This window comes from Carcharodon carcharias, chromosome 15 (genome assembly GCF_017639515.1).
Source record: "Carcharodon carcharias isolate sCarCar2 chromosome 15, sCarCar2.pri, whole genome shotgun sequence".
In the NCBI taxonomy this organism is placed as follows: domain Eukaryota; kingdom Metazoa; phylum Chordata; class Chondrichthyes; order Lamniformes; family Lamnidae; genus Carcharodon; species Carcharodon carcharias.
In genome coordinates, this window is record NC_054481.1 from 54,309,634 (window position 1) to 54,444,816 (window position 135,183).

Here is a 135,183-nt window from a genome sequence, read left to right on the forward strand (position 1 = left end):
TTGCTCTGTATATTTTTTTTAAAAGAGATCCTCTATCAGACTATTTTCACCAATCTGCTCAATTTAAAATAAACTCTTACCAAATGTGTCTTGTCTCCCACACGAAACTCTTGTCAATGAGGTTTCTATTAGCCCTAAAATACCCTCTACAGTTTTAAGACATTGGCTCCCTCTAGTGCTGGCAAATCAATGGTTCACTTCGAAGGAATCCCATTAACCAGCACAGAGTTAGAAAAAGATATTGAATGAAAGAAAGTGCCCAAGTTGCATAACAAACACCAGCCAGTCTATGCACGACACCCTTTTGTTTAAACAGTGCTTTGAAGTAAAGTACTCCCAAACAAACAAGATTATGAGGCTAAAAAGCAGAATATTGCAAATGCTGGAAATCTAAATTAAAAACAGAAAATTCTGGAAATACTCAGGACGTCAAGTTGCATCTGTGGAGAGAGAAGCAGCGTTAACGTTTGGGTCAACGACCTTTCACCAGAACTGGGAAAAGCTAGAAATTGAGCAAGAGGTGGGTGGATCAAGAATAAAGGAAGGTCTGTGATAGGGTGGAAGACGGGAGAGATTGAATGACAAAAGAATTAGTCCTCCAGGGCCAAAGGGAATGGAGATGGGGCAAGGAAAGAAACCGAAAAACAGAAGATGCACTTAGTGCAGGCTTTTGCCTGAAAGCAAAAATAAGAGAGAAAAACAAAGCAGGCAAAGATTGAAAGAAGTACACATAAACTGCTGCTTCACCTGGAAGGAGTGTTTAGGGTCTTGGACGGAGAGGAGAGAGGAGATAAAAGGGAAGATGTTACATCTCTTTCGTTTGCAAGGAAAGGTGCTGTGGGAAGGGTGTTGAGGGATATTGAGGAGTGGACCAGGGTATCACGGAGGGAATGGCCCCTTCAGAATGCTGAAAGGGGAGGGGAGGGTGAGATGTGTTTGGTGATGCAATCATGGTGGAATGGTAGAAAATGACTCATTGAATACAGAGACTGCTGGGGTGGAATGTGAGAACAAGGGGAACCCTTTTGTGGTTCTAAGAAGAAGGGGAAGGGATGAGGGCAGAAGTGCAGGAAAGTTGACGGACACGGTCATGGGCCCTGTCAACCATGGTGGTGGGGTGGGGGTGGGGGGATCCTTAGTTGAGGAAAACAGAAGAAACCTCGGAAACACTGATGTAGAAGGTTGCATTAATGGAACAGATGCGATGGAGACAGAGAAACTGGGAGAATGGAATGAAGTCCTTACAGGGTGTAGATCAGAGGAAGTGAAGTCAAGTAGCTATGGGAGTCAGTGGGCTTATCATGAAAATTATTTGATAGCCCATTGCCAGAAATGGAGACAGAGAAGCCAAGGAAGGGAAGGGAAGAACTGGAGATGGACCATGTGAAACTGAGAGAAGGGTGGAAATTGGAAGCAAAGTCGATGAAATTTTCCAATTCTGGGCAAGAGCATTTTAAAACCATCAAATTCATTGTCTTTGGCATCTGGCGCAAAGCATTCAATGAGAGAACAAACTCAGCCAGGTCTCTGTTCAAGGAAGAAGCGGAGAGCCCTCAAACCATCCTGGTGGGGAATGGAGGTGTAAAGGGATTGGGTATCCATGGTGAAGAAGAAATGTTTAGGGGCAGGAGATTGAAAACTGTTAAAGTGAGAGAGTGGATCAGAAGAGTCATGGGTATAGGTGAAGAGAGACAGAGCAAGGGGAGAAAAATAGAGCCAAGATAGGAAGAAATCCGTTCAGTGAGGCTAGAACAAGCTGAGACAATACGTCTACCAGGACAGTCCTGTTCATGGATCTAGGGAAGGAGGTAGAAGCAGGCTGTATGGAGTTGGGGAACTATGAGCTGGGAAGTTGTGGAGGGATGATCACTGGAGAAGATGAAGTCAATAACTGTTCTGGAAACAATAGTTTGATGTTCGGTGGTGGGGTCATAGTCCAAGGGGTGGCAGGAGGAAGTGTCGGAGAGTCATTATGAGGTTCTTTGGTGGAGCTTGTCCTTATTTGCTCTATCCCTACAATCTCCTCTAGCCCTGCACCTATCCAAGAGCACTGTGCTCCTCTTAAGCACCCACAATTTTCATTATTCTACCATTGGTGGCTGGACCTTTAGCTGCTGAGGTCCTAAGCACTGAAGTCTTTCTGTAAACCTCTCTTCCTCTCTCTTTCCTTCTTAAAGGCACTTCTTAAAGCCTATCTTTTTTATCCAAGCTTTTAGCCACGTATAATAACATCTGTTTATGTGGCTTAGTATGAAATATTGTCTGCTAATCACGCCTATGAAGCACATTGGGATGTGTTATTACATTAAAAAGGTTATTCAAATGCAAGTTGTTGTTGTTGTTGTTTCCACTGGCAGGAGAGTTGGTATCCAAAGGACATTTTTAAGATAATTAGCAAAAGAATCTCAGGATGGTTGGAGGAGGAGATGAGGAGAATTTTTTTTAAGTGCAGAGTTGTTATGCACAGCCTGAAAGGGTGGTGCAAGCAGCTTCAGTAGTAACTTTCAAAAGGGAATGGGATAAATAATTTTTAAAAATGCACTGCCTTAGAGAAAGAGCAAGGGGGATTGGGATTACCGTAGATCGCAATATATAAATCAAACTTTCAAGCTTTCAAAAACAGTGGTCAACTTATATGTCGAGTATGAAACATGAACCGTGGGTGTGGGTGGTCGCCATTTTGAAATGTGAAGAAAACAACACCAGTAATTCATAAAAAGTTATTGTGGCTCAGTTTAATTAATGAATTAATTGAACAAAGATAACCTTAACCACAATCAAAGCATTTTAAAACCATCAAATTCATTGTCTTTGGCATCTGACGCAAAGAGTTCATCGAATTCATTCTGAGTCACTTTGGCTCTGGCAACATCGTCAGGATCCCACTGGATCAGGTTTGGTGCTTTCACTGTCAGAATCATCCCTCCACAACAAATCATTTTCCTCTCCATCCACTGAATTGGATAGTCTGCATTTTATAAACGATCTGATGCCACTTTGTGCACTAATAGCACCCCACAATTTGATAATGAAACCACACAAAACACCAGGTGGGGCCTTGGGCATGTTTCCACTCTTTGTGAAGGTTTGGCCTACTCCTGCTCTTAAGTCCTACGTTCCTATGTTTTTTCCCTCTGTCACCCATCCACCTATTCCAGTACAAACATGATCCTTGAATGGCTTGTTGAGCCACACATCCTAAGGTTGAACAATGGGCGTAAGACTCTCTTGTATAACTGTAATGTGGGTGTTATTTCTTTGCAGGCACCTCTTGAGCTCAGCTGTTGTATGGGATTTGAACATGCCCCACACTATTAAGCTGCATTTTTTATATAAGCCACTGGGACACCTATTCCATATATTAGTGATCCATAACTTCACTCTACCCTCATCCATCCACCCGGTACCATGCACATGCACAAAAACTCCTGCAGGGAACTTGATGTTCAGCATGGTTTTACTTTTGAAAATTATTTTTGTTCCTTTGGCCATGAAGGTTAGTACGACCATGTATCTTGTCTTCTCATGTCCTGTGATTTTCGCTAGAACTGTTTTCAAACATTTCTACTCCACAGCTTAGCTGCTGGGAATATCAAAATTCATCAGCGTTTCATCCATGTTGCTGATGTGACTTAATGAGTAATTGTGTTTCTGCCATTGCCTGATGTTGAACTGCTGGAAACTGGTCATTTTGGCATTGAAGTCTCTTGGTAATCTCAGAGCAATCTTGGTTTTCTGTCACAACATTGGACTGTTTTCTTCCACAAAGCAGCTACATCAACTAACTGTTCATTCATTTGAAATATTTGCTGGACTCACTTGGCCCACCTAAGTGGATATAAATGAATTGCATTTCTGGTGATGATGAAGCCATTTTGAGAACTGTCAAGGACCAATTCCGATACATGTTCCTTAAGATCAGGCCAGCGGCTGGTCTCAGTTCCGATGGTACATGTGGTCTCGGGTTTCTTCTTCTTCAGGGAGGATTCCTTCTTCTTCCACCCTGGCACCAATTTTTAGTTAACACTGAATTCTCTTGCTGCAGCACAGTTATTCAACGAGTTAACAAACACTATGACTTTTAACTTGAAAGCAGCTTCATACTTCATTCATTTTGCTGGAGGACCCATTTCAGTTCGCCTTTTACATTTTACGGTCTGCTCTGTGTGGAAGTGTCTTAAACTCCCGTGTATTTTCTTTGCAACACAGCCCATATCGCCTGCTTAATCTCATGTGCTTATTTCCAGCATAAAGTAAGTAAAACATGCGTTTCTGGGGTGAAAAATTGTTGCCAACAGCTAATGCAAATACAGCATTTCATATCTGAAAAGGAGGGGGTCGGTTTATACGCCAAGTATAAGTAAAAGCGTAATTTTTGGCACTGAAAAATGGATTGTCTTATACACCGGGTCGACTTATATGTCACGATCTGGCACAGACACAATGGGCAGAATGGCTTCCTTCTGTGCTGTAGTATTCTATAAGAAAGGTGCCACTTTTCTTTGAAAGAGAAAAATGTCGTTTAAAAGCAAATTAGTGAACGCATGTGGGCTTCAAATAATTAGTAAACAATCGAGTTTTCTTAACAGAAGAAAAACTGAAGCATGATTTTAATCTGTGCCTGTGGCTCAAATATTACTTCATTGTCCCCTTTGTTATTAATTTGCATAGAGAGAGTCAGGGATGTGTAATGCTGCCCGGCAGATGGGGGAGGGCAATTAGTGACCATGGGAGGGTTAACATTGCAAATTTAATTTCAGTGTTAATTAGCTGCTGCAGATAGTTAGCTTAAAGGGACAGGGGGAGCCTGCTTTCACTGCCTCCAGCTGGGCTAAATCTTCAATTTTTATGAGTCACTGCAATGCCCCTTTAAGTGGTTGATAATCTAGCAAGGTTACTATGCTTCCCTCGCTCTAGGTAGGATGGTAAATGGGGTAGGGGTGTAATAAAGGGAAGGGGGTTTCCATATCAATTCTCAGTTGGAGTATAATGTGGACAAATGTGAAATTGTTCATTTTGGCAGGAAGAATAAAAAAAGCTTATTATCTAAACGATGAGAGATTGCAGAGCTCTGAGATTCAGAGGGATCTAGGTGTCCTAATGCATGAATCACATAAGATTAGTATGCAGGTACAGCAAGTAATTAGGAAAGCTAATAGAATGTTATCATTTATTGTGAAGGGGATTGATTATAAAGGTAGGGAGGTTATTCTTCAATTGCATGGGACTTTGGTGAGACCACATCTGGAGTACTGTACAGTACTGGTCTCCTTATTTAAGGGAAGATGTAAATGCATTAGAAGCAGTTCAGAGGTTTACTAGACCAATACCAGGAATGGGCATGTTGTCTTATGATGGAAAGATGGACAGGCTAGGTTTGTATCCACTGGAATTTAGAAGAATAAGAGGTGACTTAATTGAAACCTGTAAAATCCTGAGAGATCTTGACAGAATGGATGTGGAGAGTGTGTTTCCTCTTGTGGGAGAATCTAGAACGAGGGGTCACTGCTTAAAAATAAGGGGCCGCTCATTTAGGACAGAGATGAGGAGAATTTGTTTTCTCTGAGGGTCGTGACTCTTTGGAACGCTCTTCATCAAAAGGCAGTGGAAGCAGAGTCTTTAATATTTTTAAAGCAGAGCTAGATAGATTCTTGCTTAACAAGGGGTTGAAAGGTTATCGGGGATAGGCAGGAACGTGGGGTTGAGGTTACAATCAGATCAGCCATGATCTAATTGAATGGCGGAGCAGGCTCAAGGGGCTGAGTGGCCTACTCCTGCTCCTAATTTGTATGTTCGTACATAGCGTCCAATGCTCAATAAGAGTGATAAAAAGGGGGCTTGCTGCTATGGCTCTGCCAATGTGATATGGGTTAAATCAGGAAGGTTACAAGTTCTGTGCTGTGTCCCATGATCCCAATCAAAAGAGCAGCTTGTGCCAGCGACAACAGCCTCAGTGTTCCACCATCAACCTTAGTGTCCTGCCATTGGCCTCAGTACCCCCAGGATAAGTGAGAGAGAGGGTCGCTGGGAAATAAATCAGACAATCTTCGCCCCCCCCCAATACCACCATCACATTTTTCCCCACACCCCTCACCACCACTATACCCACCATTGTCCCACTGGTAACTAGTACTTAGGCAAGGAAAGGAATAGGCTTGGCTGTGATGCAGTCTATGGTGGATTAGCCCAACAGGACTTATGACATAATGGCTGGTGGACTGAAGGCAGCCAATGCCCATGGAAGATTTACCGAGGAAGAGTGACTGTCTTTAGGAAGAGAGGGAGGGAGAATGGGGGTGAAAGCATAGTTGGTAAATCAAGGAGGCAGTCCTATTTACTGGTTGGGAACTCTCCACCCCATCCCCCAAAGACCACTGAGGATCAACTGAAGTGTTCAAGACCGAGCTCACAGTTTTTGTTTTATGTAAGGGTATCAAGGGATATGGAGCAAAAGGGGGTCAGTGGAGTTGAGTTACAGACTAGCCATTATATAACTGAGCATCAGAGCAGGCTTGAGGGGCTGAATGGCCTACTCCTGTTCCTACGATTGGTAAAAGTTAAAAATCAATTACTTTTTCAATATTTAATTATTTCAGCAATGTTTTTAGCAGGTCCCTGCTACAATCTGTATCTCTTACACTGGCAAATAGAAGTATTTTAACACACAGGGACTGGGATTTTTTTCCCTTATTATTGACAATTAATTTCTAACCTATTTAAAACCTTTGAGAACTGAGAAATTAATTAGTGCTTTAATTTAAAATGGAACAACAAACTGTCCAGATCTCTAACCAAAATCTTTTTATAAATAGTGACGTTAGACCACAATTGTTTTGAAGCAGGCACAGTGGGTTTATGCTGAGAGACAGCCAGAGCAGGCAATTAAAATGCTTAAAGGCGACAAAAGAAGTAAGTGGAATGGTTACAATATGAGTATGCTGCTGATTACACAGCTCCCAATGAGCCCACTGTAATCACCTCACCTTTAACAGAACCATTCTCGCCATTCTCCAATCAGAGGTCAAGCACTCCACTGTTAGTATAAATATGTATGTGCAAATGCATTGCATTAATGAGCATTCAGACTAACATTGCCTTTTTTCTCTTTCCCCCTCCCCATCCCTCTCTGATTCCTTCCCCCTTTCTGGTTTCTTCATCCCCGCAAGCCTCAAATTACTGGACTATAGTTCCACAGGCATCTCATGCCGAGTGGCCATTTGTCATGGGCACTCCTGAGCAAAAAACTACTGCAGTTCAGCCGACCATGGGGGGCATTGCAAAGATGATGCTGCCCTTGTCTAGAAAATGGGAGGCATATCTTTCAGTAGAAGGAATAGGGTGGGGCCACTGAAGAACGATTTGTGCAGAGGTGAATTCTTCCCCTCCCTAATCCAGGAAAGTTTAGACGAAGTAAAACAGCCTCCATTATCAGCACTGGAGCTTTGCACATGCATGGGAATGTTTCCCTATCCCCAATCCTGGTAAAAAGAGACCATGCTAGTTCTTCTCAATTGTATCTTTGAAGCACCAAAAACTCCTTTTAAGTCTGGTCCTGCTGAATAAACAGGAACTCCTGAACAGTTACCACCACAGATGTTGGGAGGACTTCTAACCCTTATCTTTCTAAATAAACAGGAACTAGGTACCATTAGTCCTATAACTGATGTGACAAGTGATTATCCCTTATCCAGCTGAACAAACATTAACATCCTTACAGTTAACCAGCAGCATGCACCAAGAACAGGACTGATGAGGGGGCAGTAGACAGTACCAGATCATTTTGTGACATGGCTGTTGAGTTTTCTGTCAATCATTTTCCATCTTTGGACACTCAATGGCAGCACTGAGTACTCACAGGTTTGCTGCAATGCTGATTAGATACGAATGTTACACCTGTAACTCTGTTCCATTAATGGGCCTGACCATCACAGGAGAGCTCCCCCTCCTCAGTCGTGGCTCAGTGGTTAACATTCCTTGCCTAAGCCAGAAGATTCAAGTCCTACTCAGAGACTTGAACACAAAATTTCAGCAGAGAACAGTGCAGTACTGAGAGATTGCTGAAGATGACATCTTTTGGATGAAAGGTTACACCAAGGCCCTGTGTGAACAATAAAGAAGTGAATGTGTTTACCTCAGGTAATGACAGGCCCAAAGGCCTTCTCTCCCCTCCCACCAACACCCATCAAGTTCAAGTGGTCAACCAACACTCACTGCCTAGACTTGAAAACAAAGAATACTTACTGCGTAAGGCTTTGGAGGGCAGCTTCTCATGGGCCCTTGCAAAAGGGAATTAGGGTGAGCAACAAATGCAGGCCTTGACAGTGATGCACACGTCCCATGGAAGAATTAAAATAAAACTGTTGCCAGTAAAGAAAAAGGGAGGAAATTAATTTTGTAAGGACAATAGGTTTATTCAAAGGCATTTTTAAAGTATCCCACATTATAAATTCACCAAGTCAGACTGCCCCAGTCGACACACTGAAAATCCTCTTAACTGGGGGCAAGTTTAAGATGATGATGCATCTGTTCCAACCAACTTAAACCTTCTCTTCTCTCCAGGAGTAACCACCTCAATATGCTAATCTTTAATCACTTTCATCCATGCAGATAAATTAAATACTGGAGAATCTTCCAAAAAAATTGGCAAAAGCTTTAGAATAGAGAAAAATTGAGGGCATGAAGCTTGTATCTCATCCTTGACTATCCTTCAGTTTGAGTTTTTCCGATCAGAATCTTCTGCACACTCCAGAGTGGTGTCTACGTTAAACAAGAGGGTGAGTGAAGCATCATGTAAAGTGACATTCACCACCCAACACTGTCCTAGCCATGTAGCTGAGCAGGTGATGTGCATCTCAACTCTCTGCCTCAAAAGTGTTCATTCAATTTTTATCTGGCAAGTCCAATTCAATGGGGAGGGAGATGTAGTCACTGTCTCCATCTGGTGGTGGTGCTTGGATTCAGCAGAGTCTAAGCTTTCTCAGAAAGGAAAGCAGATGTGAGCTATTGAAATGTTGCTATCGTTCCCTTCAGTTCCCTCAGTCCCTGTGGACTTCAGTCAATCCCAAAAGATCCTTCAGCTCATTGACTAAAGAAGTCAATCCCTCCTTTGGATGCCCACAGGGCCCTCTCACCCCCTTTCCAATTGTACAAGCCCAGCTGTCACTAATATAACAGGTTGTTAATATTAGTTTTTCCTTTAGCCTCTCAACAGGGGTCCTCCTACCTTTCACAGTTGCCATACCATCAGTGTCACGGCAACCACCAATTCCGATCTACAGGCCATAAGGAGGTGGGGAACAAAGTGTACGACACTCAACTAAGAAAAGTTCTCTCAGTTTAATGAGCATCAGAAATTAATTCATTCGTTACTGAGCCAGCCTGGAAGATATCACAATGCTAAACCTTGTGATTGGAAAGAGTTTGACAAAAACTTGGGATTTCAACACAAGTGGAGAGGTGCTGAATGGAGAGGGGAGGGAGAGGAGGAGAGGGGAAGGGGAGGGGGAAGGGGGAAAAGGAGAGGGGGGAAAATGGGAGTGGGAGGGAGGGGGAAAAGGGGGTGGGGAGGTAGGGGGGAAAAGGGGAGGGGGAAGGAGGGGGAAAAGGGGAAGGGGAGGGAGGGGGGGAAAAGGGGAGGGGGGAAAAGGGGAGGGGGAAAAGGGGAGGGGGAAGGAGGGAGGGGGAAAAGGGGAGGGGGGAGGGAGGGGTGAAAAGGGGAGGGGGAGGGAGGAGGAAAAGGGGGGAAGGAGGAAGGGTGAAAAGGGGAGGGGGAGGGAGGGGTAAAAGGGAAAGTCGAGGGGGAGGGAGGGGGAAAAGGGGAGGTGGAGGGAGGGGGAAAAGGGGAGGGGAGGGAGGGGGAAATGTGCGGGGAAAAGGGGCAGGGGAGGGAGGGGGGAAAGGGGAGGGGGAGGGAGGGGGAAAGGGGAGGGGGAGGGAGGGGGAAAGGGGAGGGGGAGGGAGGGGGAAAGGGGAGGGGGAGGGAGGGGCGGGGAAAAGGGGAGGGGAAGGGGGAGGGGAGGGATAGAAAGGGAGGGGGAGAAAGGGAGAGGGAGGGGGAGAAAGGGAGAGGGAGGGGGAGAGAGGGAGGGGGAGGGGGAGAGGGGGAGGGGGAGAAAGGGAGGGGAGGGGAAGGAGGAGGGGGAAGGGGGAAAGGAGGGGGAGGGGGAAGGGGGAAAGGAGGGGGAGGGGGAAGGGGGGAAAGGAGGGGGAGGGGGAAGGGGGGAAAGGAGGGGGATGGGGAAGGGGGAAAGGAGGGGGAGGGGGAGGGGGAAGGGGGAAAGGGGAAAGGATGGGGAAAAGGAGGGGGAAGGGAAAGGGGAGAAGGAGGGGGAAAAGGAGGGAGGAGGGGGAAGGGGAAAAGGAGGGGGAGGGGGGAGGGGGAAAGGAGGGGGAGGGGGAAGGGGGAAAGGAGGGGGAGGGGGAAGGGGGAAAGGAGGGGGAGGGGGAAGGGAGAAGGAGGGGGAAGGGAGAAGGGGGGAGGGGAAAGGGGGAAAGGAGGGGTAAGGGGGAAAGGAGGGGGAAGGGGGAAAGGGGGGAGGAGGGGGAAGGGGAAAAGGAGGGGGAGGGGGAAGGGGGAAAAGGAGGGGGAGGGGGAAGAGGGAAAAGGAGGGGGAGGGGGAAGAGGGAAAAGGAGGGGGAAGGGGAAAAGGAGGGGGAAGGGGAAGGGAGGGGGAGGGGAGGGGGAAGGGGGAAGGGAGGAGTAAGGGGGGAGGGATGGGGAGGGAAGGGGGGAGGGAAGGGGGAAGGGAGGGGGAAGGGAGGGGGAAAGGGAGGGGGAAGGTGGAAAGGGAGGGGGAAGGGCATGGGGGGAAGGTGGGTGAGTAAGTGGGGGGGAATGAGGGGCTTGATGGGGGAAAGGAGGGGGGAGGGGGAGGGGGAAAGGAGAGGGGGGAGTGGGGAAAAGAGAGAGGGAGGGGGAAAGGGGAGGGGGAAAGGAGAGAAGGGAGGGGGGAAAGGGGAGGGGGGAAAGGAGAGAGGGGAGGGGGAAAGGGCTGGATGAAGGTTAGGGCGAGGGGGAAAGGAGAGGGGGGGAAGGGGAGGTGGGGAAAGGGGAGGGGGGAAGGGGGGGAATGGGAGGGGGAAAGGGGAGGAAAGGGGAAGGGGGAAAGGGAAATGGGGGAAGAGAGGGTGGAAAGGAGAGGGTGGGGGGAGGACGGGGAAGGGGAAGGGGGAGAGGGTGAGGGAGGGTGGGGGAAGGGGAGAGGGAGGGGGGAGGGAAGGGGGAGGGTTGGGGGAGGGTGGGGGCAGGGGTAAAGGGAGGTGGGGGAAGGGGGAGAGGGAGGGGGAGTGTTGGGAAGGAAAGGGGGGAAGGGGTAGGGGAGTGGAAGGGTTGGGGAGGGGAATGAGGGGATGGAAGGGAAGGAGTGGGTAAGAGGGAGGAGGGGGTAAGAGGGAGGACGGGGTAAGAGGATGGTTGGAGTAAGCGGCTGGAGGGGAAAGGGGGTGGAAGGGATGGGGGGGAAATGTGCAAGGGGCTGGAGGGGAAGGGAGAGAAGGGGGAGGGGAGGAGATGTGGTGGGGGGAGAGGGAAAGGAGTTGGAGAGGAGGAGGAGGCTTGATGGGGGGAGAGGAAGAGGGAGGGGGAGGCGAGAGGAGGAGGGGAGCGGGGAGGGGAGTGAGGAGGGAAGGAGAGGAGGGCAAGAGGAGGAGGAGGGGACGGGGACATGGGGGATGGGGATGTGGGGGAGAGGAGGAGGGTGTAAGTGCGGGAAGAGGAAGGGGGAAGTGGCAAGTGGGGGAAGGGGAGGAGGGCAAGGGGGGACGTGGGGGAGGAGGGGTGGGAGGACGTAGGTGGGGTAGGGGACGATCTGGGTGTCAGGGATGTGCTGCAGGATGGGGATGTGGGGGAGGAAGATGTTGGGGGAGGGGGGACATGGGGGGAGGAGGGGACGTGAAGAGAGGGAGGAGGGGAAGGGTGGAGGAGAGAGGGAATGTGGTGGAGGGTGAGGTGTAGAAGAGGAGGAGGAGAAGGGGTGGTGGGAAGGGGAGGGGGAGGAGGGGAAGGGGTAATGGAGAGGAGGGGAAGGGAGGAGGGGGAAGGGAAAGGGGGTGGAGGGGAAGAGGTGAAAGGGCTGGAGGCAGAGGGGGCAGAGGGGAAGGGGGTGGGAGGAGGGGAAGTGGAAGGGTGTAGAGAGGTAGAGGAGGTGGGGAGAGGGGGAAGAGAGGAGATGGAGGGAGGAGAGGGTGTGGAGGAGTGGAGATCTGAGGGGTAAATGGGGAGGTGTAGTGGAAATTGGGGAGCAATTGAGGGGAAGCGATTGAGCGAGAGGGGTGGGAGGAGAGGTAAAGGGAGGTGAGATTGAAATGGGTAGTGGGGAGGGGAAGAATGGGGGAGGATGGGTAAAGTTAAGGCGGTGTAGAGTGAAACTGGGGAGGGGTAGAATGAGGGAGGGGGAAATGGGACCTTAGGGAGGGGGAATGTGTAGCGGAGGTCTGGTGGGCATGGCGTGGGGGTATGTAGGGTATGGGGGAGGTGTAGAGATGTTGGGGAGGGGTTGGGGGAAGTATAGTGGACCGCATAGGGGAGGGGAAGTGGATGGGGGAGTGGGGGTGGGGTGACAGGAGGAGGGAGGAAGTTGTGGGGGAGGGGGGAAGGAAGGAGTGGAAGGGGGTAGGGAAGGGTCAACCGAAAGCAATCATACCACTAGTGGGGTTGTCAACCCTCCAGGATTGCTGTCAAGTGTCCAGGAATTAAAAATTAATAATAATAAATAAAAATAGAAAATGCTGGTAAAACTCAGCAGGCCTGGCAGCATCTGTGAAGAGAGAAACAGATTTAATGTTTCAAGTGTTGTGCAGCTCTGAAGAAGAGTCATACGGACTCGAAATGTTAACTCTATTTCTCTCTCCACAGATGCTGCCAGATCTGTTGACTAAACATCAAAAAGTACTTCATTGGCTGTAAAGCGCTTTGAGATGACCTGAAGTCTTTGTGGCACTTAACTGACATCCTTGCAATACCAGCAGCACCCACTATGGAGTTCTGGCGCTGCTGGGACTTTTAGAGTTGCTGGCCAATCAGATTGGCTGGAAGCTCTTGAGGCCAGTACTTCTTCCACTGAGGGACTTCAGCTTGTTGAGGCTGACCCCAGTGTGTTATTGCTGTGGTGCAGCCCTTTTTAAAATCAATTGGCTTGGAACTGATTTTTCTTCCAGGATCAAGCAGTACCCCTCCATTCCCCTCCCTCCACCCGGCCCCACCAACGCCCCCCCCCCCCCCCCCCCCCCCCCCCCCCCCCCCCCCCCCTCCCCCCCCCCCCCCCCCCCCCCCACCACCATCCCCCCCACCTCCAACAACCACCTGCGGCCCCCGCTACCCTTAAAATCCAGCCCGCAAGTTCACATTTAGGGCAGGGAGGAACTTTAGAGCAAGTTTGGCCCTTACACAATAAATTCTTGCTGTTGACACCATAATTGAGAAACTTGACCCTTTAAATCAAAAGCCACTTCTTACTCTTGAGTGACTGGAATCTTGTTCACCATTTCTTATAAATACAGTTTAGTTTCTCCCAGGTTCATTTAGGATTTGGGTGTGTTCCTGGCTTGTAATGTCCTCCTGAAATAGTGGTTCAACAATCACACCCAAATCCCACAATGTGTCTGAAATACAACCCTAGAGAATTTGTTTTAACACCATATATAATAGACAGAAGACTAACTGAAGCATAACTCCCAAATAGATTCATTTTATGGAACTCCAAGTTGGCTCAGAAGCAAATAAACAAAAGTTGCTATTCACGTTGGTTCAGCGTGATGCAGTTGGAACGATTGGGAGGAAAAATGATACTGTATTTGTAAGCATGGGCCTGGATTCCTCAGAAATGTCACATATTTGTGAATATGAAGACCCAGCCTGGAATTTGGATTGGATTCAAGTGTAAATATAATTGCAACAGAGACAGCCCATGTGTTAGTGATAGCAAAAGTATTACAATTAAAAAGCTAAATCTATTAATTTTAAACAAATATCTGGACATATGAAAAAATGTTTATAAAGTACCAATTCTTTTTAAAATGAGTCATGTCATAGATTTGAAATTATCTTTATTTCCAATAGAGTACATTCATGAAAACACAAGCTTTTTTCCCAATAATGAAGTCTATTATACTTAATACACCATAATATCTCACTGCTTTGGTGTTCTTACCCATCACACGGTAGGTACTAAGCACTTACCATAACACAGACCATGCCTCAAGGGTAATCAGTGCCAATGAGACTTGATCTGGCCATATCATCTATTACATTTGTACTGTCCCAATAGAGAAACTCAGTGACAGCTACCAATGCTCTCTGGAGGTAGCTTGCTATTGTCCAAATGAAGTTTGTTACCAATACCTTCACCACCCCGCCCCCCCCCCCCCACCCCCCGACTCCATTCCTCGCTAGCCCCCACATATACCTAACTCTTTTAGTTCTGGGACACCACAGATGGGCAAGCAATTGTGGGGTAGCAAAGGTTCAAATCCTTCCATGGCCTCACTCCTCTGTAACTTCCTCCAACACTACAGCCCTCTGAGTTCTCTGTGTTCCTCCATCTTAAGCCTCTTGTGCATCCCCACTTCCTTTGTCCCATCATTGGTGTTTGTGTCTTCAGACATTCAGGCTCCAAGCTTTGGAATTCTCTCCCCAAACCTTTCTGCCTTTCTGTCCTCCTTCAAGACATTGCTTAAAACCTATCTTCTTGACAAAACTTGTGGCTGCCAGTCCTAATGTCTCCTTCTTTAGCACAGTGTCAACTTTTTGTCTAATTATGCTCCAGTGAAGCACTGTCAGAAGTGTGGTCTTTCAGATGAGATGTTAAATAGAGGCCCCCTCTGTCCTGGCAAGTGGATGTAAAAGATCACGTGTCACTATTTCAAAAATAGAACAAAGGAGTTCTCTCCAGTACAAAAACAGAATTACCTGGAAAAACTCAGCAGGTCTGGCAGCATCGGCGGAGAAGAAAAGAGTTGACGTTTCGAGTCCTCATGACCCTTCGACAGAACTTGAGTTCGAGTCCAGGAAAGAGCTGAAATATAAGCTGGTTTAAGGTGTGTGTGTGGGGGGCGGAGAGATAGAGAGACAGAGAGGTGGAGGGGGTTGGTGTGGTTGTAGCGACAAACAAGCAGTGATAGAAGCAGATCATCAAAAGATGTCAACAACAATAGTACAATAGAACACATAGGTGTTAAAGTTAAAGTTGGTGATATTATCTAAACGAATGTGCTAATTAAGAATGGATGGTAGGGCACTCAAGGTATAGCTCTAGTGGGTTTTTTTTTATTTTATATAATGGAAATAGGTGGGAAAAGGAAAATCTTTATAATTTATTGGGAAAAAAAAGAAGGGGGAAACAGAAAGGGGGTGGGGATGGGGGAGGGGACTCACGACCTAAAGTTGTTGAATTCAATATTCAGTCCGGAAGGCTGTAAAGTCCCTAGTCGGAAGATGAGGTGTTGTTCCTCCAGTTTGCGTTGGGCTTCACTGGAACAATGCAGCAAGCCAAGGACAGACATGTGGGCAAGAGAGCAGGGTGGAGTGTTAAAATGGCAAGCGACAGGGAGGTTTGGGTCATTCTTGCGGTCCGCAAGAATGACCCAAACCTCCCTGTCGCTTGCCATTTTAACACTCCACCCTGCTCTCTTGCCCACATGTCTGTCCTTGGCTTGCTGCATTGTTCCAGTGAAGCCCAACGCAAACTGGAGGAACAACACCTCATCTTCCGACTAGGGACTTTACAGCCTTCCGGACTGAATATTGAATTCAACAACTTTAGGTCGTGAGTCCCCTCCCCCATCCCCACCCCCTTTCTGTTTCCCCCTTCTTTTTTTTTCCCAATAAATTATAAAGATTTTCCTTTTCCCACCTATTTCCATTATATAAAATAAAAAAAAAACCCACTAGAGCTATACCTTGAGTGCCCTACCATCCATTCTTAATTAGCACATTCGTTTAGATAATATCACCAACTTTAACTTTAACACCTATGTGTTCTATTGTACTATTGTTGTTGACATCTTTTGATGATCTGCTTCTATCACTGCTTGTTTGTCGCTACAACCACACCAACCCCCTCCACCTCTCTGTCTCTCTATCTCTCCGCCCCCCACACACACACCTTAAACCAGCTTATATTTCAGCTCTTTCCTGGACTCGAACTCAAGTTCTGTCGAAGGGTCATGAGGACTCGAAACGTCAACTCTTTTCTTCTCCGCCGATGCTGCCAGACCTGCTGAGTTTTTCCAGGTAATTCTGTTTTTGTTTTGGATTTCCAGCATCCGCAGTTTTTTTGTTTTTGTTTTTATTTTTGTTTTTATCTCTGAGTTCTCTCCAGTGTCCAGGCCAATAGTTATCCCTCAACCAACATCACTAAAATAAAAGATGTGATCATTTATTTCATTGTTGTCCATGGGAGCTTGCTGTGCTTCCTACAATACAAAGATGACTAAACTTCAAAAGTTCTTCATTGGCTGTAGAGCCCTTTGGGATATCCAGAGGTTGTGAAAGGCACTATGTAAATCCAAATCTTTCTTTCTCAACAGAACCTGCCTTACAATGCTGCACAACATGATGAAATGATGCAGGGAATGATGTAACAAGAGGTTTACGATAAAAAAAAATCTGAAAAGAATCAATGAAATTCCACCATATTAAGGAGCACAATTAATCCTAAATAATTTATCAATTGGATCCAAAGTCCCATCCTTTTTTCTGTACAGGCACCTGAAGATATCTTCAGAGCAATTCATGTGATACCTGAAAAATTCGTACCAACACAAGTGCAAAACTACCAAAGGAGATCACGTCCCATTATTACAAGTAGTGCTTTTGACAATAACATTCCCACACAGTTCTGGCTGTAATGCAGAATTGTATGCTCAGTCACAGGAAGTCTTTGAAAGAAGAACAAAACCAAAAGGAATGAACCACCTTTAAAATAGGGACCTTCAAGCAGAGAACCCCAAAGCTCGGGGCCTAGGTGCTCCAAAGAGCCTCACACCAACCGTACCGCAACCTCCCCACCCCCTCACCACCACTCCCCTTTCCACTAAACAAAGTGCAGGGCAATGATTTTCTGAATGTGTATTTCATCAATGCCACCATGGGAACACACAAAGCAGAAATTAGACATATCCCAAAAGGAAGAAAGACAAGGGAGGGCAATACAGGTGTGGGGGTCAATGGGATCCGAAAATGAGAGGACAGCCACACTTTGCTGGCAATTATAGATTGCCATTGCCAGAGGTCATGGAGTACATCTCAGGTCTGTCCACTTGACAGGTGAGAATACATGCTACAGAAGATTTGGAGCAGAGCAAGTGGTAGAAAAGCACTGAAAGTATGGCTTTCACCAAGGAAACATAGACCCCACTTTAGTTATGTTTCTCAGCTCTTATCCAATCATTCTTACAAACTCAGTGGCCTTGGGTGTTCCTCGCCAACACTTTGGATTGAGACAGAATATTCAGGTGTCCGAACATTAACGTGGGTCTCCTTCAACTGCAACAGCTCCTGACTAGTGTACACATTCTTGATTTCCTTTGCCTCCACCATTGGCAGTCGTGCCTTCAGCAGCCTAGGCTCTAAGTTCTAGAATTCACTCCCTAAACCTCTCCACCTCTCCCTTCTCCTTAAAACCTACCACTTTGACCAATTTTTCGGTCACCTGCCCTGGCCTCCTTATGTGGCTTGGTGTCAATTTTTTGTCTGATGATGTTTCGATGCCGCAGATGCTATATAAATGCAAATTGTTTCAGACATCATCAAATGATCTAAGCGCATCTCTATAAACAGACGAAGCTTATGCCTAAACCTTCGGTATTCAGTGGAGATTCATCGGCGTCTGACCATTGCTCATGCCTCGAGAAGTTACAAAGTCTTATGAAGCAAATCAGCAAAGTAGTGGATTTTGTTTCCTTTGGTTCTTTCATGCCACAGAGTTCCATAGCAACAGGAAAATATCCTGTTGCACAAGGCCAGCACAAAGAGCTTCCTTTATTTAAAGAACAAGGTTAACGCCATACAAGCATTTGAGAGAGTTACTTTTGATTATAACTGGCTTGCGAAAGTAGCAGCTTCAGTCACTAGCAGCTTGGCACTGAGAAATGAGTCACGGGTACATGGTAGTTTCTGAAGAAGCCAACGCACTATTCCTTTCCCTTTGGTTTGGCACCAAGTCCCTTCAGGAACTTGAGTGGACTAAATTTGTTTTTCTTTTTCAAGTCCTGTTCTGTCTCCTTGTTGATGTCTGTCAAAGAGAAAAGAGGCAGAGAGAGAGAAGAGATGAAAAGAGGGAGAAAGGGGAAAGAGAAAAGGGGGATGGAAAAACCATAGGGGGAGGATTTCAAGAGGCAAGGAGGAGAAACAAAAAAGAGTACAAGGGAGGAGGAAAGGAAGGAGACGAAGAAGAGATGTGACAAGAGGGGGAAAAGGAGTAAAAAGAGTACTGAAACTTAGTATTTTCATATTAAAAAAAACACAAATTTCATTTGAAAGTTTTTATTCCTTACCTTTCCTGTTAATCATGGCTTCCATCATCTGATCTTCTTCCTTTTCCCTATAAAGAGAGAATGTGCACAGAGATACTGTTTAAAAAGGTTGCATTTTCCCCACTTTTACACATTCTCCTTGTCAAAGTTGGTAAATATGCTGTAGCTGCCAGTGACCTCCATACACACCCTCACTGATTGTTCAGAAATACTGCCAATTGGAGATTCTAACTTGGACTGTCCCCAATGCCATCTTGTAAGGTAGTACCTGGCTTCTACTCAGTGACATCCTTTCTATACCTCACAGCACACAGAGACAGATGCATGCAGACATACTGACAGGTGTACATGTGCACACAGACAGGCCCGCGCACACACAGTCAGACCCATGCACACACAGACAGGCCCATGCACACACAGACAGGCCCATGCACACACAAACAGGCACAGGTAGGTGTGTGCAGACAAAGGTGCACGTATACTTCCTGGACAGGGGCTGGACTGGCAATCTTATTTTAAGATATTTCTCCAATTTCCCAAGCCCAAAAGAGAGGATCAAAAGGCCTCTTCTTATCACCTGCCAAAGTTGCTTTACAACCAATGCTGTTGTGACCTTGTATTCTTATCCATAAGATAATGCAATATTCCTGGGAGTTACTTAAAGCCCTCTCAAGTTTCCCATTTCTTAATCAGAGGTGTGGAATTTTATCTGCAAGTTAAAGTCAGGAGAATTCCCAGCTCCGTGAACTCGCCTTTTAAAAATGGTTACCTAGGCATCAAATTTTCAGCTCAAGGGAGTCGGGCTATATTAGACGTGGGGACGGGTGATCCCAGAAGTAGTGAGGGGGATTCTGGTTGTGGATGTAGGCTGGGTGGAAGGCCTACCTCGGGAATCTTGCACCGTGTCCAAAACTTTTAAAAAAGAATAAAACATAAAACATCCCTCTAGCCCTCACCCCTCACCTCTCACACCCTCTCGACCCCCCACACACTCCCCATGCCCCATCTAAACCAACCCGTGCCACCTCATTCCCTGTACCCACCCTATAATCCCTCATGCCACCTATGCCCCTGTATGCACCACACCCCCATGGCCCTTTATAGCTCCTATGCCAACTTAGTGCCAACTCATGCCAACACATGCCCCTCTACTCAACTCCAAGGTCCTTCATAGCCCCTATGCCCCTCACATCCCCATAGTCCTTCATAAACCCAATGGCAACTTAGTGCCAACTCATGCCAACCCCTGCCCCCATCCACCCCCCCTTTGCCCTAACAGCTGCCATGCTAACTCATCCAGTATACAGTAGACCTCAGGACCCATGCAGAGATGAGATAAAATAGAACTTTATTTTATAGAATTTTAATTGTTTATGGCAGACTTCACTATATAGAAAGCAACAGCTCATTCATAAAAACCCAATTACTATATTTACATTCCTTCAGTTACATAAAGCCTTATAATAACAAACACTTCATTCAAGTGCTAAATCCCCTATAACAATAAGTATTGGAACTCATAGTCTTCAAAGAGTCTATAACCACTGTAGTTGTCAATCAAGCGATGACATGGCAGGCACCATATGTTATAATGGATGGTTGTGAAATAAGTCATGCAGCACTAATTCAGTCAGAGAAGCCCTCAGGCTTACATCAACAGAGAGAGTGAAATAAAACACTCCTGACATTTTTCTTTCAATGATTTAAAGAGCAGGATTTTTAAATGCCTTGACAACTTGACAGCTCCCTTTGACAGGTATTTTTGACAGTTCTTCCTGACACTTTTGACAGGTCCACTTGACAGGAATACTCTTGACAGTTGCTTTTGACAGTTGATTTTGACAGGTCTGTTGACAGTCCCAATAAGCTTGACAGTTAATAAGTGTTATGTCACAGTAGCTGGTAAAGGCTGTTATTTAAAATCCTGGAGGGAAACTTTAAATAACTGTCATAACCTATATGTTCAAGTGGTGTGTTTTGAGTTACAGCTCTAAATTCAGGAAGAAGACCACCAGTTCTTGAGAGGTTTTTATATCAAGCTACATGAGACATTTATTAATTTACACACATTAAACATATACACATGGCTACAAATTACTACTGTCATAACTTTCAATAAATTCCCAAACTAATCTCCGGTAAGGCAACAACAACCCATAGGCTTAACCAGAAACCCGGCAAAGCATTTTCACCTTATGAATTCAAAATGAGGTTCCTTTCACTTTGGTTCCTTCGCAGATACAGTGGTGTGCTTACAGGCTTTGATGTTACATCTGCCCTGCACACACAAAACTGCTGTCTGTTATACCCAGCACATCTCTTTGAATGTAAATTCTCATTGTATCACTAGCCCCTTTGAAGTCCACCTCTTCTAACAATAAAACCACTTTCATCGTACCAATTTTATTAGTAATATAAACATTGCTTAGTATCTATATAAAAACAAAAAAACTGCGGATGCTGGAAATCCAAAACAAAAACAAAAACAGAATTACCTGGAAAAACTCAGCAGGTCTGGCAGCATCGGCGGAGAAGAAAAGAGTTGACGTTTCGAGTCCTCATGACCCTTCGACAGAACTTGAGTTCGAGTCCAAGAAAGAGTTGAAATATAAGCTGGTTTAAGGTGTGTGTTTGGGGGGCGGAGAGAGAGAGAGAGAGAGAGGTGGAGTGGGGGTGTGGTTGTAGGGACAAACAAGCAGTGATAGAAGCAGATCATCAAAAGATGTCAACAACAAGATGTTGACATCTTTTGATGATCTGCTTCTATCACTGCTTGTTTGTCCCTACAACCACACCCCCACTCCACCTCTCTCTCTCTCTCTCTCTCTCCGCCCCCCACACACACACCTTAAACCAGCTTATATTTCAACTCTTTCTTGGACTCGAACTCAAGTTCTGTCGAAGGGTCATGAGGACTCGAAACGTCAACTCTTTTCTTCTCTGCCGATGCTGCCAGACCTGCTGAGTTTTTCCAAGTAATTTTGTTTTTGTTTTTGTTTATTGCTTAGTATCTGCTAGCTTGATGCAAGATTTCACTCCCCCTTGAATGGTCTATTCAACAGAATGCAAATGTACCTCTATCTCTCTGTTTACATCTCAAAACTAGTAAACATCAAAGCACCCAGGCTAGTTGGCTTTAATCCAATTAAAACACACCCAGAGACTAAACCTCTATTTAAAAAATAATAATTTTCCAATAACATTACATACATTAATAGCTTCATGACAATGAGTTTATGCACTTTATGCACACATTCGTGCTGAATTTTAACAATTCCAAAGGGCACCTAAACCCTCCCAAAAGGCACCTGACCTGCTTCTAAGGGACTAGTTCCAAAGAGGTACCTTACCTCTCCAAAGGGTTACCCCTGGCTACCCAAAGAATCCTCAAAGTTCAGACCTGCTTACAGGTCTACCTTGTACAATTCAGTTAGCAAAATCCAACTTGGATGAAGACAGCTGATGATTTAAGTAGCCAGCTGCCTCCATGAATGGAGGATACATGAAGGCAATCCACCCCACTCCCGCCCCTGCAAAAATGGTAAGTGCCATGTTTGGGGGTGGGACATGATTTCTGGACTCATCCACCATTCTTGCCACAAGGCTCTCCATCGTGGCGAAAATCCAGGCCACAATCTTAAATTTGTCCCCAAAATATTTGAGACCTATGTTGTCAGAGTTGAAGTTCAGAGCTGTTCTCCTTCTCCTTTTGCTGACTAAGCACCAAAAGCAATGGAAGCTAGAAGGCAGGGCTACCTGAGCTTCACTGAGATACTGAAGGGTCCTCTAAGAGTTAGAGGACCTGTATTTTAATGAAGCTGTCATATCTGTTGGATCTTTTCTCTTCTATAAAAAGTGCCATATTTGCACCCTCTCACTATCCTTCAGTTTTTTAGACTAATCTCAGGTCAGTCTTGGCATTCTTGAGAGTGTCTGCACTCCCATTCAATTTGATAGCTGACCCAGGATAATGATTAGAGAACTGGAAAATAAAACACTGCATTTGGTTGCTAGATTGAATCAATGCCATCACTGGATCCTTTCCATAGACTCATACAGCACAGAAATAAGTCTTGAAAGAATTATCCAATAGTTCCACTTCTGCATTTTGTCTCCACAGCCCTGTAAACATTTCCCCTGCAGCTATGTTCAAAATTCCCTTTTGAAAGTTATTAAATCTGCCTGCACTACACTTTCAGACAGTGCATTCCTGATCACAACAGCTCGCTGAGTAAAGAAAACAAATAAATCCTTATGTCACCCCTGATTCTTTTGCCAGTTACTTTAACTTTGTTTCCTCTAACAGGCCTCATTTTAGGCTTAAACTGACAAACAAATTTATTGAATATGAATAAGCAAATAAGTAACAATAATGTATCATATCTATAAGTGTCGTTTTTTTTTTAAAGATACCTCATAAAAAGAAAATAACACTTTGTTCACTATTTTTCCATCAAACTGATATTAATCTAGTTGTTTGACAGTGCAGAACTTGGATATTGCTGAAAAAAGAGAAGTAATTGGAGCTTTTCATCTTGCACTCATCAGGACAGCTCATAAGATAAACCAACAGTGAAGGGAACAACAATTTATATTGCATGAGAAGACAGTGCTGATTGGTTGGCAAGTTGACTCTGATTGATAGAGGCATTTCCATGGAGAATGCAGCAGAGAACAGTTAACTGCCAAGCTTTTATTCAAATTCAAACCAGGCAGGTTGACTCTGATTGGCCAAGACATTGCTGTGGGGAATGAACCAGGGAATGACTGTCCCCCAAGTTTTTGTTTAGTTGGAAATGCTCCTTCTGTCTGCAAAGGACAGGGCCCCGTGTGTGAATATATGTGGCTTCTAACAAAAGACATTCTGCCTATCACATAAATGAGTAATGCGGTATATGAATTTCAGTGCCAGTGTGAAGGGGGGTACACAGGCCCATATGTCCCGATGACTGACGGATCATATCAAACAGCACATTCCTTCAGCTGTTCATAATAGGCAAAGTGCTGACTGTACCCAACCAGACAGTGCTTGTGAAACTCAAAACATAGTGTCTAAATATTAGGTGTGATTTCATGATTGGACAACACTTGCTAAACAATCCTGATTGTGTTAAGAATTACACTGAAAATCAATTTAAGATTTTCAGTCAGGCTCGCAATGTGGGTCACAATAATCTCTTTATTTAATGAACTTTTTAATTCCAATCAACTGCAGCAGCCAATCAGCATGAGCTAGTCTCTCAGAAAGTTCCAGACTGATTTGACTGGCCAGATAATAAGCAGCCCCCAAACTAAATTACAGGGACTTGTGCACTAAAGAACTATCAACCACATTCAAAAGAAGCTCCCACACTGAACTAATCATTCAGTCTGTTTGCATTTGAATTGTGTAGCTTAGTTCTTCCCACAAGTCAACGGCCAAATATTAATCATGCACCTTTTGCATGAAATTAGTCTGGAAAATGGTTTCTAGGTACAGCAGATTTTAACTCCTCAGGTACCACCATTGAATAGCAAATTAAAATGACAGCAAACCTCTTCATTTAGTCACAGTCACATCCAAAAGAAGAAGTTCACCTTCTGGAAAATGTTGGGCACAGACTAAGCTCACATTCTTCATGGTGAGATGCACAGCAGCATTCTTGAGAGTGAATCTCAACCACAGTGCAGCTCAAGGTGGCAGCCATGCACCCTCAAACCCCCAACAATAATCAATATGGTTTTAAAGTGATCTTCCCTCTCTTACCTTCCATAGCCACCAGGAGGTACACTTGCACTAGTTAGAGGTGACTGGCTGGCTAATTTATTCACCTTGAAAGTAAATGACTTTTGATCCCATTGGGATGCCTCTAGTGAACTCAAACGGAAATTTGACTGTTCCAATGCTCTCCTGATTAGCTTCTCAACTTGCACCCTCCGTAAACTTGAGTTCATCCAAAGCTCCGATGCCCATATCCTAACACACACCAAGTCCTGTTCATCATTGCCCCTGTACTCGCTGACTTACTTTGGCCCCCAGTCCAGCAGCGCCTCTATCTTAAAATTCTCATCCAGGTGTTTAAATCTCTCCATGGCTGGTCCCTGCCTCTGTCTGTAATCTTTTGCTGCCCTCTGAGATCTCTGACTCCTCCAATTCTCATATCTTAGTTCTTCTTCGTGCATATCCCCTATTGTAATCGCTCCACCATAGGTGGTCATGCTTTCGGCGGTCTGGGCCTTAATCTCTGGAATTTCCTCCTTAAACTTCCCTGCCTCTTTCTTCCTTCCTTAAACCCTATTCCTTTGACTAAGATTTTGGTCATCCATATTGATATCTCCTTATGTGACTTGGTGTCTGAATTTCTGTGTGAATACGCTCCTGTGAAGCACCTTGGGACAATTGACTAAATTAAAGGCACTAGATAAATACAAGTTATTATTGTTGTTAGGGAAGCAGGCTCTTAATTTTCTTGGTGCTGCATCTTCCAGACAACCTGAAGTCTTAAATGTTGCTCCTCAGTGATTTTAGCAAGAAACTGGTGAGAGCAGGATCCAGAGACAGGGCAGATGGGTAACACAGACAATACAATGCAGCCGCCACATTTTATAAAGGGGGTGCTTGCTGAGTTTATTTCTCAAGGGAGTTGGTCTTTAAAATCAGCTGTGCATTTCCAGGCAGCAGTGAGTGGCAGCACGATAGATTGCCAGGGTGGCACTTGTCCATATGGCAGAGACAGAGTGACAGATGGCACACACTTAACTACTCCTCTGTTCATTGTATTGGACAGTGAAGTTCAGTGTAAAATGCTGCACCATGAACAGTTTAGTTAATGTTCGTACAGTTTGACAAAACCAAATCTTCTGTTAAAATTTAAGCCCACAGTTCATTCATTGGGAGCTAAAGCCTCTTGCCTCCAAGTTGGCATCCAACTCAGAGTCAAGAAATGAAAGGTTCCTCTTGTCAATTTTTCTGAGGACCTCCAATAAAGTCAACAGTGCATTGTTCTTCCTGGCCATGAGTTCAAATGTGCCCAAATTGACATTAAGTGGTCAAGTCTAATTGCAAAGAGGGACAAGGAAGAGTTTTATCCTGTAATCTTGTTAATTCTGTACAAATCTGGTGTCAGTATTAATACAATTAAGATGATTCGAGAACCATTAGTCCTTGGTGGAGAGAGGAGGGGCAGTGGAACAAATAATTCAAGGTAAGCTGGAATCACAGACATTATAGAGAGGGTGGAGACCATTCAGCCCTTCGCACCAATGTTTGAGCTTCAGCTAGACATATCAGCTGCAGCCTTTCACCTATTCCCTGTAGAAGCTTTCCTGATTATGAAGGGGTTTGATAAAGTTAAATCCAAATTACTCATACTGGTGAAGGATTGAAACACAAGTTTAAAAGGCAAAATCAGGAAGTTGGAAATTTTTCAACCAGAAAGGTAATAAGACTTATAGCATAGTTAATAGAGAAGGTTGTTGAGGTAAGTAGTCTAAGTAAGATCAAGGTACTACTGGATACAAATGGAGGCAGAATAGATTGAGAGATGTGATGGATAGAGGGAGTTGGGGGTCAATCCACAAAGGGACAGACTCACAGCACCTACTGACCTTATTCCCGATCCTATATTTCTGCTCTTCTTGATCCTGGCACTAAAGGAAAAGTCAGGCATTCCCTGGAATCATACTTTTGCTAAGCAGTGTCTCTACATAAACTTGAACATATATTCCTTAGCCTGGGTTATACATCTTTTAGTGGTTGTCTCATACCTCACTCTGTCCTCATCCAGTCTGTCAATGATGTTATTCCTGTCCTCAACTGTTTTTAGCAGCTCTTCCATCAGCTCCTGTTCACGAGCTCGATCTCCATCAGTTTTTTCTTCCTCTGCAATGGCCATACGTTGGTATACACAAACACAGAAAAGCTTTTCAACACCTGTCCTAATGTCTCCTTACATGGCTCAGTGTCAAATTTTCTTTGATAACACTTCAGTGAAGGACTATGGGACATTTTATTATGTTAAAAATGTTATATAAATACAAGTTGTTGTAGTTGATTATGTCCCTGGGAACAGTTTTTGTGTTTTCTAGGACTGTGATTAAGAACCTTCACCCACATTAAGACCACTGGTGGGTCTGAATCTATAGTATTATTTCTTACATAGTGCAATTAGTCACTTAAACAGGGTGGCAGACAAATGGGAGGCACATTTAAAGGGGTACTCCCTCGGGGACTGATTTCCTTCAAAAGCTTCTCCTGGGCCAACATATTACTTTTATCTGACAACGGCCAAATTCCTCTGATCTGGTCAGGCTGGACGAGTGGACCTTGCAGTTGGAGGGGCTGAGAGAGATCCCAGCCTTTGTGCTGTTAGGCAAGTTAATCAGGTTGGAGCAGTTCTTGTCATGGACAGTTTCCACTGCACATGGTCGGTGAACATTCAGCTCTGGGACAGAAGAGCAAGGCACTGGGAGCATTTTTCACCCAACAAGACACCACTTTATAGTTAGTAAAATAGAAAATGCTGGAAGCACTCAGCAGGTCAACACCATCTGCACAGGATGAAGCAGAGAACATAAAAAACAGGAACAAAGATAGGCCATTCAGCCCCTCGAGCCTGCTCCACCATTCAATAAAATCACGGCTAATTGTATACAAGAGCTCCTTTTTTAGCATTTCAAATCAGTGACCTTTCAACAGAACTGGAGAAAGTTAGAAATTTGACAGTATTTGAGCAAGTGCAAAGCCAGGAAAAAGGGTAAGGTGTTGGGGGGAGAGGGGGAGAGCAGTTAGGGTGATCAGATACACAATGAATGGTAGGACCCTGGGAAGCACCGAGGATCAGAGGGGACTTGGCGTGCATGTCCACCAGTCCCTTAGGGTAGCGGAACAGGTAGATAAGGTGGTTAAGAAGGCATATGGGATACTTGCCTTTATTAGCTGAGGCATAAAATATAAGAGCAGGGAGGTTATGCTGGAATTGCATAAAACTCTGGTTAGGCCACAGCTAGAGTATTGCGTGCAGTTCTGAAATCCGCATTATAGGAAGGATGTGATGCACTAGAGAAAGTGCAGAGATTTACCAGGATGTTGCCTGGGCTGGAGATTTTTAGTTATGAGGAGAGATTGGATACACTGGAGTTATTTTCCTTGGAACAGAGGAGACTGAGGGGGACATGGTTGAAGTGTATAAAATTATGAGGGGCATAGATAGGGTAGACAGGAAGGAACTTTTCCCCTTGGTGGAGGGATCAATAACCAGGGGGCATAGACTTAAGCTAAGGGGCAAGAGGTTTAGAGGAGATGTGAGGAAGAAATTTTTCACTCAGAGGGTGGTGGGAATCTGGAACTTACTGCCTGAAAGGGTAGTAGAGGCAGAAGCCCTCATAACATTTAAGAAGTATTTGGATGTGCACTTGCGATGCCATGGCATACGAGGCTATGGGCCTAGTGCTGCAAAACGGGATTGGAATAGTTAGGTACTTGTTTGACTGGTGCAGACTCGATGGGCTGAAGGGTCTTTTTCTGTGCTGTAGACTTCTATGACTCTAAGGCTCTATGAGATGTTTGATTTTGTACGGAACAGTCTGGTTTTTAGCTAGTTTGGCTGCTGTCTGGTACCGGATGGCTTCACATCTGGTATTTTGACCTTCTGTTCACTCACCCTAGGAAAGCACTGACCAGGGGCCTGTGCTCTCTCCTTTCCCCGTCTGCAGCTGCCTCACTGTGATGGGGATTCAAGAGGCAGGTTTGGTTTTGATACATTTTTATACTTTGCAACCACCCCATCCTCCACCCACTTTGCCACAGAAACATCTGTGCATGCTGACATCACATGGGTGCATGCTGACATCATCCTATGCACAATGACATCACCCAACATGTCTCCTGGAGGTGTCTGAATTTGGTGGCCCTTACGCTGACCAGCCTAGATAGAGGCGTCGTGCTTAGAGGAAAGAAAAGGGAAGCTCTATGATAGGGTGGAGAAAAGGAGGGATTAAATGGCAAGAGGGTTGATGGTGCAAGGCCAAAGAATATAGTAATGGGACAAGTAAAGAAACAAAAGATGTGTCTAGAGGAAGAATAAATGGCAAGAACAAAACCATTACTGGCACCTTTTACCTGAAAACATGGGAGCAGCAGTTACAACCTGAAATGGTTGAACTTAAATGTTCAGTTCGGAAGGCTCTAAAGTGCCCAATTGAAAGGTAGGGTGCTGATCCTTAAGCTAGCTTGGAGCTTCATTGGAACCATGTAGGAAGCCAAGGACAGAGTGGTCTTTATAGATATTCTGAAACTGCTATACTTTGGACAGAACATTCTTCTGTTTCTGCACTGACCTGATTTTTCCATTAACGTTCGTAACTCCTGGTCGATCTGACACTGTCGGTCTTCCAAAATCTGTTGCTGCGATCTGTCAACAACAAAAAAATGCAGAGTTGGCGCCAACTAATACCTGGTCTCAGAAGTGGAAGTAATGAGGAAAGATCAAAGGCATTTGGTATGTTCCCATTGGAAATGAGTATTGGGGAAGATTGGCAGGATCAGTAGTGAGACGGATCCAGTCAAACTGTTCACACTGATGAAGAAATTGTTCATAAACATAGAGGAGGAATTGTAATGCATTGAGAGGGAAGCTTGATAAGTGCAGGAGGGGGAAAGGAATAGAAGAATATGCTGATAGGGTTAGATGAAGTAGCATGGAAAAAGGTCTGTTTTCTGAACACTCTGTCTGACATTACAAATATTCATGAATGAAGAAGAAATCTAGTCTTTGCTAGGGCAATACAGGGTAACTTTATGGTACCACAGAGGCTAATTGAACTGGGCAATACTATATAAACAGGGCAGAAAGGCAACAAGGTAGTCTCCTTAAAAGAGAAGAGGTGTAGGTTTGAGGGACCCTCTTTGGGAAGGCTGAGAGTTAATTTGAGAATTATATAGAAATTAAAACATAGAAACAGGCCATTTGGCCCAAGCAGTCCATGTTTGTGTTTATCCTTCACATATCTAACATCCTAATCCCATGTGTTTACTCAGCTCCATGTCCCTTATTCTCCCTTTCCTTCAATCACCTATCAAACCTGTTCTTAAATGTTGACCTAATCTCTACCTTAATCACTAACATTGCATTTCATAGCCTCATAACCTTGTTGTAAAAGGGTTTCTCCTGCTCTCCAAATCTCTTCTCTCATCTTCTATGTATTTGCCCTTCTATTAACTGTTGCAAGGTCTGCTTTGTTCCATCCCATCACATTTTTAAATGGTCTTATTATTCACTCAGTTCTAAACACAGCCCTGATTTTTCAAATGTGAAGAAGGAAGGGAGGGAGGGACATGGGAAGGCAAGATGGAAAGGTTGAGAAGCCAGAGAGGGTTGGAAGGTAGGGAAGAAGGGTTGGGGCAGGGAGGGAGGTGGCAAGACAGAGAGGGTCAGGAAGGGAGGGGAGGGTTGGAAAGGGAGGGAAGGAGGGTTGGGCGAGAGAGGCAGGGGAGGGCTGGGAAGGGAGAGAAGGAGGGTTGGGAGAGGGAGGGGAGGGTTGGGAGGGGAGGACGGTGGGGTCAGGGAGAGGGGGAAGGCAGGGCACCAGTTACAATGTACAGTACTGAAATTACTTGCAGTCCTGTCTTCACCCTCCCCCTGCTCACTTCCTACTCACATGTAAACGAGCTCCGATTCCCGTCTCATCAGCAACTGTTTTTCATGGATCAGTTTGAACCACTCCACCATCAAGTCATCTTCCCTTTCATCTGTTTGTTTTTAATAAAAGGAAAGAAAAAAATTCCAGAGTTTCTAAAAACAGGTGAATTGATAACAGCAGCAGCCATCAAATACACAGTGGTCAAGTCACACAGAGTATTGTTTATTCTCCTATATCCTACATTGGGCTGACTAACTGCTCAGACACTGGAATCTACACATGACATGATATAAACCATCACAACAAATTGATCAGCAGGAAAATACCAGTGGGTCCAACAAGCCTAAACACCCTCAAGTGCCAGAAATGTAGGAACATAAGAAATAGGAGCGCCAATGTGACATTTGGCTCCTTGAGTCTGCTAGGCCATTCAGTACACACAACAAACCCCCTACCTCAGCTGCACTTTCCCACCTATCTCCATATCCCGAGATTCCCTCAGTGCCCAAAAATCTACCAATCTCTGTCTTGAAAATATTCAGTGACGAAGTATCCACAGATCTCATGGGTAATGAATTCCAACGATTCACAATTCCCCAAGTGAAGAAATTCTCCTCTTCTCAGTCCTTAATAGCCGATCTCTTATACTGTGACCCCTCTACTTCTAGACTCCCGAGCCAGGGGAGCCACCAAAACCGGCAGGGGGTGAGACTGGGAATTCAGGTGTTAGGAGGACCCACCGGAGAGGTCCTCAGAGTCAGGTGAGCAGTAGTGGATGGGAGGAGAGTAATTAAGATCAGGGAAGGGGAAAGACCAGAGTTAAAGGAGGCCTAAGGTTTCTTGTGAGACTCTAAGGAAACCCACCCACCTCCCAAAAAATTAAAAACATTCAATTCTGGCCCCCTATTGGCCCATGATTCCCTCTCAGCACATCTTTCCTAATGGAAGAGGAACTCATCATTGTTTCCCCTCACCCTCCAAACCCAGCGCCTAATTTCATATTTAAGAAGAACCACAGCTGCTTTTCTGTGGGTGTCCCACCAACCTGCTCAAAACAACAGTGTAATATCGTGAAGCAGCATGATCAGAGGGGGGTTAGTCGCTAATCTCATTTTGATTATATCCCCCACAAAGCCGAGGGAGTTAAAATCGGGGCTAAATAGTCTGATTTTCCTCGGTTGGTGTTTTTTGATATGGTGACCTTCATGTTTCCTAAAATTTAATTTTCAGATTTCCAAACATCAAAACTCAGACCTCATTGACAACTTTCTCCCTCCAGCTTTCTGTTCCCATGTACCATGTCTATGTTGTATAGGAATAGCATCTTATGCTGGTTCTGCCATTCAGTACGTTCATAGCTGATCTTCTAGCTCAACTTGACTTTCTCACATTATCTCCATATCCCTTAATTCCCTTAGTATTCAAAAATCTATTGATCTCTGTCTTGAACGTGCTCAATGTGTGAGAATCCACAGCTCTCTGAAGTAAAGAATTGCAAATATCTACACTTTGAGTGAAGAAATGTCTCCTCATCTCAGTCCAAAATGGCCAAATCCTTATTGTGAGACAGTGACCCTTGTTTCTAGATTGCAGCCAGAGGAAACATTCTCCCAGCATCTGCCCCATTAAGCTTTTAAAGAATCTTATATGTTTCAATAAGATCACCTCACCTTCTTCTAAATTGCAGGGAACATAGGCCTAGTCTACTCAATCTCTCCTCATAGGACAATCTCCTCATCCCAGGAATCAGTCTTGTGAATTTCCAAAGCAAGAATATTGTTCCTTAGGTCTGGAGACCAAAACTGCACACAGGACTCCAGGGGTGTTCTCAGCAAAGCCCTATACAATTATAATAAGGCTTCTTCGCTCTTATACATCAATCCATTTGCAATAAAGGCTAACATACTGTTTGCTTTCCTAATTGCCAGCTGTAGCTACATGCTAATTTTCTGTGTTTCATATACAAGGTCACCCAGGTGCCTGTGAACACCAACATTTTCCAATCTCTCACCATTTAAAAAAAAATTCTGCTTTTCTATTTTTCCAACCAAAATGAATAATTTCACACTTCGCCGTATTATATTCCATCTTCCATGCTCTTGCCCACTCACTGAACCCAACTACATCCCTTTGTAGCCTCTTTGATTCTCCTCACAGCTTACTTTCCAATCTAACTTTGGATCGTCACCAAAATGGGACAGACTACACTTGGACCACTCATCTAAGGCATTGACATATTTTGTAAATAGCTGAGGCCCAAGTGTCGATTCTTGTGTTACCCCACTAGCTGCAGTCTGCCAGACCAAAAATAACCCATTTAGTCCTACTCTGTTTTGTATCCATTAACGAATCCTCATTCCATGTTAATATATTATCCCCAATCCCATGAGCCCTAGTTTTGTGTAATAACCTCGTGTGACATCTTATCTCAAGCTTTTTGAAAATCCAAATACACCACACCCACTGGTTCCCCCTTATCTACACTGTTAGCTACATCCTCAAAAAAACAAACAGATTTGTCAAACACTGGGCAGAATTTAATCAGTGATGCACCATTTCTGACGAGGAAACCAGAAGTGTGCGCCAAATTCAGGTCAGGGAACAGCAAGAGGTGCTTATGCCAAGTGAGGGCAACAGGAGACCCCTCCCGCCTGACCAAGGCAGCCTGGACGGAGATCACAGAGGAGGTTAGCAACCATGGGGTCCACTGAAGATCCTGGGTCCAGTGCCGGAAAAGGGTCAATGATCTTCGATCCGCCCAATGGCATGAGACTATCTCTCATTTGAGCATCAGGCTATGTATTTGTGCAAGTGTGCAGCTAGGCTAGGTGGATGAATGAATGATGAGCCCCAGGACTGCATGATTCTTGAGGCCAAAGCGCGTGACGGTTTGGCTTGAATGAACGATTGGGTGCAACCTAACACATGGACAGGTCAGTATGTGATGGGGACGCATGCAGACAAGGGGGGCAGTTGGCACCTATCAATTCACTAAATCGCCACATTCTCCTGCAGGACAATCAGACCAATTATCAAAAGGAAAGGGCAAAGATGGGTAGAGGGGTGCCCAACCTCAATATCCTCACCCCTGCTGAGGAAAAAGTCCTCTTGAATGTTGGGGAACAGGGTGGCCAATCCTTTGTTGAAGGTGAGGCTAAATTGGCAAGGCAGCAGAGAGAGAATGCATCTAACCTCGTGCTGCTATAATGGACACTCAGGACCACACTCTGCTCATTGACTCTGGAACCTTAATGTGCTTCTTTTCATTCTCCTTTACAGGGTGTCCCAATCCAGACCCCAGGCCTCAGCCACTAGAGACCAAAGACTCCACCCCGGGCACAATGACACCAGTGACCCAGAGGATGCACTGTCACCTGTCTCTACTGCACCCTCCAGCAGCAAAGGTATACCCACCAAGGTCACAGAGGGGTCGCATTTAGAATCGGGCTCACATTCTTGTGAACACAGCACAGACTCATCCCAGAAGCTGAGGAAAACTGTGATAGTCGAGGACCCTGACACACAAAGGACAGCTGAGGAACAAGTCCCCATATCCCCCAACCCCTCAGCCCTATGCTGAAGAGGCACCTCCGGTCGTGGCTATAAGAAGTTTGCTGAAGATGCAGCAGAAGTTAGGGGATCATATGGCGGAGATATCAGGGGTTATGCGCAGCTCCGTGTGGACTATGGAGGAGTCCATGCACACCATGGGTTCTGCCATGTCACAGGCAAATGAACACATGGTTCCCTCCATGGAGAGATTGCCATGGAGGGCCAGATTGAGCAATCAATCCATATCTGCTTTGAACTGCACTTCCTCGCTCTAGCCCTGCTCCATAAGCAACGGTTAGGCGAGAGGGAGACAAGGCACCTGGTCCTCCATCCAGAAGTCCCTTCTCCTCAGGGAGAAAGGGAGATGCTATTGTGCACCCAGGTGGAGGAGAAGTGTGTGCCAGCTGCCCCAGTAGTTCCTGTCAAGACACCCCAAGGGTGCACAGCTTCTCATCTTCCCCTCTGCCATTGACCCTATTGCCTCCAGCAGGTGTGGCCAAGGAGGTTAACCCTGCACCCATGCAGGACACCCTCAGTAGGCCAGAGCCCTCAAGGCCCCAGAACTCCAGAGGACACCCAGCAAAGTCATCACAGGCAACGGGACATCACACTCAGTAGCCTGCCTTCACTTCAGCTGTTGATTCTGGGTTCACATTAAGACGTACTGGGAGGAAAAGAAAACCTGAGAATTAATGAAAGCACAAAGATATTTGTACAAAGTTTACTTTGTCACATGTAAATATAGTGGAATGCATTGTTTCCAATTTATTAAGGTGTACATCATTATCCTTTTTTTAGGTACATGATTGGTCAGAGAATTAACTATGCTGGCATGTCTCATGATTGGCACTCATTGATGGCTGTTGGAGAATGTGAGACATCTCCTTTATTGTGGAGGAGACTAGGGTGTTGTGTGATGGTGATCAATCTGTATTTAATGTTCATGTGTGCATCCATTTAGAAGATAGGTAGTCTGTGAGACACAGAGGAAGATTTGGGCTCTGGAGACACTCAAATATGTACAGGGGAAAGCAGGTTGTCTGAGATTATGTTGCACAGGGACAATAGAATTGCCATATGTGAAGTGAAAGACCTGTAACAATGCAGCAGGTTCTGAGATTTCAATGTAGGCTGCTTGACATATTTATTTTTTATTCATTCATGGGATGTGGGCATTGCTAATTACCCATCCCTAATTGCCCTTCAGAACGTGGTGATGAACTGCCTTCTTGAACCACTGCAGTCCATGTAATGTAGGTACACCCACAGTGCTGTTAGGGAGGGAGTTCCAGGATTTTGACTCAGCGACAGTGAAGGAACAGTGATATATTTCCAAGTCAGGATGGTGAACTTCCAGGTGGTAGTGTTCCCATTTGTCTGCTGCCCTTATCCTTCTAGATGGTAGCGGTCGTGGGTTTGGAAGCTGCTGTCTAAAGAGCCTTGGTGAGTTCCTGCAGTGCACCTTGTAGATGGTACAAACTGCTCCCACTGTGCATCAGTAGTGGAGAGAGTGAATGTTTGTGGATGGGGTGCCAATCAATTAGGTTGCTTTGTCCTGGGTGGTGTCAAACTTTTTGAGTGTTGTTGGAGCTATATTCATCCAGGCAAATGGAGAGTATTCCATTACACTCCTGACTTGTGCCTTGTAGATGGTGGACAGTCTTTGGGGAGCCAGGAGGAGAGTTACTTGTCACAAGATTCCTAGCCTCTGACCTGCTCTTGCAGTCATAGTATTTATATGACTAATCCAGTTCAGTTTCTGGTCAATGGTAACCCCCAGGATGTTGATAGTGGGGGATTCAGTGATGGTAATGCCATTGAATGTCAAAGGACAATGGTTAGATTCTCTCCTGTTGGAAATGGTCATTGCCTGGCACTTGTGTGGCACGAATGTTACTTGCTATTTGTCAGCCCAAGCCAGGATATTGTCCAGGTCTTGTTGCATTTGGACATGGACTGCTTCAGTATCTGAGGAGTCGCGAATGGTGCTGAACATAGTGCAATCATCAGCCAACATCCCCGTTCTGGCTTTATGATGGAAGGAAGGTCAGTGATGAAGCAGCTGAAGATGGTTGGGCCTAGGACACTACCCTGAGGAACTCCTGCAGTGATGTCCTGGAGCTGAGATGATTGACCTGCAACAACCACAGTCATCTTCCTTTGTGCTAGGCATGACTCCAACCAGAGGAGAGTTTTCCCCCTGATTCCCATTGAGTCCAATTTTGCTAGGACTCCTTGATGTCACATTCGGTCAAATGCCTTGATGTCAAAGGCAGTCACTCTCACCTCACCTCTGGAGTTCAGCTCTTTTGTCCGTGTTTGAACCAAGGCTGTAATGAGGCTAGGAGCTGAATGGTCCTGGTGGAACCCAAACTGGGCATCAGTGAGCAGGTGATTGCTAAGCAAATGCCGCTTGATAGCACTGTTGCTGACCCATTCCGTTACTTTACTGATGATGGAGAGTAGACTGATGGGGCGGTATTTGGCTGGGTTGGATTTCTCCTGCTTTTTGTGTACAGGACACACCTGGGCAATTTTTCATATTGTCAGTGTCGTAGCTGTACTGGAACAGCTTGGCATCAGTACTCCTGGTAACAATCTTCAAGTGCTAATGTGTGTGGCAGAAGTCCACTCCCCTTGCTATTCTAGGTGGTAGCAGGTTAGAAGTAGCTCCATGGGAGTGGAGACGGGGAGGCTGATAGGGATTGGTAGACATCCCCAGCAGGCAAACCTGCCCTGGCAATTGGACTATAGTCATGTAGATACCTCAACTTTGGATTAATCTCATGTATATGAGATTGTCTCTGGTATCCCTGGCACTTCTCTCCATGGTCCTCGCATCCATTAGAGGCTTATGCACACTCATGTCCTCTTCCCGAGGCTCAACCCATTCATCCTCATCTGAGGAGGTGTGTTGCTCCTCCCTAACATCCTGATGGAAGGATTTGCTATGTTGTATTGCCACATTGTGCAGTGCATTTCATACCACAACTATCCCTGAAACACTGTGTGGTGAGTACTGCAGAGCTTCTATAGACCTTTTAAGGCTGTGGAAGCACATTTTTAACATGCCAATGGTCTGTTTGATGATGGCTTTGGTGGAGGAGTGGGCTGCAATGTAGTGCTCTTCCTCTGTGCTGTGGGGATCCCTTACTGGTTCCATCAACCAGGTCCAGAGGGAATAGCTTTCGTCATCCAGGATCCAGTCGTCAAGCTGGGCAGGGTACTCAATAAAGCTCAATATGCGAGTTCCACAAGATAAATGAGTTATGAGAGGTCCGTGGGAAATGAGCATGATGGAAATGATTCTTCATCTGTAGTTCCAAACCAGTTTGACATTTAGAGGGTGGAACCCCTTGCGGTTCACATATACTGCTGGCTATTCTGAGGGAGCTCTAATGGTGACATGAGTGCAGTCAATTCCCCCTTGTACTCTCGGGGAAATGAGCAATGGCCGTGAAGCCCATTGCTCTGGCCACTTGGGGCCGTCATCATCTGTGGTCAGCCTGATGAACTCATTGGCATGATGGGAGAGGCCATTAGTCACCTCTTTGATGTTCCCGTGTGTGGCAGCCTGCGAAATGCCACATGTCACCAGTGGAGCTCTGGTAGCAGCTGTTGGTGAAAAGGTTGAGCGCCACAGTCACTTTGAGGGCCAGAGGCATGGGGTTTCCACCAATTCCATATGGCTGCAGGTCTTGCTGCAGGATCTGGCAAATTTCAGTGACTGCTTCCTGGGACATCCTCAGGTGCCTCTGGCATTGCCCCTCGGACATCTGGAGGTAGTTTCCCCATCTTCTGAAGACACGCTGATGCACCAGTGACCTTCTTCTCAGTGCCTTCCCTGGATGGCTGACTTCTTCTCCACCCTCCCTCTCTGGTTCTGCCTGCTGCTGGCCTTGTGGCCTCACTTACTGACTGCGAGAGCCTTCCTTTGTTACATCCTCTCCTGTTTCCGAGGTTGGTGTAAGAGGCCCATGAGTATTCCACCGAGTGAACTGTGTGAAAAAGGCAGTCAGTGATAGGAAGCTGTGTGTCCATAGGTTTCACCACTGAGTTGCCGAGCAGTGAGATTTTCTATTCTTCCAATCGTCCAGGCCCAAAACTCCACCCACCCCACACTAGCCTCCACCCACTTGGATCTGCACTCCTGCGAGCTACAGATGAGTTTTTGAAAATGGCCAGCAACAGTGTGACTATTAATGTTCCCTCTGCCACCAGCAACCTGAGTTTGACCCACAGGACCCAATTTAGACAGTGCTAACCCTGTTCTTTAGGTCTCTCATTCTGTTTATCCTCATTGACTGCCCCCTCAGACAATGACCTCTCCAACCACACCCAAGATGCCAGGCCCTTCCCCCCACACATTTCCAAGTCCCAACCCCACCTGCTGCTCTCCCTTGAAGCCCTCTTCCAGTCCTCCATGCCCCTGTCCAAACCCCCAACCCTCCCTCATCCCTGACCATCCCTTGCTGGTCCCAAGCCTCCACACAAGCTGCCATTCTCCAGCTCTCCTCCCTTGCTGCAGGGTTCAACAAGGACAAAGGCTCACCTCAGACACAACCTCACAAAGCCAACTGGTGCTTGCCACCCTTAAGCAAACATGAACCAGATGCCATGAGGTTTCCATGAGCTACTAACTTAAACTTGAAGGTAAGGCTTAATTTCAAAAAGTTTTAAGATAATGAGTATTCATGGCATGTAAATCTAGTACAAGTAGGAACCTGCAACAGGATGGTGTGAGGCCTAACCCGCCACAGCCACAACGCTGACTTAATTTTTCAGCCTGAACCTGCCATCGTAATTTCAAAATTTCAGCTCCCACATAAATAACTCAACCCACCCTCGATGTTTCCTGCTCCCTGAGTCATCATTAAATCCAGACACATTTCCCTTACATAGATCCACATTGACTCTACTGAATTATGTTATGATTTTCTAAGGGCTCTGTTACAATGTCCCTAATAATATATTCTAGCATTTTGCCTATTACTAATATCAGACTAACTAGAATATTTTCTCTGTCCCTCCTTTTTTGAATAATGTAGTTACTTTTGATACCTTCAAATCGATGGGAACTATCCTGAAATCTAGGCAATTCTGGAAGGTCAAAGCCAATACGTCTATTATCTCTCTAACTACTTCTCTTAAAACTTTAAGATGTGGGTTGTCAGGTCACTTTCACTTTAAGTCCCATTAATTTCTCTGGTGCCATCTCTTTGCTAATGATAATACCTCTAAGTTCCTTATTTCCACCAGACCCTTGGTTCTCCATTATTTCCAGAACGCTTCAGTGAAGACAGAGACAAAGAGCAGAATCATCTGAGTTTTGCACTAAGTGCAATAGCGGGTGTGAAAAAAGTGCTTTTACCCGCCGGCCACAATGGCAGACTTTTGCGCCATATCGCCCACTTCGCCAAGTGTCCCACTTCATTTGGTGGGGAGGCCTCTAATTCGCCTGCCCTGCTGTCACCTCAGGCCTTCAATAATCCAGGTGCCATGTTTAAAAGGCGCCCCTGCACAGAGCTAATTCTCTCTAAGGGATCAAAAGCTGCTGGAAAGTCATGGCTGCCAAAGGGAGGAAGCATGCTTCCCCAAATTTAGTCTCCCTCGGGCGCTGACTGGATACCTGCTGTGAAGTCCTTAACCCCTCTCTGGGCGAGGACCAGCAAGCAAGGTCACCGATTCAGCATGGGAGACGGTGGCAGCAGTGGTCAGCGCCAATACTTTGCAAAAGAGGACAGTCACCCAGTGCCAAAAGAGGATGAATGATCTCCATTCCGCCAGGGTAAGTCAATCTTCTCATCACTCTCAACTCACATACTCACAAATCCATCACACATCCACAGGGACCTCACTCACTGCCAGTTCAAGGGACATCACATTCACTCTCTCATACACACAGGACCTGTCCTGCAGATCGTGTCCTCATGCCATCCATGGCATTACTCACCGCCCATACATGTCAGGCATCCTTCTCATTGGCCTGGCAGCCATCCTGCTTATACTCTCTCCATCAGTCTTCATGCAGGACAACCTGGCACACAACAAAAAGGAGAGGTCACAGACCAGTGGAGGAATGCCTGACATCAAGGTCCTCACAGACTTTGAAAATAGAGTCATCCAGCTGGCCGCCGAGGATCTGGACCATTCCCGTGCTGACGGTGCTCAACCAAGTGAGGATCCAGCAATGCAACATCCATCAGACAGCCATGCTGTGAGTCAGTTCCCTCTTCTGTAGTCCCCTGTCATGCATTAATTATCTCTCATTGCTTTCGCAGGCACATCTGTGAAGCAGCCAAGGGGGTGCACCATTCAGGACCTCAACCCAAGCCCCGAAGACAACTTGGAAGAAGAATCTGATGACACCCTAATTGAAAGCCCATCACAGCGCTCACCAACACCCTCCATCAGTGCAGAGGCACAAACCTCAGTGGGACCTAGATATAAAGCAGCCTGGGGATCACAATCTGGTGAGCACACCTGATCCATAGCAGGCAGCAGCAGCAGGGACTTCCCAGGGTTCTGGCACTTGGAGGATTCCTGGAGGCCATAAATTTGCTGAGCCCGAGTCAGATGAGGAGCCTCTGGACTCGGTCATGTCACAGTTGCTGGAGTTACAAAGGCAAGCTCGGGAACATCAGGAAGGGATGTCTGCTGCACTCCCCAGATTGCAAGGCACAATGGAGGAGTCCGTCCACCTTCAGTCTGAGGTGATAGAGCCAGCATACCAACACATCAAGGTCAACACTGGTAGGATGGTGGCCGCCATGGAGACCTTTGTCCAGGCTATTGGTCCTGCACTGCTGCGTGGACTGAACTCCACCACTGACGCCATAGTTGGCTTCCAACAGTGTCAACATGAGCAGGGGTACGGGGCTACTAGATCTCACTCCAACTTCCCCTTCTCTTCAAGGAGTCAGTCAGGAGCTGTCGGACACCCATGGGGATGAGGACCAACAGCTCGACACCCCGGGGCTATCCACCCAGATGACTCTGGGAATGTCCAGCCAATCCAAATCCCCTCTTCCTGTGAGCCCTGCAGCTCCAGCTCAACAGGCCAAGGAAGGTGCAGCTGACCCACAGCAGGTCCCCGAAAGCAGGTCAGGCTGTGAAAGCCCATGAAACCTCCAGGTCTCAGCCCTCCAGAGGATGCATGCCAAGGTCATCACAGACAGGGCGTAGCAGTCAGGAGGCTGCCTCCAACTCCACTGTGGGTGACAGGAACCATAGCGGCAGGGTCAGGAAGGTGAAGAAGGTGTATTTTCACAGCCTGGGCAGGGTTGTTAATCACGTGTATAGAATGTTCACTATTGTAAATAAACTCCCAAGAATGTTTCCCTGCTTATGACTCCTTGTTATGATGAGCAGTGTTTGTGTCACTCAGATGTGAAACCTTGGTTTATCTATTGAGTGTCCTCACGGCATGTCATCATCATCCTCCTGGAATCTAGAAACTATTAGGACCTGCTAAGGATGTAGGAGTTGTGGATGCTCCCTGGAAATCATGCGCACACCCGTTTGTGGTGGTCGCATGCCAGCTGAACATTCAGCGAGTGGAAGCCTTTGCAGTTGACTGCTTAGTGCCATGGACATCTAAGCACCACCTGAGTGCAGTCGATGGTACCCTGCACCTGTGGAAAGCCAGTGTTCTTGCTTCCTGGTTTTCCTGATCCCAGTCAAAATACACAAAATTCTGTGCCTTCGTGAAGATGGCATCCTGGATACCCTTGCGCATGGAGGCTTACGATATTCTGCACAGGTTACTTGTGTAGCCCTGGAAGGAGCCACTGGCATAAACATGGAGCACCATGGTCACTTTAACAGCCGCTGGCAGCGAATGCCTTCATGTCCCCGTGACGTCAAATCCTGCAGCTAGTGGCATATGTGACCGACCGGTTTCTTAGAAATTTGCAGTCTTCAGCGACAATGATTCTCAGTGGCCTGCAGGAATGACAAGAGCTATCTATGGAATCTGGGTCTAGCAAAGCATCCACGAACGACGGCTCTCTGTGGATCTTCAGCTGCGTACACTGCAGGCCCTGCTGCCCCTTTATCTTGAGGGAGATGCTCCTCCCTTTGCCGAGCCAAGCGCCTCTGCCGCTCTCTTCTTCCTCTTCTCTGCTCCCTGTAAGCCATGAGGCTTACCACTAGATCGCCGCTAGGTGGCCAGTCATATATGCCACTTGCTGCGGGCTCCATGATCCTGATATTCCTCCCGGGCATGATCAAAGAGAGAGACACATGGGTTAGCATATGTGCCCTAAGGGCCTTTCTTGGTTAAGCCTGAAGGCCCCTTCATGCATGCAGGAAAGTGTTGGCCACCACTTGGATGGCCTGTGTGTAGTGCGCTTCATGGCTGACCAAGGCCCCACCCACTTCCACCCCACTCCACTTGACCAATTGGTGGCAGCTTCGGCCGCTGGACTGCATGCTGTGCTCCCAGCTCAGGGACAGGCATTCTCCTAATCTACACCACAAGGCTGCACTGTTAGCTTGAACCAAGAGGGATACTGCTCCAAACTTTAATAAAGACATTATAAGGGGCTGTGAGCACCTCCACCAGTGACTGCACCATGGCCGCCTTTGGCAAGGAGATTCAACAACTTGCCCAGTTGGCCAATTGTTCTGCTGTCCACTAAAACGTACATTAATTTGCAGTCTGTGCCTGAGGGGTGAAAAGTTCTGGAGCAATTGGTGGCACTTTCATTCTTTTGCATTGCTTGAGTAAGCAGAAATGCTTCAGAGGCCTGTCTCCAAGCATGTCAATGGAGCTACTGCTCTACGATCTCAGATGCAGAAGTATGCTCACTTTTGACAAGCTTTTCCAATTCCGTGGCCGCTTCCCTCACCCCCACTCCACCCCTGCCCAGGCGTGTGCCTGTGTACTTCCTTCAGTCTGTGCTGCCTTGCCCTCCCAACCTCTGCACCCCCGGCCTCACCCACACTGCAGGTCTTGCCCCAGCATCGCACTGAATGCCAGCCGAGAAAAAGCGACTTGCCTGTGCCCGCACCTCAAATGCACAGCGCCTCTTCCTTGATGTCCTACAGGCGACGCTCTTGAACACTGCACAAGGTTGTGTGCACTCACCTCCGAAGTCCCCTTGAAGTTCAGGTCACCATGTGCATGCCTTTTAAAGTCATAAAGCATGTCGTTCTGAAATGACGCTGACGTGGGCAGTAAATTTGATGTGGGGGGATGTTTCCAGCGACCAGGGCTCATGGTGAGAAGCTAAAGTATTGAAAGTAGCTTCCTGACATTTGGCAGCGCCATTGACCGGTGTAGCGGATGATCACGAACTGGTTTCATGACAGCATGAAACCAATTTTTAGCTTCCTTGCTCCCACCCGCCAAAGGGATTGGATAATTCTGCCCAAAATATTAATTTAATGTCTCATTTAACTCAATCATTGTTGATCTGTATTTTAACTCTTAATAGTCTTACACAACAAAATCTAACCAATCTCAGTTTCCAATCTTGGGCAAAGGGGCAGCCCAGGTCCTGACCTGTCCCCCTCAACCAACACAGATGACGCCACCTACCTCCCTCACAACTCCGAAGCTGAGGTTCCAGATCCACCCCTTTCTGTTCCAGTATATCCAGCTCCTTCCCGATATCCCGCAATTCCTTCTGAATGTCCTCCTCTGATATTCGCTGACTGGAGGTAGTCTGCAACATGAAGCGTTGAGTTTAAATGAAAAACAAGCAAGAAAACAGACAAGCACACAAGCTAATTGCCACAGTCAGCTAGCTACCTTTGTGCATAGAAACATAGCACCATCTTCTCATGGGCAATTGAGAATGGCCAACAAATGCTGAACCCCCCAGAACACATTTAAAAAAAATTCAATCCCGCTAAAACATCTCTCTTCCCTTTTCTGCTGCTTCTACCCTAACTAGCAACTTGTGGATCAGACTTTGCTAGTTAATCATATGTAAAATATGCACTGACTCACAGCTAATTTCTCTCTTCAATGCGAATAAAACCAAGAAAAGCACTGCAGAAACAAACAATCTCTCTCCAGGATCATCCCATCTAACTCAGCTTCAGATACATGTAAAAAAGTGAAAGACTTCAGACAGCATCTCTAAAGCTACCTAAGTGGGACTTTGGTAAGCACACAACTTAATGATGCTATTCAACCATTGAATGCACACATTATACAATGACTGTGGTTAAAACTGACCAGGCAATGGGAGCACATGAGGGCTGGCTGTGGGAGGACAGTTTAAATACAGTGACCAACCACACACACTGACACACTTCCCCTCAAACACACACACACACACACACGCGCGTGCGCGCACACGTGAGATAGCCTTTTACATCATTCCACCAATATTCTTCTATATTATTCAACTTAGTGAGGTGTGACTTTTTCCATCCTCCTTGTTTATGCAACTCTCACCTTCTCACGGGGAGTTGGAGAGTCACCATGATCTTGGCTTTCCTTGGGGTCTGCTGAAACATAATCATCTTCAAAGAACTTTGCTCTTGCCGTCTTCGCTGTAAAAATAAAGTAACAGCAGTTTAGAACTTGTGCAATCAGAAAACATCCTATCAAATAACTACGCAATCACATCATGCAAATTTCAAGGAAGCTGAAACACAAATTGACGGAAGTCATGTCACTGTGAAATAAAGCTCTGGTTAGACCCTATCTGGCGTATTGCTCTCAGTCTGGGCACAGCACCCCAGGAAGGATATATAGATATTGGAATGGGTGCAGCACAAATTCATCAGAATGATACTGGTGTTAAAAGTGTTCGATTATTAAGTCAAGCTGTATGACTAGGCTGTATACCCTTGAGTATAGACAATTGATATGATTTAAATGAGGTGTTTAAGGTGATTAAAGAAGCTGATGCAGTGCAGATCTGGCCCATTCCTCACTCCTGCGCTGTGGCAATCACCTGAGCCATTTTCCACTTTATCTGGAGGTCAAAAATAGATCGTGTTTGCAGGGACATGATGCACAAACTTCTAGATAGAGGGGGAAAATACATGCCCAACCTCCCTCAACCCAATGGCCACCTTTGTGTGTGGCTGCATCAAGCTGTGTGTAGACCCTCAGGATGCAAAAACCAAGCTGAAGTTCTACCTGTCCCCGGTGTTGCAAAGGATGGGTCTGGCCACACTGCCGTGGAACGCTCCAAGTATTGGACCGTGCCATACCACCTGTCCTTCATGGAAAAATTTATGCAGAGAAACACCTTTGACCACAAGTCCATGAGGCAGTGGTTAGCACATAACATCCTAGAGGCCCTGTGGGAAAAGGATATGGTGGAACCTATCGGATGGTTCCCCGAGCAGACTGTCAAAGTCATTTGGCAGAATGCCTCATTGCCAGAACTTTCCAACAAACACCAAGAAGTGGTGGTGGTAGTGAGAAAGGCCCTGCCCATCAGATCCTTCCTACATGCCCAGTGTCTCCTCCTTCCGCACATTGCCCTCAAGGTGGCTGTGGTGGGGAAAGGAGCCAAGGTCATGGTGACTCCATGACTCCCCCTGAGAAGGTGAGAGTTGAGTAAATGAGGAGGGGGGATAATGTCATACCTCACTAACTTGAATAATAGTGAAGAATATTAGTGGAATGAAGTAAAAGGCTATCTCACCTGTGCACTTGTGGATGTACGGGTGGTTGGGGAGAAGTATGTGTGTGCATGTGTGCGTGGGGGCTTGAGGGGAAGTGTGTCTGAGCTGAGAGCACAGCATGCAGTCGAATGGCCGAAGTGTGTGTGCTTGGTCACTGTATTTAAACTGTCCTCCCACAGCCAGCTCTCATGTGCTCCCATTGCTTGGTCATTTTTAACCACAATCATTGTATAATGTGTGCATTCACTGGCGGAATAGCATCATTAAGCCTTGTGGAATGTGCATTTGCAAAGAAGGTCTGAGGAGATATGCAGTGGTTTTTATCAAGGTTCATCTCAAGCTGCACCATGATGCAGGACTCTGTGCTCTACGGGCTATTCCCAGGGATGCACACAGAGACAAACATCACTTACAGCTGGAGAATCATTAACTTGGTGAGAGACGCTCTTTGGTCTGCCTGAAACTTGTTAGTCTTCCAGTGCAAAGAGTTGTTCTTGACCGGATGTTGTAGACTGGCACATTCCAACGTCCAGGACAACATGCTGAGGGACACACTAAAGCTTGGGGCAGCCACCACAAATGCGCAATGGGGAAAGGTCGCTGTCTAAGACCTTTCTGCCATAGTGCACCGAAGGGCTGGGAATTGTGTAGAATCCCTCGGGCTATATGGGTCACATTGAATATATACAGTAAATATTACGTGTATCACAATTGTATTGAAGCATCTCAGAGTGCAACATGATCTATCTAGATAATTTGAATAGCATTGCACTCTCTATAATGACCATTTTGAAATGTCTGTATTGTTCTTTTTACTGTGTTGAAGCACCTCAGAATGCAACATGCTCTATGGAGATAATCTGAATTTCATTGCAATTTCTGTGATGGCCATTTTGAAACATTTTGTAATGTTCTTTTAGATATTTTATGAATAAAGCATATTTTTGCAAAATAAAACTCTAAAGAAGTTGATAGGGTAAATAAAGAAATAATTTCCCCTGGAAAGGGAGTCCAGAACCAAATGGGCATAACTTTCTATTAGAGCTGGACCACTCAGGAATGATGTCAGAAATGACTTCTCTAGCCTAAGGGGAGTGCAAATCTGCAACACTTTCACCCAAAAGCTGAGACTAGAGTCAATTGAAAATTTCAAAACCAGGATTGATATAAATTTGTTTTTTTTTATATTTGTTTTTGGGATGTGGACATCGCTAACAAGGCCAGCATTTATTGCCCACCCCTAAATACCCTTGAGAAGGTGATGGTGAGACACCTTCTTGAACTGCTGCAGTTCAAGTGGTGTAGGTACATCCACAATGCCATTAGTGAGGGAGTTCCAGGATTTTGACCCAGTGACAATGAAGGAATGGCAATATAGTTCCAAGTCACAATGGTGTGTGACTTGGAGGGGAACTTGCAGGTGGTGGTGGTGTTTCCAAACATCTGATGCCCTTGTCCTTGTATGTGGTGGAGGTCACCAGTTTGGAAGGTGCTGTTGAAAGAGCCTTGGTGCGTTGCTGCAGTGCATCTTGTAGATGGTACACACTGATGCCGCTGTGCACCAGCAGTGGAGGGAGTGAATGTTGAAGGTGCTGGATGGGGTGCCAATCAAGCAGCTTGCTTTGTTCTGGATGGGGTGTTGAGCTTCTTGAGTGCTATTGGAGCTGCACTGATCCAAGCAAATGGAAAGTTTTCTATCACATTCCTGACTTGTGACTTGTAGATGGGGACAGGCTTTGGGAGGCAAGGAGGTGAGTTATGCATCACAGAATTCCCAGCCGCTGACTGCTCTTGAAGCCATAGTATTTACATGGCTGGTCCAGTTCAGTTTCTGATCAATGATAACCCTGAGGATATTGCGAAAGTTGCTGTGGGGAGGTGGGTGGCTACCTGCTCAGTTATCATATACTACATAGCTATATGTACATATGTCCAGCTTGCATACTGAACTGCTTGGTAAAACAAGTTCATGTCCTTTATTAGATTCACATATGTATTAAACATAGAAAAAATAACATCAGTAAGCTCCTGTAAAAAAAGTGTTCCAACATGCAGTTGCAGAAAATGAACATTCTCAAGGTCAGTTTGTAAAATTTAACTTCTCCCCAAAGTTAGCGAATTATATATTACATGTAAGAAAAAATGGCTCTCGAATTACTGAAGCTCTGAAAGCAGCAGAGCTGACCCCAGAGAGCAATGACCCATAGCAAAGCCGACATAAAACTGAAAGAGAAATATACCCATTAACCTGATAATACCACTAAACCTGAAGCAATAGCATTCCGTTTGAGGGTCATATCCATGGCCAATGCTCCATAATTTAAACTGCACTCTCCTGTATTGAGTGTAATTTCTGGATAATCTCAGCAAATCAAATTGTCCTGCCCGCCTCACCACCACTGGGCAACATGTACGTATAACACATTGTGGCCTATTCAGTAGCTTGTTAGAACAGCACAGATTTGGCCTTAACTGCCTCGTGCCTGTATTATACAGGGAAAATAAGTGTCTTTCTACACAGAGTAAAAGCAAGTTTGAGTGACTGCTCGATTCACTTTCACAATCATCTCTGCTCTGTTCAGTAGGTTCTACATTAATTAGAAACCATGAGTGCTTGTGTTCATTCAATGTCCTGCATTTTGGGGCCCCCTTTCGTTTGGGGGCCCCATGCCATGGCATGTTCTGTTTCACAGTAAATCCACCACTGGGTTCAGCAATGGAATCAAGGGAAGATGGCTGGAATCTCTCAAATTGGAGACTGTCGTGGCCTGGCACTTGAGAACGTTACTTACCATTCATCAGCCCAAGGCTGAATGTTGTCCAGGTCCTGCAGCATATGGACACGGACTACTTCAGTATTTGAAGAATTGTGAATGGTACTGAACGTTGTGCAATCATCAGTGAACATCCCCACTTCTGATCTTATGAGGGAAGGAAGGTCATTGATGAAGCAGCTGAAGATGGTTGGGCCGAGGACATTACCCCAAGGAGCTCCTGCAGTGATGTTCTGGAGCTGAGATGATTTGTGGCATGAGGAAAAATTTTTGCGCAGCAAGTGTTTAAGAGTGTGGTGGTGGCAGATTCAATCAAGGCTTTCAAAACCAGATAGGATAATTATCTGAAGAGAAAAGAAATGCTGCACTGTGGGAAAAATGGCAGCAAAGTGGGACTTGCTGAGTTACTCTTGCAGAGAGCCAGCATGCACATGATGAGCCAAATGCCACCTTTTGTGCTGTAATCATTGATTCCAACAGCTACAGATATCTTTCCTTGTGCTAGATATGACTCCAACCAGTAAAGAATTTTCCTCCTGATTCTCATTGAGTTCAATTTTTCCAAGGTTCCTTAATTTCACACTTGGACAAATGTTGCCTTGATGTCAAAGACGATCAGCCTCACCTCAACCTAGCAGGATATATAGGGATATTGGAGACATGGTAAGTGGATGGAGTTAAGATACCGAGCAGCCATTATCTTATTGAATGGCAAAACAATAGCGAGCGGCTGAATTGCCCCCTCCTATTCCTATGAATCCTGCTAGAATGGAGCAGTATGGATTGACAAATTTTTAACATATCACTCTTTTTCCCAAATCTCTCTTCCGCCTCACTCCCGCTCCACCACCCCCCTCCCCCACCCCTTCCCTATCACTGTAATCTCCTCTAGTCCTACAATGTTTCGAGATTTCTATGCCCCTCCAAGTCTAAACTTTTGCATCTCCCTAATTTCAATCACCCACCATTGGTGACCATGCTTTCAACTTTCTGGGCCCTCCTTCTGGAATTCCATCCCAAAACCACTCTGCTATTTTTCCTTCTTCAAGCTGCTCCTTAAATGCTAGCTCACTTGTTCCAGTATCCCCTCATGTGGTTCGGTGTCAAATTTTGTTTGATAATTGTGCCTCTGAAGCACCTTGGGAAGTTTTACTATGTTAAAGTGCTCTTTAAATGCAGTGTTGTTGTTGCCTGAGCCTTTTACTGGTACCGAGGTTTCCTTAGTAACTGACTTGATCTTCATTCAACATGAGTAACAATGCAAAAGCAATCTGGCCCACTAATTTTTTCTTTAATCCTGTGACATAGCATTGCTTTGAGTTAAATATGTAGCCTAATTATCATTGCCTAATTACAAAATAAACACTAGGCATACCCTATAAAATCTGAACTGCATTCATTAAAAGAGGAATTCAAGTATGAAAATTAGATTTATTAATAAATAGCTTCCCCAATGATTTTCTTGTTGAAGATCAAAGGTGTAGACATTTTGCTTTAAGAAATATTACCAAAATATGCCAATTTCCATGTGCAGATTAGCTCTATTATCAAATTGACTTTCTGTTATAATTTGTACTCATTGCATAATGAATAGTACCTTATCACTGTGAGAAGGCAGAGAGAATTAACTGAGGTGGGGTTGCTGGCAGTAGAATTTTTTTGCAGGAATATACTGACCTGTCACGGTGCTTAATTTGCCTTGGACCCAGCTCTGCCTCCCTGGCAACTCCTCCGTGACCCTGTCTAAAGCAGGATAAGGGCTGCTCCCAGGAGCTTGAGGACTTCCCTTGTTCTTCTCAAAAGGAGACACTCTGGGAGAATTCTTATCCATTGGACTTGGAGACTGCAAGCCATTCTTGGCTCCCGCCAACAGTTCCACACCTGGTTTGAGCACTCTCTTCTCCTGTGTGGGATGGAAGGTTTTGGCATCTCCACTGAATACCCCTCTGGCAGGAGAGGCAGAAGATGTGGAAATTGTTGCACTACCTGGATTATGGAGAGAGAAAGTAACCTCTATATGTTTCCCACTGCTTGTGCTGGTGTTCCATTGGGTTGTACTTGGAGTCCAGTTGCTGCCTCCTGCTGTCTTGGGTGTAGAGGGAGTGTTTGCTGTGTTGCCAAAGGCATCTGGTTTTTTAATGTCCAGATTAATGGATGAACTGTGTATATGCTTGACATCTGAGGGTCCAAAACTAAAAACAGAAAATATTCAATTTTCAATTTTACTTGGTTATACCTCACATACATTTAGTGCACAAGTCACACTGCAGACATAACACCTCAAGGTGTAGCACTTAGCTACAGAAATATCAGGGCAGGGCAAGCCATTCAACCCCTCGAACCTGTTTCACCATTCAATCAAATTATGGCTGATCTGCACCTTAACTCCATGGCCAAGATTTTACATTCGGCGTGCGGGGGTGAGCCTGACATGCTGGACTGTAAGATGAGGCGCGATGACGTCAGGCGTGCATCCCGATGTCATCGCACTGTCTCGCAATACTTCGTTCGGCGGGCGGGCGCGCGCGCGCTGGAGTCAGCTGCGCACCCGCTGATAATTGAAAGGTCTATTAAGGCCATTAACAAGCTAATTAACTCCAAGTTTATGCTACCCGTCCAACCTAACAGTTGGCGGGCAGGCGAAAAGGCCAAGTGGCTTTTACAGTTTTTAGGAAACCTCATCGACGAGCGGGACGAGGTTTCCTAAAGCTTTTACAAATTGAATAAAAACTTTTTTTGAAAAATAAAAACATGTCCCACCTCAAGTGACACAGTCACATGAGGGGACATGTTTCATTAACTTTTTAATGTTTTTAATAATTTCTTTAAAAAGCACTTCAATCTCCTTGAGGCAGCTCCGTGCCTCAGGGAGACTGAAGCGCTCTTTTGCGCGCATGTATAGTGATCGCGGGCGGGGTCGGCTCCGGGACCATCCTCTGCCCACTCCCACTGAGCCTGCCCAAACACAGGAAAAAATCAGGCCAATATATTTGTTTTTGGTTCCATAATCCTGAACACCCTTGCCAAACAAAAATTTATCCATCTCAGTTTGAAATTTGTCAAATGACCCCTAACTTCAACAATCTTTTGGGAAAGGGAGTTTCAGATTTCCACTACCTAGATTCTACACAACCTGAACAAAAAGAGAGAAAGAAAATCAGTCTTTAATGTTGGGTTCTTCTGGCAAGGAGCCAGTAATTTACAAGCAGCGACAATTAACCTTCAAATGACTTCAGAGATTTACAAAGTGCCTGGAATTGTCTATTTAGACCACTTTCTCACAGAAAGTTCAAGACCAGTGATCTTAATATACTGGAGCAAGTTGTCGCGTTCTGAGTCTCAGAATGTGCATAAATGCCTTGGAAAACAGCGCTGTCAACCCTGGTTTGTGTCTTCCTGGGGCTTTCATCACATGATCTTCTGCCCCGAACCACCCCACCCCCTCGCTTCTGCCATTGGTCCATCCTTGGGGCACCATTGCCTTCCCATAGCCAATTGGAAAGGAACGGATTCTGGCTTAGCCAGTTGGACTAACTGTGACAGTCAGTAAAATAACTTCTTTCCCCAGTCTCCAATATTTTTATAATTAGTAAATGAAAGTGTTCTAAGAAAATTTTTATAAAACATTTTTATGATTTATTCAGTGTCAAGGAGATTAATCTTCGATTCCTAGAGACCCCAGGTTAATTTTAAAGGGTTGACAAGCCTATTTAGAGACCTTGCTTGACAAAACTTATTTAGGTTACATATGCTGAGAAGGAGGTAGCCAAGCTTTTCTTTTCTATGTAACTGAACCAGTAGTTTGAGCCAAAGTTTGGGTTGGAATTCAAACAGTGTATCAGTGTTCACTGCTCAAACTGAAGCTGGCTGTACATTACACAGAATCACTTCATCTCAATAAGGACAAGTTGCGAATCAGCATTAAGAGAATGGTTAGAAGTTAAAACTCCTATTTAGCAGATGCTACTCAACTACCCTTCAGATGTAGGAATCATCCAGTTGCAGCAATCATTTGGGACCTGTCCAAATGGGTGAAAACACTAAATGTCAGCGGTGGCTCACTTTTCCCTGAATTCTGAGGGGTCGAGTCCTACTCCAGAGAATTAAACACAATATCCAGGTCAGCCCTGACAGTGCAGTACTGAGCGAGTGGAAAGGGAACCGACCCAATTGGATTAATATTGACTGTTAGTCAAATAACTTTTATTCCTTATCTTTAATATGTTCAAATGAAGTGTTAAAAAATGCAGTCATTAAAGCCTTGTTCGGCAACACTGGTGGGCTGTGGGTGACAGACAGACATTCCTGCAATTTTTGAATAGTGGAGGCTCTCCTGCATTCTGTGGATTATGGATGGTCATTAATTGAATCAGTGAGTCAGAGCAATTTGAGTTCCAACTATTGAGTCAGTTATTTAGTTTACATAGTCCGGTGGTTATACAGCCATTTCTCCGACAGGCTTGCCAGCTGGTTTTTCTCTGTCCTTCAGTTTTGTATATGTACATGTTCTTATGCATTGAGTTGTAGAAACTAATTCAATAATAACTTTCGAAACGGATTCAAAGGGGAAGAATTTGCAGGGATTTGGAAAAGGGCATAGGAGTGGGACTATTTGGATTGCTCTTTCAAGGAGCTATCACAGGTATGATGGGCTGAATAGCTTCCCTCTGTGCTGTGTAATTCCATGATTCTATATTCATATATCTGGGATTAAAATAACTCTAGATACCTTCCAGATCTAAAGCTGGAAATTCTAACTGAGCAAGCAAACTCCTGCAGTGGCTGGCATAATCTGACTGCTGTCAGGAGAACAGTGAGGCATCAACCTTTTCTAAGGACCAGACTCAATGGCTTAGTATTAAAGTAAAGGGAAGATTAAAACGCTAAATACTACAAATGCAAGAGATAAGACAGGTACATGGCTGTCAGATATACTTTGCCAGTGTTATAACAGAAAACTAATCCATCTACTGATTGAGATGATAGCCTTCTAGTTCATTCCCTTAAGGTTGGATTCAAATTGTACTCTTTGGGAGCATGTCTTTATCTAGACATTTAATAAGGATTATATTGGGTTGCCCCAGTGTCATCAACAGAAACCAATCCCTATCACCCACACTCCACACTCCCACCCCCACACCCCCCCACCCCCCCACCCCGCCCTCCCCACCCCCCCCCCCCCACCCCCCACCCACCCCCCTCCAAGTCCCCACTCCAGTTTTCATATTTCTTTTCAAGGGAACACAACCAAGAAATTCAAATATAAGATGCCATAAAAAGAATAAAAGTGTAAGTGTATTATAATGTTACGACTTATATCTATAGGACATTCCGCCCTTTGTGAGGCCCACCATATCGCGAAGGGTTAAGTGACATGCAGACATTATATGCTCCCTCTCTGAGGCCATCTGGGTGCAGAAGAGAGGTGGAAAGCCAGAGGCTGCTCATTTCAGCTCTATGGTCTCAGCACTACAGGGGCCCCAAACTTAAAAAATGTTGACCAGGCTGTTTCCAGGCACTTGCAGCTTGGTGCACCCTGCCTGGAATGGGTATGCTATCCATATGCCAGCAGCTTGCAAAATAGCAGATTATGACGTAAAACAATGTCTAAGGGTGATTTAGTGTGCAAACTGCCATTTTGGAACTTGCAGGTCCTGTTAATGCCCTCTCTTAATCACAACCAGCTAAACATGTGTTCAGATGTATGAGAGGGACCTCCCACCCCATAATAATGCTACTTAAAGGAGCCAACATGAGACATGCAGGTGAGGTGTTTTTGACTTCCTTTTCTGCTGCACAGTACTCTGGTGACTGATATTGGAGGAGTGTGGAAAAGTTTCTGGATTCATAGGCCTGAAATTTTCGGATGGCGGGGTCTCACTTCCCCACTGACTCCGAGTGCCCCACAGCCATTTCACGCTCGACCTACTGAAGTAAGACTTCCAGTGCCATATCCGAGAACCTAGAGACCCTCTCTCAGCTTGTTGCCATTACCATTCTTCTTCCTTCCAGCATGCCTCCCTGAAAGTGTTCCACCAGCTCCAGTATCCTTAATGTAGCCTCCTTTAAGAAGGGCAGGCTGACTTTTAGAGGTCCAGGCTAGCTGGGCACACATACACACCTGGACCCACTGCTGAATGTGCAGCCAAGCAGGAATGCATTTCACACTGGGCTGCATGCTGCCATCATGTAGATAAGCAGGCTGCATGAAATTTGTGTGCCGCCTACCTTAACAAGGCCAGGTGCAGGGTGATTCCACATCGTGATCCTGAGCCCGTAACTGGCCTAATTTTTTAATATTCGTTCACAGGATGTTGGCGTTGCTGGCTAGGCCGCATTTATTGCCCATCCCTAACTGTTCTTGAGGAGGTGATGATGAACTGCCTTCTTGAACTGTTGCTGTCCATGTGGTGTAGGCACACCCACAGTGCTGTTAGTATGAGAATTTCAGGATTTTGATCCAGTGACAGTGAGGGATGATAATATATTTCCAAGTCAGGATGGTGAGTGGCTTGGAGAGGAACTTGCAGGTGGTGGTGTTCCCATGCATCTGCTGCCCTTGTCCTTCGAGGTGGTAGAGGTCACAAGTTTGGAAGGTGGTGTCAAAGGACCCTTTGTCAATTGCTGCATTGCATTTGTAGATAGTACACACTGCTGCCATAGTGCATCAGTGGTGGAGGGACTGAATGTTTAAGGTGGTGGATGGTGTGCCAATCAATTAGGCTGCATTGTCCTGGATAGTGTAAAGTTTCTTGAGTGTTGTTGGAGCTGCACTCACCCAGGCAAGTGGAGAATATTCCATCACAATCCTGACTTGTGCCTTGTAGATGGTGGACAGGCTTTGGGGAGTCAGGAGGTGAGGTATTCACTTCAGAATTCCCAGCCTCTAACCTGCGCTTGTAGCCACAGTATTTATATGGCTAGTCCAGTTCAGCTTCTGGTCAATGTTAACCACCAGAATGTTGATGGATGGGGATTCAGCAATGGTAATGCCATTGAATGTCAAAGAGAGGTGGTTAGATTATCTCTTGTCAGAGATGGTCATTGCCTGGCACTTGCCTGTTACTTGCCACTTATCAGCCCAAGCCTGAATGCTGTCCAGGTCTTGCTCCATTTGGACATGGACTGCTTCAGTAGCTGAGGAATCGTGAATGGTGCTGAACATTGTGCAATCATCAGCAAACATCCCCACTTCTGACATTATGATGGACGGAAGTTCATTGATGAAGCAGCTGAAGATGATTGGGCCTAGGACACTAGTCTAAAGAACTGCAATATCTTGGGACTGAGGTGATTGACTTCCAACAACCACAACCATTTTCCTTTGTGCTCAGTATGACTCCAAACAGTAGTGAGTTTTACCTCTGATTCCCATTGACTTCAGTTTTGCTAAGGCTCCTTGATGCCAAGCCGGTCAAATATGGCCTTGATGTCAAGGGCAGTCACTCTTACATCACCTCTTTAGCTCAGTTCTCTTATCAAGTTTGGACCAAGGCTGAAATAAGGTCAGGACTTGAGTAACCCTGGCAGAACCCAAAGTGAGCATCAATGAGCAGGTTATTGCTGAGTAGGTGCCACTTGATAGCACTGTTGATAACCCCTTCCATCACTTTACTGATGATCGAGTGTAGACCAATGGGGCAGCAGTTGGCTGGATTGGATTTGTGCTGCTTTTTGTGGACAGGACATACCTGGACAATTTTCCACATTGTTGGGTAGATGCCAGTGTTGTAGCTGTACTGCAACAGCTTGGCTATGAGTGGGGCAAGTTCCGGAGAACAAATCTTCAGTACTATTGCTGGAATATTGTCAGAGCCCATAGCCTTTGCAGTATCCAGTGCCTTCAGCCATTTCTTGATATCACATGGAGTGAATCGAATTGGCTGAAGACTGACATCTGGATGTTGGGGATGTCTGGAGGAGGCTGAGATTGATCATCCACTCGGCACTTCTGTCTGAAGATTGCTGCAAATGCTTCAGCCTTCTCTTTTGCACTGATGTGCAGGGCTCTCCCATCACTGAGTACAGGGTTATTTGTGGCGCCACCTCCTCCAGTTAGTTGTTTAATTGTCCTTTGCCATTCACAACTGGATGTGGCAGGACTGCAGAGCTTAGGTCTCATCTGTTGGTGTTGGGATCGCTTAGCTCTGTCTACTATTTGCTGCTTATGCTGTTTGACATGCAAGTAGTCCTGTGTTGTAGCTTCACCAAGTTGACACCTTATTTTTCAGTGTGCCTGCTGCTTCTCCTGGCAAGCCCTCCTGCACTCTTCATTGAGCTTGAATTGAATTCTTCCTCCCAGAGTGATCCCCCACCTCACCTCAAAGGCTGGCACCCATTAAACCCAGGCAGTCTCACATCTAAGGCCATCATCTTACAAGACAGAAGGCTGCCATCAGTCTCACATTACCAAGTCTAATTCTGCTCCCAAGATCAGACAGGATCAGGCATCTTTATTTTTATTAGATTTATTCAACATGAAACACATTTGCAACATCATTTGTGCCACATAATTAAGCTGTTACCAGTTTTTAGCTGCAGGAATTAAAGCCATCATTAAAGACATTAACAGCATTGTTATTATTCGGTTATACAGTAGTCACTGTTAATTTCTGAACCTAATAAATGTTAAAGAAATGACTGTACAATATAACAGAATGATAACAATGTCGTTAATGCCTTTAATGATGACTTTAATTTCTGAAACTAATAAATGGTAAAGTTTAAATTGTTGCCCATGACATATTAATCTATTGAATTTCTAAAACTGGTCATAAAATGCCATCCTCAAATTTGTTTCTGAATATTAAATCCACAAAGCCTGATAATGCTCTGAACAGTGTGGAAATCAGCTGAAGCCAGTACAAGGTGGTCTAAAAGAGGTTCTCAAAGCTCAGGGCTCAAAAATCCTCTACATTTGCTGTCACTTTCACATTAACATCAAACCCAAAGCCACTTTACGCCAACACAAGTGTGCGAGTGAGAGTTTAATGGAGTGGAAAAGGCAGAAAGGAATTTTTCAAAATAATGGGAAATGGCCAAAATTGAGCTGCTCAGGACAATCTTCCACATCTTTCTCCTGATGAATTGATTGGAGAGATAGATTTAAAAACAAGGGCAATCTTCCTAACACTGCAGAGGAGATTATAAAAGCAATGCGAACTGTAACACAATGAGAATTCAGGCCTGCAGTGATTTCCTTCAGACTTAACTCAAAAGTAAGTTCCTCACTAGTTGAATATAATGGGAATCCTGCCTGAAACATGTCTGTAAAGACGTTGGAAGGTCTTCTGCAAGGTATTCAAGCTAAAGAATCTTGTTAATCACAATTGTAAACAGCATCGAGATGAAAACTGATAGCAATGTTTGTATAGGGTAAAATGTTGAGTTGGATGTTATGTGTTGAATAGTATTTTAAAACATCCACCTGAGCTCCAGGTATATCTCATCCAAAAGATGGCAGCTCCAACAGTGCAGCACTTTCTCAGTGCTGTTGTGAAATATCAGCTTAAGGATGTGCTGGAGCAGGGGTTGAGCCCACACGGTGCTGAATCCATGCTCTTGGATTTATAACCACAAAGGGGAGATGGTTACTGAGTGGTAATCCTGAGGTCCAGGCCAATGCTTTGGGGAACATGGGTTCAAATCTGACCACAGCAGCTGGTGGAATTTAAATTCAATTAATAAATCTGGAACTGAAAGCTAGGCCAGGATTTTCCCTTCAGCAATTTGGGGGCAGGGCCAGCCCACCAAGGGCAAAATTCTGTCCCTAGTCTCCATAATGGTGACCATGACAACTGTCATCGATTGTCATAAAAGCACATCCGGTTCACTAGTGTCATTCAGGGAACGAAATCTGCCGTCCTTACCCAGTCTGGCCTACATGTGACTCCAGATCCACAGTAATGTGGTTGACTCTTAACTGCCCCCTGAAACGCCTAGCAAGCTGCTCAGTTCAAGGGCAATTAGGGATGGGCAACAAATGCTGACCTTGCCAGAGACGCCCACATCCCATGAAAAAATAAAGAATAAAAAGGAAAAATCTACAAGGCTATGCAGGAAGAACAGGGGAGTGGGAGTCTTTCAAAGGCACGGGCATGATGAGCCAAATGGCCTCCTCCTGTGCTGTATCATTCTATGATTCCATGATTCAGAAGTGAGATCACTACCAACTAAGAGCAAGCTGACCAACAAGGTTGGAGTTAGTGGTATACAGAGATGAAATGTTCAACATAAACTCAAGTTGTTGGTTTTCATGATTCTGGGTGATTCCAGTTCCGACTCTGAGTTAAGAAGTTACTCACATTGCCAAGGGGTAATAAATTCCCTACCCAAGCAGTAAAGGGAAAGAGGCTTGTTCCAAACGTCAAACATTTTTGGGCAACTCAACATGGTCCAATGGTTGGGTTGGGACTTCTCTAGAATTCCCTGACTGACAAGACAAATACAATGTAGCTCATCCAATCCCAACTGGGCCACATCATGAGCTCCAGTGATCTGGCCCCCAGGAAACAGGTGCTATGTATGATTGGAGGACAGCTTTACTCACCTACTTGAAATAACCCATTCTACCCTCATGATAAGAGGGATATTAGAAGTTTTATATCTCTCCCCATTGTTATTTCCATTGAAGTCAATGGGCTACAGACTCACTATCACCCATTGTGCATCCTCACACGAAGTCCAGATTTACCCCAGAGTGGGCATGAGGAATTCTGAATGATCAACATTCATGCAAGACGAACCCATTCAGATTTTACCAACGGCCCACCATGCAACACATGGGCTATTCTCAACTGAGCAGGCCGTAGCTGTGACCTAGCTGACCATCATTTGCAGCAGTTAATTGCACAGGCAGAATAACAAGAACTTACACTGTTAAATGTGCCAAAATATCCCAAGGTGGTTTACAAGAACATTGTCAAGAAAAAATATGAGCCACATAAGGTGTCCAAGGGCTGGGTTCAAAAAGATAGGTTTTACAGAACATCTTAAAGGAGGAGAGGTGCAATTAGGTTTAGTGAAGAATTTCCAGAGTTTAGGGCCTTGCCACACAATTAAAAGTGAAAATGTGCACAAGGCCAAAATGGGAGGGTGCAGATACCTGGCGGGGCCAGAGGTGGCTATAGATATATGGGAGGATAAGGCCATCAAGGGATCTGTGAACAACGATGAGAATTTAAAAATAGAGACATTACTGGACCAAACAAACACTCTCTGTCATTCCACTTAAGGCCAAAGAGAGGCAGCAAGAACTCAGATGGAGTAACGACAAAGTGACTCAATCAAACGTGTGCTTTTGTACAGCATATGTTTGCTTTCATCATCTTCCCTCCTTAACAAGGCCAGTTCATGCTGCTAAAGCATAGGTATTGGTGACCCTCTAATGTCTCACCCAAGCAACCTGTCTTTATGTGCAAGCCTAGAAAGCAAATATCTGCAGACCATTCAATTGCAGTAACATCACAGCCAAGTCCAGTAATAGAAAACTAACCCTGGCAGCATAACCTCTGTTCCTTTCTCCACCATGTTCTTATCTAGCTTCCACTTAAATACATCTATATTATTTGTGTAACAACTCCATGTGGAAATGAGTTCCACATTCTAATTGCTCTCTGGGTAAAGAAGTTTCTCCTGAATTCCATATTCAATTTATTAGGGACTATCCTATATTTACAACTTTTGGACCTCCTCACAATTGGAAACATTTTTTCTGTGTCTACCTTATCAAACTCCTGCATAATCTTAAAGGCCTGTATCTCAATCTTCTCTTTTCTAGGGAAAAGAGTCCCTACAACATAACAACAGTTTGCATTTATATAGCACCTTCAGAACATAATAAACATCCAAAGATATTTTACAGAGGCTTAGTCATGTAATTTTATTTTTCCAAGCTAACCTTATTGGGAAGAATTTTCCCGTCGGCAAGCAAGGGCGGGGCCTGCTTGCCAATGCGTAAAATGACGCGTGGTGATGTCAGGCAGGCATCCCGATGTCACCGCGCGTCATTTAGATTGTCAGTTCGGCAGGCACGTAGCCATCATGTCAAAGGCCTATTAAGGCCATTAAGAAAGTAATTAAAATTGTTAAGAATGCTGCCCGTCCAACCTTAAGGTTTGTGGGCAGGCGAAGAGCCCAGGCGGCCTTCGCATTTTTCATGAAACCTCATCCACGGGTGGGATGAGATTTCATGAAGTGTTTATTGATTAAATAAAAAATGTTGAAAAAATTAATGGACATGTCCCAGCTCGTGTGACAGTTTCACATGAGGGGGCAAGTCCTTAAACTTTTTTTCACCTTTATTAAATTTTCCAGAACTTAAACTAATCTCTCTGAGGCACCTCTGTGCCTCAGGGAGATTTCTGCACTCTTTTGCCTGCATGCATGAAAGAGCACAGGCCCCGATTCAGGGGATCCCCCCCCCACCCATACAGGGAGCGCACACGCTTCCAGGTGTGCTGGGAAGGCCTTAATTGGCCTGCCCACGTAAATTGGTGGCGCACACCCGATCGGGTCTGCGCTCGCTCCCGCCTGCCCCCACACAACCCCCCCAACGGTGGTGGGGGGGGGGGGGTGGAATTCAGCCCATTGTAAAGAGGAAGCTCTCCCTTTGGTTTCTCAATAATGTTAATTAAAATATGTAATCCTTTCTCCAGTGGTTCCTTTAAGGGCTGATTAGTATAGTTTGCCTCCCACGTGCCTGCAATACTAACCGCAGCATGTGAGGAACAAGCCAAGGCCACGACCAATCCAATTTTGCAAAGTGGTCTCAAGCAGACGTGAGGGTTCCTATTCGTATATGCAAAGTGCCTACCAATGCCTGTTTCAGGTACACGCCCTGGATGCCTATGGGGAAGCCTTAAATAACATGGAGGGCAGCTCATTTACAGTGCAGAATGAGAATGCATGCATGGCCCCCTGCCTTATTAGATCCTTTAGTGCCTGTAAAACAGGCAGAGTACAATCCAGTTTCTCAACCCAAGCCAAGCCAGAGGAGATCCAATTATATTTACCCAAAGGTAAACTTTTTTCCCATGGCAGTTGTGTGAAAGGATTTTCCAAAGAGCTGCACCCAGGGCAGGGATTGTGGACTAAATCCAGGACACCTCAGCATAGTTCAGCAAAGACCATTGAGTCTCAGTTACCACTCAGGGCTGTAATACACACTCACCTGTGATGTTTTTGGACTGGCTTCAATTTGGACCTCCAGTCAGAAGGAGATTCATCTACCTCTTGTCTAGTGATGATCTGCGGACTGTAGGAAAAATTCCCTGGAGGAAAAACAATAAATAGCATAGTATTAAACGACAGTCCACAGGGGTCACCATTATCCACACACCCACTTTGCTTTGGAGCCACTGTACCCAAAAATGTGGCAGTCTGAAACATTTCATTCCCACCCTCCCAAAATATTTTTCAACTGTCTACAGAACAGCCAAAATTGTGCCCCTCCCAATTTGATTTGGTTCATATTTCCTTAGCCTATTTCTCAGATACTATATTACAGATACATATATTTTCTCTTCACAATGATGAAGAGTTTAGGCAGGCCATACATCCATCTGATTCATTCTTCCATGGAATCTATCACTCCCCATCCCAGTTCCAAAAGGGCCACTCCAGCTAATAATCACTCTCTGAAGAATCATGACTTGATATAGGTCCTGAATTAACCTGTTACTGGTCTCTCTACTTTTCTTTTATTCATTCTTGGGCATGACTGGCTAGGTCAGCATTTAATTCCCCATCCCTAGTTGCCCTATGTTTGAGTTAGGCCTAAAATATTAGAACAATTTTACCATTGTACACAATGCATTACATCTCTCAAACAGCCGTGAGACCAATAAATAAGAGGTACACTGAAACAAATGAGATCACAATCAACATTTAAAATTTAAGAAAATATATAATTCCATGAAAATGTTATCCAGTCAAGTCTCACAGGAATAGCAATATACCAGCAAGATTCCACACAATGCTGATTCCTGTTTGATGCATATACATGAATTACCTTGCTCACTCTCACAATCATTAAAATATCTTCACTCATCCATCAGGTGGTGATAGACTACAGGAGTTCAAACAGAAAGCTCATGTGATGAAGGTGCCCCCTACAGTGCTGTTAGGGAGGGAAGTCCAGAACTTTGACCCAACGACGATGACAGAATGGCCGATACATGTCCAAGTCGTGATGGTGTGAGTACTTTGAAGGAGAATTTAGAGATGATGATGTTGTCATATCTCAGTCACCTTGGACTTCACTTATGGTATAGTTTCATATCATGTTGGAATAGCTTTTTTTATTGCACCTAGTATCTTAGATAATTCTATAAAGGTCCCCAACTCTTTCATCACTTTTCAAGAGAACAGTCTAATCTTTCCTCAAATCTTCAATCTACCTACAAATGTGTTCAGCCTCATCACTTTTCACTGCAGCCAAAACTTGGATATTTCTTTAATGCCTCGAGTGACCAGGATTGACTTCAGCACTCAAAAGTCCACACTAGGCAGAGTTCTCTACAGCCTCAGGGTCATGATTTTACTTCAAGATCACAATTTCAACCTCTGCACAATCACAGTCTCAACTACAGGATTCCTGGAACATAGTCCAAAATCAGGTATCAGATCATAGTCTTCCAATCACTCATTCCCAAACTAGTCTGTACCAGTGGCCCTCTGTACCTGCACATACATGCCTCAGACATATGCTGCCACAATCTTGCTCCATCTGGATTTTCATTAATCTTCAGTACAATCTTTAACAAATTGTTCATGTTGTTTATTGCCAGAATATCTTCACATGTAAGTCTGCTACCCGCTATTGGGTGAATACCAGCAGTAGCAGGATGAGGCCCTTAAGTGCACATTAGTTGCCAACTTAAGGGCCTCAATTGGCAGCAGGGCGGAAAAGCCATCCACAGGCCTTCCCACTACAGACTTCATTTGGGCCTTTGCAGGGAAGTGGCCGGGTCCCCACCCGCCACCCTCCTGCCTCATTAAATGCCTTCTGCCACCAAACAGGAGGGCATTAAACTCTTCTCTTAGCATCGCCTCTGGCTCAGCTGGTAGCTCTTCTGCTGAGTGAGAAGGTTGTGGTTTCAAGTCCGACTCCAGGGAGATGAGCACAAATTCTAGGCTGAAATCCACTGGAGCACTGAGGGAGTGGTACACTATTGCAGAGGTATTGGCAAGTGGCTGTAAAGTATCCCATTACAGGTACTTCAAAGGAGCGCAGGGGAGGTTTAGTCAATATTTATCTCTTAACTATGGTAATATCACTAAAATTAATTATCTGATCATTTTCACATTGCTGTTTGTGGGAGCTCAAGGTTTGCAAATTGTTTGCCACACTTCCTACATTACAACAGTGACTACGCTTCAAAAGTATTTCATTGGCTGCAAGGGGCACTTGAATGTCCAGAGGTCATGTCAGGTCCTACAGAAATGCAAGTCTTTCTTTGGTTCCCTATTTTGCAGCTATTTTTAAAGCCCAACATTGAATGGAGTTATCTAGATTGCCAGAGTCATCTGTTCATGCACACACACATCACAACAGGAAGGAGATAGCCAGTGCAAGTAAATCTTTCAGAGCAGAATCATTACAGTTAGACATAGAGAAGGTATCACAAAATTACAAACCTGACTGGGTCACAAAGAATTTTCAAATGACCAGACAATTATGGAAGTCATTTAGAGACCAGCCAAATGTCATAAAGTGAGACAAAGAACAGGCATTCTATGGAATTAAAAACTAGAACAGGGCCAATTCTTGGAAAATTTATCATGTTAAGTGTCTTAACTGCCCCTTCCCCACACTCCCACTGTTGGTTACCCAACACGTTCACCCTTGCAGTGCAGCACCTTCTTGGCCAATTGAAAAGCAAATAGACTCTTCATACCATACCCAACTGAATGACCCTTGATTGTATATTAAACATCACCCCCCCCCACCATCTCCAGTAAAACTAATAATTCAAGTGTTCAAAGGATTTTTAAAAATTATTTTGTTTTAATGCCTCTCTGTTTTATGCTCCAGGGTTTACTCACAGCAGGTTCCAGGCTACAAAGAAATCCTGGAGAATTGAAAACCTTATCCTGTACACAGTCTTCTTAAATTCTTGTGAGGGAGGGGGGATAGGCGAGGGGAGATTTTTTTCGCTTGGCCATTTTCAGCCATATTTGCCCTTCAACGTGCCTGTTGGTTGATTTTTTTAAAGGATTGGCCACAAAAGATACATAATAATAATGCCCATTTACTCATATAGGGGATGGAATTTTCTATTCTGGAGACTAAGTGTGGTGGCAGGCAGGAAAGTCATTATGATTCCCACTGGTTGGTGGGTCGCGATCTTCTGCTTTTCAGCTCATTAATTGTGCATCAACAAGGAGCTCGTTGAATCTCGTGGCAGGACGGGCAGGGATTTGTGCACCCCGCTGTTACCTCATGGGGTCAAAGTTCTTGGTGCCATATTTAAACAGCACCCGCATAGACATTCACTCACAGCAGGCCAGATGTATTGTTTCGTTCTGGTTCTCAATGACGCTCAAAAGAACCAAACCCTCCATTCCACGGTTCAGCAAGGCCGCCCTGGGGATTCTCCTACAGGCTATGCAGGAAAGGCAGGAGGCCCTCTTTGCTTGGGATTGGGGCAAGAGGTCCTCCCCACCTGACCATGCCGGCCTGGGACTAAGTCGCCAGGGAGGTCAGTGCCCGTGGCCAACAAAAGAGTACCGCCCTGCAGTGCAGGAAACAAATGAATGATCTGATGCGCTCCACAGGGTAAATTAAACTTTTACTCACTCCAAATTTACTCCATGAGGGCAACGAGTAGTCTAAGGGTTAGAGCCCACATGGATGGCACACATGACCATCAGATGGGACATCAGCACTGAATGCCTATCAGCCACTTTAAGCTCACCATCTCATGTAAGTTCTTGCACAAATGGCGTCTTAATCTTTTGCTGGGGGGGCTCAGCACACACAACAGGTATGCGTGCTTCTGAAATGCTCTTTCATCCATAGTGCTCACAGTCAACTCATGTGTCCTTATGCAAGACAAGATCGCCCACAACAGAAGGGAGAGAGCGAAGACTAGTGTGGGGATCCCAGAGTTGAGGACATTCTCCACCCACAAGGAACAGGTAGTAGAGATCACTGGAGAGGATAGAGATCATTCCTACATGGAAGGCAAGATTAGTCTCCCCCACCATGCCAATGAGGGTGCATCCAGTATACATCGATAACATGCGGATAATGACTGTGAGTGACCTATAACATAGGAGCCTGCCTAGTCAATTATCTCTACTGTCTATTCCAGCCACCAGCAAGAAAAGGCAAAGGTTTTCTTCAAATGTCTCATCCTAGCCCCAGACCAGCTCAGAAGAGGATGCTGCACACCTATCTGATGAAGACCCATCATTGCGTTCAGCTGCACCCTCCACTAGCGCTGATACATGCACCTTGGTGGGACCTGGTTCTAGAGTAGGCTAAGGGTCACAATCTGGTAATCAACTCACAGGCAGAGGTCCACAGCAAGCAGATGCAGTGACAGCCTCTGACGCTCGGAGGACTTCTGGAGGCCAGGCCCTTGCTGTGTCTGAATCTGATGACAAGCCTCTGGAATCAGCCCTGAGACAGGCAGGGGAACATCAAACAGAGCTGTCAGGGGCCATCACCAGACTGGAACAAAGGATGGAGGGGTTGGGCCACGTTCCATCTGATGTTGTGGCTCCAGCATGTGAGTGCATCAAAATCTCCAGGAGAAGTTTGGTGGCTGCCTTGGAGACCCAGGTCCAGCAGTTTCAGCCAGATTTGCACTCGGACTTGCACATCATCACTCTAGCCAGCGGTGGCTTGGCGAGAGGGGATGGGGCACCTTGACCTCCCTCCAGGTGTCCTTTCTCCTCAAGGAGCCAGGTAGGAGCTCTCAAACACCCAGAGGAAGGAAGAGCACCAGCCAGACACCCCGGGATATCCACCCTGGACACTCCAGGGTTATCCTGACACTCCAAATCTATTCCAACTGTGATCCCATCAATTCCAGCAGTTCAGAACAAGAAGGGTGTACCTGCCCCAGATCAGGAGACCCTTTGCAGGACAGGGCCATCCAGGCCTCAGGCCACCAGAGGACACTCACCAAAGTCATCTCAAACAACAGGACATAGCAACCAACAGGCTGCCTCCACCTCTGATGCGGATGTCGAGGCTGCACCTAGCCTTAGCGCTCATGTTAATTAAGAAGTTTTGAATGCACAATGGTGGCAAGGGTGCCCATTCATTATATATTGTGTTCACTGTTGTAAATACATTTCGCATTTATCCCTCTCCAAATCTCAGGGATTCAATAACTAATTGATGTGATGCAAGGCCCCACATTCATTTAAGGGTCCAAAATATATCACCCCACCACCCCCCAACCCAACCCCACCCCCCACCCCCACCTGGGCCCCAATGAGCTCCTATCCGGATCCTCAGTTCTATTAACTCTCTCTCATTCTCACCACAGTGATTAGTCTTTATTTCCACATCTGCAATATTGACAGAGGCACAGCATATGTGACAATGATGGCTGGACACACACCCGTGACCCTTCAATCTCAGACAGACATTATTTGGTGTCAGGAGAATTGCTCATCAATGTTAGTGATTATCCTGCTGCTGTCACACTGAAGTCTAGAGTCTGTGGGTGAAACAAGTATTTGTCACGACGAACGTTAGAATCTTTTCTCCCAAGTGTACTTTGCAATGGCATTTACTTTATGACAGTGAGTTTTTGGGAAAAGTAGTATTTGCCATCAAGCACCAAAGGCTTTAATGCCTCCCTGCAGCCTGTTATCGTCTTTGTGTTTAAGGCTGAATGCTATTCCATTCTTAGTTCCCAGCCTCCCCATGCCTGATGCTGAACGATTTGAGGTTGGGTTAATTCGGTGACATTACAAACGTCTGAAAGAGGGGGATGGGTGTGTGATGTCAGAGCTGTGTGCTCATCCTGATGAAGTTGTCTACTTACCTGTGATGATCTTACCTTTCTCCCAAACGGCTGCCTAGCGGGGCTTTACATGATCCTTCTGTAAAGTCGCAACTTGCAACTCGATTTGGAATTCATTGCATGACTGTGCACTCATTGGCTTAGGGTAGATAGAAAGGATTGGCCTCTGTGAGATGAACTGAGAAGGACCTTCACGCTCTGAAAGCGATGCTCTAACACATCTCCTGAATAGTCAGCAGGGCCTATGAAGGGAAGAAGTTGTCATTGACTGCTGTGACAACACTGACTGGGTCACGTCTCTCCCAAATGCAAGATGTAAACTTGGCAGGCTTCCAACAAATGCAGGGTCATGAGTGTTTGTCAACAAGCAAATGGCTGTTGAGCCAAATGGTCCCGTTGAGCCACACTGAGGACAATGCAAACAAAACTCACTGGCGTAAAACAACAGGTCACTGTGTCCTGATGTCAGGAGGGATATTGGGGCTCAGCAGCAAGATGAGGCCTTTGCATTATTCATCCATGAGAGCTGGTGTTTGGAGAGATGGAGCTGTCCAGATGTTGTTCCCTCTTGAGATGGTCAAATGTTAAACATTGATGAATGTTTTTCCTGTTAGTGGCACCTTGCTAAGCTGCTGTCATACTGGTGTGAGTGCACAGCAGTTCATCAGGATCTGGGACTTCCTGGGGTCCTGCTGGCTCTTGGTCCTCAGGGCGATGTTCATCCCTGAGCTGTGCCAATTGGCGACGGGCCTTCATTATAATCATAGCTATCAACTAGGCAGTGTTGGCTGCAGCTTTGCATTCTCCACTCCTTCTAGTGTCTGTGAATGGATACAACTGAGTAATCAATGGTAGTTCCCCTTGAATATTCTCTTTCCATGTACAAGGCAGGAATCCAGTCTCTAGCCCTTGACCTGCCCTCAGTCTGTACATAGCATCCCCAGGCCACCCCTTGCAGGATGGCATCATCCTAGAGGACAACAGGTAGGTGAGCTTTCCCCTCAGACGTGTTCACGATGAGTGTCTTAATTGGAGTCAAAAGACCAGGTCCTATAACCCACAGTCCTGCTTCTGTTGCTTGTCCTCCAGTCGCCTTGACAATAAGTCTCTCTCCACATTCCTTGCACTTATTTCACAACTGCAAGCAAGGTGCTTTGCACACTGGGAACATGGAGGCTTGTAGGGCCCATGCTGCCTCTGCACAGCAGCCATGACCTTTGATTGTTTGACCCTATATCCATTCTCACATGCCTCTGTAAGGATCAAATGCCAATTATGACCATCTGCACGGCAGTACCTAGACTTAATGGATTTTTGCCTGAATTTGCACCATCAGTAAAGGAGGATTCACTGTACATGAGACCCTCAAGTCCAGCACACAGCTGAGCCATGCTCTCCATGGTTTGAGCAAGACATTAATAGGGTGCTCCTTTAATTGGCCAAAAATTGCTGTGCTGAGCTCCTCCTAGACACCCTGAGACCCCTCTCCAATCGATCTTTTTCTAGCTTGTTTTTCAAATCGTATTATTCTTCGTTCCCCCGGCCCCAGTTCTGCCTCTGTCTCACCTCTCTCCTCTTGTTTTCCACACCCTCCAATCCTGCCGCTGTCTCACCCCTCCATGCTGATCTTGCCTCCTGTGCTTGGTTTTGGCGCAGTATGTACTGCAGGCAGCTGATACCTCACAGCAACACTCTTTAAGGAAGGTGAAAGCAGCATCTACTGACCTCCAAGTAATGCTGAACTGAAGCTTGCCAGGTGCACGCCAATTATATACAGTTATGAAACAGATCATTCTAATTATCCACTTAATTTGGAGGGAACACTTAATTCCAATGAGGGGCTTTTAATGGGCATTCATGAGATGCAAATGAATGCAAATGTGGCCCCTGACCCAGACCAGGGGGAAACTCAACTCATCTTTAGCCTGCCCTCAAAGTCGGGAGAACAAAATTCCAAACTAAATTCCCGCTGGCAAATTTAGTAACCCCGCCAGCTGCTGGTGAGAGCGGAAAATTCTGTCCAAGGGCAAAAACTCATCAACTCTCTTTTGAAAAGGGGTTAAATCATAGGTTACGTTTAACAAGAATGTGCCAGTGAAGGGTTAACTAGTGATAGTACAGCATTTGTGAGACCTGAGTCATCCTTCTGGAGAAATGATGTTGTTAGGCTCCTGGCCAACAGCAGTTTGAAAGAGTCAAACCTGCGGAGCTTGATTACATAATCAAGCCTGTACATGGCCTAACAGGCTCCGAGGGAGTCAGTAGGGAAGAGGGTCGCCTTGTCCAGACAGTGCCTCAGCTAGGTCAGCTCATCACAAGCTTAATGCACATGGAGGCTGGCAACAAACTATGCCTCATCACTCAGCGGGGCATCAATAATGCCCACCAGCAGACTGAACCTGCCAATGACCCTCTCCAATAGTTTAGGCAACAAGGCATTGAGAGAAGATGAATTGATCATATAGGGGAGAATTTTCTCCCTGTCCATCGGGAGCGGACGTGGGCAGAGCCAATCGTCATTCAGATCCGCGCCGCCAGTTTACATGGGCGGGCTAACAAAGGCCCGCCCAGCATGATGCATGGCCAGTAGTGCTCCGCTGCCTGTGCAGACAGGAGGAGGAGGGAGAGTCGGAGCCTGCACTCAGAGAGATTAAGTTCATATTGAAATATCAGGATGAGGTTTCCTGAAAAACACCAAGGCTGCTTGGGCTCTTCACCTGCCTGCCAACCTTAAGGTTGGACAGGCAGCATTGATAATTCATTTAATTGGCTTTTTAATGGCTTTAACAGTCCTTTGACAGTTCGGCAGGTGCACAGCCACCTCCAGCGCATGCCCGCCAAACAAAAAACCTGAATGAGGCGCAGTGATGTCGGCACACATGCCCAACATCACCGCGCGCCATTTTATGCATCGGCATGCGAGGCCTGCCCCCCTCCCCCACGCCAACGTGAAAATTCTCCCCACAATGTTAACATTGTTTTGTTCATGAGAGTTGCAAATGCTGAGAAGCTCAAGATGTAAACCTCCATTTATGTAGAATCTTACAGGACTTAAGGAGACCAGTCAGCCCATCTTGCCTGTGCCAGCTGTCTGAAAGAGTTATCTGGTAAGTGTCACTCCCCACAGCACCCCCCCACCCCTGCCCCCACCCATTATTTCCCCATCGCCTAGCACATTTACCCCTTCAATTTCCTCTTGAAAATTATGATTGAATCCACTTCCACCACCCTCTCAGACAGCGCACTCCGGATCACAAAAATTCACTGTGTAAAAAAAATTATCCTCATCTTCCCCTTGGTTCATTTCCCATTTATCTTAAAATGGTGTCCTCTTGTAGCCGACCCAACTGCCAGTGGAAGTAGTTTCACCTTATTAACCCTATCAAAACCCTTCAGAATTTTAAGCAGCTTTATTAAATCTCCCATTAACCTACTCTGCTTTTAGGAAAATAATCCCAGGTTTCTCTAATCGCTCCACTAAACTGAAGAATGCATCTTAAAGTCCCCAGGACATTCAATTAAATACTTCTCAAAGCAATCAGTTATCACAGTTATGTACAATAAAATGGCAAATAACTGCTCACAGCAAAGTGCCAAGGAGAGAATAGACTGGTTAATCTTTTTACTCGGGTATGGGTTGAGGGATGGTGGTTGCCCAGGACACAGGGGAATACCCGCCTGCTCTTCTTCAAATAGTGCTATGGGATCTGGATGTTTCATTATGTGAAAGGCACCATATAAATAGAAGTTTTTATTCATCAACCCGAATAGGCAGATGGGGGCAAAATCTTGTTGAGGTGTCAAGGTCTCGCCTGCCAGCTGGAGAGCTGGCAAGAGACAGGCACTGCCTCTTTTCAGGAAGGCCCACCGAACGTCAAGCCAATCAGGCAATGGCGAGGCCAGCGACAGGCCTTCCCCCAGAATCAAGGCCCAGTGGCGGAGATCTCGCTGACCGAGAGCTGCTGCCCAGTCAGAGGTTGGCAGCTCTTGTGCTTGGCAGCGCCACTGGAGAGGCTGTGACATGCACTGGAGTCCCAGGATCATGGAGAGACCCAGGCCACAAGTAAATAATGTGGGGTCGGTGAAGGAGTGCAGCAGGCGGTGTGGGCAGCAAGGGCAAGGTTGGCTCTCAGTGAGGCCCCACTTTCTCGATGACCAGTCCCTCGACCTGGCACTGTGGGCCTTGCATCAAGGAATGTCCCCACCCCCGGAGTTAACAAGTTGGCCAAACAGTTTTACATGTCATGCACGCCCGCCTGCAGCTGGGTTCATACCAGCAGCTGTGGGATGAGCCTTTAAGTGATCATTAATTGGTCACTTTAGGGCCTCAATTGGCAGCAGGGCAGGTAAGTTGATCATGGGCCTTCCTCCCCAGAACTTAATTCTGGCTGAGGCAGGAAGACGGTGGAGTTCTGGTACGCCGTTAGCATCCCACCTAAGTAAATTGCCTTCCCGCCTCCAAGCTCACCACCAGTGAGAACACAGGATTCCAGCTGGGATCTCAGTTTAACATCACATCTGGAAGAGGGCAGCCCTGACAGTGTAGCACTCCCTCAGTGCTTCGTCCAACTGCAGGCCTAGGTTATGTGTTCAAGTTAAGATAACAAAGACCATTCAGAAGGGACTGATTGCCAGCTAATGGGTGGTGAAATGTGAAATAAGAGCAGCCACTGAGAGTTTCTAGTTTAGCCAGTCAGATGGAGAACTAACCTTTACTGTTTATCTGCTGGGTCAAAGTCAATCCACGACCTGTTGCTTCATTCATGCTGGAAGCCCGGTTCAATGCAACACGTGGGGCTTTATCTGTTGATGGCGTGAGCACTACCTCAGCGTTGGCAACCCCTTTCGTGACCACAGGACGTGATGATAGCTCCAAAGAAGATATTGGCCTCCATTTGGAGGCTTGTGTATTGCTGGGCTCACTCCTTTGCTCTGGAGTCACAGATTGCCTGGTTCCTGATTGAATATTTCTCTCGTTGCCTATGTCGAATGTTAAGGCCTTGGCAGTCTGGTGTCTGGTTGGCTGTGGCACTGAAGGCTTATCGGTGTTGAACCGGGAAGGTGAGGTAACACCTTGGCTCCGATTGTTATTGTTGTCAAAAGGCAAATTCTTCTGGAGGACCAAGCGTGCCTTATCTTTGTCCAAGTCAGAGCTGGGCCTGGTGGTTGAGGATGGGCTCTTCAACATGTTGGTACGCTCTTGATTTCCAGGAGACCAAGGCTTCTGTATCATGGTCTCCATCCAACTGTGCTGCCCTCCCACAGGATTCTGAGAATGGAATGAGCTCGCTGGCGATCCTAAATCAGATATAGGCCCTTTTTCAGGAGTTCCTGAGCTCCTCAATCTTTGCCTTGCAGCCTGCATTGTCTCTGCATGGCTGTTCCCATGTTTGAAATCTGCCAGGGAGGCGTTGGCCTGTTTGGGGGTGTTCATCACGGCAGCAGGGCCTGTCACATGGCTCAGCACTGGCTTGTGGACAGTGGGGGCTGGCTCATTGGGTTTGGGGCTGAGGCCCTGTGACGTGGGGATGATGCTGCTGTTATTGTTATTCTCACCAGCCTTGGCTTGATGGTTGATGCAGATGAAAGTCCCAGGTTCAGGTCCAGTCTTGTAAGCACCAGCCATGAGTGTAGTGGAGCACTGTTTGCACCTGTGGCAGGTGAGAAACATGAAGAGAGATGCAGAAGACAATGTGAAAAAGGAGCAGAATTAATAGTTTTAAAATTTGACCTACACTTTAAGGGTAGTATTTAATTAGCTTTACATAATCACTAACTTAAAGGGAACATTTGATAGGAGGCACGTTGTCTAATTTCCTTCCCAACCAATTGTGAGACACAAAAAGACCAAGTTCCATCTAGTTCACCTTCTATCATGCTAGTAGTTGCAAGCTACAAACAATAATGAAGTTGTTGATGAGTAACAGCAACCAATCCGTAGCAATTAGTCCACAACAGACCCAGACGTGAAGCAAGAGTTACCCCAATGGTGGACACTTTGGAAAACTGTTTATCCTAAACCTGCTACACTACATGTCTCAGAGAAACAAGAATAAAAATTAAGAGCAGGGCACCTATTCAAATTCCCCTGACTAAATCAGTGGTACTGAAGTCAATTGTAATAATTTTTCCATGTCACCGGTTACGATGAGCTAAATTAGTAGAGCCAGGGAAGTACTGTTGTAATGTTGGGATCACAGCAGCCAATTTACGCATAGCAGTGATGTTGGCCGAGGGATAACTCCAGTGCTCATGTTCAAAGTAGTGCTGTGAGATCTTTAATGTCCACCTGAGACAGTTGAAGTTTCAACATCTCATGGGATCTCTGACAGCACAGCACCCCCTCGGTACTGCCCTATCTAACAATATTGTATCCCTCAGTGTTGACCCTCTAATAACGCAACACTCCCTCAGTACTGCTCCTCCAACAAGGCAGGACTCCCTCAGTACTGTCCCTCTGACAATGCAGCGCTCCCTCAGTACTGATCTTCTGACAACACAGCACACCCTCTGTGCTGTCCCTCCGACAGTACAGCACTGCTCTAGTGCTGACGTCCCTCAGGGGTCAAGATTGCTCTCCCAGACTGTGTGGCTCAGCAACTCACTGCTTCAATCAGCTGAACTATTGAAGATTAGATTTGCCAACCCTCCAAGATTGGCCTGGAGTCTCCAGGAATTGAAGATCAATCTCCAGGACATTGTTGTATACAATCCTGGAGAAAAATCATATGGACATTTAAAAAGATAGGTTTTTGAAAATTTTCTTTGACCATTTCTCTTTACAAGATAGAAAAATATTGAAAATGGGAAGAAAAGTCTCTCTGGCTAACAGTCAAGCATCATCCTATCGGGTAATGAGTCTTTTCATTTTCCAATTGGCATAGGAAGGCTGTGTGTCACAAGGGTGGATGTGTTGACGAACGAGTGGCTGGAGCATGGGGGCAAGTCATCTGATGTAACCTCCAGGAATACATTTAATCACAGTTGGCAACCCTATTGAAGATGCATACTGCTGGGAATTTTTTGTTCTCCGTGTAGCTCGGCTTTCCTGTCCATCTGTAGCCTGACAGTTGCCAAGGCAACACTTTGCAACTCTTCCATCCAACTTTTTTTTGTTCAGAAAGTTGAAGTTTCTTTCTGAGAAACCGGAAGAAAGAATGTTGATCATGTTGTGCAACTAAACAATCCCTTTCTTAGAATCCATTCCACACTAGCCTGATAGTTCACTTGGAACAGCTCCAAACTCACTGGATTCGCATGGCCCAACCTTTTGGAGATTCCAATACTGCCCACAAATGCTGAGTGCTGGACAGTCACAGTCTTTGACTCAAATCACCAGCTGACAATTAACATTCAGGAGATAGAACAGACCATTAACATTCTGTGCAGAGAATATTTGTCAATTTTAGGCACACATCAAGTATTCCCAGCCATCACATTTCTTGATGGATAGACTAGGCTTATAATTCCTTGAGTATAGAAGATTAAGGGGTGATCTAATTAAAGCAATTAAAGGAGCCGATAAGGTAGGTAGAGAGAAACTATTTCCTCTGGTGGGGGGAGCCCAGAACAAGGGGGCATAACTTGAAAATTAGAGCTGGACCATGCAAGGGTGATGTCAGGATGTCCTTCTTCCACTGGAAATCTGGAACTTCCTTTCCCTCAAAAAGGCGTTGAAGCTGGGAAGTCAATTGAACATTTCAAAATTGAAAACAAAAACAGAATTACCTGGAAAAACTCAGCAGGTCTGGCAGCATCGGCTTCTCCGCCGATGCTGCCAGACCTGCTGAGTTTTTCCAGGTAATTCTGTTTTTGTTTTGGATTTCCAGCATCCGTAGTTTTTTTGTTTTTATTTCAAAATTGAGATTGGTAGATTTTTGTTAGGCAAGGGTATTAAGGATATAAAGCCAAGGCCTATAGATGGAGTTAAGATACAGCAATGGTTTAACTGAATAGCAGAATGGAATCAAACAGCTGAATGGCCTACCCCTGGTCCTAAAGAGATGCATAATCAACTTACTCTACCCCAACATGCCTCAGCAACCAGTCCCCACTATACCAGTGTGGCATTATTCCATTGGATCCACCAAAGGAGGATTTAGTTCCCTCACACTGAGCTGATCAGAGCTCATGTCCCAAAGATAAAAGGACAATGTTTAACCCAATGCCGAAAGGAAAAATGCCAAGCCTTGACTTAATGGTAGCATCTTCACCTCAAAATCAGAAGGTTATGATTCAAACCCTGCCCCCAAAAACTTGTATGCAATATCTAGGCTAATACATCAGTAAGAGAGTGCTGCACTGGCAGAAGTGTTGTCTTTCAGATGTGACATTAAACTGTGGCCCAGCCTTCCCTCTCATATGGTCATGGCACTAACTGTTGAGCAGGAAAGTTCTCTCAGTGTCCTAACTAATAGCACAAATAAACAGGCTAACTGAACATTATTGGATTGCTATTTGTGGGATCTTTCTCTGCTTAAACAGGAAACTGTGTTTGCCTATAAAACAGCGACAGTACTTAATTTGCTGTAAAGCTCTTTGGGCTGTCTTGAGGATGTCAAAGATGTTATATAAATAAAAGCTTTTTCTTTCCATTGGTATCATTAAATTTTTAGATCTGAGCAGAATTCCTGTCAACTTCCCTCCATTGTAAATCCCTTAGTCTACATTTATAATTGAAAGGGCCTTTGTAAACATGTCACACTGTAAATACATGTTTCCAACAGTGTTGGCACTGTAGAGCCACTGGGGAGATACGCCTTTTACAGAGGTAGATCCAATTCCAAATATGAGCAATGGCAATTATAATAGGAATATAAAAATAACAAAATATATAACTTTCAAATGCATGCTTACGTTATGTTTCTCATCCTGGTCCTATTATTCCCTGACCTCTAAATCTGCACAAAAACACACTTTTTATTGATTGGATTGCCACAAAACAACTTGCATTTAAAGAGTGCTTACAATATAATAGGAGTGATTATAGGGTCACAGAGCTATTGCAGCACAGAGTGAGGCCACTCGGCCTCTCAAGTCCATGCTGGCTCCCTAGAGAGTAATCCAGTCTGTCCCTCTCCTCCACTCGATCCCTGTCGCCCTGCAAGTTTATTTTCTTCAAGTTCCCATCCAATTTCCTTTTTAAATTGTTGATTGTTTCTGAATCCTCCACCCTCGTGGGCACTGAGTTCCAGGTCATTACCAGTTGCTGTGTAGAAAAGTTCTTCCTCGCATTTCCCCTGCATCTCTTGCGCAAAATATTAAACCTGTATCCTCTAGTCCTTGTGCCATCAGCTAATGGGGCCAGCTTTACTTTGCCTACCTTATCTAAGCTTGTCCTAATCTTGTACACTCCTATCAAATCTCTCCTCAATCTCCTTTGCCCCACGGAGAAGAATCCCTAGCTCCTCCAAATCAACCTTGTTAAACAAACCCCCTCCCCATCCCTGGAACCATTCGTGTAAATCTCCTCTGCCCCTCTCAAGAACTCTCACATCTTTCCTAAAGTGTGATGACCAGAACTGGACGAAATACTCATGTGGGGGCCTAACCAGAGCTTTATAAAGATTCAGCTTAATTTCCCTGCTTTTGTACTCAAAAGGCTGTATTTTATGGCCCCCTCACCACTCGTGTTTTCGGCAGGTGGCTAGCCTACCACCTTCCCATTCACACCCAACCTGGTCCGCATAATACAGGGGGTGAATAAGGCATCCATTGGCCACTTGCCCTTAGGCCGACTGAGGGACTTTAGTGCACAATGAGACTCTCAATCCACCTCCACTGCCATAATACTTTGGGCAGTGGAAGGCAAGCAAGAGTGAGAAGGCGGTTTTCTCACCCAAGTTGGGTGAAAAGGCAGGAAAAAAGAGGATACATCCTTTTGAGGGTGCCCTATGCACGTTGGAGGCACGCAGCACCCCCCCTGCCCACAAGATCGTACCCCCCCTCAACCCCACTTGGCCTCCACTACCCGCCCTCCAACTCCTTTCACCCCTCCCTCCCTAGGGTGCCTGATTCCTCCTCGCTCTAAAAACCCATGAATTACCTGGGTCTGGGCACCATGATCTTCCTCCCTTGCAGTCCCAGCAGGGTCCACTACTGAGTTCTGACCAGCAGCTCTCGTGAGCCGGACTTCCTCCCACTGAAAGATGAAAGTCCCACTCTCTGCTTACTTAGGTCACCCCCATCATGTTATTACTCTCGGGCAAAGTCACTCAGCTTGGAACTGACTTTTCTTCCGGTGGTGGATGGGCGGGGTGTTGCGGGGGGGGAGGCATAACCCTGTCCAATCCAGCCCAATGTCTCTATTTATGAAACCTGAAATCCCATACGCTTTACTAACCACTCTCTCAATATGTTCTGCCACCTTCAAAGATCGATGCACACGCACCACCAGGTCCCTCAGTTCCTGCACTTTTTAAAATTGTGCCAATAAGTCTATATTGCCTCCTTGCATCCTTTCTGCCAAAGTACATCACCTCACACTTCCCTGTATTAAATTCAATCTGCCATGTGTCTGCCCATTCAGCTAACCTATCTTTGTCCTGTTGCAGGCAATTCGTATCATCCCCACTTTGTTTGCCACTCCTCCAAGTTTTGGTATCATCAGCAAATTTAGCAATTTTACTCATATTCCAAGGTCCAAGTCGTTTATACATAGCAAACAAAGCAGTGTTCCTAGCACTGAATGTTGCACAGCAGCATTGTCTACCACCCTCCAGTTCAAAAAACAACCATCTACCACGACTCATGTTCTGGACTTAAGCCAAATTGTTATCCAGTTGCACATTGGCCTTCCTATTCCACAAGCCTCAGTTTTGTTAATCAGCCTTTTATGTGGTGCCCTGTCAAACATTTTCTTAAAATCTATATGGACAAATCCACTACATTCCCTTCATCAACCTTCTCTGTTACTTCATCAAAAATTTAATTCAATTGGTCAAGCATGATTGGGCCTTTTACAAATCCGTGCTGGTTCTCCTTAATTAACTCAAACCTCTCCGGGTGCCTGAAGATTTTCCCAGATTCAGGATTCAAAGACCTTATCTATCATTGATGTTAAACTAACTGGTAGTTGCTAGGACTGTCCTTACACCCTTTCTTGAATAAGAATCTCACATTTGCCATTTTTCAATCCTCTGGTACCTCCCCAGTACCTTGGGAAGATTGGAAGATTATGCAAGCCCTTCCATTATCTCCACCCCCACTTTCTTTAGCAACCTGGGATGCAAGCCATCCAGGCCAGGTGACATATCTACCCTTTGTATAGCCAGCCTTTCCAGTACATCCTCCCTTTCAATTTTCACACTATCCATTGCCTCCGCTATCTCTGCTTCTACTGATGTTTTGTCAGGTTTCTCTTCCTTAGTAAGCACCAATACAAATAACTCATTATGTATTCTAGCCTTGCTCTGCGCCTCTAAGCATTTATCATGCTCTTTGTCTCTAATAGGACCCACTCCACCTCTTACTGCGTGCTCACTATTTACATACTAGCAGAAAATTTTTGTGTTCCCTTTTATGTTGATTGACATTCTATTCTCATACTCTCTCCTTGCTAGCCTTATTTTCCTCTTCACCTCCGCTCTCAATCTATTGTATTTGACCTGGTTCTCACTTGAAGAGTGCACCTGACATGCATCACTCACCATCCTCTTTTGTGTCATCAGAATCTCTAATTCCCGTGTCATCCAAGGAGCCCTGTTTTTGGCTCACTTGCCTTTCACCTGTGTTGGAATATACGTGGCCTGTACTTGAAGTGTCTCCTCCTTAAAGATCACCCATTGTTACATTACAGTTCATCCTGTCAGTCTCTGGTTCCATTTTATCCTGAAATTAGCCATCTTCCAATTTAGAAGCGTTCCTTGATTTTCTCCAGTGCTAATCTAAACCTTAAGGTACGGTGATCACTTTTACCCAAATGTTCCCCCTCAGACACTTGGTCCACTTGTTCCACCTCATTTCCCAGCACCAGATTCAGCAATGCCTCCATTCTAATTGGGACAAGAACATACTGATCAAGGAAGTTTTCCTGAACACATTTCCTGAACACTCCCTCCTTACCCTTTACCCTAACATTATCCCAATCAATATTTGGGTAATTAAAGTTCCTCAATATCACCACACTGTAGTTCATGCATATCTTTGTGATTTCCCTGCTGAATTGTGCCTCTATCTCTCTCTCCCTATTTGGAGGCCTTTAGAATACCCATAGTTGCATAATTTTTCCTTTTTTCACCTCTCAACTCTAACCAAATGGGCTCTGTTCTTGTCTCCTCAAGGCAATCCTCTCTTTCCAACACTGCAATGTCTTGTCTAAACGTTACTGCCACTCCAACTCCCTTTTTTCCTTCTCTATCTTTTCTGAATACTTTATATCTTTGTATATTAAGTGCCCATTTCTCACCATTTTTAAGCAATGTTTCGGTAATCGCCACTACATCATATTCTCATTCGGCTATTTGTGCTTGTAGCTCACCAACCTTATTCAGTACATTTTGTGCATTTACATACATACATTGTAATCCTGTTTTTGCATTCCTTGTCGTCCTACTTAGTCCACCTCCTCCTCTATATAGAATCACCTCCTCCTCTAGTACCACCCAAACTCCTACATTGTGTACCTTATTTCTCTTTTTTACTTCTATATGATGGTATCCATCCCCCTGCCAATTTAGTAATTTAGTTCAAATCCTCTCCAACCACATTAGTGAGCTTCCCTGCAAGGGCATTGATTCTAGTCCTATTGAGGTGCAAACTGTCTGATCGGTATAGTCACCTTCTGCCCCAGAACTGGTCCCAGTACCCCAAGAATCTGAAGCCCTTCCTCTTGCACCATGCTTCAAGCCACACATTGATCCTCCCTACCTTCCTATTTCTACTGTGCAAGGCATAATAGGTTCCATTTTTTAATTTCCTCCCTTGCTCCTGAAAATCTCACCTTAGGACCTCAATACTTGCCCTCTCCATGATGTTGGTAACAACGTGTACCACAACTTCTGGCTCACTCCCTTTCCCTTACAAGATATTCTGCACCCTCCCTGTGATGTATCTGGAACCGACAAAGCAACACCCCATGCGGGTTTCACGCTGACGATGACAAGTTACAGAAATGCTTGTCCATCTCCCTGGCTATGGAATCTCCTATAACAACTGCATTTCTACACTTTGCTGTTCCCTCCTATGCAGTCCCATGCCCGTTGGTGTCATAGTCTGGACTACACTGCTTCAGGGGAGCGTCACTTTCAGCAGTCTCCAATACTGAGTACCTGTTTGAGGTACTCCCTGAAGTCTCCGGCACTTCCTGCCTCTCCCTACTCTTCTGAATGGCCACCCATCTACTGTCCTGAATTCTCACTGCATGTCACCTTCTGGAATGTATGAATCAGGAAACTCTCATTCTCCCTGATGCTCTACAGTGTCTCCAGCTATTGTCAAGTTTGGGAATCCTGAGCTTGAGCTGGAGCAGCTAGAGATGCTTCCCAAGAATTGGCACCCATGACATGTGACATTTCCTGAAATTCCCACATGGCACAGGAATTGCAAACTTCAGGTCTCAGATGCCCATCCAATCAGTAAAAGAAAACTCTCTGCTCCCCCTTTAACAATCTAGTTAGTTCCCTATTTAAACTATCAATTTTAATTAATACCTCTGGATCTGCTTATGTTCTTATTAATTCACTTACTACAAAACTAACCTCAACGTTCAATTTGAATAAATGCCATAGTTTAGAAAGAGAAAAGAGAGAAACAAGCACCAACCAAACACTGACCTTCTTCCCTGTGACATCACACTTAGATTTTCTTTAGATCGCAGTCAGTCACTCTGTTTCACCGCCCCTCCCAAGTCCGTCTCACTGTCTCTCCCAGTACGTCTCACCACCCCCCCAAGTCCGTCTCACCACCCCTCCCAAGTCCATCTCACCGCCCCTCCCAGTCTGTCTCACTGTCTCTCCCAGTCCGTCTCACCGCCCCTCCCAGTCTGTCTCACCGCCCCTCCCAGTCTGTCTCACCGCCCCTCCCAGTCCGTCTCACCATCCCTCCCAGTCTGTCTCACCGTCTCTCCCAATCCGTCTCACCGCCCCTCCCAGTCCGTCTCACCACCCCTCCCAGTCCGTCTCACCACCCCTCCCAAGTCCATCTCACCGCCCCTCCCAGTCCGTCTCACCTCCCAGTCCATCTCAACGCCCCCCTAAGTCCATCTCACTGCCCCTCCCAGTCCGTCTCACCACCCCTCCCAGTCCATCTCACCGTCCCCCCCAGGTCCATCTCACTGCCCCTCCCAGTCCATCTCACTTCCTCTCACAGTCTGTCTCCCAGTCTGTCTCCCCATCTGTCTCCCCGTCTGCCTCCCCGTCTGTCCCAGTCTATCTCACCACCTCTCCCACTTTGTATCCCAGTCTGTCTCACCATCTCTCCCAGCCTGTCTCCCAGTCCACTCCAGTCTCTTTCTCGCTCTCTCTCCCCCAGTCCACTCCAATCCTGCTGTGTCTCCCCATGTCCGTGCCTTTATAGCTCTCTCCAATCCCACTGTCTCTCCCCAAGTCTGCTCTGATCTCACTGTCTCTCACTGTGTCCATTCCATTCTCACTGTCTCTCCCATGTCCATTCTGATCTTACTATCTCTCCCCTTGTCCATTCCGATCTCACTGTTTCTCCCTGTGTCTGCTCCAATCTCACTGTCTCTCCCTGTGTCTATTCTGATCTCACTGTTTCTCCCTGTGTCTGCTCCAATCTCACTGTCTCTCCCCGTGTCCTTTCTGATCGCACTGCCTCTCCCCATGTCCTTTCCAATCTCACTGACTCTCCCTGTGTCTCTCTGGTCTCAATGTCTCTCCCCGTGTCTGTGCCTTTGTAGCTCTCTCCAGTCTCACTGTCTCTCTCGCAGCCCACAAAATTATCAAGCAAAATTTGACACGGAGCTACATAAAGAGATATTATGGCAGGTGATCAAAAGTTTGGTCAAAGGGGTAGGTTAAGTAGTATCTTAAAGGAGGAGGGAGATGCAGTGGAAGTGGAAAGATTTAGAGAGAGATTTCCAGAGCATGTGGCCTTGGCAGCTGAAGGTAAATGCATTATATTCGGACCTACATCTCACCTGAAACAGTTTCTGTGATAAAGTTTCCCATCTACTAAGTACCGCTGAACCAACAGAACTGTTTTTTTGCAGATAGTGCAATTACTGGACAAAGTCCCCGACTTATTGGATCCGTCACCAGCATCAGCAACAGGAACTTTGTTCTAGAGGAAATAGGGAAAAAATGTACAATTATTTTGTTCATATTTCTCCATTAACTGAGAGTAGTCCACAAGACTCCTCCACTAATTGAAATGCCAACTTCCTACAGTGCCAAGACGTAATATTCACTCTTACTCCCTCAGGTGGCACACCTCATTGAACAAGAAGCTTGGTTAACTTGTAAAGGAGCAACTCAGGGTGTGAGCTAAATGTTCCCCAAGATCAAGGGAAGGTAATAGGCTGGAAAGCAAGAAAGCTTGGTAAAAGGAATATTGGTGCAAAGCAAAAGGAGCTTGCAAAGGGACAAGTGTCTAGAAGAGGTGTAAAGGGAATAGGGTAGGAGCCGGTTAGCTCAGTTGGCTAGGTGGCTAACATGTCAATCACACTAGTGCCAACTGTGTGGGTTTCGAATTCTCTGTTCCGGCTAAGGTAGATTCAGGGCCTGCCTCCTTGCCCTAGCCCATAGTAAAAATCACGGCACTTCACCATTGTTTGGCAAATATTGAGGACCATCTTCAGGCAGAGAACAGAAGAAGAAAGGGAATAGCAGAATTTTCACCATTTGCCACTCTCTAAGCAGACCCAGACCTTCCCTTTTGTTCTTTCCTCCCCTCTTCCTTTATGTGTCTATATAGCAGCTTAAAACCTCTAACTTTTTCCAATTTTAATGAAAGGTCATCGAGCTGAAATGATGCTACCAGACCTGCTGAGCGTTTCCAAAATTTTCTGTTTTTATTGGGTAAAAAATGTATCCAGCAATAAGTTTAATCATGTGACAGAATACACAGCTCACCTTTGGTGCAACCCTGGAGGTTGGTGCAGCACTGGGGGTCAGCGTATTCTTGGGCACTTTCGGTTTGGTCTCAGGAGTCGACTTCTTCTGCACTGGCTCCTCGTTTGAATCAGAGGCCGATCTCTTGATGTGAGCCATACCGCCAACTGCAAAACAGAAAAATGGCTTTGAAGACAGAACTTAAAATAGAAGATCAATGATCTTATCCTTCAGGATAAGGATAAGGAAAAATATAGCAGCCAGGTAACTAAGAAGGATCTTATCCTTCACAGAGATGGTGGAACTTTACACCTGGTGAGCTTCAGATGACTCTTCAAATGTTTTCCATGATCCACAATCTACAGTGTCATTTGGCCTCCTCAGTTAGTAGAATCTCAACCAGGTGATCCTTCCCTCCCATCAACAAGGTGTGACACAATCCCAACAAATCTCACCTTATTAACACTTGGTGCACCTGGATACTTTGCAAAATCAGAAAACACCAAATGCAAACACTTTATAAATGTCAGTTCCTCAATGGTTGGATAGAAGGTTATTGTTGGATTAAAGTGCTGGACTAGCAAAAACAGAGCTGGGAGTTCAAATTGACATGACAAGTTGTGACAATTAATTCAGTAAATCAGTGAGGATTAGCATCAGAAAATAGGATATTAAAACTCAGCTGGTTCATTAACATCCTTCAGAATGCAGAAGGTTCAAGTCCCAGAGCTGATCACAAGATCTAGACTGCCAGTGCAGACCCAATGAGCTGAACAGTTTCTTTCTGTCCTGTACTTTACCAATGGAGAAATGAGCGAGTGTGGGACTGTTTCAGGTGCTGTCTTTTGACTGAAATGTTAAACTGAGTCCCCAATGTCTGATGTAAAATATCCCACAGCACTATCTTGAAGAGGAGCAAGGGAATTGTTCAATGGTGTTTTGGCCAATATTTATTCCTCATCCAATATCACTAAATAACAGATTCTCTGACCATTGTTATCTGTGGGACTTGTGGTGCACAACCTGGCTGCTACATTTTCCCCACATTCCAACAGTGACTACACTTCAAAAGTGCGTCACTGGCCAGAAAGCACATTGGGGCATTCTGAGGTTGTAAAAAGCGTTATAAAAATGTGAATCTTTCTTTCTTCAAGTCACAAAGTTGTACAGACAATTGGAACAAATACTACCTTCTTGGAGTGACCAGGGGTGGACAATAAATGCAGCTGTGCCAGGTTCCCCACATCACATGACCGATAAAAAAAAATCAACTTGTGTTCTATTTGCAAAAATGAAGGGGGTTAGATGAAGAGGGTTGTGAGGAGGCTTAACTGGAGCATAAACGCCAGTTGGGCCAAAAGCCTGTTTCTAGGCTGTAGACTAAATGCAACGTTTTGGCAGAGGGTTGTAAACACAGATGTGTTCAAAAAAGAGCAACAAAATACAAATGGACAGCAGTCCACCCACCCCTTCCTCACTGTGACATGATCTCACTATTCAATCCCAATTCTTATGCATACTAATCATGAAACTAGTTTCCACATGCCACACAGTTTAGGTGTCAAGGAAACATGTACTTACAGACTGGAGAAACAAGTTCAGTGCAGTGTGGTATGCTCACTGCAATGTTGGTTAGGGGCCTTAAAATGAAAGAGCAAAGATCAGGCTACATTTAGTTAAGTTGTTTGCCAGTGATCTCTGATAGAAATGTTATGTGACTGTTACATGAACTTGGCTGTGGTGCCCTTCATTATTGAATTCCCTGTTAACAATGATCATCCAGAGTCCAGAGTCACACAAGATCATTAACCATTTTCAATGCCGGTCCTTCATTGTCCTAGGGTCAGAATCCTGGAAACCCTACTTAGCAGCACTATGGGAGTACTTTCACCACACTGACTCCAATGGTTCAAGAAGACAGCTCACTACCACATTCTCAAGGCAGCTAGGGAGAGGCAACTAATGCCATCGATGCTCACATCCCAAGCATGAATTAAAAATAAAAGAATACTGGCCACTTGGATGAGGCAGGGTGCCAACAGCTTAATGTGCTGCCCTTGACCATTCTGATTGAAGAAACTTTTTCTAGTTAGTTGACTACTGAACACCTCTGATATCTATCCCAGGCTACCCACTCTTAGCCCTGCTGCCTTCCTACCATAGGATACAGACAGGAAAACTATTAGAGTTGCCAACTCTGGTTGAGGTATTGCTGGTGGATTCATCACATGACCTGTTGCCACAAACCACAACACCCCCACTTCCCCCTCCCCCCACCCCACCCCACCCCCACACACTCCAGCAATTGTCTGTCCTCCAGATGCACTGCTTCCCCATGGGCAATTGGAAAGTGAACAGACTCTTTGGCCTGAATTTTCCGCTGCCACCCCCCCCCCCAGCCCCAATCAACGGCAGGTTCCCCCACAGAAGATCCCACTGGCGGGAGCAGGTCGGAAAATCCCACCCTTTATTTTCCAATTGAATTAATCTTTGATTGTTAGCGAAACAGCCTCTTTCCTTAATCTTCAATTTTTTAAACAAACAAATGAAAGTTTCAAAGAAAATGAAAAAACGCAACAAGTTTATTCAGTGTCCCTATGAATTTCCTCCTGGATTTTGCTGACAGCTCTGTCTTGGAGATTAATCTCCAATTCTTGGGGAGTTAGTGACCAACATTGCAGGTCACAGCCATGCAATAGTGCAGACCCTACCACACAGGGGACAAACGGGCCACGCACTAAGCGATTCCTTTAAGATGGGCACATGTGTGGCAATGCGGCAATCTTAAAATGACCAGACAGTGCAACAAATGAGCAGCACAAATTGGGAAATTAGGAGGGAACAGGGTTGGCAACCCTAAAAACCATACAATTCTAAGCTCTCCCAGCAATACAAATACTAGCTGCATCAAACACAACAGCCCATCACAAACATAAGAACATAAGAAATAGGAACACAGGTAGGCCATTTGGCCCCTCGAGCCTACTCCGGCATTCAATAAGATCATGGTTGATCTTCTTGTGTTTCAATTTCCACATTCCCATCTAACCCTGATAATGTTTGATTCCCTTGCCTAACAAGATGCTATCCACCTCTGCCTTGAAAATATTCAATGATTCTGCCTCCACCACCTTCTGAGGCAAAGAATTCCAAAGTCGCACACCCTCTGACTTAAAACTTAAAACACTTAAAAAAGCACAGTTCCCTTTGAGATTGAAATTGTTGGGGAGTTGAACCAGACAAGTCCTAGCATGCAATATATCCCAATGAGGTCATTTGTTGCCATAGTTACACAGCAAGGAGACCTCCCCTCCCACCAACCCCCCAACCTCACCCCAGGCAACAGGCCACAAGTTTGTGCTAGAATTGGAAAGACTTCACATTCAGTTTAGTCTTAACAGAGAAATGAAATTGAAAGCCATTCGCCCACTACATTAGACAGAACAACAACTCATGACACCAGGGGAGAAAAGCCTCTGCACTTTACAGATGCCTTCCAAATAGAATTGTGTTATTAAAATTACAGTGCAAGGATGAACAGATGGCCCAGATCTCCCTGAAACACGCCCCTTTCTGATATGGTGGGTGGAAGAGAGCCTGGGCATATAAAAGATACCATGTCAATATTCGAAGGAGAACAGGGGAGTTCTCTTTGGTTTTTTGGCCAATATTTAGCCCTCAATCAACACCACTAAAAAGCAGATTGTCTGGTCATTAATTCTTTGCTGATTGTGGGAACTTGCTGTGCGCAAACTGTAATGTAGAAAACACAGCAACCAATGAACATTCCATTTAAAAAAAGACACTTTGGCTGTAAAGCACTTTGGGATGTCCCGAGGTTATGAAAGACTCTATATAAATGCAAGTCCTTTCGTTTAATGAGGTGAGTGTGCTTTTTTCAAGTAGCTGTTGTCTTCTTGAGAAAGCAAATTGGACACAAGTACAGAAGGGCAAGAAGAAATTTTGACAAGGTATTTAGAGACCCCACAACTTTCTTTGTGATTGCTCAACCACCAATCATCCCAACACGTGAACAATCACTCAAGAACGAGGCACCGAGGTAGTCAGCACTTTTTGAAAAAGAAGGCAGCAAGATTGTGGAGAATGGAGGGAGGAATGGTTATAATGTCCAGACAGATGGTTGGCAGAGGGAGTACGGTGTTGTACCCTTCAGTTGAAACTACCCGCATTAGCAAAGTTGGAACAAAATAAAACAACTGAGACAGATTGGCCTAAACACCTACACACAAAGTCCAATTTTAGCTCCCCTGCAAAAGCTTTGGGTGGCGCTTTGCTGGAGTATTGGTCACAGGGCCAGTACTAAGCCAAATTTGAAAGGCGCCGGTCAGTTGCTGAGGGAAAGCAGCAGCTAGCAAGCTTTGTGGCAGGGTGGGGGCAGGATGGGGAAAAGACCAATATTGGTATGTCCCGAGCACTGAGAAGGCCCCCCAACACCAAATCCAGCCAGAATGGGGGAAAGGGGAAAGGATTGCCACAATTTTGTGGGGCAGGGGAGGAATGCCAATGGGGTGGGGCTCCCAAAGTGGTAGAGTCCCAGGCTTTGCTTGCAGGGCCCAGGGGAGCCTAGTCATGACCAAGGAAAGGTTTTATTTATGCTTAATTCAGAGTGGCTGAATAAGCACCTTGCTCAGGAGCAGGTCAAAATGTCCTGAGATGCCACATATGTCATATAAGCCTAACTCTCATTGGTTAGCAAGGTTGTCATGGAATTCTCACTAAAACCAGCAGTGTCTCTTCTGCACTGTGTGATTCTGTCTGTGACTCTGATCAAATTGGGAACAATAACAGCTTGCATTTATATAGCACCTTTAACATCCTAACATTTTCCAAGGTGCTTCGCAAGGGCATTATGAAGTAAAAATTGACACTGAGCTACATTATTGGTAGGTAACCAAAAGAATCAAGGAGGCTGTTATAGCATTCCAAAATGCTTTTGGATCAATATCGTTTTCATATATATATATATATATATATATAACCATAATACCACATCACTCACTACCACACTACCAAACACACATTGTATCATTCTGCCACAAATGAGGCAATGTGAGAAATTATACACAACATAAGCTCCGGGATTTGTGTCAAAAGTGTCATTTGGTTTGGAGTTCTGGGGCTGAATTTTTAGCTCGGCGTGTGGGCGCGTGCCCGACCTGCTCAAGCATATAATACCCCGTGATGACATTGGGAAAGTGTCCCAACATCTGCCCGCACTCGAACGATATTTCAGTTGGCGGGCACATGCAAATGTGGGAAGCACACCCACCAACAATTAAGAGGGCTATTAAACTCATTAGACTTCCAATTGTCCCCGATTTTTCATCATCCATCCAGCCATACAGTTGGAGAACAGGCGATTCTGCCAGGCGAACTTTGTGTTTTTGATGAAACCTCATCCAAGGATGGGATGAGGTTTAGGTTATTAAATAAAATTAATAAAAACATATGGACAGAATTTTCATCATGCATATGACTGAAAATGATGCATGGACATTTTTTTCTGGATTTTAAGATCTCTATTTATTGGTTTTAAATTCTTCAGCTCCCTGAGAAAGCTCTCTGCCTCCAGGGGGCTTTCATTCCACGTTCCCCCCGCACCCGCGCTTACGTCAGCGCCCGCCCTCCTCCTGTCCCACCCCAGCAGCACTGAACACGTGTTCCACGCTGGGGGGCCATTAATTGGCCAGCCAGGGTGAAATCGCGGGTGGGGGCCGATCACCAGGGGTGGAGCAGCCCGTTCCCCAGCTGCTCCCAGGCCCACCAATCGCTCCAGCGCGCTGACCTAAATATCCTGTCCCTGGAAACCACAAGATATAACAGAGGTCGCTTTTAATAAGCATCTTAAAGGAGGAGAGAGAGAGAGAGGTCAAGAGGCAGAGGGGTGTAGGGATGGATTTCAGATCTTGGGACTCAGGCAGTCAAAAGAATAACCAACCGGTGGAACAATTAAACCCAGGAATGCTCAAGATGTCAGAATTAGAAAAGCACTTGGGAGGTTGTAGGGATGAAGCAGGTTGCAGAGGTAGGGAGGGGCAAAGCCATGGGAAATTTGAAAACAACATTTTAAAATCGAGGTGCTGCAGGACAGGGAGCCAATGTAAATCAGCGAATGCAGGGAGTGGAACATACAGCATTTAATCTGCTTTCTCGATTATTTCTTGCCTGTCAGGAAAGAGTTGATAAAACCCCACCCCTATAAATGCAATTGGCATCTTATGGACAAAATGGAGGTGAGAGGTCAGCTCCAAGGTGGGAATAAGCAGTTTCAATGGATCACGCCTGAAGAGCTGGCACACAGGAGGTTACTCACTTGGTGATCGGCCTGTGAAATAGTTGTAATACTGCGAGACGTAGGTCAGGATGCTCAGTCTGTCTGGGACTTTTAACATCACCATGTCCTCCGCATCCAGCAACGCTGGGATTCCCAGCTCCTCCTCTGCCACTTGGAATGCCTAAAATCAACAGCAAGAATTCAGGAGACAGTTTTTGCAAACGCTACATCCCAATTGGTCAGGGCTGTAGAAAGCAGTTTGTCCTTCAAAAGTATATTTTTCAAACTCAGCAGGAAAAAAAGTTGCCAAAAAAACAAGCCAGTGCTCAGCAAACGCCCTCGAGAATTTAAACCCAAAACAAAATCTAGTGAGACGAAGTGGAGATAAAGATGTCCTTGGATGAGTCATTCTCACAAAATCATAAATAAGTTCTCTTACAAAGACTTCAGATGTTAGCTGTGGCTCAGCGAACAGCATTCTCATCTCAGAACCAGAAACTCCAGAATTAAGGCTGAATTTTCCCAAACCCAGGGTTGGCAGGAGGGCTAGAGAACTAATGGAAAGCCCCATCAGGACACATTCCTGTTACGGGGAAGTTTCCCAGAGGTAGGCCAAGATGTTGATCTGCCGCCCACTGAGCAGAGGAATTCAAATAATTAAGGCCCCCAGTTGGAGGCAATTTAGAGAGTTCACTGACAGAAAGGCTCTCGCTGAATGCAAAGGCCGCCAGCTTAATGGAGGTGACCACCCTGCGGCAGTCTGAGGGAGGAAAGCAATCCAAGCTGGAGGCTCCAACCCTTAAAAAGGGGTCTGCCAGCTACAAAGGCCACACTCAAACCCTGCCATCAGAAGGAGGGGTTTCCACTCCACTCTGAGGGGACTGCCTGCTTGGCCCCACTGAATTTGTATTTTAAGTTTGTGCCCTTGAGGTTCCTACCCACCTCAGCAGCACCCACCTCTCCCAGTGGGATTGCCAAGGATCTAGAGCTGCCAGCCCCCTTATATGGCTGGCAGCATCGGGAACCCACTCGCCATCCTTAATTGAATGGCTGGCGAGAAGGCAGCTAATTAGGAGGCTGTGCCCAGGAAAATAGCTCCCCCAATCTAGCTCCTGGAAAGGGCGGTCTCAGGACCCCCATTTGGTCACAGCATCAAAGTCCCGAAGCCTCCAGGAAAATCCTGCCCCTAAGCACCAGAAATCTAGATTGACAGTCCAGTGAAGAACTGTTTGAGTGCTGCACTCTCAGGGGTGCTGCTTTTCAAATGAGATTTCCTTAAAAACGAAGACCTCTCCATGATCTCAGGTAGACATTAAAGATCCCCTGGCACTATAGAGAAAAAGGAAGTTCTCCCTGTTGTTCTGGCCAATATTTTTCCCTCACCCAACACAACTAAGAGAATTATCTGGTCATTATCACATTCAGGTTGTTGGATCTTGCTGTGTTCAATTGGTTGCTGTCACTCCTACATTGCAACTGTGACTAAGCTTCAAAAATACTTCATTGGCTGTAAAATACATTAGGAGATCCTGAGGTCATGAATAGGCTATAAAAATGCAAGTTCTTTTGTCAGCATCAGTCAGAAGTATGCTGTAAAAGGAAGGAAACACAGGGAATTAAAAGGAAATATTCCTCAAGCACATTAAAAACACTAGCTTCCAGAGATTAACAATGTTCAAACTTTATTCCCACTGATCTCCAATTACTCACACAGCTGCTCCAGTCAGTTAAGGGAAATAAATGTGGAAAATGCACAGCAGATCAGTCAACAGCTGGATGGGAAACAGAAGTAAATGGATCATGCTGGATCCTCCATCAGGACTGGGGCAACCTCCTTCCATCATCCTGAGGGGCAAATTTCTCTTCCACCTCCACCTTCCACATCCCTTTGCAAAACTCAGTTGAGGGGTTGAGGTGAGAGGGGTGCCAGAGGTACAGAAGGGACATTGAAACTAAGAGACCCTCCATCAGTCAAGCCAAAGAAGTTACACCACAGATTGACCAGGGCACAATGTGGGTGAACGAATATAAAGGCTGTATTTTTGGGCCCGGCTGAGGGTGATAATGAGAATGAACAAGACCTGAAAATAGCAGCACCAATAGCATGCCAGTTTCTCAATGCTATTCCCAGCACCAGCCAATTTGGCAGAGGTGGGTTTGGAGGTGGCAGAGATATCCATGCCCAGCCAGCAGGTAGCCAATTAGGATCATTTAGAACCTTGTTAAGGCCTATTAAAGGCAGCTGACTGGCATTTTCCAGTCAGTTTTCAGTTTCCCCGGTTTGCGTTCCTGGAGGCGGGTGCCCAGCAGCAGGCCAAGGAGCTAGCATTCCAGGCAAGCCTAGAGGCACTCCCTACCTGCCACAGTCCACCCTGTAGAAGGATTCCCTCCAACATCCCCACACATCACTCCTTCTCCCACACCCTCCCACCCTCCACACCATAGTGGTGGCCCCTGCCGCAGGAACTATTTTTTATTTAAGTTTCAGAAAAGTTGGTGAGAGGGCGTCTCCATGTTGATGAATCCTCTCAGTTACTTGTCCTCTACTGCAGCCGGTTGCTCCCCTCAAGCTGGAAGTCCCCTGATTGGCTCTCCAGCTTCAAGAGTCACCCATCATCCTTAATTGGACAGAGAACCTGTCACCATGCTAATTAATGGGGCGCCCCCATCAAAACCCAGCCAGTGACTGTTTCCCCCTGTTCATGGTGGTGGGGTCAGGACCCGGAAGCAGTCCTGACTTCTGTTTCCCATTCCCAGAGGAAAAACTCAGTTCACTGTCTCTGATGATCGAAGGGTCCAAAATAAATGGGCATCAATTACAGAGGCGCTGAGGACAGAAGGATTGATACACAGAGGAGTGTGCACAGTTAATGATTGAGGCAGAGACCAGGTCAACATCTAACAACAGGTGGTTGAAGGAAAGCAGAGCTGCTCGTGTGGAGGATAAACACCAACACAGGTTAATTAGGCCATTTCCATGTTGTAATTTCTATTTAAATCTACAGACACTTCCTAGTAACTACAGGGCAGTCAGTTTTAACATCAGTGGTAGCCAAGGTTTTAGAAACAATGGGCAGAATTTTGCCGTCGGCGAGCAGGGGGCGGGGCCCACTCGCTGACATGTAAAATGATGCAGAATGATGTCGGGCAGAACCCCCAATGTAATCCCGCCCCATTTAAATTTTCAGGAAGGTGGGGGCACAGCCAAATCAGCTGCGGGCCCGCCGACCTGTCAAAGGCCAATTGAGGCCATTGACAGGATCAATTAAACAATTAAAGGACCTGCCCGTCCAACCTTAAGGCTGATGGGCTGGCAGCAAACAGAGAAAACATGAAACCTCATCCAGCAGCGGGATGAGGTTTCATGCAGGGTTTCAAAAATTTTAATAAAGTTATTAGGTAAATTATGAACATGTCCCATCTCATGTGACATTGTCACATGAGGGGGACACATTAGGGAATTTTTTTTTCTCTATTTTTAATATTTTTCAAAGTGTCAGCGATCTCCCTGAGGCAGCACTTAGCCTCAGGGAGATGTGCGCTCTTTCATGTGCATGCACGAAAGAGCGCACTCTTGCTTTTGGGGAATCCCCCCCCGCCTGCACAGGAAGCGCATAGCACTTCCCGCAGGGCGTCACACTGGGTGGGCCTTAATTGGCCCGCCCACGTAAAATGGCGGCAGGACCCGCTTCTCTGGCGGGATTCGTCTCCCCGCCCGCCGGATATTGGGTCAGGCCCGCCCACCCAACAGGCAGAAAATTCTGCCCAATAAATATGGGAAAATAAATTCAACAGGAACTTGGAGAGGTTTAAGTTAATTAGAGAGGGCCAACACGACTTTGTAAAAGACAGATCGTACTTGACTAATCTAATTGAATTTTATGATGAAGTAACAGAGAAAATTGATGGAAAAGCAATGGATGGCGTCTATATGGATTTTAAAAATGTGTTTGACAAAGTACAACACAAAAGGCTGATTAAGAAAATTAAAGCTCAGGGAATAGGAGGGTTAGTGTTCGTTTGGATGAAGAATTTGCTTAAGGACAGAAGTGAGTGAGTCATGGTAAATGGCTTGTCAGACTGGAGGATAGTAGACAGTGGTATTCCCCAAGGGTCACTGCTAGCACCACTGCTGTTTTGATATATAAATAACTTGGGCATTGGAATTCAGGGTAAAATTTCAGAATTTGCCAATGATACCAAACTTGGAGAAATGGCATACATTGAGGCTGATATCAATAGGCTGCAATAAGATATGGATAAATTATCAGAATGGACAGACAAATGACAGATGGAATTTAGTACAAAGCAGAAGTGTGGTGTGATGCAGAAGGGTTAGGGAGAAGCAATATAGACTTATTGGCGCAGTTCTAAAGAGCGTAGAGGAACAGAGGAACCTGGGGATTCATATGCATAGATCTTTGAAGATGCCAGAACATATTGAGAGAATAGTCAGAGTAGCATATGGGATCTTGGAACTTCATAAATAGAGTTATTGAGGACGAAAGCATGGAAGTTATGCAGAATTTGTATAAACCTCAGATTAGGCCACAGCTGGAAAATTGTGCATTCAGGAGAGATGTGAGGGTCCTTGAGATGGTGTAGAGGAGATTTAAAGTTTTACATCACAGAAAGAGGCCCTTCAGCCCATCGTGTGATTTACCAGAACGGTTGAGGGATTCTAACTACAAGGTTAGTTTGGAGAAGCTAAGGTTGTTTTCCTTGGAGCAAAGGAGATTGAGAGGTGTAAAAGATTATGACAAGTTTAGATGAGGTAGATAAAGAAAAGCTACTCCCATTAGCTGATGATACAAGGAATAAGTGACACATATTTAAGGTTTTGGGCAAGAATGCAGGGGGAATGTGAGGAAGAACTCTTTTTACATAGCAAGCTGGAACTCGCTACACATGAGGTTGATGGAAGCAGAAACGATGAAAGATTTCAAAAAGGAATTGGATGGACACTTGAGGGAAATAAATTTGCAGGGTTACAGGGATAGGGCTGGGGAATGGGACTGATTAAATTGCTCTACAGCAAGCCAGCAAAAACTCAATGGCCCAAATGGCCTCCTTCTGTGCCATAATGACTCTATGACTCCGCTGTACATACTTCCACATACACACTCTCTTTGGTGAATTTCTCTCGAGTGCACGCCCCACCCCAGCTGATCGTCAGCTAACTGACCCCAGACCAGGGATCTGACCTGACTCCTTACTGCTTTGTAATTTCCCCAGCAAGCAATATACTTATTATCCGAGTCACTAAAGCATTGCAATCCAAGATTTATTGGCCAAAAACAAGTGATATTTACACAGACAAATTTATGTTCCCCATTATACTTTAACTAACGACTCTGGGCAAAGAGGCTACTAACGATTACAGTCTGGAATTTCATTTCTAAATCCAAGTGAGTTATTTAAAAATAGAAATAAAGAACTTAATTGCTTTACGAAGCTCATTTCAAAACTCTACAGAAATGTGGGTGTTCCCTCTGCACTGACATACAGTGAACAGAGACTCTACACTGATGAACTCTCAGTAATTGTCACCTCTAGTACATGAAAAAATTAATAACAAAATTGTGGTTACTTTAATACACAGTTTAATTAATATTGTGATGATTCAGGGCATTTTTATAATGATATTAGAATTCTTCATTTGCCAATCATGTATTTCTGCTTATTTATTAAGAAATATTTATGAAAATATAAAAACTTATTATTTATCAATCAAATTCGAGTTGCTCCCAATGTACAGTTCAATCTAGCAAAGGACAACTTATCAAAAAGTTATTTTTAAAATTTGTTTTCAATAACTTATCAACACTGAAAATGCTGCAATTTTGTAATCTCTAAAGAGCTATATTTGGTTTTGGAACATTAAATACTGTATTTTACAATGTACGAGGTGTCTGAAATTGTAGCAGACCATAAAATGGTGATAGTACAGAAGAAGGCCATTCAATCCATCATGTCTGTGCCAACTCTCTGTAGGAGCTACTCAGCTAGTCGCCATCACTCCCTGCCTTTCCATGTTGTCCTACAAATTTCTTCTCTTCAAATAGTTATCCAATTCCCCTTTGAAACCCACCACAGAATCTGCCCCCGCCACATTCTCAACATTTCAGATTCTAACCACTCGCTGCATAAAAAAAAGTTTTTCCTCATGTCACTGTTGGTTCTTTTGCCACTTACCTTAAATCAGTGTCTGCTGGTTCGCACTGTTCCGCCAGCGGGAACAGTTTCTCTCCATATAGTCTGTCCAGACCCCTCAAGATATTGAAAACCTCCATCAAATCTCCTCTCAACCTTCTCTAAGGAGAACAGCCCAGCTTCACCATCTATCCATGTATTCGAACTCTCCCATCCCAGGAACCATTCTTGTAAATCTTTTCTGCACCCTCTCTAAAAGCTCCACACCCTTCCTAAAGTGCAGTGTCCTGAGCTGGACACAATACTTTTGGCTGAGGCTAAACCAGTGTTTTATAAAGGTTCACCATAACCTCCTTGCTTTTCTACTCTGTAATTTATGAGATTCTCTGTATTTGATTTTGAACTGTATGAGTTACCTGTATTTGGTTGTGTGCGTCTCTGGGGAAGGGAAAACAGACAAATTAAATGCGCTTGAGAAGTCGCTCAGTGGGTTTTCAGAGAGAGAAGGGATTTATGGTATGGTAAGCAGGTGGAGATAAGATTAATTGAACATGGGGTAGGATTATGGGGTATACTTGTTTGAGTTTTCTTTTGTGATCCTTCAAGAAAGTGAATGCAATATATTGGGTTGTGAGTGAAGAGGAAGCCAGTGTTTACGCTGAATCATTCAGCCTCTCTGTTTAGCCTAATACAAATCAATGAGGAACACATACTCAGAACATGGACAAGATCTGAATGTACAATACAGGGGCAAGGGTGAATGGCAGGAATATCAATGACCCCGTCTAGAGCAGAGACAATGAGCTGCTCAGTGCCAGGAGATGTTGAGCTGATATCTGCAAGTGAGCAATCGTGTTTCAGATGTGTGAAACATAAGTTAACGCTCATCTTACTCTCAACTTGTGGTGCTTGTTTGGGAGCAAAGCTGTGCACTTCACAAGACAAATCCTCATAACTTTACATTGCTACCAGTGTTTCAAGGAAACTGTGTGTACCCTTGGAGCTAACCTCTGGGCTCCAGGCCTCCACCCACACATCCAATTGATTGACTACACAAAAACACATGACCTCTTGGCCAAATCTGCAGTCTGAAAGCAGTCACTTACTCAGAATGCCCAAGCAATATAATGAAATGGTAACAATGGCTGTGCCCAATCTGTAACTGATCTTAATTCTAGGTTGACGCCAAATCAGTTTATGTCAGGCAAGGCAAAAGCAAACAACCTTGAGAACTGAGTGGTAAGGATAGGTGGCCTGCTCCTGGGACTTCACTCTCCGGGTGTGGGGATCTAGATAAAGGTCTTTAAGATTTTCAGAAGTATGGAGGAGCTAGATAAACATTCTTCCTCTGGGTTTCACAGTCAAATAAAACAGGACTCAGGTAAATGCTAAGAAAGTCAAAAGATCTGTAAAAATTTAGGCCAACATTTTTTCCAATAGAATATCCTCCAAAAGTCAGATTTCCAAACAGGTCCATTTTTTCTCTTAAGCATGAGGGGGAAAGGAGTAGAAGGCTGTGCTGATAAGTAGGGTGGAAGGGGCCAATCTGCAGCATTAACGACAGCATGGACCAGTTGGGCTGAATAGCCTGTTTCTGTGTTGTACATTCTACCCAATTCTAAGAAACCACAAGTCACAAATGGCATTCTCTGTAACAATGACCATGGTGTGTTATCATTCCTTATCCCAACTGTAGTTTTGACAAGGTCAACCCCATCCTCCTCCAACCATTGTCTCCTAAGCTGTTTTGGGCTTGAAGAGGATGAATGAGAGGGAATGCGGGACTTCAGGTTCAGGGCCTGAACTTGCACAATTTTCCAAGCATCTAGGAATCTGACAAGGTCAGGTCAAAACTTATTCATTGTTCAAAGTCTGTTAAGAGGTTTACTTTCAGTTTCATGAAGGCTTTGAACTTCCCGTTCACAGGTTCAATACATTTGCCCATTTCAGTCAGCTCAGGATCACTGCTCACTGAATTGGTCAAATTATAAGAATTTGACAAGAGTAGAATGAACCAGGTATTTGGAGTTTTCCTGATGGGCATTGGAATTATCCATTAGGTTTGATAAATTCTGTGTTCATTAACCCAAATGGAGCACTTTCTGTTTCAGGCACTCAGTCAGCAAACAATCCCAAATCAATGCTGACTGGGAGGGGTTACATGGTGGAATGGAAGTGGATTAACATGCAGAAGATAGCATTATAAACACTCTGCTCATTACAACTGCTTTCCTTTGATAAAATTTCTTACTATAATTCCTCAATTAATTAACCCCTCACTTTAGCAACTGACATCCAGTAATAAAAAGTATGTCCACGATTGGTCAACTTCCTGTCTCACATTCAGAATAGAGGGAACTGCCCCGTTAATCAGAGGTCACGAAGGTGGAGAACAGGAGGGAGTGAGGTTCACGAGGAGAGTTTGTGAATCCTCCACAGTGCTATCCAAGACTGGAATACTCGTAAACCATGACGAATAAACATCCACACAAGTGTTCACGACATTTTGTGCAGGGCAGTGATGGCATATCAGATGTGGCTCATTGCTGTTTGTGGGACCTTATTGCGCACAAATTGGTTGCAGCATTTCCTATATTACAGCAGTGACCATACTTTTTATTACTGGATGTCAGTTGCTAATGTGAGGGGTTAATTAATTGAGGAATTATAGTAAGAAATTTTATCAAAGGAAAGCAGTTGTAATGAGCAGAGTGTTTACAATGCTATCTTCTGCATGTTAATCCACTTCCATTCCACCATGTGACCCCTCCCAGTCAGCATTGATTTGGGATTGTTTGCTGACTGAGTGCCTGAAACAGAAAGTGCTCCATGTGGGTTAATGAACACAGAATTTATCAAACCTAATGGATAATTCCTATGCCCCTCAGGAAATCTCCAAATACCTGGTTCATTCTACTCTTGTCAAATTCTTATAATTTGACCAATTCAGTGAGCAGTGATCCTGAGCTGACTGAAATGGGCAAATATATTACCACTATAAATGTTCACACCCTCCACCAATGATGCACTGTGGCAGCACTGTGTACCATCTGCAAGCTGCACTGCAAAAGCTCGCCAAAACTCCTTCGACAGTACCTTCCAAACCCACAACCTCTACCACCTAAAAGGTCAAGTGAGTAGGTGCATGGGGAACACCACCACTTGCAAGTTCCCCTCCAGACTACATATCATTCTGACGTAGAACTATATCATCGTTCCTTCACTGTCACTGGGTCAAAATCCTGGAATTCATTTCCTAACAGTACTACACCACATAGACTGCAGCAGTTCAAGAAGGCAGCTCACCATCATCTTCTCAAGAACAATTAGAGATGGACAATATGCCCAAATCCCATGGACAGAGAGAAAAAAAATCATTGGTTGCAAAGATTTTTAGGGAACCTCCAGGTCATTAAGGGCAATATAGAGTTGCATGCATTTTCTTTCCATCATAATGGGTGGTATTCAATGAGATAGCACCATCAAGACTCAGAAGATCCAGTGAGGAAAAGAGTTTTCAAAGAAGCAAAGACTAACAGGTTTACACTAACATGATGAGTGGCTGCAAAAAAACCCCAAATTAGAGCTTTGTTGTTCAGGGGTGACATGTCAGGAAGCACTTCTTCACTGACAGCTTAAGCCTTTGTTTCCCAAGTTTAAAGAAGGGTGGAAATCTGGAACTCTCTCCCCAAAAAGCTCTTGCAGTTGGGAATCAGTTCCAAAATTTCAAAGCTGAGATTGGTAGATTTTTGTTAGGCACAAGTACTGAGGGATATGGAACCTTGACTAGTAGATAGAGTTAAAACAAACATGATCAAATTGAGTGGCAGAACAGATTCAAGGGACTGAATGGCCAACTTCTGTTCCTTTGTTTGACTGTGCAAGAGCCAGTTGCTGACTATGAAAGGAGCAGGGAGTTCCTTTGTTCGCTGTCACACTTTTACTGAGGGTTTACTGTTATGCAATAAAGATCCAAATCTTCTGATTTAAGTGTTGGCTGAGAGATAAATAACAGGCGGGATACCAGGGAGAACTCCCTGCTCTTCTGCAAAATTATGCCTTGGGATCTTTGGCATCCACCTCAAAAGGCTGACGTGACCTTGGGGTGTAAAGTCTTAACTGAAAGAAGCACATTCAGCAGTGTAGCATTCTCTCTGGAAACACTAGCGTGGATTTGTGCTCAAGCCTCTGGAAAAGAACTTGAACCCACAAGTTTCTGACTCAGAGGTGAATGGATTGCCCACTGAGACGTAGAATTAGGTCACTAATGAAACAACACCCAGAGCACAAATTGTGATGAAATGGGGCTGCCCTAAGCCTGAACCTACTAGTAAGAACATAGTATAAGAACTGGAGAGCAGGGAGAGGGGATTAGCCCTATAAATGTATTTAAAAATAAGGACCAGGTTTTCACTGCTGATGTGGACAGCTTGGGTCACGAAATTTCCCAACTCGTTAGACTTGCCTCAGTTTAAAGGGCTCCATTAAAACAATTTTTGCTCTGGGCGTGACAGTGGGGGGCGAAATTAAGTCGGGTCCACCGACCCCAAAAGCAGATCCTAGGTGGCCACAGAGTGGCCTTGGCTCTCTGGAATTTTGTCCAAGTTGTTTTAGGTATTGTTAGGCCTTCATTCCTCAATGCTGATCCCACTTACTCCCCCACCATTCCCCCATAGTCCCCCAAACCCCATGCCACTTCCATGCCAACACACGCCCCCAACCCCTCATAACCCCATGACTACTGATGCCTACACCCAATTCCTCACTCTCTTCCCTACCCCAATACCCCTTTCATGCCAACTCATGTCCTACCCAGCCCCAATGCCCCCTCATACCCCCAAGCCCCCTCCATAGCCACTCAACAAGCATCCATAATGGGCAGACCTCATGAGCCATATAGGAATAAAAAAAACTTCTCACAATCTAATACAGCCCTCACTCATACACACTTGACAGTGAAAAAACTCCCATTCAAGAACCCCATTCAAAGCTTTTAAATCTCCTGAAGATGTTGATCTCTTAAAAAAATAATTACACTTCTATTCAGACTCCATATCAAAGACAACTAGTCCTTAAATAGCCTCTTTAAACTGTGAACTCAGAACTCCCTGCTGAGATAATTGAACCTTTTGAAATTCAGCCAAATATTCATAATGGCATAATAATAGGCCTTGGAGAAATGCCAAAAAAGACATCTAATGAAATTGCATGACCAGATGGTAATTCTTTTTTCTAACCTAATCCAGATGGTCTGTCAATCAACGCAGTCCAGCAGAGGGTTGTTTTTAAACCCTCACTGACAGCTTAAGCCTTTGTTTCCCAAGTTTAAAGAGTAGGGAACTTAAAAAAAATTCAGATCCTGACACTTAAACAGACCTTATCTGCCCTTTAAGAGGACTTACATCTACTCCATCAATGTCTAACTCCCACACTGCAGGTCAAGGCCCTTGCAACAGCCAAAATGGTAATTATTTGAAATAAGCACTAAGTTCAAGTGGCCTTGCTGATTTCAGGTTTACCACCTATGTGAGTCATGTACCCCTCCTGGCAAAAAGTGGATCTGCTGGAAATGGTGGCAGGACTTCTGCATCTGGGTCCTAGTGAAATTTTTAAATCGGGCCCCAAGTTTCAACTCACACACTTCAATCCCATTTCTCTTCAAAAAGGCAACTAAATTGCAGAATTATTGGGAAAGAGCAGGGCAATGGGAGTAATTGGATAACTCTTTGGGGCAAATTGCCTGCTACTGTGCTGCAAGATATGATGATTTTAAAATCTTCCTGATCCACTCATTTCCAAAGCCATCCTTGATGACTTGTTCCATATAGTTTGGGCTCAGGTCCCTCCTGACCCATTCTATATACACTCCACTTGTGACCTGTGATTCCTACCAGTCGAAACTTTACCAGAGCAAACCATTGGGCTTGATTTATGTTTTTCGCCAAATATTTTTCATTAAGCTGAATTAGACCAGCAGAAAGCACCATGTTTTTCCAAAAAAGGAATCCACAGATCTTTTTTCCCCCTGTAGCTCAAATTCCTGGTGCTTGGAATCATCTTCACTGCTGGAGCCAAGGACAGTGACATCCTTTCTGTGATTAGGTGACTGGAACAGTGCACAGCAATCCAAATAGGATCAAGAGAGTTACCGAACAGATGCTTTTCATTTGTTTGCTAAATAACTCACATCAATAAAAAAATTGCAAAAGGGATTGAAAGCAAAGTTCAACCACAATTACACAATAAGTCAAACAGGCAAAGTGTCAGATAAACAGGTTTCCATGCATTTACACAAAGATATAAACGCTGCTTGGACACAGCATTACCACACTGGCACGCAATGATTTCCAAAGTATTTCTTCCACACAGGTGCAGTGCCTCTTTAAAAGGGCAGCGAGAGTGCTACCCACTGAGCCACAGCATGGGTAGCGCCTTTACCTGTGTCAAAAGGTTATATGTTCATGTTCCATTCCAGGGACATGAGCATAAAAATCTATGCTGGCACTCCAGTGAAGCAATTGAGGGAGTGCTACACTATTGGAAGTGCTGTCTATCAGAGGAGACATCAAACCAATGCCCCTTTCACTCTTTCGACGGAAATAAAAGATCCCATGGAACTATTTTGAAGAAAAGAAGGGGAGATCTCCCCAGTACCCAGGTCAATATTTACTCCTCATTCAACATCAGTAAAATAGATTAGCTGATCATTATTACATTTCTGTTTATGGAAGCTGACTTTGTGCAAATTTGGCTGTCACGCTTCCTACTTTACAACAGTAATGAACATAAAAAGCATTTCAGGATATCCTGAGGCCGTGAAAGTCTTTACAGAAATATAAGTCTTTCTTTATGCTTGAAGATGACCTTTGAATCCAGCACATAAGACTTACGATAAATTCACAGAGCCATTGGCAGCCAAAGCCATTCAGCCAATCAGGGCTGCTCTCCCATTCAGTTAGTTCATGGTTGAGATGTACCTTTGCCCTATTTACCAGCCTCCGTTCCATCTGGATAAGTCTTGTGCGATTACTGGGTGACTTTAGCATTTCCAGATTAGAGACGTGGCGGATGGGAGGGAAAGATAAAAGTTTAAGAAGCCAAATAAAGGGCAGCCTGGCAGAAAAGGATCTATCTGGGCATTGCATCAGTGTCAATATTCAACTGAATAACAATTTATTTTTTCTATAATATTATGCAATGTGTATGATTCACAGGAACACATGGGACAAGAGAAAAGTATGTGTATCTTTTTATTAGACACACTGGGGAGAATTATCCCCCCCATTGTGGGGGGAAGTGCAGGAGCGTGCGCGCCTCCAATCGGCACCCCCAATCGGGGGCGTGCCGCCATTTTACGTGGGTGGTCCAAGTAAGACCCGCCCAGCGTGATGTCCACCAGGAACCGCTATGCAGTCCCTGTGCGGGCAGGGAGGGGGGCTGGAATCCCTCAGCCGAGAGTGCGCTCTTTCGTGCATGCATACAAAAGAGCACACTCATCTCCCTGAGGCTAAGGGCTGCCTCTGGGAGATCGGCACCAAATTTAAAAATGGTCAAGGAGCAAAAACAAAATTTCCCTTACATGTCCCCTCATGTGACACTGTCACATGAGTTGGGACATGTCCATCACTTTACCTCTAACCATTATTAAAATTTTTAAAACCCCCATAAAACCTCATCCTGCCCGTGGATGAGGTTTCATGCTTTTTCTGAAGCCCGCCAGGGCTCCCAGCCTGCCCGCCAACCCTAAGGTTGGACGGGTAGGTCCATTAATTAATTAAATGGCCTCAATAGGCCGTTGACAGGTCGGCGGGCACACAGCTGATTCGGCTTTACCCCCGCCGACCTGAAAGTTGAAATGATGCGGTGTGATGTCAGGAGTTCCGCCCGAATCATCCCGCATCATTTTACATGTCGGCGAGCGGGCCCCGCCTCCCTGCTCGCCGACCTAAAGATCCTCGCCATTAAATCAAAAGTGGAGATCAAACTGTTACTCATGCCCAGGGTTGCTCACCTTCCTGGAGTAACCAGGAATTAATAATTAATTTCATAGACACTGCGACAAGCAGGAGAAAATCACAGGAGCATTTTTTTTTAAATTGTGTTTTATTCGCTTTCTTTCTGGCAATGGAACAAAAGGCTGGTTGGACTGGGTGGGTGGAGACAGGAGGTCATGTGATGAAACCTCCAGGAATACGTCCAAGATATCCATTCAAAGTTGGCAACCCTACATATCAGGGACTGTGATGATAACAATGGCAAAGCCTGGATGTATCCTCTGCAAAAGGACTGAACTTTGATATTATAATAATCACAGCTGCCCTCTCTTTCCTCCCCAATCTTCTCCCCTTTTCTGAAGACAGTGACTTATGTTGGAGTCCATTTTCCCAGATTTTTAACCCAATGCATGGGTTTCTTTATGGAAGTAAAGCTGCCATCCTTCCTTGGTCTGAGCCTATATGTGGCTCCAATCCATGCCAAGGTGACTGCCTCTTAACTGCTGTCTGAAGTGGGCTGACGAGCCATTCAGCTACGTCAGGAACACTACCAAATGTTCAAGCTGACTCACCAGCACCTTCTCAGAACAAGTGGGGATGGGCAATAAATGCCAGCCTTGCCAGCAATGCCCACATCACAAGAATGAATAAAAAACAAAATTATGCACAGCAAGATCCCAGGCATGCCAAACCGAATGTCTCGTAAATCAAGAGGCAAACTTCTGAAAGTCAACAGATTTGGTTTAAAATCAGGAGTTCCAATCTTTTTACAAACATGAACCAATATAGATTGATAGTTAAAAGCAAAATACTGCGGATGCTGGAAATGTGAAACAAAAACAAAAACAGCTAGAAAAACTCAGCAGGTCTGTCAGCATCTCTGGAGAGAAATAGAGTTAATGTTTCGAGTCCATATGACTCTTCATCAGGTAGATTGATAATTGATGTATAAGCTTCATTAATGACTTATTTAATCACTAACAGGTTAGTGTCCTTTACAAAAGCTAGTTATTGCTTCTGAAAATGCTTAATTTAAAAACTTTGTAAAAGTCCAATCTATTCTCCCCACGTGTGTTAGAGGGAGTTCACCCATCCCACCACAGTGACTATTGGTTGAAACTGCTGCCTCCTTATAGGATGAAACCTAACTCAGTGTTCCAGCTTAATATATTAATATGAAAAAAATACAGTTATCTACAGTGGAGTAACTATTATTACCTCCAAATCCAAGTTATTCTAAATGAGATGGTGGCAGTTACCACTGGCCCCCATGGGATGTTTACCCCCTTTAAAAAAAATAATCAGCAGCAGCTTCAGGGTCTTGTAAAGTTGCCGCCTATAGCCAGGTTGTCAATCAGCCAGTCAATGACCTAGTTAGCACAGCTCCGCACACGTCCTCAGCAGAAAAATCCCAAGATTTCACAGCCCTTTCACGAGATCACAAGTGAAGGCTAAATTGACTGAGAAATCATGTCTCTCGGGACAATTTGTGAGAGTTGGCATGTCTGAGGTCCCACAAGCAGCAGATGATTTGAATGCCCAGTAAATCTGTTTTGGTTTGAGGGAAGAATGTTGACCTGGAAACCAGAAGAACTCAACGTCCTTATTCCAGTATTGACACAAGATCTTTTACATCCCCCAGAACCAGCAACATAGCCTTGGATTAACATTGCACTGGGAAGATGGCACCTCCAACAAAACAGTATCACACCAAAGCCTCAGCCTAAATTAGGTGTTCAAATTCGTACAGAGACTCCCACCCGCGGACTTCCAACACAGAAGGCAGAAATGGTGTGGAGAAACATTCCACTTCCCATAATGCTTCACAGGGGATGTAAATGTGCCCAGAAGCATCCAACACAAAACTATCCATGAAAGAAAACTTAACAAAAAGAACAGTTCCTCCTTTTCATACAGAATGTGCTACTTACCAACTTATTATTCTCATAGACATCTTCTTTCTTAAGAGAATCAAAATCTCTGTAATTGAAACAGAAAAAGAATAAACAATAGCTTACATTTATATATGGCAACCCAGATAGTAGAAATGTCCTTCACAGGAGCCAATTAGGAATCCCCACAATGAGGGGTACACTAGCATAGTGGTTATGTTACTGGACAAGTAGTCTAGAGACCTGGACTAATAACCTATAGATATAAATTCAAAATCCCACCATGGCAGCTGAATCACAAAAGGCTAGTATTCAGGTACAGCAAGTAATTAGGAAGGCTAATAGAGTGTTATAGTTTATTGAGAGGGGAATTGAATACAAACGTAGAGATATTATGCTTCAGTTATACAGGACATTGGTGAGACCACATCTGGAGTATTGTGTACAGTATTGGTCTCCTTCTTTAAGGACGGATGTAAATATGTTGGAAGCAGTTCAGAGCATTACTAGACTAATGCCTGGAATGGGCAGGTTGTCAGATGAGAAAAGGTTGGACAGGCTAGAGTTGTATCTGCTGGAGTTTAGAAGATTAAAAGGTGACTTGAATGAAACATAAGATCCTGAGGGGTCTTGATAGAGTGCATGTGGAGAGGATGTTTACTCTTGTGGAAAAATCTAGAACTTGGGGTCACTGTTCAAAAATAAGGGGTCGCCCATTTATACCAGATGAGGTGATTTTTTTTCCACTCAGAGGGTCGTGAATCTTTGAAACTTTGTAAGCAGAGCCTTTAAATATTTTAAAGGCAGAGGTAGATAGATTCTTGATTAGCAAGGGGGTGAAAGGTTATTGGGGGTAGGTGACAATGTGGAGTTGAGGTTAAAATCAGATCAGCCATGATCTTAATGAATGGTGGTGCTGGCTCGAGGGGCCAAATGGCCTACTCCTGCTCCTAATTTGTATGCTCATATGCTCATGTGAGGAATTTAAAATTTAATTAATTGAACAAAATCTGGAAAAAAAAGCTAGTATCTGTAATAATAATTATGAAAATACTGGATTATTGTGAAAACTCATTGAGTTCACTAATGTCTGTTACAAAAAGAACTCTTCCATCCTTGTTCAATCCGGTCTACATGTGATTCCAGACCCACAACCATGTGGATGACTCTTAGCTGACCTCTTAAATGGTCTAGCAATCCACTTAGTTGCATTTATAAAGGCAGCTCACCACCACCTTCTCAAGGACAATTAGGAATGAGCTGGCCTCTCCAGTGACACCCATATCCCATAAATGAATGAGCTTCCTCCAATATAAGGTCAGAAGTGGGGATGTTCGCTGATGATTGCACAATGTTCAGCACCATTCGCAACTCCTCAGATACTGAAGCAGTCTATGCCCACATGCAGCAAGACCTGGACAACATTTAGGCTTGGGCTGATAAGTGACAAGTGAAATTAATGCCACACAAGTGCTAGACAATGACTATCTCTAATTGAAATCCCCTCCATCAACATCCTGGGGGTTACCATCACCTAGTAACATAACTGGACATAAATGCTTTGGCTACAAGAGGACAGAGGCTGGGAATTCTGTGGTGAGTAACTCACTTCCTGACTCCCCAAAGCCTGTCCACCATCTACAAGGCACAAGTCAGGAGTGGTGGCATACTCTCCACTTGCCTGGATGAGTGCAGCTCCAACAACACTCAAGAGGCTCAAAACCATTGAAGACAAAGCATCCTGCCTGATTGGCAATCTCATCCACCACCTTAAACATTCATTCTCCCCACCATCTTAAACATTCACTCCCTCCACCACCAGTGCACAGTAGCAGCAGTGTGTACCATCTACAAGATGCACTGCAGCAACTCACCAAAACTTTTTAACAGCACCTTCCAAACCTATGGCTTCTACAACCTAAAAAGTTACTCACCATTCTGACTTGGATATATCCCCACTCCTGCACTGTCACTGTGTCAAAATCCTAAACTCCCTCCCTAACAGCACTGTGGGTGTACTAGATGAACTGCTGCAATTCAAGAAGCGGGGTCATCACCAATTTCTCATGAGCAATTAGGCATGGACCCTTGCCAGCAACATCAATTCCCAACAGTGAATATAAAAATGAATTTACAAAATAAGAAGATGTTAGGACAGGTTCAAATAGATCAAATAGGTAGGTTATACAAGGAGAGAGAAAGGTTGAAAAGGAATTCCAAAGTTTCGAGCCTACATGGCTGAAGGCACAGCTGCCTATAGTAGAATAATGAAAACCAGGGCAACTGAAGTGGCCAGAATTGGAGGAATGCAGAGATCTCAGAGGGTTGTTAGGCTGGAGGAGATTACAGAGATCGAGAGGAGCCATCGAAGGATTTGAAAAGAAGGTTAAGAATTCTAGATTGGAGGCATTGTTAGGCTGGGAACCAATGTAGTTCAGTGAGCAAAGGGATATTGGTTAAATAGGACAGGGTGGGAGTTAGGATGTAGGCTGCACAGCTTTGAAATTGGAAGCTAATATCCAGCCTGATTAAGTAACATACCCAATTGATCTTGGGAGTATGCAATGTTTGAATTATCCAAAATTATACACTTAGAATTGTGACACACACAACAGGCCAGTAGTAAACTGTCATAAAATCCATTGATCTGTGTGTCCCTAGTACTAAATTAGCCATCTGAGGAATCTATAACATTTAGGTACAGGATGTTCCAATGCTTATTATATTGGTCCCTGTCTAGTAACAAAGGTGGGACCCTCTGGGAGTGTTTTGATTGCTCCCCAGATGAGTTCAAGGGTCAGTGAACATCTCTTCTTGAGGCAGTCAGTTTGAGGCAGTCGGCTAGCCAAGAAGTATTCCAGACAGGGCTCAGGGAAGCCTTGGTAATCAAAGAGGGTTTCAGTGGAAGCCCTTGGAGTCATATATGAATGGATACAGCCGGGAGACAGGAATTCGGAGAAACTCAGGGGCAGTGCCAGCTCAGTGAAGCTAGCTGTCTAGGAAAGACCTGAAATTATGCGAGTAAGTAGAGGCTGGAGTGCAGAATCAGGAATCCAGGGAGAAGGAATCTCAGAAGGCAAGATTGAAACCCTGCGAGGTAGGCCATTGTTAAAGCCATCCGAGTGGGACGACTTTTGGAGAGAATTCTAAGGAGAGAGATCTTCAAAGGTGAAGTTGGGTATCCCTAGTGAAACAGAGTTTCAACGAGATTGTTTGACTTGGTTTCAACTGACATCTGGGTGAGAAATCCATGGACTCTATCTTAGTTGCATCTGTCATTTAATCTGTAGTGTGGTGTGTTCATTTGTTAATTCACATGTATATTACACTGACCCTGAATGTTAGAGTATCAGGTACAAATTGTAAATTGTTATATCTTTCGGAACATGTCTGGTAAATATCGTTTTTTGTTTGTTCAAAACTCTTGGAATCTTCTGGCTTTATTCCAAAAGCAGGTGTCCTGAATCTCAACCTTTATCTACTTTAAACAAAACGTTACTGACCCCTAACCGGATCTCACTGCACATCCCGGAGTCTGGCCAAGGATTGCAACAAAAGTAAAACAGATGAGTTTATTATAGGGTGTATGAATGCGTAGCATGGACACAATACATCACCAGGCACTCATTACTCATCCATCAATGTAATTCCACTTCCATCACATTCAGCACACAGGCACCCAGCAGATGTACAGCTGAATGGCACAGAGTGGCCAGAATTTTCCTGTCAGTGATTTGGGGGCGAGGCCCGCTCGCCAATGGGAAATGACCAGGGATGACATTGGGAGGAACCCCCAACATCATCCCGGGTCCATTTAAATTTTTAGGAAGGCGGGTGGACAGTGAAATTGAGGCCATTGACAGGATCAGTAACCTCGTTGAAAGACCTGCCCGTCCAACATTAGGGCTGGCGGGCAGACCAGGAGCCCCAGCGGGCTTCTGAGAAAAGATAAAACCCCATTCACTGGCGGGATGAGATTTCATCTCAGTTTCTAAAAAGTTTATTAAAGTTTCACTCATATTTATTAACACATCCCATCTTGTGTGACAGTGTCACATGAGGGGGGGACATGTTAATAAAGCTTTTCTTTCTCTATTTTTGAAGTTTTTTAAACAATCAGCGCTTTCCCTGAGACAGCACTTAGTCTCAGGAAGCAGTGCGCTCTTTCACGCGCATGTGCAAAAGAGCGCACTTTGACGGATGGGGAATCCCTCCACCCCCTGCACAGAAAGTGCATAACGCTTCCTGTCAGGCAGGCCTCTGGGCGGGCCTTAACTGGCCCGCCCATGTAAAATGGCTGCCGGCCCTGTTTCTGCGGCAGAGTTCGGCTGCCCGCCTGCTGCCGAGCCGGTGGGGCCCCGCCCGCCCATCAAGGTCAAAATTCTGGCCAGTGTTGGGAGGCTCCAACCCTTTGTGCTATTACACCTCCTGCTCCCTACAAACATCAGAAGTATTCTTTTGGACAGGAGGCACGAACCAAACAGGGAGTAACTTTCCCACAAAAAGTCAGTGCTCTCAGTAGGATATTGGTGTCAACCGTGACTCAAAGGCTGAGTGATCACATTACAATAGATAATGAATTGGCTGTAAAGCACATTGGGACGTTCCAAGTCCTGATAGATTCTATATAAAGACAAACTCCTTCTTTAAGAATAAAGACACTTCAGCCAATACACATGGTATGATATTCTTAATTCATCATCTGGAAACGTCCCCACGTTCTTAATGATACTGCCTTTCATATGTGAAAGGTCTGAATGAATAATTGTGTCACTGGATGCTTTCCACGCTCACACATCCATCATTGCACTTCAATGAAGTCCTTGGGATAGAAGGGGGCTAGGGGAAGGGTTAAGGGGGAGGACACATTAATCCAAGCCAGCTTCATGTATCTCCTCCTGCTGCCATGCAGTGGCACTGAAACTGGCACTGATCAAAGGTCACTTGCCCGTCTTAAACTGCAGAATGGATCATGGCATCACAGAGAGCTGCAAACCAGATTCACATTCATTGAGAGTTTAGCACAATGGAATAACAGGATTATGAGCAACCCCAAAGCAAACTATGGAACTAACATTGAAGCAAGTATGTACCATTGACAGCAGTCAATGGCAGGAAATATCACCTCAATCCATGACTCATCACAGGTGGCTATTTATAGTAAGGTCTTTGTTTTTAGCTACAAGGCCAATGGTTGCTTCAGGGTCAGCAACTCCAGCTGCACGTAATCACAATTAGGAGTTTCCCCTCTCAGCGTAATGGGAGACAAGCAACGGAGCCACTCACAGGAACACTTCATCTCTTCCTTCACCATGTTTTATTCCAGTGGCTGAAGATTATCCATCATTATCTTGCTAAGTGAACACTGGGTTTTATTTACTCACCTGTCTTCTCTGCAATTCAGAAGGGCCTAGTCAGCAAGATTTTTCTAGAACCCAAGCCCGATCATCTTCTCTCACAATATCCATCAATACACCTTCCAGCAATAGCCACCAAATGGCAATCAGGACCAGGAGGTCCCTGATGGATTCCACCACCCACCACCCTTACCATGCCTCAGTTGTAAGTAGTAAGTACCCGGTGAGGAGCCAGGCTGCACCAACTTGGCTGGCCTTTTGAGTCAGAAGTGAGTTGAAGCCCCACCCTAAAATTTAAGGGCATAATCTGAACTGAGACTAGAGTGCAGTACTAAAGAAGGTCTTCAACATCAACAGATGTCAACTTGGGTTGTAAACTTTCCATAATTACAGTGGAGCCTCCAAGCATTAAAGACTAATCTCCATGGCAGTGCTGCAAGGCACACCTGTTTATTGTTCATTTTATGATGAATTTCATTTTAGAATAAAGGAGTTAAGACTGGCAATCAACAATCATCCAATGGGGTAACACCATGCCTGGTTGCTTTCCATTCATTGTGGGGGAGAGAAGGGCATGAGGACAGATGTGTCATGTGTCCAATGGCCAGACTGTGGTGGAGGGTAGATAGAGGCAGGAAGTCATGCGATAAAATCTCCAGAAATACATTCAAGCAGAGTTGGCAATCCTAAATCAACCTTCAGATTAAACATTGATCTGAGGCACATCTGCCTATTCCAAGAATGGTTCAAAATTAGTCTCGTGAACAATAATTGTCCCTCAACCAGCATCAGAGGAGCAGGTCAGTCATCGCAATGTATTTTTTTGTGGGATCTTCCTGTGTGTTGCATGGCAGCTGTGTTTGGCTGAACAAGTCATCACATTTCTAAAGTCACTCTTTGAGATGTTTCAATCTCTTTTGCCCGTCACTTTTAAGAACATACTTTGTCTTTTGGATATTTGAGGTTGAAAAACAAACGTCTGAAAGGGGACAAAGGAAAAGAAATGCTATTGTTAAATGTTTCCATTAATCATTAACCAATAGTGTAAGGAACCAATGCAAATATTAGGCACCAGAGTTCTTTAAGTGGTCCTTGTTTGTAAAAGGATGTTTTAGCGTAAATAGGTGTGGCTATATGGTGTTGCTGAATTTACACCTCAGCTGAATTTTGTAGAAAGGACATGTGGTTAATATAAAATGACAGGGACACAGAATGAATAAAAACAAAAACCTATTCAAAAGATGCATTGTGACTGCACAACATGACGCAACAGTCTGACAACTCTGACCGGAGTTACTATAGGCAAGGCAACCATAGCAACCCAAGACTGAAACAAACTATGCAGAAACGTGTATTAAACACATTTTGCAATGATCCTTTGTAATTCAATGCTGCCTTTCAAAGAAGGGCAAGGAAGTTCTCCCTGGCATCCTGACCAATATTTGTCCCTCATCCAACATCACAATAGCAAAACATTGGCATTTGTGGGATCTTGCTCTGTACAAATTGACTGGCGCATGTCCTACATTGCAAATAATGACTACACGTAAATAAAGTGCCCCACTGGCTGTGAAGCTTTGGGACGTCATGAGATGGTGAAGGGTGCTGGATTAATTAAAGTTCCTTCTTTCTGGGTTGCCTGTATTTTACTGACACTCTTTCAGGAAACAGTTAACTATAATAGGAATCCTTGTAAACATCAGTGCTGAGAAGTCCCTTTTCTTTTACAAAAGGACATTCCCCATAGGACAGAACTATGCAAGTTCTGGGAATGTGGGGAATGAAGAATTTTAATTACTGCCCACAGATTTCACACAGGATGAATGCAAGCTCAGTGTAATCCATCTCCATCTGTTCATTTAAAAACTCGGGGTGGATTAAATAGATGCAATGCTCCTTTTAACGAGCTTCTACCCCCTCAAGAAAACATGTTACTGCTTTCAAGGAGTGGCTTTTAATGGTCAAACTTGAAAGAAAGTCTATTGCAGCATTGAACTATCTTTCATAGTATGGTCAGCCTGTAACTGAAGTGGAACATAGAACAGGAGGAAAGCAGTCGGCCCTTCTAGCTTGTTCCGCCATATAATTAGATCACAGCTGATTTATATCTTAACTCCATCTATTCGCCCTTGATTCCATGACTCTTAATACCCTTGTCTAACAAAACTGTCAATTTTAATGTTTTTAATTACCCCCCAGCCTCAAAAGTTTTTTAATGGAGATTATAGCTCAGGATTTCCACTACTCTTTGCAGGAAGTGTCGGGGGCAGGGGGGCAGTGCAAGATCAAGGCACACGGAATCAGGCCATCTTGGGGCTGAATTAGCCACTCACCACTGATAATTTCAAAATGCTATAATGAGGCCCATGTTCCAGTATATCGTGAACTTTCAGTCAATACTTCATATCTTCAAAAAAAAACCACAAAAGGCTACAAAAAGATGACCACTTGAGGATCACCTGACTTCTCTTGTGAATTGAAATACTCCCCTGCCTCAAGAAGGAACAAAAGGAATTCAATATCTTTTCCTGAAACAAATTCAAAAGAGTAATTTCAAATTGAATGGGTCATTCAGATACAAAGACACTGGCTGTCTCAAACTCTCAAGGTGTGAAAGTCATCACACAAGATATATAATCAACCTGGCCACAATTAACCTGGCCACCCACCTTATGTGGAAAAGGATAAAAGCAAAAAAACTGCAGATGCTGGAAATCCAAAACAAAAACAGAAATATCTGGAAAAACTCAGCAGGTCTGGCAGCATCGGCGGAGAGGAATACAGTTAACATTTCGAGTCCATATGACTCTTCACCGGAACTAAGGAAAAATAGAAAAGAGGTGAAATATAAGCTGGTTTAAGGGGGGAATGGGACAGGTAGAGCTGGATAGTATCACTGGCCCTCTTTCCAGCTCTACCTGTCCCACCCTCCTTAAACCAGCTTATATTTCTATTTTTCCTTAGTTCTGGTAAAGAGTCATATGGACTCGAAACGTTAACTGTATTCCTCTCTGCAGATGCAGTCAGACCTGCTGAATTTTTCTGTGTATTTTTGTTTTTGTATGTGGAAAAGGACTTTGCTTGCTTTTGAAGTAGCAAGTAGTTGTTCTGCAGACAGAGTTACATCAGAAAGCCATCAAAACAGCTGCAAGTCAATTATGCTGCCAAATGTAATAAACAGCTATACCTTGAAAGTGGGAGGATTCTCCCCAACCTATTCCAACTTCAAGTTCATTTGAGAACCAACATCTTGTAAATTCAACTATAAGAAACCTCACAGCTTACTGAGAATGCTCTACTTTATAAGAACTTCACTTCAACTGAAGCATCAACTCATCTAAGAAACTACAGGCCTGCCACAAAAGAGAGGCTGAGACGATCAGAAATTGTAATTGTATTGTTCTTTTCCTCATCTGTATTTAATCTTTGTGTGAGTGATAGCATGTGTAAGTTGAGCGAGTGAGATGTTGCATTTTAAACTTCCAGGGCAAGTGTGTGATAATAAATAACCTTCTTTATTTTTAAATTTAAAAAAAAGCTTGCTGCTGGAATTATTTAAATTGAAACAATCACTCTGAGGGTAAGAAAACACACACCCCTGTGTGACATTGGGTTTAGGAGATGGTGGGTGGAGGAACTGAAAGAGAAGAAATAAACTCCCCAGTGAACACCCCCTACTCCATTGAAAGCTGCACACAAATGGATGTTAGTAGAGGGCATATCTGGTGTTGTGTGTGAAGCCCTCCTTGGACAAATAGTCTTCCACATATGGAGTGCAGAGTTCCACTGCTAAAACCTCTCAGTAGAACTCTAGGCCATTTATTCAGGCTAGTCTTATGTTGATTTATTGATGCACTTTGAATGAATGTGCTTCTTTCCCACCTCAAACTATTTGTGAGAGCGGAACACCTGGAATGTTAACCACAACATCTCTGAGTGAACACAGCATGACCGTGGGGCAGCTGTCATAAAAACAAATGAAAATCCTATTTACCTGAATTATCACATCACTTCCATTACAGTGGAATATCTCTGGACATTGCTTATTCCTTCAACTCTATAGTACTTTGAAAATTGCTGAACTGAAATAGCCTGGGATCTTTCTGCAGACTTTGGCCTGCAATAAGATCATGGAGACTCACTCTGTTACGAGAGTTAAAACATTAGCCATAAGTGATATAACTGGAGTACCAGGGGGTTATGTGGGGTGGTGGCAGAGGGTGGTCAGAGGTAAAGGAGAGAAATCCTCCACTGAGCATCCATTCCCAGCAAATGTTGCCAACCCTCCAGGATTGCCCTGGGGTATCCAGGAAGTAAAGATTAATTTCCTGAAAACTGTTTCCAGAAAAACTAGAAGGGGAGGGGAGTAAATCATAGAAGGGAATAAAAAATCTCATGCATTTTTCTTCAATTATCTTTTAACACTTTTGTTTATTAGTCAGAATGATGTTGGAGATGCAAGAAAGGATGTTTGACTGAGGAGGGGTGATTAGAGGTGGGAGGTCATGTGATGGAGCACCAGGAATATGACCAAGCAGAGTTAGCAACCCTAGCATCCAAACTATTTCAGATTCTCAAATACAGAACATGAGGGTAGAACCTGGATGCCAGTATGTGCCCAGAATCCTCCCTTTATAAGTATTAGGATTATATGGCAGCTCAGATAATCTCCAGTTCCACATTAATACCACCTGATAGTCATTGCCACAGCTACTTTCTAGAGATTAAAATGTAGTTTAAAACAGGGACCAGAATCTGTGAGAAGGACTAGATCTAATGAGCTTCCCAACTCATTATAATGAATTGAGAAACATTGTAACTCCTAATTCCAGACAGGAACAGTTGTGCAGACACACTCAGCACCCACCGCATCTGCTGGCATATGCACAGTTTCTCCCACTGCTGGTGCCATTATTGTGTGCCAGTTAGCTGATGGCAATAGCAATTTGTGCTTTGTCTGCACCATCCTGTCGCCACTGGCCCAAACTCTCACCATTTCCCACTCGTCACCCCTCTCCTGAACCCTCGCCGCCTCCCATTCATCACCTCTTTCGTGAAGCCTCGCCACCTCCCACTTGTCACCCCTCTCCTGAACCCTCGTCACCTCCCACTTGTCACCCCTCTCCTGAACACTTGCCGCCTCCCATTTGTCACCCCTCTCCTGAACCCTCGCCGCCTCCCATTTGTCACCCCTCTCCTGAACCCTCACTGCCTCCTATTTGCCACCTCTACCCTGCTCCTCACAGCACCATGTAGACACAGAGGAAACTGTGCTGTACATTGTCCCATCACATGCTCCCAACCTGGATTAGATACAGAGTAAAATAGCACATTGTCCATCTAAATTGTCCAAATACCTGCCATTCTCCTATCAGATCAAAAAAATGCTGCTTTCTTGAGCATTATAGTCACATCTTGGTTAACCATTTCAGTCTTGTGCCATAATTGTCTGACACACAATCTACTTCTATATTACCATTTTTATCAAAAAGGCAGGTTTTTTTTAAAAAAGAGAAGAGGATATAGGATTGTTTGCAGTTTCAACTTCAAGGTCTAATTTTTTTCAGCCTGAGGTTCATCTGCAACATCTTTGGTGCGGGCAGCTGCCTGGCACATCACAGGCACTGCAACTACATGTTCTGGGACAGCACCCTCAGAAGTTGCAGCTTCAACAAACTCAGCCATTGAAAAACCACTTCTCACTTCAGTTAAGTTCACTTGCAGTGAGCAGGGTGGGGAGGAGACCAGCAGTACTGATCATTGGATCCCAAAACAGGCAGACCATCCAACTTCACTTTAGTGTTCAAGAGACTGATCTGGATTTACTTGGTCAATATCACAACAGGAATGAAATCCTACTCAAAGGCTTTAGTCCCCTTGGCAAACATGGCACAGCATTTAGTGAGTGGGTTGGTTACAATAGTGAATCAGTCTTTACATTTATCACATGCTCTGTCCAGTTTATATACTGTCAGTTACTTCTAAATTATCCAGTAAAGATTCAGGTTTGAGGTACAGAGGGAGACAGGAGAAGGGGAGGCAGAGAGAGAGAGAGGAAGACACACTGACAAAAAGGCAGAGAAACACAAGGGCTGAGGCAGAGAGAGGCGAGGGAGAGAGAGGGGGCAGAGGGAGAGAGAGGCAGAGGGGTAAAGAGAGTAAAACAGATGCAAAAAGACAGGACAGAGAGATGGAGAGGAATAGGAAGAGAGGGGGAAGCAAAGAGTGAAACAGAGGCAAAGATAGACAGGGGAAGGGAGACAGGGAGAGATGGAGAGGAATAGGAAGAGAGGGGAAGCAGAGAGAGGGGGAGCAAAGAAAGAGAGAGAGAGAAAGGCAGAAAGAGAAGGGGACATAGACAGATAGGAACACAGGCAGAGAAATTAGTTTTTGTATCCCTGACAATGAGTCAATCAGATGTTTTTGTGTTACAAAGGGTCGGTTGGACAGGCATTTTCTGGACCAGGGGCCAACACAAATCAGTGGGCCCAAGCGTAATGGGTGAAGGGGTCTTGCTGCAAGTTAGGTCACCAGCATCAGAATTTTGGATGAGAGAAGTACAGCAGCAATCTTCTTTGCTAAATGTTTCTTGTGCTGTGGTAAGGATTATGTTTAAAATATGGGATACCATCTGAATCAAAGAGGTGCTGTATTACAGTGACACAACATCATGTTCTTGGCACTCTCCTCAGTGCTGTCTGTACTAACTAGCTGTTCTAACAAACTTCTTGTGTTATTTTTCTCTCAGTAGGTTGGACATGGGTGTGTTTCCCCTCCAAGTCCAATGATTGGTCCTAGGCCAATTACATCCATTGAATCCATTCCCTCTCTGCTCACTCAATTCCCCACTCATTACAGTCAGAGGCCTTTTGGAGTCTGGAGTCAGCAGCATCCCAATGCATGAAAGAGCACTAGCCTGTTCCAGGCTACAGTTCAACAACCATGATCAGATTGAATGACAGAAGGGGTTTCAAGGGGCTGAATAGGCTCCGAGAATAAGGTGTCTAAGTTTTCTGATGATACAAAGCTAGGTGGGAATGTAAGTTGTGAGGAGGGCACAGAGAGGCTGCAAAGATGGAGTCAGGTTAAGTGAGTGGGCAACAGGGTGACAGATGGAATATAATGAAGACAAGTGTGAAGCTCATTCATCTTGATCATGAGAATAGGAAAGCAGAATATTTTTTTAAAAGGCCTCAAACCTGTAAATATTGATGTTTGGAGAGACTTGGGCATACTTGTACAAGGAAAGCAGAAAGTTAGCAAGCAGGTACAGCAAACAATTAGGAAGACAAATGGCATGTTGGCCTTGATTGGACTACAAGAGTAAGGAAGTCTTGTTATAATTGTACAGGGCTTTTGTGAGACCACACCTGCAATAATGTGCGCAGCTTTGGTCTCCATATTTAAGGAAGGATATACTTGCTTTGGAGGCGATACAGCGAAGGTTTGCTGGGCCCCTGGGATGAGAGGATTGTCCTATGTTAAGAGGTTGAGTAAATTGGCCTATATTCTATGGAGTCTAAAAGAATGAGAGGTGATCTCATTGAAACGTACCGAAATTCTGAAGGGATTTGGCAGGGTGGGCACTGAGAGGTTGTTTCCACTGGTTGGGGAATCTAAAACACAGGGGCACAGTCTCAGGATAAGGGGCCAATCATTTAGGACTGAGATGAGGAGAAATTTTCCACTCATAGGATTGTGAATCTTTGAAATTCTCCACCGTAGTAGGTTGTGGACGCTCCATCAGTCTGAGATAGAAAGATTTTTGGTCTCTTAGGGAATTGAGGGATATGGGGAGTGGACAGAAAAATGGAGTTGAAGCTCAAGATCAACCATGATCATATTGAATAGTGGAACAGACCCGATGGGTCATGTGACAAACTTCTGCTCCAATTTTTTGTGTCCTTGTGTTCCTATGACCCATTGGCAGCTCTTGATGCTCAAGTCCAAGATCTTGAACAGGCTACTTGTCAATGAAGGATGGAGGCATGGGCACAGTGGGTTTTACAGTGGACAATCATAGCCAGCCCTAGATCCTGTGATCACTAGGCACCACTTTTCAACACAGTTAAGTGTCGATTTGAGATCAGACCCTGGTCCAGCAACTCCTGATGCTGCACGAACATCATAAAAAACATCGATTTTTGAAAATAATCCCTTCTCATTTTTAGACAGTACATGAAGTTCAACCACAATAGTAAAACATTAGCTTCAGTCATGTCCCACCCCCAGGATGACACGCCAGCCTCTTCACAAGTTACTTCAATGCACTGTGGCACTGACAAGTAATAAAGACCAGGGCTCGTTGATAAAGCAGCAACACAACCAGCAGAGGAAGTGAAACCATGCTCACAAGGAGCACTCCAGTGACCTCCAGGAAAGAAGGGACATGGGCCTCGAATTCACTCGAGGAAAATCTTAATGCACAATTGCTGAACGTGGGAGTGAGATTGTATTATCAGCTAATTTAATCAGAGGAATTAATTCATTTAAAGTAAACACATTAAAAATTCCACTAAAGTAGAAGGAATTAAACAGAGAAAGCTTCCATCCACAGCATCATTTCAAACTTAAAGAGGCAATTTTAACCCCAAAGAGCAGGCAGGTTTGGCTGGTTGGAAGATTAAAGTGTTAAAAATTTGCATTCTGACCCCAGCCTACCACCACTCCTCATATTTCAAGTTTTAACAGAGACAGGTTCGGTGAGGCAACCAATCAGCTCGCAGGAGGTGAGTTGGCAATTTAGATATTCTAATGAGGTTGACAGCCTCATTTGTCCCATGATTTCAAGTTGAACGCTGGCTGGTCGGAATACCATGCTGGAGGAAACTCTGCAGCTGAAGGAAAGGCAAGGACTGGCGGGCCAGGAAGTCAGTGCCATTCACTTTACCTGCTAGATTTGACATAGCTGCCTTGCAAACCCCTGCAATCAGACACTTGGATTCCCCCTTTACCTAAAGGCCTCAAATTCCCCAACCCCAGCCTACGATTCCTCTCTTCTCCACACACTGATGACATGGGCACCTGACAGCCAACCTCACAAGCTGCTGGCTGTGGCTGCGAAACAAAGATAAGAATTGTTAATCAGGTCCCGCCTTGAAATTTGGCCCAGCCTGAGGGAAACTCCATCTTCTGGGTTTACCAAACTCAATGCTCCATCAACTCCCTCCCCACCCGCAGTAAAAGTTCAGCCCAATGAGCTGAAGCCTATTATAAGTTCTCACTGGCCTGTTCAGATCACCTCCAGTTCCCCACACATTGGCCCAAAGACCCACTCTCTCATTTCCACTGTTGATTTGCACAAATCCCAAAATCACTCCCCCATCTCCAGGACCTCATCCCAAAATCAATCCCGATCTCCAGCACCCCATCCCAAAATCACTCTCCCATCTCCAGCACCTCATCCCAAAATCAATGCCAATCTCCAGCACCACATGTCCAGTTCAGCATTCACACCCTGGCCCTCAGAAGGTTTGGCTCAACCATAATCCCCAAAATCTCTCACTTCAATCGCTTCCTTGTCTGTTGTGGGATCTTGCTGTGTGGAAAAAAAACAGCTGCCACATCTGTTTGGATAACAGCTGTCACTAGTTAAGTAACTCATTTCATGGATCCATATTTAGGAGAGGCGCTGCAGGAAGATGGGAGTTTGATGAAGGAATGTAGCATTGGTAAATGCTGATTTTATAGATATTACTGAAATTGCCCAACGTCAGGAATTCCCAGCCCAGATCCTCTCCGGAATTCCTTCCTGCTCGGCTGCAGCTGTTCACCATTAGCAACACGACTGGCGCGAACGCCAGCCTCTGAAAAGAAAATCTATATTCGATCGGAAACATCTGGAGCCCGTGAAACCGGTGCTAAATAATCAGAAGTCAAACGGGGAACAGTAGCAGAAAAGGGTTTATATAGACACATAGCCGCCCACCTCTGATCTGACTTAATATCAGCACCGGCACATCAAACCAAGCATGTCACAAACTGGCCAATTCCGACTCAGAAAACTGAGAACTCCTCTTCATTTTCCTGCTTTTAAATTCAGATCCCCTACCCATCTGTTCAAATATAGATGGTGCATACTCGTCCCCATTCCCAAAGTACTGATGCCCGGGGAATTTAATCCCTAATATCAGTGCCTAAAGCAAGCCAAGAGCAAAATTTAATTAAAAATCAAGACGCATTTCCACTTTTGGAACAGACCGCACGGCGGGTTGAGCGGGTAATTGGGTCGAAACGGGGCTGAGACCAGTTCTGTTACGGGCTGGATTGGTTCCCCCTCTGTACTTAATTTGGGGCTGTTTGCTCTTGCCTCCCTCCCTCTAACAAAACACACAGAGAAACACGTACACACACAGGAAGAAACATAATCTGCTCCTTCCCCCATTTGGGGAAAGAAGTAATTTGCTGTTAATTTCTGGCTTACATGAGGTCCGGTCTGAAGTGGTGCAAGATCGCACAGAAAGCGAGCCCATCCCGCCACGAGGTCGTCATGTTAGTAATCTCCACATTTCCATATCCCTGACATTGCTTCTTGCACCACTGCTGCAAGGCTTTGATCGCGGCCATAGCGACTCCAGAGAGACAGGGAAAACGGAAAGAAAGGAACAGGGTACAAAACAATCAGGAAATCCGGGAGAAGGAGAAAGAGAAGAGAATGAAAGAGAAAAGAGAGGAGAGAAAGAAGAGAGGTAGAGAAGGAGAAAAGATAGATGAGTGGAGGTGAAGGAGATCGAGGAGAGGAGAAGGGAAAGAGGAGGGGTTAATAAAGGGCAGATAGAAATTGCAAAACACAACATAAGTTTACAGAGCCGTTTTATGAAAATGTCGGAGACCAGATCTACGGGAGACGGGGAAACAAGAACAGAAACACTTTGAGAGAAGTTAGGGAGCAGGCTGCGCAGAGTTTGAAAAGAAGATGGCAAAAGAGATGTGAAGAAAGAGAGAGAACGAGTCTGTCCGGATGCCCCTGGAGAAGTTAACCAGGAAACTGGCTGCAAGTCACTGAAATACACAGGGGCTGACTGACAGTCAGCAAGGGCAGGGGGATTGTCCGGAACTCAGCAGCATCCTGATAGAGGCTGGCATTTATTGGGCAAAATTAGGGATTTCCAGTTTGAAATGACATAAGTTCAAAACACACAAATCAGCACTTTCCAATTCACCTGAGAATAGAACCACCCCCACACCTGAGTCTAAAGCCCATCCCACACCTCAGTCTAAAGCCCCTCCCACACCTGAGAGAATAGAGCCCCTCCCACACCTGAGATTGGAGCCCCTCCCACACCTGAGTCTAATGCCCCGCCCACCCCTTGAAATAAAGCCCCTCCCACGCCTGAGAGAATAGAGCCCATCCCTGACTCTAAAGTCCCTCCCACACCTGAGAGAATAAAGCCCCTCCCACACCTGAGAATAAGCCCCTCCCACGCCTGAGAGAATAGAGCCCCTCCCACACTTTAGTTAAGGAGAGCCCCCCAAACCTGAGAAATTAAAACCCCTCCCACAGTGTATGTTGTGCAAACAAGTCTTGGTGAAAGGCTGATAGGAAATTAGAAGATTGACATTGTCCTTTCTATAATCTGACTGTGCAAGAATCACAGGTAAGATCATGCACATGCATATTGTATTTACCTGTGAATCACAGGGACCTCCAGCATTTAGAACCAGGGTATGTTTTTTGAGTATGGAAATAAGTGATCTGAATGTAACTGATGATAATTGGAAAGGGTCAGAAAATAAATAATTAGTTTGTAAACCTAATTTGTGAATTTTGACCCCCTGCAGTTTGGGTTGAAAGAGGAACCTTGTACAGTTTCCTTGTCTCATTTCTAATCATATTATTCCTTGTCTATAATTTATTTTTCAAAGGGATGGAACTTGTGCTTAAAATGAGAGGGATGTTGGTGTTTTGGCATTTCCCCAGTTTGATTATTTTTTACACCTTAATGCCACATCAAGGTCATGTATGCAAATTGGTTAGATGTAGAGTAAAGCTCCCTCTATTGACCTGTCCCCAACACTGCTCTTCAGCCCCAAGCTCCTGTCCTTCTGCAGACCCTCATCATCAGATGTTACCGGAGTTTCTATTTCCACAAGCTTGAGCTTATTTTGCACTCTGTCCCACAATTCTATTTTAATGTTGAGATATACAATTTCAAAAACTTATTTTGTAAAATCAAAGTCCACTTATACTGGCTTTCATTGATGTAAAGGCATTAGTTCTGAGGTTAAGAATTTTTCATATTCAGTAAAATTAACATTACTACTTAAAGGAGAGTCCTCCCCCTGCCCCCACTGTCTCACTCCCCTCTATCCCTCCCTCTCCCTTCCCCCTCCTCCCCCTCTTCCCGCCCGTTTCTTTCCTGCTCTTCTCTCCTCCTAATCTTCTCCCCTTTCTCTCCCTCTCCCCTACCACTTACGCTTCTCCTCCCTCCTACTCTCCTCTTTTCACTCCCCTTTCCCCCTTCCTCTACACCCACCCCATCCCCTGCTACACAATAGGGGATGGGGATCATCTGCGGGTGAGAAGAAGCAATGCCTCAGCCTATCGGTGAGGACCAGAGTTATTAAAGCACGACTGTATCCTGGGCAAGAATTTCCTCTCAGCCACTATCACGAGATCAATGACCAATTGTTCCTCCAGCTCGCTGCTGTGTGTGAGAGTGTGAAAGACTTGCATTATACAGTGCCTTTCACAAACTCAGGACATCCCAAAGCACTTTGCAGCCACTTAAATCATTTTGAAGAAGTGTAGTCACTGTTATAATGTAGGAAATGCAGCAGGAAATTTGTGTACTGCACACTCCCACAAACAGTAAGGTGATCATGGCCAGATAATCTGGCCAGTTTCATGGGGGTGAGGACAATTCTGTTCTAGATAAATTGGAATGAAAGGTTTGGCAGGGGTGCCTTTAAAGAGGAAATGGGTCAGGGACAGTTGAGGTAAATTATGAGGTAGGACAAATAAAGCCAGGGATCTCCGGCTGACAAAAGAGATAGGGGCCAGGATTTTATGGCCCTTCTCGCTCGGCAGGATATTACAGTCCCGCTGAATTGAATGGAGATTTAAATGGCTCGCCACTTCCACCGGAAGGGGAGGAGACACACCGCGACAGGCCAGTAAAATCCTGCCCAGGGAGTAAGGTGAAGCAGGAAAAAGAGGGCATGTTAGGTGAGAGCCAAGCTGAATTTAGAAAAACTGGTAGATAACAGAAAAGGGGTTCCAAAAGTCTTCTAGAGGCACATAAATAGTGAATGGGCAGCAAGAATAGAGTCAGGGCTGGTTAGGGGCCAAAAAAGAACCCCACCCAGGAAGCAGAGGGCATGACTGAAGCACTCGATGGGCACTTTATATCTGTCTTTACCAAGGAAGAGGATGCTACTAATGTCACAGTGAAAGCTAGAGGAGGTAGTTAAGATACTAGATAGGCTAACAATTGATGAAGAGGTGGCACCAGAAAGGCTGGCTGTACTTAAAGCTCAAAGTCACCAGAACCGGTAGGATGGATCCAAGGATGCTGAGGGAAGTTGAAATGGGAATTGTGGAGGCACCGGCCATAATCCTCCAATCCTCCCTAGAGGAAGTTCCAGGAAACTGGAGAATTATACCCTTATTCCAAAAAGGACATAAGGATGAACCCAGCAACTACAGACCAGTTAGTTAAACCTCAGTGCTGGGAAAGCTTTTAGAATTGATAATCCTGGACAAGATTGACAGTCACCTGGACAAGTGTGAATTAATTAATAAAAGCCAGCACAGATTTGTTTAAAACAAATTGTTTTTAATTAACTTGATTGAGTTTTTTGATGAGGTAAAGAGATGGTTGATGTGGGTAATGTGGTTGGTGTGGTGTACATACACCGCCAATATGCATTTCATAAAGTGCCACATAATAGGCTTGTCAGCAAAGTCAAAGACCTTCAAATAAAAGGGACATGAGCAGCATGGATATGAAATTAGCTCAATAACAGGAAACAGTGAGTAGTGATGAACAGTTGTTTTTCAGACAAGAGGGAAGTATATAGGGGCTCGTCAGCAGTCAGTATTAGAACCACTGTTTTTCTTGATAAATATTAATGTACTAGACTTGGGTGTGCAGGGCACAATTTAAAAATTTGCAGATGACTAAAATCTTGGAATTATTGACAACTATGAGAAGGGTATTATTAGATTTCAAAAGGACATGGAAAGGTTAGTGCAATGACAGATGCAGAGAAGTGTGAAGTGATACATTTTGGTTGGAAGAACAAGGAAAGGAAAAATAAAATAAAGGGCATAATTCTAAAGTGGGTACAGGAAAAAAGCAACATGGGGATACAAGTATGCAAATTATTGAAGATGGCAGAGCAGATTGAGAAAGTGGTTAAAAAGACACGCGATCCTGAGCTTTATAAATAGAGGCATAGAGTACAAAAGTAAGGAGGTTATGATGAATCTTTGTAAAACACTGGCCTAACCTATAGTAACGTGTCCATTTCTGGGCACCACACTTTAAAAGGAATAAGAAGGCTTTAGAGAGGGTGTAGAAAACCTTAACGAGAATGGTTCCAGGAATGAGGGACTTCAGATACATGGATAGATTGGGAACCTGGGGTTATTCTCATTAGAGAAGAGAAAGTTGAGAGGAGATTTGATAGAGGTGTTCAAAATCATGAGGGGTGTGGACAGAGTAGGTAGAGAGAAGCTATTCCCATTAGCATCAGCCTATCTGACTCAAAGGTGACAATGCTACCAATTGAGTTATAGCTGACTTGGCTGGCACAGAAAACAACAGTCACTATGTTCTAAAGTAATAGATTCTGTGAAGTGCTTATAGATATGTCAACATATTGAGGTGATTTATAAATATGTCATTTAGTATTGGAATCAATGCTGGCTTGCAACCCAGCTTGAATTATGTAAATACCAATTCAGGCTTTGTCATCAAATCAACAATTGAATATGGGATTATAATTTCTTTAATTATTGGAGGATACTGAGAGGTGTAAAGGGAGTGAAGGGCCTTGGAGTGAATGTCCACGGATCCCTGAAGATAGCAGGACAGGCTGATAAGGTGGTTAAGAAGGCATATGGAATCCATTCATTTACTAGCTGAGGCTTAGAATATAAGAGCAAGGAGGTTATGCCGGAACTATATAAAACTTTAGTTAGGTCACGACTTGAGTAATGTGTGCAGTTCTGGTCACCTCATTACAGAAAGGATGTAATTGCATTAGAGAGGTACAGAGGAGATTTACGAGGATGTTGCCAGGACTGGAATGACTGGATAGGCTGGGGTTGTTCACTTTGGAACAGAGGAGGCTGAGGGGAGATTCGATTGTGATGTACAAAATTGTGAGGGTCCTCGATAGAATGGATGGAATGGGTTCATTTACATTGGCAGAGAGGTTAGTGACTAGGAGCTGCAGATTTAAAGTGATTGGTAGAAGGATTAGAGGGAAGGTGAGGAAATATCTTTTCACCTAGAGGGTTGTTGGAGTCTGGAACTTACTGCCTGAAAGAGTAGTAGAGACAGAAACCCTGAACTCATTTAAAAAGGGTCTGGATATGCACCTGAAGTGCCGTAACCTGCAGGGCTATGGACCAAGTGCTGGAGAGTGGGATTAGGCTGGTGGCTCATTTTTCGGCCAACTCTTCCTGTGCTATAAACTTTCTATGATTCCATGAGGATAGGTTGCATAATCTTGGTTTATACTCACTTAAGTTTGGAAGCTTAAAGTTTAATCTAATCAAAAGGATTTGATGGAATAGATACAGAGAAACTATTTCCTCTGGTGCAACATAGAACAAGGGGATGCAACCTTTAAATTAGACCCTCATTATTCAGGAGTGAAATCAAGAACCACTTTTGCAAACTAACAGCATTAGAAATCTCTACTCCAAAAGGTTGTGGATGATGGGAGTCATTTGGAGCCTGTAAGACTAAGATTAATAGTTTTTACTAGGTAAGGATTTGTAAATGGAGTTGAGATACAGATCAGCTATGAGCTGATTGAATGGTGGAAGAGTCACAAAGAACTAAATGGCCTATTCCTGTTCTGATGTAATTTGAACATAATTAGAAGTATGAAAGATGTTGGTGAAGACGGAGACCCTGGAGCCAAATGCACAATGTCCACTAGGTGGTGCTGTTCCCTCAAATTGAATGAAGCAAAAGGAAGGCACTGAAGTATGTTGCAGCATAAATTTCATATCTCCGTTAACATGACTCTGCAGTCTCCATTAGAACTAGTGTAACAAGTTTTACATCTACATACATTCAATGTTGGATGATTAAATGCTGTCTACAAATTAACCATATTTCAATCTTAGTGCCTATAGCTGTTGCATATAATCACTGTTTAGACAGACATTCAGCCGTGAGGCTGTTGGATTGTCCTTAAGGGAAGGAAACCTGCCTCCCTTACCCATTCTGGGCCAACATGTAACTCCAGCCTCAACTGCCCTTTGAAGTTGACAAGCGAGCCACACTGTCATATAAAAAACACTATAATCTGTTCAAGAAGACCCACCACTACATTCAGGGCAACTGGGAATGGGCACAAAATGCCATAATCCCAAGAATTAATTTTAAACAAAACCCTGAAGTTGCATGTGATACAAGAATATCCACATGGTGGGTTGTGCCTGAGCTCTATGTTTGGGGGAGGTGGTGGTGTAGTGGTCTTGTCATTGGACTATTAGGCCAGAGAGTAACATAATTCTCTGGGGACACAGGTTCAAATCCCACCATATCAGAGAATGAAATTTGAACTCAATAAATAAAATCTGAAATTAAAAGTCAAATGATGATCAGGAAGCCATTATCAATTATTGTAAAAACACATCTGGTTCACTAATGTCCTTTAGAGAAGGAAAACTGATGTCTTTACCTGGCCTATATACTCCAGACCCACAGCAATGTGATTGACTATTACATGGCCTAGCAAGCTATTCGGTTCTCAAGGACAGTTAGAGATGGGCAATAAATGCTGGTCTAGCAATGATGCTCCTATCCCATGAATGCATTTTTAAAAATATTTGCAGTGTTTAAACTTACACTGAAACAATCACTTACCTTGTGAGGTCAACCTACTAGAGAAAAGGCTGGCGGAGCTGGTTTCGCATTGTCATTACATCTTGGGAGCATTGATCTTATTCTCTTTTATATGTCGAAATCTTTCAGATTCATGGCATTGCAATGACTTCCTGATTGACTGAAATTTGGCTGCCATAGTGACACCAGAACCAGCTCACCGGGCTATACTTTTCATGTCCTAGCCCACCCCCAAATCGTCACACTTATGGCAGAACCTTTATCACCAAGTCACTCAGTTCCCCAGTCTACTCTTGCATATCTGCCCTTCCTTGGTTACCTTCACATTCAACTTAATGCTTTCAATTTCACATTTAAATAACTTCCCGACCATGTCTTTCATATCTCAATAACCTCCTCCAGCTCTATAATCCCAGCTCTCTGACCTCTTGTGCATCTCTTTCCTCCTGCCCACCATTGGTGGTCGTGCCTTCGGCTACTGAGGCTCAAGCTCAGAAATTCCCTTCCTAAACATACCCACTTTTCTACCAACTTTCCTCCTTTAAGACCTCCTTAAAACCTACCTCTTTGACCAAGCTTTTGGTCACCTGTTCTGGCATCTCCTTATGTAACTCAATGTCAAATTTTGTCTGATAATACTCCTGTGAAGCAACCTGGGAAGTTCTATTACATTAAGGGCACTATATAAGTACAAGTTGTTGTTGCTTAGTATTGCTCTCGAGATAATTAAACTAAACTTTTGTCCAGATAACAATCACCTTGCTTGTGTGTGTGTGTGTGTGTGTGTGTATGTGGCACTGCAAATCAGGCACTAGATTTTCTTTCTAGAGGAATAGAATTGAAACTAAGGAAGCCATGCTAAACCTGTATCAAAGCTTGGTTAGACCAGATTAAGTGTCACAATGTTATAAAAGGGGTATAGAGGCACTGGAGAGGGTGCAGAGAAGATTTACGAGGATGATACCAGAAATGTGTGGGTATACTTATCAGGGAAGGGCTAACAGGTGGGGTTTCTTCTCTACTGAAAAAAAGCTGAGGGGGCACCTAATAGAGGTCTTTAAGATTATCCAAAGTTTTGATAGAGTGAATATAGAGAGAATATTTCCTTTGTGGGGAAGAGCATAACTAGAGGTCATCAATATAAGATAGTCACCAAGAAATCCAATAGGGAATTCAGAAAAAACCTCCCCACCAAAGAGCTGTGAGAATGAGGAACTCGCTCCCACAGGCAGTGGTTGAAGCAAATAGTATAGCTGTGTGTGAGGGAGAACTAGTCAAGCAAATGAGGGAGAAGAGAATAGATGGTTACGATGATCGATTTAGATGAGAAAGGATAGGAGGGGGTTCGAGTGGAGCATAAACACCAGCATGGACTGGTTGGCCAAATGGCCTGTTTTTTGTTTTCTATATACTAGGTAATCCTAAGTAACTTAATGTTATAAAAACATACAAAGCTTTTCACTGAGTAGTGACACCAGATCTTTAATGTACATTGTCCTGTGCCAGTAAGTGACATCAATCCCATGATCACCAGTATTATCGAAGCCTCTGTCCATTACTCTCTGTCCCAGCTCCCACTGCCCCACCCCCAAACTCCCACCATTGGCATTCTTCCCACAGCCAATTGGAAGGCAAGTTGGTTCTTCATGACTCAATTGGATGATTCTTGACTGCCAGTCAAAACTCCTTTTTTAAACTTCACCTCCCATACTGTTGTAACTAATAAACAAAAATCTTCAGAAAAAGTAATAAACAATACATAATTTTGTTTAATGCCCCATGATTTCTCTCCTGAGTTTGAATCAACCCCTGAGGGTTGGCAACTCCTACCAATCCATTAGAGCACTAAACCAAAAAAATTAAATGGAAAACACATCACAATTTATTATATATAATACAGAATAACATGGCTTGAAACTCATTGTGAGAAGTGACACATCTCCCCCAATCTCTCCCCACCCTCCGCACCTCCCTCCCAACCCTTCCTCTGATGCAGCTCTAGCAGGCTTTTAGGCCTCCAGCACTGCACTCAAGTGGACATTCTTTGCATTTCAACCACAGGCCATTAGCATTAGCTGGCTATTTGTCCATGGGAGGCATGACAGTCAAGCCTAAACCTGCCCTTACCAATCATTCTCCAGCATTCATATCCCAGCGGTGGAGAGGTAGGGGGTCGTGAGTGAGGCAATGGTTAAGGAACAGCCTGCTGCTTGTTCAGTTGAGGTCAATTAATCGAAAGAGAAAAAAAGACTTGCATTAATATAGCACCTTTAACATCTTCAGGATGTCCTAAAGCATTTCCCAGTCAATGAACTATCTTTTCTCGAAATGTAGTCACTGTTGTAAAGCAGGAAATGCAGCAGCCGATTTGCATGTGGCAAGATGTCACAAACAGTAATGTGATAATGATTAGATAGTCAGTTTTAGTGGTATTGGTTGAGGGATAAGTACTGGCCCCAGGACACCAGCGAGAACTCCCCAGCTCTTCTTCAAAATAGTGCCATGGGATCTTACATATCCATTTGAGGGAGCAAACCAGGTCTTGGCTTAACATCTCATTTGAAAGATGGCACCTCTGACAATGTAGTACTCCCTCAGTACTGCACAGGGAATGCCAGCCAGAATATGTGCTTGAGTCCCTGGGGTGAGATTTGAACCCATAACCTTCTACCTCAGAGGCAATGGAGTGTCTGAGCTACAGTCAACACAGAGCTCAAACCAGCAATAAGTCCCCTCTGTTGGGTGGCTGAAAGCCCCCCAGTATATTGACTAACCAAACTAACGGGGAGTTCTGTTAAGTTACTAGACTTTATTCCTTGTGGAATATGGACTGTTTTGAAGTGTCTTTATCCTGCAGGTCATGTGTTATTCAACATCCAATTCCACTTATTCTGTGTGGGAACAGTCCAGCCATTCACCCTAAGATTGGACCATGAAGCATGGAGGCTTTCACTGAGCATCTGACATGTGAAATACTTTAAAGCAAATGATGCTCTTGGCCGCAGATCATCAGCTCAACCCCAGCTGTAAACTGCACCACAGCTCTGTAGCACTCTGCTCCTTTTTCCTCCTTTTGTAAAGTGAACATTTTTTTGATGTTTATTTTTGAAATGTTGCTGTCAGTATCCTTACTTACCACAGCCTGTGCCTGCTAAGAATCATAACCCCCTCCTGATTGTCTCTATATTTAGACTATGGCCCATGGATCTAATATTCCTCCTTTCAGTAAAATTACTTGTACTGTTACAGATCTTTCCATGTAATATTTAACACTTAAGTATCTTTTACATTGTCTGTTTCCCTTTCTGCTATCCAGTTTCCCTATGTGTTACAATCTCTGTATTATAATCTGTCTGTATGTGGCAGTCTGTGTTAGTCTATGTGTGAGAGTGTGTATATTACATTCTCTGTATCGTGTATACTGTGTGTTACAATCTCTGATATATAGTCTGTGTTTTAAACAACTGTCATGTGTTACAATCTCTGTTATAGTCTCTCAGTGTGTCACAGTCTCTGTGTATTTAGCAGTATCCATGCGTGTTGTATAGTCTCTCTATGTGTTACAATCTCTTGTGTGTTATTCAGTCTCCCTGTATTAAACAGTCAGTGTGCTTCTGTGCCAATCGGTCCCTCAGTTACACAATCTCTCTCTTCCCCGTGTTACAAGCTCTCTCTCTCTGTGGGTTGTGAATCATTCAGTGCGCAGCCTTTCTCCGTATGATAAAGGAGCTCAGTATTGTACAGCGTGTTCACTCTGTTACAGACTATATTATATGGCCTCAGCATTGGCTCCCAGGTGCTGTGGAGAAGAGGGTTGAGAGATGGGGAGAGGTTGAGCAGCCCCGCTGTGTATCTCAGCCTCATGCTCCCTGGCCTTTGCTCGAAGTGTAGCAATGCTGCAGCTGCGAATCTCCTCTGTGCTCGGACTGGGGCTGGGATTGTCTTTGATTCCACGGACCACTGTCCGGAAAGGGGCAGCGACCAGGCCCTCCCCTCGGTCAGCTTGCGATCCTGGCCAGGGGTAGCTGCTGTTCTCTATCTTGTGGTTGTTGGGTTTCGCCTCCGAATGGTCACATTTCTCCTCCTCAGGAGAGCTGCTGGGCTCCCTGCTCTTCTCCATGGGTCTGCCCTGGATTTTCAATTGTCTCCTCATCTTAGCTCTGCGATTCTGGAACCAAACCTGTGGAATAAATCCCTCAGTCAATTACCTTATCATTCAGATGGGCAGAGAAGTAAAGCGCCCTTTATTATATTTATATAATATATTTATTATACTTCAGTGCAGTACCGAGGGACAACTGCACAGTTGCAGGAGATAAGGCCCTTTCAGTCTCCACAGGTGATTGTAAAAGATCCTGTGCTATTTCAAAGAAGACCGGGGGAGTTCTCCAAATATTTATTCCAGAACCTACATCACTAAAACAGATTATCTGGTCATTATCCCATTGCTACTTTTGGGAGTTTGCTGTGCACAAATTGGCTATCATGTTTCCCAACAGAATGTACTTCAAAAATATTTCATGGGTTTCAAAATCTAGGGCCATGTAGGGAAGTTCTGAGATATTAAAAGGCAGAAAATAAGCGCAAGTCTTTCCTTTAATAGTTTTTTTTCTTCCTTATTCTATTCCTGTCTGGAAGAGCTGACTGCTTCCTTAGCTCTGGTTCCAGAAGCCTCTGCTGTTAGCTATTGGCTCTTCCAAACATCTGTTAGTCACATGTCAGACTAAACAATGAGTGTGTGCGAAGGCACGGACAGATTGAGGGGACATTGCTGTGTCACAGCAGAACCTCACTCGAGTCACATAGTTTTCCTTTACATCAAGGGGTAGAGCACAGAGAGCAAAGCTGAATGGGGGAGGAGCAGAGTGCCAGATTGGACTAGGTTGGTGCTAGGCAGGGATAGGATATCAGACTGAATGTGGGAGGGATGTGTGGGATGAGGGCTGGGTGAATGGGGAGGGGAGTGTGGGGGAGAGCTGGGCTGAATGTAGGAGGGATGTGTGGGGTGAGGGCTGTGCTGAATGAGGGTACACGGGGAGGAGAGGGTCAGGTTGAATGGAGGAAGCAGTGCATGAGGGGGAGGAGCAGCTGAGCTGAACGGGGGAGGGGTGTGTGAGGGGAGAGAGAGCCAGACTGAATGGGGGAGGGGTGGAGGGAGAGGACCAGAGTGAATGGGGGAGGGGTGAGGGGGGAGAAGGTCAGGGTGAATGTGGAAGGGGTGTGTGAGGGGTGGGGGAGCAGGCTGAATGGGAGAGGAGTGTGTGGGAGGGGTAGAGAGGGCCAGGGTGAATGTGGAAGGGAAGAGAGCCAGATTGGACTAGACTAGAGCTAGGGAGGGGTAGGGTGCCAGGCCAAACTGGAAGGAACTTCTCAAATCAAAGCCTCATGTTAATAATAGTGTGGTTCAGAAAAATTCCAAAGTAATAAGACACACAGAAAAAATTATTTCAAAACTTGTCATAATATTGAATAAAACTGTAATTTAAGGACTGTTAGAATAAGAGGCAGAATTCAATGAGTACAGATTATAAACTGACAAATGCAATATTAATAAACTACACAGCCTCCAAAAACATCTATCAGTATAAACAGGCTAATCTAATACATCAATATATTCACAAGCAAAGGTATTCTTTCTCCCAGCTCAGCCTCAAATGCTTCCTATTGTCCATTTACTTTTCTCCTCGCCCACACTCTCCCTCCCCCTCACCCGCAACACCCTCCCCCTACCAGTACTCTCCCTCCCCTCGCCCGCACTCTCCCTCCCCTTACCTACACTCTCCCTCCCCCTCACCCACACTCTGCCTCCCCCTCACCCACACTCTGCCTCCCCTCGCCCGCACTCTCCCTCCCCTCACCCAAACTCTCCCTCCCCCTCGCCCGCCCCCTCACCCGCACTCTCCCTCCCCTCACCCAAACTCTCTCTCCCCCTCACCCACACTCTGCCTCGCCCTCACCCACGCTCTGCCTCGCCCTCACCCGCACTCTCCCTCCCCTCACCCAAACTCTCCCTCCCCCTCACCCACACTCTGCCTCCCCTCGCCCGCACTCTCCCTCCCCTCACCCAAACTCTCCCTCCCCCTCACCCACACTCTGCCTCGCCCTCACCCACGCTCTGCCTCGCCCTCATCTGCACTCTGCCTCCCCTCGCCCACACTCTCCCTCCCCTCACCTACACTCTCCCTCCCCCTCACCCACACTCTGCCTCCCCCTCACCCACACTCTGCCTCCCCTCGCCCGCACTCTCCCTCCCCTCACCTACACTCTCCCTCCCCCTCACCCACACTCTGCCTCCCCCTCACCCACACTCTGCCTCCCCTCGCCCGCACTCTCCCTCCCCTCACCCAAACTCTCCCTCCCCCTCGCCCGCACTCTCCCTCCCCTTACCCACACTCTGCCTCCCCTCGCCCGCACTCTCCCTCCCCTCACCCACACTCTGCCTCCCCTCGCCCGCACTCTCCCTCCCCTTACCCACACTCTCCCTCCCCTCGCCCGCACTCTCCCTCCCCCTCGCCCACACTCTCCCTCCCCATCACCTGCACTCTCCCTCCACCTCACCCGCACTCTCCCTCCCCCTTACCCACCGTCTCCCTCCCCAGGTCCACAGTCACACTTCCCCTCAACCACACTCTCCCTCCCCATCACCCGCACTCTCATTCACCAGCACTCTCCCTCCCCCTCATCCACGCAGTACCTCGCCCACACTCTTCCTCCCTCTTACCTGCACTCTCTCTTCCTCTTGCCCACACAATCCCTCATCCGCACTCTCCCTCCCCCTCACTCACACTCTTGCTCCCCTCGCCCACATTCTCCTTCCCCTTTGTCCCCAATTTACCTGACTCACACTCCCCCTCGCTGCACTGTCCCCTCACCACGCTCCTCTTCACCCGCGCTCCTCCTCGCCCACACTCCTCCTCGCCCGCACTCCTCCTCGCCCACGCTCCTCCTTGCCCGCGCTCCTCCTCACCCGCGCTCCTCCTCGCCCGCACTCCTCCTCGCCTGCGCTCCTCCACGCCCGCACACCTCCTTGCCCGCGCACCTCCTCACCCGCACTCCTCCACGCCCACACTCCTCCTCGCCCGTGCTCCTTTTCGCCCACGCTTCTCCTCTCCCTCGCTCCTCCTCACCCGCACTCCTCCACGCCCACACTCCTCCTCGCCCGCGCTCCTTTTCGCCCACGCTTTTCCTCTCCCTCGATCCTCCTCGCCCACACTCCTCTTCGCCCTCGCTCCTCCTCACCCACACTCCTCCTCGCCCCCGCTCCTCCTCGCCCGCGCTCCTCCTTGCCCATGCTCCTGCTCACCCTCGCTCCTCCTCGCTCACGCTCCTCCTCGCCCACGCTCTTCCTCGCCCGCGCTCCTCCTCGCCCACGCTCCTCCTCGCTTACGCTCCTCCTCGCCCACGCTCCTCCTCGCTTACGCTCCTCCTCGCTCGTGCTCCTCCTCG

The 135,183-nt window shown here is 45.1% G+C and overlaps 2 protein-coding genes across 2 annotated transcripts in view; both read right to left on the minus strand.

The window, feature by feature from the left end:
- Positions 1-17,889: 17,889 nt before the first annotated feature.
- Positions 17,890-121,678, minus strand: LOC121288542 (MICAL-like protein 2). The gene is made up of 15 exons (XM_041207123.1): positions 121,128-121,678; positions 105,387-105,435; positions 89,348-89,489; positions 83,035-83,180; positions 82,101-82,243; positions 71,714-72,654; positions 61,186-61,285; positions 49,692-50,206; positions 44,054-44,151; positions 43,187-43,313; positions 30,109-30,199; positions 28,789-28,862; positions 26,218-26,332; positions 18,493-18,539; positions 17,890-18,230 (listed from the first exon to the last, which is right to left on the minus strand). Exons 1-15 carry the CDS (start codon positions 121,268-121,270, stop codon positions 18,130-18,132), a joined length of 2,832 nt encoding a protein of 943 aa, XP_041063057.1. The 5' UTR covers positions 121,271-121,678; the 3' UTR covers positions 17,890-18,129.
- Positions 121,679-129,726: 8,048 nt separating this feature from the next.
- si:dkey-43p13.5 (paired mesoderm homeobox protein 2) overlaps positions 129,727-135,183 on the minus strand; it is a 17,295-nt gene continuing 11,838 nt past the window's right edge. Inside the window, exon 3 of the mRNA XM_041206776.1 lies at positions 129,727-131,917. Within this exon, the coding sequence (XP_041062710.1) occupies positions 131,507-131,917 (411 nt within the window). The 3' untranslated portion in view covers positions 129,727-131,506. The remainder of the gene's footprint in view (positions 131,918-135,183) is intronic.

Coding starts and splice junctions, on each gene's coding strand:
- LOC121288542 (XM_041207123.1), bottom strand. CDS start 121,270: ATGGCCGCGATCAAAGCCTTGCAGCAGTGGTGCAAGAAGCAATGTCAG. Junction 89,490..105,386: donor TCTATGAGAATAATAAGTTG/GTAAGTAGCACA, acceptor TGTTGATTTTAG/GCATTCCAAGTGGCAGAGGA. Junction 50,207..61,185: donor CCAGTCCAAAAACATCACAG/GTGAGTGTGTAT, acceptor TTCTGTTTTTAG/TTTTGGACCCTCAGATGTCA.